The sequence below is a fragment of the Cheilinus undulatus genome, linkage group 8 (genome assembly GCF_018320785.1).
Source record: "Cheilinus undulatus linkage group 8, ASM1832078v1, whole genome shotgun sequence".
NCBI classification, from domain to species: domain Eukaryota; kingdom Metazoa; phylum Chordata; class Actinopteri; order Labriformes; family Labridae; genus Cheilinus; species Cheilinus undulatus.
The window spans coordinates 24,931,278-25,049,331 of record NC_054872.1 but is presented as its reverse complement, the minus strand read 5'-3'; the positions used below and the strand labels follow the sequence as shown (position 1 = coordinate 25,049,331).

Sequence of the window (118,054 nt, the reverse complement as noted above, 5' to 3'; positions counted from 1 at the left end):
AAATGAAGATGGCAGGAGAAACCCAAGGTGAAAAACCAGCGCACCCATGGCCATATCTCAGCCCGATGTTTGAGATTTCAGAAATGAGGAATGATTCATATCATCAAAAATTAAATGACAGTAGTTGTCCTTATTGTTTTTGATTGCATTTTTATGGTGATGTTTGTACTTGAGTAAGATTTGACCACGAGTATCAATACTTTGACTCAAGCACTGGAGTCGAATACTTTGTCCACCACTGGCTTTAACAAAACATAACAAACCAGCGGATATTTGAACATTTGTATAAAGACTTCAGGGATGAAGCCTATCAAAACGTGCAACATGATCACCCTGACTCAGAGCAATGAATAAAGTGCCACAGCCGCCAGCTATATGGGGGCTGCAAAAACACAATTCTTGGACTTGACAAGGCCAAACCTGAATCCTCCAACATGACATCAGATAACCCCCATTGTCATTGTTAGAAAAACACTGAAGGCAGTGTAGCAGCTTCCTGGCAGTGAAGGACAGATTAAATGTCCAAATGCAAGATAGAAACACTCTAGGTTATATAAAACAACCTTTATATTAAACAATCCCATCCATTCCATGTTTTAAAAGGTTTTTTTTCATAGCTAAGCTGTATATTTTTTTTAACCTAAAGGCACATTTTTTGCACAGAGAAATCTAGAAGTATAGCCCACTAACTGCTAGCATTTTATAAAGTAAATTGAGAACAAAGTAAGCCTACTTGTTTAAGTTAGAAAAAGATTTTTTAAATAATTATAATATATAGCCTACATAAGCATATACATAGGCCTAAAAATAAAACAAACTTCAAAAAAAGAAATATTTCATTTACTTGAGGATGTATGTGAGGTCAGCAACATCAGAGACGCTTATAGCTGTAGTTTGATCTACGCTGTGATTGGGTGCTTGTTAATGCTGTAAATTCGAATTGAGTAGCCTAACTGGGGTTACATGAACACACTGGACCATTTTTAGTTTCTAAAAATGTCGAATTATTCAGTGAAATACATGAGTTGGTGCTGTTCAGCTGATTATGGTCTGTGTTACTGTAGTTTTGAAGAGAAAGGGCAGAATGGAGGGCACAAGCTGCCTCCAGGTATAACGATGCTAACATGGTGGAAGTGGACAACCATAAACCAGACAAGAAAGGCTTAAAAAGATGAAGAGGCTGAGCAAGAAGGAGAAATCTGAACATGCTGCGTTGACACAATAAGTAAGTGCTGAGGTGAAAGTAAACATTTGTTGTGTGGCTCCATCTACTTGGCTAGCAGGAAACCATTAGCTAGCAGGACATGTCATGCTAGTTCCACATAAAACTAAAGAAGCAGTTGGTGCTTGATAGAACGCGAGCTGCTTTTGTGGTGGCGGTCAGTTGGGTTTTGTTTGTAGTTCATTGTTGTTAATAGTTTGAATTTTTTCATTTTAATTTGTTTTACTGTAGGCCTTCAACTAACTGTGCTTATTTTCAGTTTCTAAACTTATTTTCAGTGGTGTTACTTTTGTACTTATTTGTAATTTATTTCAGTTGGCCCGCCCTACGGTGTAATACCAAAACCTTTACTTCTCACTTGTTTTCTGATTTACCTTTAATGTGTCTTGCTTTGGGATCAACTGTGCTGTCGTGCAGTTTTGAAAGTTGCTTTGTCCGGTAGTTGAAGTTTCACTTTCTGCATTCAGGTACAGATATTCTATTGCTCACACACTGTAGGCCCAGGTTATTCTATTAGAGGCCCTGGGGCCAGGTAAGAACCCTGATGTCATTTTTAGTGGCCTTTAAAAATTACTAAAAAGACAAATGATGCACAAGATTTTAAAAAATAAAGTAACATATGCTTATTATATTTGGATGATTGTCTGTCACATTAATTTACCAATTTATTTGTCCCACCTCTTGGTGTTGCAAGTTTTTCCTATTTGTACAAATCAGTTACTACTGCTTAACAATTGCGCTACTCAAGTGCAGACAAGACAAAATGTCTCTTTCTTCTTAAAACATGGAAAAAGAAGTTGGAGAGAGCAGACAGTTCAACAGCCAAAGCACAGAGAAGTTTGTGTCCATTGACACCCCTTTATTCACTTGGCTCTGAGGTTTGCTGCAAAACAATTTTGGGGCAGATTCATGTTATGATCAAAGTTGATGCACCATTTCTTTAGGCTTGTACAGAATAAGAGAGCTAAATCAGCATCACTGGCAGACACATGGATTTATGGCAGAAAGAAAACTGACATGTCATTTACGGATGCAGAGACCTGCAGAAAAAGCCTTCTTGCTTCAGTTGAGGAAGGGAAAATCCAAAACTATTTGTTGGATTTCTCAGGAACTGGCCCTCATTCTGAATTTATCATAGACTGTAGAAAGAATTGGACAAACGCCGTGTGACGTCAGTCCTCTGCTTACAATAGGCAGACTCAAACAGCCAATCCGTGGAGGCTTCCATATTGAAATCGCGGTCTCAACCGAACTTTGGATCAACCTAACAGCCCGCCCAACTTCCTGTCAGCCTGCTAGCTAGCATTCTGGTTGACCGAAACGGAGCCTCTGCCTGCCGAGCTACCTGTCAATCAAATGTGACGTGCCAATCAGCTTTCATCCTAAAAAAATCCTAATGATCAAGGTACAAAAAAAATTCAACCCTTATACAGTGGGAGCACAATAAGACACTAGCTAATGAGACACGTTTGGTGTTCTGAACCAGGCTGTATACCAGTTTATTTCTAGTGTCATAAACGGCTGTTTAACATGTGTCCAGATGGGACTTCAGTGCAGCCTGCCTCAAGTGGGCACTCACGGTATAGCAATTTTTTTGCACTTCTGCATTGGCTTCATTTTTCAGGACCAGAGGTTGCACTTGTTCATTTTTAAGGACAGGTTTTACAGTTTGTAGTTATATGTCTTTCCTTTGTAGGAAAAAACTTTTTCCAATCATTTGTAAGTCAAATTATTTTTATTTATATATCTCTGAGTCATCAGGATTTTTTTGTGAATTTTTCAGAGCAGATCTATACTGTAATCTTTTTCAATGATAACACTGACTGAATCCTACCTGTCCATTCTCATGGCTTGTGCTTGTCAGTGATGATGGCATTTCCGCTCTCAGCCAGCAGTAGACTGCAGCTGCTTTAGAAGCTGTCTTTTCCACTTCATTTTTGTAACACAGCTACTACTCGCAAAGACTTTATCTGTGTCGTGTACTTATATGTTGTCACAAAGCCTATAACACCATAACATTCATTGATTTGATTCATTAGCTTGGACAGTGGTTTATGTTGTGTTATCTGGTACTGCTAGCTTACCCGTGTCATTTGGCACATTTACATCGAGCTGTGAGCTTGTAATAACAAAATAAATGTAAACATATAAAAGACGCAATCACCTTATTTTAGTCAATGTTATTCTTCCATTAATTTGCTGGGGCAGAATTGGTAAGGATGCAAACAAATGGGAAAACATGCATATTAGTATCTTCACATGGTTGAAGAATCAGTGCTGGCTGGATGCCCACACAAACTACTTCTCTCGAATGTGAAGGACTGCCACTGCGTGAGGGCCCACCACATCGAGGACAGATTCATGCTGTGGAGCTCAGGGTTAGGTTTATGTCAGTATAAACAATTATAGCTAAGTTGTCAGTGTATGTGTGGACTTGAGAGTGAAAAGAGAAATACAGCCGTGTGACTGAGCTGGGACTTGAGCTCAGTGAGGGTACATGTTTGCAGTGTTTATTTTTTCTGATCACAAAATAATAGTGATGATTCAGGACCTGAGAAGCTTTAGGCTACTTTGGCACTCCTAGGACTGGAGGTTGAGTACATGTTGAAAATGGGGCTTTCAGGGGCTGCAGTTCAGGCTTAACACTGAAAAAAAACAGGATATCACAGCCAAGTGACACCAGAGTCAGGAAACTTTGAGTCTCACTTGAAGCTTTGAAAAAAGTGTAGGCTATACTCTGTAAAAACTCATATTCTTGTAAAGTCTAGCTTGTGATATAGGGCTGTTTTCAATTGGTAAACAAAGAGGGACACAAAAATGTCTGTGACATTGTTAGATAATGGAGAAAATTTAAAGAAAAAGTCAAAAATTTTGCAAATGAGATTCAAAGTCCTTTGTCTGTGTAGATTGATGTTAACTTATATCAACAACACCTATACAGGCACACGATGATGATCATAAAATCTTTGGGAACATAGAAGTAAACCAGCTTTGTTGAAGTCATGCTGGCCTCATTCCTTGATTCTGGATAGATAACTATGGGCTAACTTTGCATCATTTCTTCAAATTTGTCACTCTTGTTGTTTCCATCTGCTTGGGTGGAGCTTAGAAGTTGACTGGCAGAGGTCCTGGTCTCTGAGCGTTAGCAGCTCGCTGGAGGGGCTTGTTTTCTAGTAGGGGTGAAACACCAGCCCGTCCATCACCTTGACAGAGCTGACAACCATTCAGCCAAACCAGAGGAGCTCCTGCCAACAATCAAAGGGCTTTTTCATTGAAGGAATCCAGCTCTTGCCTGTCATCAGGAGAGGCGTTCCCGACTGTCAGCAGGAAGAGAGAAGCCCAGGGTACCACCCCCATTTTTTTTCCTTTTGCCAAGCCTCTGGTCAAATCCATGGCATTGGTCATGAGCATATGCTCCACCCCTCTTCTCTTTCTCTCTCTCTCTCTCTCTTTTGCTTTTCCTAAGTCATTTTTCATCCCTCAACTGTATGAAGTTCAAATAAGGGCTGGGCAAATACCTAAAATCCTATCTCCATATTTTTCTGGCCTAACTGACACAATGCAGCGTCAAACTGCGCGCACTGTTACAGACTGTGAGAGTAAAGGACAGTTTAGGAAACAGGTTTTTAACTTTAATATTACTTTCTCATCACTCTGTGTTTGAGAGAACAGAAGGATTTCTGTATTTACATTATAAACATCAGTTAGGACCCAGTGTGATTATATAAGTGGATGTATCTTAAAATATTGAAAACATCTGACTGTTGAACTGGTTATAATTATTTTATATCAGGGTTATCCAAACAATGGCTCCTGGGCCAACTGTGGCCTTTTTTTCAATAAATTTAAGGTTATTTCTATTTAATCAGTGAACATTTTGTTCATTTACATAAACAGGACACTCTTTTTATGGTAAAATTAGTGGAAAGGTTAAAAAACAGAATTCCAAAAAATTAAAACGGAAAAAAAACGGAATTTGCAAAAAAAAAAAAAAAGGATTTCATAGGACCCTACTTATCCATACAGACTGTGTTATACAGAGCACTAAAACTGAAGATATAGGCCTTGAAATGCACTCCTCGTTAAATGTTTGTCCAACACAACACTCTTTAACTCTTTAAGGCGCAAAACACAACAACTCATGTTGTTACCAATGTTTTTTAACCTACAGCCAGTCAGTCTAGCTCGTTTTCTCCCAAATGGGGCCACGCTGGTGCAATCATGTTGGAAAACGGAAAGGGACATTGCAATGCTCCTATCCATAGTTTTGGTTGAGAGTCCCCTGGTGGTGGAATTTTACATACCGTGCATTTGAAAAATTCAGTAGCTAAGTAAAATGATCATGCCCTATTTTGGCTAAACTTTTTAAAAAGATTATATTCTGGTCAGTGAGCATATTACAGTTGGCTCTTGCTAGGAGTGCAACAGTTGTCTGTATAATATTGAACTGTTTGGTACGGTGTTCATGGTTCAGTATATGCATTTTATTTTTATTTTTTGCATACAACTACATTCCATGCATCTACATGCTTTAGACTGGCTCTGATTGTATGCGCCTCTGAGTCCATGCACTGACATAAGAAAACTCATCATGAAGCGTAAACACTCAATCCAGGGTCTGAAATGAACATCAGCTAAGAGACAAATGCAGGTAAATCATCCATTTGGTGAGTACTTTTCAGAGTGCTGCATGGCTAGTTAATGTTCATACCAAAATGATAATGTATAAAAAAATCTATTCTGAGTTAAAGTTTTATGCAGCTTTGTCTCGTGCTCCCTGCACACCTGTATGGCTGCAGCCCAGAGACCTCTTATTTCTCAGATGTCACTGTTGAGGTCAAACTGACTGAATCACACTCAGATCACTCGTAATTCATGGATTGATAAAAATGTTGAATGCATTTATCTCCATTAAATCCTTATGCAGTTTTTCAATGAAAGCAGCGGCTGCTAAAACCCGCCTTATCCTTTCTCCTTGTGTCACAAAAGATAACTGATCAGTACCTTAATGTTGCATCTGTATAACATAGCGTTGTGTAGGCTTATTATGTAGGGGTTAGGACTGGCTTTTTTTTTTCAGATCAGTTCATACAACTTTCCACCCACCACTGTCCAGAAGAAGTCATTGTTTTTTTTTTTTGTTTTTTTTTTTTTTGTCAACATAAACTACTGCTATAAAGGCTATTGTCTTTCCCCATATGTAGTTTGCAAATATATGAATTTATCTTGTACTCAGTTTATTACCAACACTAGTTCAGCTGGTTGTGGAGCATTTCATAGCCTTTTAGAAAAGTTTCCACTTACATGTAAGGCTTTACTACTTGCTGTTTTTATAACTTCATTTCTAAATAAATTTCATAAAATTAACATACTTTTAAGAATAATGATATTGCTCTAATTCACCACATGAGGGAGACAAAACAAAACCCAGTAGCGTGGCAGATCTTGCCAGAGACGCTTTTTTATGGGGGAAAGGTTAAAAAAAGAAAAGAATAATAAATTAAGAAGCATGGTTAAGTTCATGTACCACCTGGTACATATGTGTGTCCACTACATAAATGTGAAAATAATTGTGTTTCTTGTTTCAATAAGTTATCAGAGGATATAATGTGAGTTAAAATGATAATACTTTGATATACATTTTAATGAGCACGTTCTCATTCTGATTGGATGTCTGAGTCTGCATTTGTCTATTTGCTTGTTTGGCTTCTCTTAGTGTCCTGCATTAGCAGCTTTGATGATTGTAATGCTGTTATTTGAAGTCGCCACACTCGCTAAAGAAACAACCATGCTGTGGTGTCTTTAACATTGCTTCTCAGCTATGATGTACAATGATATCACAGCAGGGTGAGCAGTTGTATCCTTTTAAATACCTACAAAACAAATATCAACAAACTGCAGCATGGTGTCAGACTACAGCTCTGTCTGATGCTTAACTGGTTCTACTATTACATAACCAGCCAGCCGCCTGCATGAATCAATTATTCATTGCCATGTCATAACACTGAAGAGGCTTTGATTATAACAGACAGCCAGACAAGGCAGTGCACTAAATGGCAAAGTGAAAACGCGAACCAATCTCCATAGAGCCCGTGGCCTCTTGATGTGACGACTGAGAGAGATCACCTTCAAATAAGATGCTTTTCTTTGCTGCACTCTTGATGTCAAAAACAGCCTCGAGCAGTTTGGAAGTCAACACAAAGCTATTATACGCAACTAATGTCTGTGTGTAGAGTCCTTAATGAGCTGTGGTCAGCTCAAGGCAGATAGAGGAGTAGATAAGTGTGTATTTTCTTCTTTGTCTGAAGGTCTCCAGTCATGTTCTGTTTAGAAACTTTACTAAGGCTGTTATGGTAAATGCTCTATAATAGCAGAGGGGTGGGCTCTACAGGGTCTCATACCTATCCTCAAAAAGACTTTGCTGACACCTCCCATCCCCCAACACTTTTTTGGCAAAAGTACGAAATAAAATAAAAAATGTTTATATGTAATATACAAAAGAAGATATCAATCTGGATGAAAATACTTGAATGTCAGTTAAAGTAACAACAGATTTGATTCATTTTCTCGCTAATTGCGAGAGAGCCAGCAGTTTGTTGAACAATTTCCACCCAAGACTTCCTTTCGTGTGAAACATTTATACTGCAGTTTTCAACACCGTCACGTGTTGGTCATAACATCCCTTAGACCAGGGGTGTCAAACTTTTGGCCCGTGGACCACTTCCGACCCGCCAGCAGGTGCCATTCACCCTGAGAAACATTAAGGGAAAAAGATTAACATTTTTTTTTTAAAAATATGAATCTTCAATAATTACTATCTTAGGTGTTTGAAAAACAAATTTTCACTCTCTAGCTAGCCCCAGTCAGGGCACCTCACTATAGCACTGCTTCCCCCACCCTCTTGCTAAGCCTGGGTCTGTTGAAGGTGGCTTAATGGCATGGTGGGGGTCGAGAGCTAACGTGGAGGGGGATGGCTCTTGGATACTGGAGATCACTATTAAACTCCCTGGAGGTGTTGTGGGACAAATTGAACGAAACGCCTGCATCTGTCCAGGGCCTGCGCCTTACGATTACATAGCACATTATGATTAGCTGTGATGATGTATTACATTGACGTAGCACATAATGATTGGCTGTGATGAAATGTTGCATTATTATTGGCAGGAAGCTTATGTGATGGGACAGCGAACCCGTAAGCTTTCCACAAAGCTAACTTGGAAGCTTACTTTATCGTTGTAATGTTTTTCATACTGTGGCTTTAGCTTTACCTCCAAATCAACCTCTTTCAACCCTACATATTTGAGGATGTGAGAAACTTAATTTTGCATAAAATATTTTGCATAAAATATTTTAATTCTATGACATTTACAGTCCCAGCTGGCTATTACTCCCTGTCTGCTCTTGCTGTGTATCAGAAGGATAATCTGTGATTGATGTGTTAAACCATATTGTGAGAGAGAACAAATGATAATTTATTATTTATGAAAAGCAACAAATAAAACGTAAAAACTGAATAGATGTCATACACACATGTGTCATTCTTTTGCTTTTATTAACCAACACATTTCCCATTACAAATATATCTTTAGTATCTTAAACTAAATGATTCAAATATCTACCAACTTGGCTGCATTGTGGTTCGTCCACATGGAGTTGCTTTTGTCAGGAATGTTTGTGACATCATCAGAAAAGGTGCTGGACCCAGAAAGTGTTGGCTTTTTTGCTGCCCATTGGTTGGCATGGTTGACTTGTGTTGGTGAATAGTAAAGATTTAACTGGTTTAGAGACTTCTTTGCTGAGTGCTCATCCTCACAAGTTTCTTGTGTTTGCTTTAAATAAGGCTGGCTACACAATGGATGATTTTATGCCCTTGACCCACCACCACTAACAAAAAAAGCAGAGCATGTCTTCATTCAAGATTTAATACAACTCATATTTGTCCAAATAATTTTAAAGTCAATATTGTTCATGACTGTTAGGCTGGGACAGGATGTTGATCTTTTGCCATTTTTGTTTTCTTCTGAAGTTGTCATGAGATCTTATGTCTGTGGAATCACTACTGTAAAGCTATTACAGACAGTAGGTGTGTGTGGTCTCACAGTCCAACCACACTGGCTAGTGTTTGCATTTGGAGGATTGTAAACAATGTTTAAACTGCCCTAGTCTGTTATCTCCCACCATTTTAATCTGGTTAAGATGTGAAAAATTGTCTTAGCCAGCCTAGCAGGATTCAGTCTGTCAGCCTGCATTTGTTCTACTTGTTTTGCTCACTTCACTTGATACACCAACTCCTGCTGATATGTCAGTGAAGCTCAGATTGAAAACGTACCACAAAAAACACTCGAACATTTCCCAAGCCAAAAATCCAGATCCCTCAAGTAAAAATTCTGTGTTTTAGTAGAATCAGTAAATAGAGATATGTGGACAGTTTCATTATTAGCATAGTAATTGTTTGTAACTATGCTGTTTTTGTATCTGTGTCAAACAGGAATTTAATGAAGTCATTTTGGCTGCATTGAACATTAAATAACATACATTTTAAGTACAACCTGAAGATAAAATTAACCATGTTTTTTCTATATTTTTTGTGTTTGTTTTATCAAAAATCTTTAGCCCTTTGGACAAACAATCTGTCCCCCAATCAGCATCCCCTGTTGTCACTGTTAGTGATGACTTATTACAGTGGTTTGTCCAAAGGTTAAACAGTACAATGCATCTTAATTTACCTGTCAGTGTAATCTACCCTGAGCATCTGTTCTTCTCAACTCATCTCTTGACTCAGAGTCACAAAAGGATTGAAATAATGACAAGCTGTAAAGGTTCAAAGACTTGTTTTTAAGTGACTCAGGGATGAAGAACAGCTCTGTTCTTGTCCACAGTAAATCATGAGGGTAAAACTCACCATACTTTATAATAACAGAGTGTCCTTCATGTCTTTTGTACATTTTCTATTATGTTTCACTTCTGCAAATACACCATCTGGGGCCCGATGATTGTATACTGTGGTTAATTCATCCTGTCACTGCAGTTATAATGAAAGCCTCCTGCCTGCTCTGCTTCATTTCTGCTGAATCCTAAAGTCACCACATGTACATGATTCATTTAAAATAACATTACAAAATCTCTTTGGTTTGTTGGAAATCTAAGCATAACACGTATAGGAAATGATCTATCAAAAAGTCTAACTATTTAAGGTAGGCTTTGCTTTTACTCATCTTTAAAAGGTCCTGTTGAGAATAATTGAAAATAATGTTGATGCTTCTGTCTAACCTACAAAACAAACAAGATCATAAGCACCAACATTGATTTTTCTTTTATATATAACAATGTTTTATACCTGTAAACACTGAACCAGACAAAGTTGCAGTGTTCTGCTAAAAAAGCCTTTGCATTTTCCATGGCAAAGTTTCACAAATAGTGATATATCTGGCTGTTAAAGCTTCTATGAGGAGTCTTTAGTTGCTTATGCAACAGACTGAACTGAGCTAAAACGAGCAAAAGAGAGAATTGAATGAAGAACAATTACTATTTTTAATGCCTCATTTTGCTAAGGGGTAGAGGTGCTAGTCAAAGTGAGAAACAGACTTAAAAAAACTCCTGTCATGTTAAAAGATTATCAATAAGTGATACTTTTAAGTGGAATAAAGCAGGGAAGACATGCACCAAACAGCGCAGGACCAGCAAACGATCCTGTAACCAGTGTGTTGAGGACTACATCCTGTGTCTGCGGGTGTCTGCACTACCCTCTGAGCTAAACTGGCCACAGGATCAGAGTTGTTTTGATAAACTCAGAGAAATGGTGCTGCTCTGGCCACATAGGGCACCAAAATCAACACAAACCAAAAGTTCCTCGTAGGTAGGGAAGTGCGTGATTAGCATGCTAAATGGTTAAGTTTGGATCCTAGTGTAGCCAGCATCAGAATTACGAGTCAGTTAAACTAATTATTAACATTTATATCAGTCCAGGCCCATTATCCCAGTCAAATACTCTGTCTAAACTGTAACCTAGCCGCCTGCCCAAGGGCCATTGTAGTTCTTATAGACTTCTGGAAACATCCACCAACTGCTTTAGCACTGACAGTATCTTGTAGAAAACGATGTGATTTAGCACTATTTTGATCAAACAAAGGGTTACAAAGTTGTCCAGAGGCTGTATTGGGATATGCTTGCATATAACTAAAGTACTAAGTGATGATATTTTGCTCAGGAATGTAGACATTAAGGTGAAAAGAGGATCAAAGACTAGCAGCACTTGCACTGCTAACATTAGCCACATTCTGCAAACAAACTTTGCACTATCATGGTGTGACGTAGTTGACCGTTGTAGTTTCGAGTTGATTTATAGATGTATTTATTTGACTTTAGACAAGCCTGCAAAATCAAATTATACTGTGCATTTAATCAGATGGGAAATTATACATCCAGGATCAACCCTACTCTTAGGTAAGCCTCTGCTCAAATAATCAATGTAACAATACTTTTCATGTGCACCTGGCCGTCGATACACATATCGATACAGATTTTACAGAATTGATATTGCCATGTATGCTGTGAGACTGTTCTAGAGTAAACAGTATATCCCCCATGATGCATTTAACAAAAAAAAGCCAGCATTACGTCATGTTTGTTACCCCAAATCAATGCGTCTCGTGATTCGTATATTATCATGGTCTTTGTGTAACCGGTGGCAATATCTCTGCGTTGTGTTTATGGTGGATGGGAAGAGACTGCAACACTGGATCTCTGACTTCGACCACTTTTATTGGCTGGCAAACAATATAAAGAAACAGAAACTCCCGTGAGCCACAGCCCGCTCCATATCCTCTCCCACTGGGAGTCATTTCAGAGGGCGTCATGGATAAAATATATATATACAAAACAAACAATGCGTACCTGGCAAACAATATAAAGAAACAGAAACTCCCGTGAGCCACATCCCGCTCCATATCCTACACATAACAGAAATACAGTACATGACAAAGTTTGACACAAGGTGAACACAAGCTAACTGTGTACGCTGCGCACGTGAGCTAACTTACCGTGCGCAGCAAACAAACAAACATCAATAAAACTAAGGAGAGAAGAAACTTAAAGCAAATAAACGTGTTAACAAGTGGAAAAATAACCAAAGACATTATAAGAACTAAAATATGTACAAGATATAATGTTTAACATAAAGATGGAAACAGATAGAAACTTAAACAAAACAATGGACACCACCCTCTCCCACTGGGAGTCATTTCAGAGGGGAGAGGGGAGGGGGCGAAAAGAATATATACAAACAACCAACGAAGAAGAAAACAAAGGAAGGAGGGGCTACAAACAACATAGTGCATCATGGATTTCAGAGTTTCTCTCAGGCTTGTGGATAACTACCAGGTAATTTTGTGTAATTATAACAAAAAAAAAACAGGGAACTACAGATGTGCATTTTGCTTCTGTTACATTTGTATTGGTATATGTATTGTATCATGAGGCAGGGGGAGACAGCCCGCCCTACCCAAAGGAGTCTTAAAATGAGCAGGATGTGGTTTTATATTTTGTTCAGAAGACAGTGGGAAATTTAATGGACAAGATCAGATGATGAGAATTACTGCTTTTTCCATAGGGGGCACCAAAATTGTTTTTAACTGACAGTTACTCACAGGAGCTTCAAGTGCATTGCACAGCATAAAAACAGCTAAGTTCAGGAAGTTTGTCCTAAAGAAATGTATATTTTTTTGGCCTGTGCAGTAACTCAGGATTATCTTTACGAAAGCAAATAAAGAAGAGCTTCTTTGTAATGTTACAGCAATTTCAAAATGTCACATCCCCTGGCTAATTTAGTTAAGTTTTCTTTTTTTTCTGCTCATGTTTCCCAGTCTTGTCATTTCCTGTTTTATTTTGTATACTTACCTTGTGTCTCTCTTCCAGATCACTCCTTCCTTCCCATCCCTACCTGTTCCCCGCATCTGCAATCACCTCATGTGTTTCACCTGCATGTGATTGTCTGTCTCCACCTGGTGATCCTCGTCTGGGTTCACTCCTTTCCCTCTGTGGGAAATCATCTGTATTACTCCTCGTGTGCATTACTTTCAAGCCTTATTATCCTGATAGATCTTTCCTGTTTTGACCCAGTTTTTTGTCCGTAGTTTCCGAGTTTTGTCTGCCGTATTTTTGTACTTTCACCTGTGCTGATTGACCTCCTGTGAACCGAACCTTGCTTTGATTAAACAGATTGAGACTTTTTTCTTGTGTCCAGAGTCTGCTTGTGGGTCCTTTACTTGGCATTTTGTTACACAAAAAGAGTTTGCATTTTTAATCTGCCCTAAATTTTCCTGTAAACTTTGAACAAGTCCTAACCCTTATTACTTGAAGTTTTATACTGTACGCCTACCCTCTTGAAAAATTGATCTTAAAGATTCAGGACTGCTCTGTAAAGCATATATTCTTACAATGAAATAATCAGTCATGAGGCAAAGTTGTTCCTGGTACAGTACCATTAGTATTGAATGTATCTATTAATATTTATATTCAACTTCACACTATTTCATTTGCAAGGCTCCGCTTGCTTGGATCCTGTTTCTAAAAATGGATATAGGACATTTCCTCTTGAGTTTCAAAGCAGCAGTAAAGAGCAGTCTCATTACTGTGATTATGTTTACACACACAGCATTTAATGCCTTCACTGTCACTCATTTCCAGAGGTTACCACAGATAGTTTGATTCTATTTTGGGGCTGCATCTAATAAAGAATGACTCAGGATTCAAACAAGGTGTGTGAACACCTTAGAGAATAAGAAACATTACATGAGTCTCTCTGGGAGTTCGTTTTGCCGTACAGTAATTTGTGACTGTGTACGTAGAGTGCAGTGTGTCAGCCATAAAAGGAGTGAGGGACATTGTGTCTGTGTGTGAGGGAGATAAAAGAAAAAACAGGAGAGAAGAGAAAGAGAGAAAGTGAGATAGATCAAAGCCTATGGCAGAGCAAGGCCCTGTATCAAAAATGAGGTTGGAAGGCTCTCCCTCCTCTCTCCATCATGCTCTCCCCTGATCATCCACCCTGAGGAGAATAAACTCAATCCATGTTAAATTATAGATTAAGGCCCAGCTCTGGCTTTGGCTTGGCTGCTGGCGGGCTGCATTTGCGTGGAGCTACTGCTGAGTTTTACACACTTTTCTACTGCTGCTGCTACTGTTGCCTCACCTCTCTGCCTTATTAAAATCAACATCAAACACTCTCCACAGATGAATAAAATGATTTAAAAGAGACTGTATGAATATGTAAAGATTGTTTCCACAATGCGCTTGCTGTGCAAGGCTGTAGCTGAGTTTAGACTCTCCAACTCATGAATGAGTTAACCTTTAGCACCACTTTCAAGCGACAAGTGTTTTTCTAACTTGTAATATTTTATTCACCAGTGGGGCTTTATTCTTCCTCCATGATGAGTTGATTTGGAAAGTTACCATTTTACAAGTGTTTTCAAACGGAGTGTTGCCTGACGATCGGTTCCATCAGCGGATGTTGCAGATAGGAATTTAAAGATGGTTTTTTAACTCTGTGTCCACAAGAACAAATGATGTAAACATTTCAGACTTTTACTTTGCATCACTCTCATTTTACATCTGAGTTAAAAACAAAAACAAAAACAAAAAAAAAGAAAATAGACTCATGACCAGTTTATTAGGCATACCTGTAACTGCTTATGGATGCAAATATCTAAACAGCCAATCACAAGGCAGCAAACAGTGCATTAGGTATGTAGGCATGGTCAAGGCAATTTACAGAAGTACACACAGAACATCAGCAAGGTGCAGGTCTTTGTGCCACACTGGCTGGTCTGAGAATTCCCCTAACTGCTCATTTACTGAAGATTTTTACACAAAACCATCTCTGGGGTTTAAAGGGAATAGTAAAAAAAAAGGAAGAAGAATTTTTACTTAATAGCATTTCTCTGGGCCAAAATCCCTTCTGATGGCAGTTTGGTTGGAGCTGATAGAAAGGCAACAACAACTCAAATAACCACTTGTTTCAACAGAGGAATACAAAAGAGCACGACACATCAAAACTTGAAGCAGATGGGTTACAACACAGAACCACACTGGGTGCCATTCCTGTCCGCTAAAAACAGGAAACTGAGGACACAAATCACACAGGCTCACCAAAACTGGACAATACAGGATTTGAGTCTTGATTTCTGCTGCAACGTTCAAATGATAGTCAGACGTAAACAACATGATGGCCTTCCAGATCAACAATAACGATGGACGTTAAGTCACCTAAATCCCCATTCTGATGCCCATTCTAAGCTTTAGCAGGTTGACCATGTGTAAAAGCTGTCCTGCACTGGTTGCTGCTATGTGATTGGCTGATTTGATTTTTTCGCATTAATGAGCACTGACTGTTAAGTGAATTTTGAGTATCAGTTTGTTATAAACAGTATTTTCATACACAACCATTGACTGTGTATATGTATATGGGCATCATGTCTGTTTTCTTCTATTGTGTAAACTGAAGCCAAAATCCCCCTCAAAGGGTGCAGTCTTATCACGCAATTGATGTAACTTGGAGCCAAGACCTGAACAGAGGGAGCTGGGTGGCAGGGCTGTAGAACTGACGCCACAGCCCTTTAACTAACCAAGACCACATTTACCTTCAGTACAGCCCACAGCAGAGAAGATTTTGTGTTGGTTTGAACCAAGGTTGTACATATGGGGGAAAATGGGAGAACTTTCTGGATAGGGGCTGCATAGGGGGTCTACGGAGGTCAGCAAAGATGTGGTCCATTGTAGAGTAAAGGTTCAATAAGCATATTTTATCTTTAACCTAATTACTGATGATTTAATCAATGCCTTAAAAATACACTATTTTTTTGATGCTTCAGTAAAATTAAGTAATGCAGGATATGTGGGCATATTGAATATACCCACTTCTGAATCTCCTTTCCAAGGATGGCAAATTCAACATAAAGTAATCTCTGTACACTAGTGCATTGCTTTGTAATATGTTACACCCTACAATGCTGGGGAGTATGGAAGATTTCATTCAAAATGCATCATCATATAGTTGCCTCGGCTTGTAATGTGTGGGCCACTGGTGTCTGTAAAAGCTACTGTTTTTCCTCTGTTAGTTTCATAATGATCCTCACTCCCTGAAGCAGAGGATCAGCGACAATGTGCAAATTTTTCAGACCCATTTTTAGATTAACTTAACATGCAAGATGTTCATACATGTCTTTGTTTGTTCATACATGTCCATGTGTTTATAACACAGGATGGCTATCCTTCACTGAGTGAGCTACTAAAAAAATTACAAGGGATAAATTAAGAGTTCTGCTCCAGGCACCACACTGCCACTAGATATGAGTCTTTTGTTAGGGAGTGTTCACAATGTTGGGCGTGGCGGTTAAACCACCTTATAGCCATGACCAGCACAAAACAAAAAGATACTGAGGTAACTTTCTAGGGAGCTTTTGAACCCACTTATTTGGATACTTGCAGTGCAATAAAGAGGTGAATGTGAGCTGTGAGGCTAGCTAGCATCAGTGCTACAGAACAAACACAGTGCATTGATATCAGCAAATCACATCACATCACATCCTGTTCTCTAGGTTTTTCAAACCTGTTTGAACCAGCCGTCAGTCATCGAATGAATCCTCTGTTAGTGGTCATTGTTTCCTGTCATCATTTCTCCTCTACTCTGTTAATCTGGCAGAGAATGATACAGAAGCCACATTTTAACAGAGCTTTAAATCTTGACATCATATTTGCTCTGTTCGTATCAAATAACTAATTTAAAGATCTCAAAAAAAAAAAGAAAATTTGATTATGGTGGCTGTACTGACAAGACTTACAACTATACAAAAAGTAGCAATTTATTTGGCTTTAAAAATGGTTGGAATTATCGAGGTTATTTAAATACTCTATTTGTAACATAGTAGTAGTAGTAGTAGCATTTTAATTCATGCAGACATTTCATTATACAACTTGAAATGCCTGTTGGTGTGAATATGGCTGACCTGGTTGTTTGTCTCTACTTGTCAGCCCTGTGATTAACTGTTGACCAGTCAGGTACTTTCACCCAGTGACAGCCAGTATTGGCTCCAGCCCTGCAGCCCTGTATGAGATAAGTAGTGTCGATATTGGTTGGTTTATCATTTTATTTCTATTTTCAGCGTTTTTGGTTTGAGTCTAAGTCTTGGGTTCCATTAAGCATGGCTGTAAGCTTCACAAGGACTGTAACTGAGTGTAACAGTTATAGTCCTTCTGAACATACGTTTTGACATCATACAGGGTGTACAGATGATAAATAAAACCACAAGTTACAACAGATGACCAGTTTCCATGCCACAGCATTTTATTCACAAATATCTGGAGATATTCACTCCCTTTGATTCAAGATGAAACACTTTGTCTTCTGTAACAGTGTATTTTTAGTAGCCAGAGTATAAGTAGAAGAAAAACTGCCAATTCTACCTCTTGCATAAATATAGAGTCCAGTGTATGAAAATAATGAATGTTTAATTTTGGTACAGTCTGTGATCGAAAATAGAAATCTGTATCTGTTCTCAACAACAAAAGTGCAGCAATGATATAGTTACATAACAACACTTAATGTTTCTCATGCAAATCAAATCTCATAGGGCAGTCAAAGGCATCAAGAAAATGTCCAAAAAAAGTTAACATCAAACATGGTACATGCACTTGCATCATCTTCATCATGCTGATACACTCAGACCGACTAAAAACAGATTTATCTCAAACCATAGAAACAAGGGGAAATTATGCACCGGTGCTGCTCCAAGTCAGTCCAGAAACTTCTGTTAGGCATAATATATCCTGTATTTACAAAACAGGAGTCCTCCAAAGGCATAGTTCATTTGCTGCAGATCTCCTTCTTATCAAGAGACAAGCTTATTCTTGATCTATGATTTATTTTCCTCTGTTTCATTGTGAATTGGGAGGTTGAATACTCGTGTACACAGCCACACACACACAGTTGGCCTGAGGAGTCAGAATTAATATCAGTGACCTTCCCTTGAAAATCAATACACTAGCGCTTGGCCTTTCACACTCTTCTGCTTCATTCTTTACCCAGAGATCCAAGGTTCCCTTCAAATGTAGCAATGTGCATGTACATAACTAAAATGATACATATGCATGCAATACATGGCCTGAGGCAATGTGAACCTGCAAACACTGACAATAATGCCATGCAACCATAAAGATTTGCAACTGAGGTAAGACAGCCTGTATGTAAGAAACATTCAGGAACAAGATCATGCTCCGGTCTACATTCATAATAACAATTTTGTGACTGAGAGAAATCACAGTGACTTCTTTAGATTCACTAAAGAGGGTTTGTGGTTTGGAGGCAACTCCCATTACGAAAAATGACTGGGCCTTCTTTGGTTTCATCAGTAAGCAATGTCTCATTCTTAAGCTTGTATAGATTGGTAGGCAGGTTGATAGACAGACAGACAGAAAGACAGACAGACAGACAGACAGACAGACAGACAGACAGACAGATAGATAGATAGATAGATAGATAGATAGATAGATAGATAGATAGATAGATAGATGGGGAGGCTGCCCTTTGAAAATATTTTTTTTTTTCCTCACAGGAATTCTTCACTGTCCTGAGATAACACAGTGACACTTTCAAGAAGCTATGTGCTCAGCAGGTAAACTGCATTCAGTGTAGTGCATTTGTTAGGGAAAAATACAGGGAATAAGAAGAGTCCCGTGTGAGCTATCATGTTGATCAACCTGTTGATAAAAATTGAGCTTACTTTATTTCTTTGCTGATGATATGTAATCATCAGAAGAACCTTCGTTTGTTCTACACCTCTGATCCTGGCTGCAGCTCGACTTTGACCCAAATGTGGTGTTTAAAGTACCTGCAGGGTCTTGCTGTTCATTAATTTCTATATCTCTCTGGGGTTCGGGCATATTTTCTGATTCAGGACACAGATTGGTCACTGAGGCTCTGCGTGCTTCCTGATAGGATGAGCAGATATCCTGCCATTTGCTTCGATTTGCATAAATCTGATCAACCATAGGCTGCAGCTTCCTGTTGAGTTTCAGCAGTGCCTGGGAACAATACAGGAGGTTATACACCTGTTAGTTCTGACTGTGTGGTCCAAAGAAGCATTACATAAGTGATGACACAAAGTCAATTCAAACCAAAACATCCTTGACAAAATGAGTTGAAACTAATAACTGCTCACAACAGACTGCTCTGCCTCAGGTAGCAGCTCTAAGTACTTTTAATTTACCTTTACATATAACAGTGCTTTTCTTTATCAGTCAGTTTCATACCTTAGAAATACAGATGAGGATTAAATTTGTAACCCCCCCATGAAAATTTAATTTTTTAAATCATTTCCCAAGTGCTGTTGGAGCACTTGGAGCAAAATCCTTGGAGCAAGGATTTTTTTTACACAGCTTTTCCAAACATCCCAATTTTATTTTGGATGCTTATATTATTTTACTTCCCACACAGAAACAAAAACCAAAACTAGAAAGGTCAAAATTGTTAGCCCCCCTAATACTGATAGTCAGCTGTGTCCCCTTTTTGCCAGATAACAGCCTGCATTCATTTGTTGCAGTTTTCAACAAGTCTGACACGTCTCCTGACAAATCCCAGCCCATTATTCTTTCACTAATCTCTCAGGCTCCTCCAGATTTGATGATCTTCTGGCATGGACCTTGGTCAGTAGTACACCCCACAGATTAAAAACAGGGCTTTGTGCAGGCCAGTCAAAAATGTTCACTTTGGTCTTCTGAAGGTAGTTCTTCACCAGGAGCTATGTATGTTTTGGGTTGTTGTCCTGTTGGAAGACAAAGTGACGACCCAGACACAGTTTTGCTTCTGACTGCTTGAAGTTTTCTTTAAAAATCTTCACAAGTGCTTTTCTCTTCATGATTGTTTTCACTATTTTGAGATTCCAGTATACATGCTCTTTCTCCAGGTTGTCCTTAGCATACTTCAGTCTGGCTTGAAGGTGTCTCTTCTGCAGAAGTGGAGTTTTTCTTGTTCCTCACAGTCAATTCCTGTGCAGGGCTCTAGTGATGGTCCTCTTTGAGACTACAATTCGTGACTCGGGTAAGTCATTGGCAGTTGTTCTGGGGTCTTTAGACACATCTCTCACTAGTTTAGTTTCTCTTCCTAACTTGATTTTTACAAGTGTTGAACATTACAAAAGCACATCTTTCCACAACATTAGTTTCCACTATGACTCAACAAAAAAGGGTCAGTTCTAATTGGGGCTAAACATTTTGACTCTGGTAATTTTTGTTTTTTGTGAATTAATTTTGTTTCTGTGTGTGAAATACAATAATGTAAGCATCTAAAATAAAACTATGATACTTGGAAAAATTATTTGCTCTGTTTAACAACACTTGGGTTATACTTTTTTTTTTTTAAAGTAGAGTTTTTAATCCCAATAAATCTTGGGGCATCAATCACTTGTCTCAGTATTTTGAAATGCACTACTTTGCAATTTAAACAGGTTTTGTTTTATTTTATTTTTTACAGTCTTAGGGTCAGGTTTTTTTAAGTGAAACGAGACACTAAGGAGCAGTGGTTTTCTTATTTTACAAGACTGTGGCAGCAGGTAGAAGGTGCATTGGCTTAAAGTGCTGAGAGGGACAATAAAATATAAAATTATTGCAATAAATAAAATTTAATGTACTAATTATGGACCTTAATTAATCACGATTAATGCATTAACTCTAACAGCCCTACATGCAAATAAAGCTAGATTTTTTTGCCATACCGTTTTACAATCTGTCATTTTAATTTTCGCTCTTTAATATTTTGAATATAATATAATGGATTATGACTTTATTAGTAGTTTTCAATTTATAATGCACTCTTTTACCAGCTACTATTCAATGAAAATAATAATCTTTGAGGTTATGCATTTTTAACAGCATGGAGAGAAAATATTAGAACAGCAGCACAGCGTTTATTTCTCATGCCATCTTTTTATGCAGTGACAGAAGAGCACAATCCCTATCATCAAACAAGAAAATATAAACTGCAGCATTTAAGTTATCACTTGTTTCAAGTCTATTTTTATTATCAGGATTTAATAGTTTGAAGACCATAGCTGATACAAGTTGTTATAAGGCTGCACAGTACAGTCCTGTGCTTTTTTTTGTCTGTTTCACGTGATTTCTCTAAGTTGGCAGAGTTTTACAAAAAATCAATCGTCGATCTTTACATTTCACTACTGATTTCAAGCTGTTTAGCTGAATATCATCACTGCAGTAATTTGGTCAGCAGTGACCAACATCAACATCTTAACCTCATGTGTTATTGGTTAAGTAAACTAATATTCAAACTACTAACAACATTAAAAAATCCCATTGTAAAAATAAGCCTCAAAGAGTGTGAAACTAAAGACCTCATTGGTACCTGGTAAAGGGGTTTGCATATCCCATCAATCCACTCCATCTGTAGAGCAGGGAGTTCATCTTTGCGGTTACGATCAAATATGGCCTACAGAAAGGTTACAGAGGACCAAAGACATTGACTTTGTTCTATTAATAAATTCCTCAAATCAAGAAAATGGACTGAATGTACGCTGGAAAGCTTTTGCACTTACCGCTGGGGTCAACTTAAGCTCAGACCTCTCTCTGTCACCTTGTTCAAAGAATTCACTCGTTACCAGCTCTGCAACCTGTAACAATCATTATGTTATTTTCATCAAACATGGTGTAACTTTTGAGAACTTTGGTTAAAACATGGACTAAAAGCTAAAGCTAGAGGTTGCATGCATTTTACTCTGGTCTGTCAAGAATCTGCTCTTGTGATTTAGCGAGGAAATTGACATTTTTCTGCAAGGACATGGGCATTTTTTTTATACTTTAACTTCTAAAGCAGAAGAGATGTGCATTATTTTTGACAAACTTGACATACACTTTTAACTTTCTACATGAAACCCCAGACATGACAGATATTATCTTAGTGACCTGTTTTGAGATCTCCCAAGGACGAGTTACAGCGCCTAGATCGCATGCGGTCATCAGCATGGACCTATCAATGACATCACCTCAAGCTCAGTTCTAGAAACTTGTTTTGCACATCACAGTAAAAGAGATCTGCAAACAGAAAAGCTTTTTTATTAATTAGCACAAACCTGAGAACTCCTCTGTGTCCTTCATCCGTCCAGCTGAATTCTCCAGAAAGAACACACTCAAAGAACTTGGTTCTGCGCCTTACAGTGCAAAAAGATATTCAAGGATACAGCAAATGTTAAAAGGCAAAAGAATACATTCCAAAGCAGCTTTCACCACAGTAACCTACCACTTTCACAAAGAAATATAAATAGTTATTCTTTTTATTAAGGATAAGAATTTCTATCAAGAATCTGTAATCATCTTTTTCATTTTGTACTTAAACAAGTGGAAAAGTTTTAAATACAAGAAAAACAGCTTACTCAAAGTGCAGTGTAAGGTCTGTGGAGAGAATAGCCTGCTTCAATAGTTGCATCATGTTGCTGTACTCCTCAGAGCAGAGGTTTGCAAAGATATTGTGACCCTATGAGAGGAAAGGCAGACGCACACACACACACCAGAGAAGGCAGGGATGAATAATAGTGACTAAAATGTCTTTATCCAGCCAACACATTGGGAGAGTCATTGCTCACTGTCAAATGAAGCCCCTATTATCAATGTTCATTAGCAATGTATACAGACTCTCCTCTGTACTATGTTAAAAGAAATCAATAGAGAAACAGTTCCTAATGATCAAACTGATCTACATCTGAGACAAAGCAGCCACATATTGGTCACTGCTGCCGCCTACCCACAAGCACTCTGTGCTCAGCAGTGTCCCAAAGTGCAAATAAGTGGCTTTCTAAAACACCAGTGCTTTAAGAAACAAGCTTAAAATCATCCCAAAGATGATAACAGAATTCCCAATTTTAAAATAGGGATCAGACATGTCCTCATGCATGATGGTCATTAGGCTGAGTGTTTATTGTTTTGTACACATATTCATTCCGATTTTCTTACTGTAATGATTATGTGCAACATCAAGTCAAGTCCTTTGGGTAGTGCAAGATTAGCCAACTAAATGAAATCTTGCTTGCTGGTTAAATGAATAAACCTATTTTTTTATGGCCCTTAATGCTCACCAAATGTATCTAAGTTGTAAAGCCGGGCATACAACTGCCGTCTCTACAGCGGTTGTGGCAGAATGTCACCTCATGGGCGCGCAGATGGCCTAGTAGTCTACAGCGCTACCCACGTACACGGGGGGCCTGGGTTTGAATCTGGCCCGTGGCCCTTTGTTGCATGTCTCTCCCCACTCTCTCCTGTTTCCAGCTCTAGCCACTGTCCTCCTCCTATTAAATTAAGGCATGAAAAGCCCAAAATAAACCTTAAAAAAAAAAAAAAAAAGAATACTGTTCAACTGACTCACTTACAACACACCACCATCGTACACAATTTATGTGCTCACACTCCACGGTCCGTTGGTCATACATGACCTGAGTGCTCACACTGTATGAGTGAAGTCGTGACAAAATTCTGTGGAGTTTCCTTTTTAAAAAGTTTCACACACTGAGGATGAAATGTTTCCAGTCATATTCTCTCTCCCACACAAACAGACAGCATCACAGTGTGTTTGTGGTGATGTCCTTTGGCTGAGTTGCTTGGAGTGTTATGTTGTCTTCATGGTGCAATGGTAGCTAGGACCACTGATTAACCAGTCACTAGATCTTCCAGACTAGGGATGAGTACTGAATTTGGTACTTTTATACGTACCAACCGAATTCCACTGGTAACCCCGAGTATTGATTCATGTAAAATCAAACCACATTTCAGTAAACATATCCTCATGACTATGAGAGAGTGGAAGAGTACGTCATTTTTCATGCTGGACGTGAACACAGCATTGCACACACAAGAGCCTAATGACATCAGTAGCAGCCTATTCAATCAACATATCAAGCATGGCTGCTTGTTCAATCACCCCTTTCTTTCTCTCTCCCCTTCTGAATGAGGTGATCCCTATTTTACTAATTGTCAGACTACAAGCACTTTCTTTCTGCATTTGGCTGGACCTCTGTTGAATTAGGTCAGTCACTTTATAGGTGTGTGTGTGTGTGTGGGGGGGTGGGTGTGTGTGTGTGTGTGTGTGTGTGTATGTGGGGGGGGGGGTATTTATGCAGTCACTTATTTTACATTACCTATTTTTATTCAATTGACATGGCTTTGTAGAGATCTGTTTCACTTTGACATTAAAGTTTTTTTGGGGGGTCAAATTCTATTGATTATGATTGATTAAAATCAGTAAAAGGATAAACATCCAGGGGAATGAATACTTTTTCTATAGGCACTGTATGTTTCTCCACAAGTTAAATCATGCTCAGTTTTGACTGTTTCCTGATAATTTTCTTAGATTAGGACTAGTTGGCTAGTCTGACTTTTTTTGTCTGTTCATCTTAAATAAGACGAAAAAGATAATCGTTTATTTATCCAACAATGGAGAAATTTGTGGTGTTACAGCAGCAAAGAGGATAGCAGCAAGTAATTCACATATTATTCACTAAGAACATTTGTGCTCTGAGATTAAGAAGGAAGACTAATACCACTAAATACTAAAACTTGGGCATACATTTCATATTCCATAAATCTTAGAACCTAAATGGGAATCAGAATGAATGGAAACATGAGTCTGACCTCACTTTGTAGAATCATGACCGCATGGTTAAAGTGATGATGCTCCAAGGTGGCTGATGTCCCGTAGAGAAGAGCCAAAGCAGAGCCTGTCCTTAAAAGATAATAAACAGAGCATTAAATGGTTTGCAAATGTGACATGTCATAAAACTACTGGTGAGGGTCACCTACTTGGCTTGGAATGCATTGTTAGTGCCTCTGTGGTCTAGGTCATGACACAGACAGCCGACCATCAAAGCCAGTATCTCTGCATCTGACAGAGCATCCTGGAAGTTGGCTGTCTGACAAAAACAAAGCAGAGAACTAAACTAACCACAATTTCATTCATGTTTTTATAGATATTCATTCTTTCTGACTCACTGCCCCATGATTTTTATTGGGACAGGATAGGATATGATAGGACTTGATAAGTAGGAATGACTTGACATAATGTCATGAATTGTGAGGGTTTGGGAATGGGTAGGAGAGGAGCCCACAATGCCTTTAATCCAGTTGATTGAGATGATAAAATAAGGATGGCATGGAATAAACTGAGATGGGATGGGAGAGATAGGATATGATAGGATGGGGTGTGACTGAATCAGATGAGATGGAGTATGATAGGAGGTTATAAGATTGCATTGATAGGACAGGGCAGGATTTACTAGAGTGGAAGTGGGTGGGATGAGATGGGATTTTATAGGAACTGCATGGAGTAGGAGTGGAAATGGTTGGACAGGATAGGATAGGATCTAATGGGTGAAATGGTAAAGGGTGGGAAAGGTCAACATGGCATAGAAAAGGATGGGATTATATGGGACATTTTTTAATCAATAAGGCATTGTTTGCATTGTCTTATTGAACAAAAGTTTATCATTCTCTTTGACACATTACTCTAAGGCTCTTCCTTTGAATTTACTCTTAATTATGCCTCTCCTGTAATGTTTCCTCATATTGATCTTTTGATGACTGGCTGCTGATTTGCTTAAGATCTGCAGTTGCTTCCTCTTTACACTGCAGCCCTTAAAAGCAATACCAACAGCTTTTATCATCATCAAGGGTCTAAGTTTAGATGGTGGAGTTTGATGTAGATGCCCTTTATTGTAGTGGACAGTTTGACAGTACAGTGGAAGCAAAAATGGAAGTGAATGACTCACAGTGGTAAAAGTGAGGGTAAAGATGCTAATTTAAGATATTGTTCAGATCAGAATTGTGCAGAAAACTCAGGTGTTGAAAAATGGAGCAAACTAAATCTATTTCTTAAATGGTCCAGTAAAAACATTCCTGTGCTTTTGTAGATAATTGTTCCCACCTTTACAGACTGTGGTTGAAACTTACTGTGATCATTACAAACATGCACTGGGATACATTGAAAGCATGCCTCCAGTTATGATACGCCACAGTTCGGTAGTTCTTCCTCACAGTCAGAAGCCAGCGGCACAAAACCTATGTGAGGACAGAAACACAGGTCAACATGCATATAGACTGTATTCACAACATGGACTCTAGTGCATGACCCCTCAGCCTCACCTCATAGTCAATTTTAAACTTTTGGACGACTCCAAGTTCCAGAAACATCCGGAGTGATGCAGTGATCATGGCATCATTGTCCAAAGAAAAGTCATTGAAGTGAAACTCATCGATGCCTAACTCACTGCTCAGGGGGATCTTAGCTGCCTTAGGGGGAGAGGACAGAGCTGTCAATTAAACATTACTACCAGAGAAGGATGCACCACTATATACACCTCTCACTATACAAGATTTCTCACTGTGCATAAAGTGTAATTATAATGTGCATAATGAGTTAGGTTTTCTTGACGAATACCTTTAGCCTGTCAACTTCCACCTTGGAGCAGGTAGCATGATAGGACAGCATCTAAAAACAGGAGTAATACTTACATTGTTATATAAAGGCTAATGGTTAAAAAAAAACACTCATTGCTCTACTTGATAATCAGTGCAACCCAAATTGTAATGCAATCCATCTTTCTTACACAACCAATATCAAAGAAAGTACATCTCTAGTTTTAAAACCAACTTGCGTCATATTTTTGTTTCCTGAGAGGAAGAAATTCTCAGGTGTTTAAGAAAAACAATGAAGAGTGTGTGACAGAAATACAACTGTGTGTTGCTGTTAATAAGAGGTGAGGAGACTGGCACATGTATTTATCATAAATTATTAAGAGCAGCTGAAATATTGATGTCAGAGATGGAGAACCATGTTTGCTGTGGGTAATGTGCACAGGTTAGATTGCGGGCAGTGGAGCAGAGCACAGATGGAGACACTAATGAGCATGAAGAGATAATTCTGTTTGGATTATCATTTATCAATGATGCCACTTAACTGCTGTAATCTCATACTATTTTAATGGCACAGGACATGATTTTTAAGAGTGCTATTTAAATATTAATGGTTTTACTATATTTACAGTATTTAATAAACAGAGGTTACATGTTTTTTGGGGTGGGGGGTGGGGGGGACTGAACAGGATGAATTTCTAGTATTTCTGATGAGAAATGGTAGCCATTCTCCAGACATGTTTTGCAATAGAAAAATGTCTGTCAAATGGTGACATTAGTTTGTGCTGAGCTCTGATTGATTGCCAAACCTATGCATACATATTTCTTCTTTGTCTTTCCTGGTCATGCCATTTAGTTCTCATATTTTGAAAGAGACAGAAATGTTGGGTAAAGACAAGAAAAAGAAGACAGCACACATGCATACAAAGAAAGTATTATGAATGTATAATATCTGCATTTCCGGATTGCTGGAGAAAAATAAAATAAAATTTCATTGCATCTGATTTGATGCATTGCTTACATCAAGTGCTACAGACTGCTTGGCCCATGTCTTCTTAACTTGATTGTACATCATAGTATTGTTAATTCCAAGGCCACAGAATATCACAAATGCCTGTAGACACACACAAAAAAAAACAGATAAAATACATAAAAGCACAACTTTTCATCAAAACATTTCTTAAACAACTAGGATCACTTAAACCACTGCTCACTGTAATCAAATCTAAAAACTAAAAACTGACCTCAAACAGTCTCTGATCTGCATCACTGAAAGTCTTCCTGTCAAGGCGGTTTAGTATTTGTGCAACACCTGTATGAATCACAAAAAATATTGTTGACAGTAACATGAAAGTTACATTTCAGTGTATTCACATGGATTATTTTAAGTAAGTTTACCGATTATCTGGTGAGTTCTATTCCAGATAGGGACACACAACACAGATCTGATGTGAAAGCCTGACGCCTGATCAGCCTGTAAAGAGAAGAGACAGTGACAGAGCAGAAAGCCTGTGTTTGTAAAAATAAATGATAGGTTTTAAGATCTGCAAGGCCTTGAAAATCATTAAAACTAAGCATATATGTGTATGTGTCCACGCATTTGTATGAGCTCTTTAAGGTCTAATGGAGAAACTGTGACATCACCTCAGCATCAAAGCGTGGGTCCTGACACACATCGCTGATGTTGACGGGTAGTCCTGTGGAAGCCACCAGCTCAGCAATGCTGTTATTGATCAGCCAATCAGAACACGATAGCTTCTCCATGCTGATGTTGCCAAAAACAAAAACAGGAACAATTTTAAGGACTCGGCAGGACATACTGAATTAATGTTGTCCTCCCACCCATGCTAAATACACATTAATCTGCAAGTGTCTGTCTTACCCAATGTCACGGTCCATATTGCACAGTGGAGACATGAGCTCAAACGTCTTGGAGAACTTCACAACCTTAAGAAAAAAATATAGACCAGTCACAACCAGCAGAAATACCTTTTATGAATAAAAGTTAAAGACTTTTGCACAAGGATTAAAAAAAAAAAAAAAAAAAAAGTTAAAGGTTCGCGATGCAACATTCTGCATAATGGTATGACATACATTCAAATATATACTGTACCATAAACGTTTATTGTGGAGTAATAAATACATTTCTGTTTTTAATCGTTATATTATTTTTTTGGAAGCCCTCCTTAAGTACTGCAAGACAGTCTGGCTGCAGACCACTACCGTGAGATACTGCATCTGACAGAACAGAAATACACGCATCAACTTCCATCCATACCGCTATCCTATGCCCCTTATCCCATAAGGGGTTGTGGAGGGGCTGGAGCCTATCCAAGGTGTCACTGGGCGAGAGGCAGGGTACACCCTGGACTGGTCGGCAGTCAATCACAGACAACGAGGCATGCTCACACACCTACGGCCAATTTAGAGTCACCAATTAACTTAATGAGCTTTGGTGGTGGGAGGAAGCCACGGAGAGAACCCACACATGCACGGGGAGAACATAAAAACTCCACAGAGAGAGGCCCTGACAGGGAAGTGAACCTGGGACCTTCTTGCTGTGAGGCAACAATGCTAACCCCTGCGCCGCAGTGCAGCCCGCGCATAAACTTTAAAAATAAGATCATATTAATCTTCACGTTAGGTTAGGGTAAAGGTTGAGGTAAGGGTTAGGCTGAGTTACTTTAAGTCAAAAACCTGACCTGAAAACCTGATTACAAATCATTTAATAAAGCAGAAAAAAACAATCTGTGCCTATTAAAAAAGATACTCCTCCATGCAAACATTCTAACCCAGCTAATGTAGTTAAGGCTAAAGAAGCTATATTAGCTACATTGATAACAAGGTTATTAAGCTAATGCATGGCTAGAGCTAAAAAAGCTGCACAAGCTATGTAGGTACAAAGCTATGTAGCTATATCTACAGCTATCCAAGTAACATTAACAACATAAACTACATAGGTAATGCAGCTAGAGCTAAAGCAAATTTAGCAACTTTAGCTACATCAGATTATAATATGTATGCTTAAGCTCGGCCCATTTAAGAAGTTGTTGAGAGAACCTTGGCCTGCTTTAGATTTCTTAGCTTCAGCTAAAGCTAACATTGCTTCACGAGCTATCCAGTTAACATTTCTATGTAAGACATAAACCTGTGTTGCTAAAATGTAGCCTAGGTAGCTGAAATGGGTCTATATACTGTATATTTTAACCCAGGTTAGACATCAGACCTTTTTTTTTTTGTTTTATTTATGAGATGTCTGAATGTCTCTAATGTTTTGCAGTGTGGATGTTTTATGAATGTTACTGCCAGATTTGTTTATAACTAAAGTTGAATTTAAAACAAAAAAAAGAAGAAAATATATTCTGTTCTAACAGATGCTGTGTCTCACAGTAGTGGTCTGCAAGAGGAGGCGTCTGAGATCTATGGTCTTAAAGGGGCCCTGTATACTCAGAAGAGGCTGTTTCTAGGGGTATAATAGAGTGTTGATGAGAACTGACAGACTTAACAAATTAATTTAAAAAAGCTTTTTTTGCCCACTTGGCCAGACATTAGACCACACATCTGGCCCACATAAGAGATCCCACAGAAATTCATGTGATTAAATGTGGCCTCACAAGAAAACACATTAGGGACAATTGAGCCATAAAACTATAACATCTGGTTGGTGACACTTTCTGGTCATTTGTGACCAGACTTTAAGTGGTAAAGGCCCCCTTGATTGTTGTTGGGCACAAATCTGACCTAAAGTTAGGCATAAAACCATGTCGTATTTCAGTCTAAAGCAGAAAAAATGCATAACTCATAAAAAGCCTAAAGTCTCACAGGTGAGTCGATGTCTTCAAGAAGAAGCACAGAGCAGCGTTCACACTGCAGCAGTGTCAGCGCTCGCTGCATGATCTTCCTGACAATCTTCTCCAGGTCAGTCTGCTCCTCAAATAGGTCATTGACCACCTCCAGCAGAGCCTGTGGTGATGACAAAGAACACTCATGATTTTTTTCATCATACAATTTATAAATAGCTGTTATTTTATGCTGGAGGAAGATTTCAGGTAAGAATATTGCAGTATTTTATGTCTTTAACAATCCTCTGGTGGAAAAATCTTTTGCACATGCACCGTTCACATTCTCATACCCTGCTCCTCTCGTACTCCTTGCGGGACTCTGAAAACAGCTTGGCATTGGAGATAGATATTCCACAGAATGGTAGATACATCTGCAGAACCTATGCAAAGAAAAAATGTAAAGAAAAAAATATAGATGCAAGCAATTTGCACACTTTTTAAGGTATTTACTGGGCAAGAGAAAACTATAAAATGTGAGGATGGAAAGTCATGACAAGGTTAGCTGCTGCCCTGAACAAAATGCTTTTAAATAGACTGCCAATTAATGAAGTATTGATTCAGAGGCAAGACAGCATTTAGTGAAACATCAGAGACCTTCAGTGTCCAAATAAGCCGACAAATAAAGATGTTACTCTTTCTATTTTTAGTGGCTTTGTTGTTAAAAGGAGTAAAAAGCTTTACTTTGCATTTGCTTTATTTAGAGTTCTTTTCAGGTTCTCACAAAGGCAATCATGAAGATGTTGAAACTTCTGTAAAACTTTGTTTATGTTGATTCTTATGTGGTTAGAGATCACATATACATTAACCTTTGAAGGCCATAATGAGGACATCACATTTTAGTGTTCTTACAACAAAGTAATTATTTCTGCTATCAGGATTTTTTAGATCTTTTTCTGGCATGTCCACAGTTAAAGTAAATCTTCTGCTTTGAATGTGGGTGAAAATTTTCTTTGCATTTTCAGGAATGGGGCTGTTGGTCCCTCTTGAAATTTCCAGATTTTGGGGAATTTGGTTGGATGTCTGGTGAGTTGGCTTGGAAATTTTCCATTATTTTTCCTTTGAATTTGGGGGGAATTTATATGCAAATCTTGGGGAATTCAATTTGAAAACTTTGATGGAATTTACTTTGACATTTTGGAGAATTTGCTTAAAATTTCAGGAGTTTTCATGGAATTTTGGGGGAAATTTCCATTTAAATCTGCAGGCTTTTTGTCAAGTTTCACAGCAACATTTAAAGATTGTTTGAGGATATGTTGGTGGTTTATTGGATTTAAGGATTTTCACATGAATTTTTGTTAATATATTATAATTATATTTCTCTAATGATCTGGAAATCTAATAGTTTAAGGCACAGGTGTCAAACTCAAGGCCTGGGGGCCAAATCTGACCCTTGGAACAGTTAAATCCGGCCCGCAAGATGATCTCCTATTTCTGTTATAACTGGCCCATCAGTATGAAGTCTTCAGATTTCCTGGAGTATAAAAATGGAAACTTATCCTTGATGAGTTAAGATATCCTTGTTAAGTCACAAAATCTGAAAAAGTAAGGAGTAAAAAGATTTGGATAAGAAGTCAGGAATGTGGTAAAAGAAACTGATTTGTGTTTTAATTTCACATTTTCAATTTAGCATTTCACAATAAGGACTCAGACTTAGGATTTTGACTTTTAATTTCATACTTTGAGTATTTCAGCTCACAATTTTGACTTCGCATATAATATTTTAAGCTTTAAGATTCGTAATTCTAATTTTTAAGTGATATTTTGACCTTTTTAACCAATTATTTTGGATTTTACCTCATATTTTCAACTACAAACTGTGACTTCATAATCTCATAGTTTGATGTTTTAGACTCACAATTTAAAAATTTGAATCATATTTTGACTTTTAATTTCATCATTACAAATTTTATTTCATATTTTGACCTTTTGAAGTCATGATTTTGACTTCCTTTCTGTTATATTTGCCATTAAAAACATTACAATTCAATTTCATGTTTTAAACTTATCTTTTTTCATTTTTGAAATGTCAAAATCGTTTATCATCAGTGTTAAGTTTTTTTTGTTTGTTTGTTTGTTTTTTTTTAATTACCGGTGAAGCAGGTCGGCAGTTTATGGGTAAAAAGGTGACCCTGTTAGGCCCACAGGTTAGTCCTGAATCCAGAATCCGGCCCCTGCTGTGATTGAGTTTGACACTCCTGGTTTAAGGGAAACAAAAGCTTGAGTCTCAGGAGTTTGGGAATAAATGGTTTCTTACAACTGTATTCTGCCACCTTGTGGACAAACTGTTGCATTTCAGAGTACTGACTGAATAAAGGGGCCACAACTTGATTTACACCAACAGCATCGCTCAGATTTTATGTGTGTTGATATCAAGGAAATGTAAGACTTGTTTTTATGACTTGTAGACATATGTCAAGAAGAGACCATTGCTTTGCATGTCTGCAATATGTATCTTGACTTTGGTATCATCAAACTGGGAGAATGAAATCATATGCCTAAGCCGTTGAACCATAAATTAAGCTAAAAGATGCAGATTGTATAAACGCACTTTAAGTGGGTCGCTCAGGGAGCAATTGCAAGTGCATCCACTCAAAAGTGTTTTCTCTAAGTATGCATATCTATTGCACAGCCTCACATATTTAATGCTGCATGCATGAGAATGAGGCTGACCTCTCTTCATTTCTCATGTGAGGAACACTTCCCCCCATCTCACAGCCATTAAAAGGGAGTCACTGTAAAAAAACAGTTTTCATCTTGATGGCTCAATAGGCTCTGCAATAAGTGTGTGTGTATGGTGGTGGGGGGAAACACAATGTTCCACAAGAATCTAATTTTAACTCCATCTTTAAAATGCCCATAATGGTAAAACCAAGTGCAATAACAGTGATGCTGTTAACGGGGCAATAAAGGGATGATAATATGAAATATTCCCCTTAACATGGAGCTGATGAGTTTTTCCTCCAACTTTGAGACACAATTTAGCTTCACCTTCTCATCATCCTCAGTGAAGGGTGTGCCCATGGGATTCTTGTTGATTGCCTGTACAACACCAACCACTTCCCCATCGCTGTTACAGATGGCCATGCAGAGGATGGACTGAGTCTTGTAGCCTGTTAACTTGTCGATTTCATCACTGAAGCGGTGGTCCTGGAGAAAGATATGTGTAAGTTTATCAAACATGTTTCCTCACTGACACACACTTCACTCAAACGCCAGTTAGGCGCTCGTCACGTTCCTGACGCAGTTGTTGGGTACTGTTGTGTACGTGTGTGTTTTTTTTTTTTTTTTTTTTTAACTTTAGCTGACACACATTTACTCTATTGCAGTGACAGACCTCAGGGGGATCCGCGTCGTCATTTTGCAGCCCAGGGCCAAGATATAATGATGTGGAAGGCAACTGGTAGCGTTTATAAGACGAGAGTGGCCTCGTGGGAGCAATGAGAATTATTACGCTTGCTTTGCTGACATTTCTTTGACTATTAAAGGGGGAAGCATTTCTTTCTCTGACATAATTAAGGTTATCAAGAGAAATCCTTCCTATTTTTCCCGGGGATAAGCGATCCCTTCAATGAACTTTCGAAACAGCTGACAAAAAGTACGCTCCTCTCTCTTTACCCCCTGTGTATGATCCCATTTACAGACAAGCTAACATCTACAACAATAGCTCCACGTGACTGAAATACATCTGAAATGAATTCGTTCAGTTACCTCATATGCGTTTGGGATGTTCACAGTTTCCCCGTGCTCTGCAACGTATCCAATGATACCTTTCCCCCACGGAACCTGCACCTCGTTAGAGTTCAGGGTGCTGGAAGATGGTCTCACTGTGGTGCCAGAGTGCACATCAAAGAATTTAGACACAAGCGTCCTCTTGTGCGCGGGTCCCTCCACGAGGAACAGCGAACACCTGTCTGCGTTCACCAAGATGCACACATTTATCAGGATCTTGTAGCTGAGGTTTGTTAAGTCGAGATCATTAGAGATATCCTTCACTAACTCCAGGAAAAACTCCCTCTCGTTTGTTTCCTTCAGCCTGTATTTGTAATCGATGGCGCTGGACGCGTACTGGGGCACATTGACCCTGGATTCTAGCAGCGCGCTCAGGATGTGCGCGGTGGTCGGAGGCAGGGAGCTGGCTTTACGCAGGAGCGCACGGCGCCTCATGCTGGACTGGGACTCGTGCTCGCTCAGGCTCACATGCTCATCGTAGGTCCGGTGCGTGGTGGTTGCTTTGGAGCGGGCAAAGTTTCGTCGTAGCTCCATATGGGACGATCTGCGCCGGAGACCGTCCGGGTTAGTCGGCCAGAGCGGATCCCTGGCTGCGCTGCGCTTCTCCTCGGATGTGGTGACTTTGGACGGCGGGTGCTCCTTCAACCATCTGCTCACCTGATCACACTTCGCCTTTCGGATGAGATACTCCTCAAAAAGATCAGGATGGAGATCTAGAAACGCCTCTATGTCCGAGAAATCAAATGTTGTCATGGTGTGAAGCTGCTGTGGAAACACACAGATATGATAGAATTAGAGGAGAGGGGATGTTAGCGAGCTTCTCGGGGCAATATAGTCCTCGAACATTTATTCATCCACTCCTACATGAGGCAGTCCATGGCTCTCTTCTCCCTAACCAAGCAGAAGTGGATCCAGTTTGTTAAAGAGCAGAGTGATGACGCCTGAGAGAAGAGCGACAGTATAATGCAGCCTGTCAGTCAGCACAGACTGAGCTGTGTCTCTGGAGATTTCAGAGGAATACTATGCAGAGGTGTAGAAAAGCAAAGGCACCTACATACTTTCCCTGCAAATAGAAAAACTGCAGGGCTTGCTGCTCTCTCGCTCTCTCTATTCTATACCACCAGAGACACTGTGTGCAGCGATCCAATCAGAACCGAGGACGAATTTAATGTTACATCTAAGCTGAGAACGTGCAGCAGGACACAGTTCGTACAAAGAGATGTTCAGGCGTGCTATTTGTTGGAAAGGGGCATTAAAGAAATGTATGTTTTGGCAGGTTATAAAGCAGTCTGTAGTAAATAGAAAAAGCGGTTTCTAAATGATGATTGTATTTATTAAGGGGGAAAAATCCAAACCTATCTGGCCCTATGTGAAAAAGTAATACCCCCCCCCGAAATCTGTCAGTCTGGAAAAGGTTACAAAGCCATTTCCAAGGCTTTGGGACTCCAGTCAGATATCCTCCCAGGAGTGGTTGTCCAACCAAAATGACTCCAAGAGTGCAACCACGACTCATCCAGGAGGTCACAAAAGACCTGTAGACCTCACTGCCCTCAGTTAAGGTCAGAGTTCATGACTCAACCATAAGAAAGACACTGGGCAAAAATGGCATCATGGGAGAGTTCCAAGGCCAAAACCACTGCCAACAAAAAAGAACACAAAAGCTTGTCTCACATTTACCAACAAACATCCTAATGATCCTCAAGACTTTTGGAGAAATATTCTGTGGACTGACGAGACAAAAGTTGAACTTTGTGGAAGGTTTGAGTCCCGTTACATCTGGAGTAAAAATAACAACATTTGACAAAAGAACATCATGCCAACAGTCAAACATTATGGTGGCAGTGTGATGTTCTGGGGTTGCTTTGCTGCTTCAGGACCTGGACCACTTGGTGTGATTGATGGAACAATGAATTCTGCTCTCTACCAGAAAATCCTGAAGCCCAACCTCTGGCCATCAGTTCATGCCCTCAAGCTCAAGCGCTCTTTGGTTATGCAGCAGGACAATGACCGAAACATACCAGCAAGTCCACCTCTGAATGGCTCAAGAAAAACAAAATGAAGGACTTAATCCAATTGAGATGCTTAAACAGGAAGTTTACCCTCCAAAACCCTCCAGTATGGCTGAGTTAAAACAAGTCTGCAAAGAAGAGTGGGCCAAAATTCCTCCATGGCGATGCAAAAGACTCATCACCAATTTTCACATATGCTTGATTTCAGTTATTGCTGCCAAGGATGGCACAACCAGTTATTAGGTTCAGGGGGCAATTACTTTTTTCACATAGAGCCAGATATGTTTGGATTTTTTGTCACTTAATAAATTAAATCATCATTTAGAAACTACATTTTCTATTTACTTGGGTTGTCTTTGTGAGATATTAAAACTGGTTTGATGATCCGAAACATTTAAGTGTGATACATATGCAAAAAAATCAGGAATCAGAAAGGGGGCAAATACTTTTTCACGGCACTATATCTACAACAATTTAGTTAAATGGAAGAAGGATGATCATTTCCAATCAGAAAATACTTTCCCACTTAAAGCCCAAAATCAACAAAGATAAAACAAGTTTCTTCTTCGTCCATAATCACAAACCAATCAAATCAGGCTGCTTCCAATGGAAGACCCACAAGAGCCAATGAGAGCGAGTAGATTAGGAAACATCACCAACCAGATGTTACATAACCACGAAAACCAGGATTTCAGCCATTTTCTTCTTATTATTATTATTAATACTGTGCTGCAAAACAGAACACATTCCAGGACAGCTAGCTGATTGACCAGCTTTATACAGCAAATTTAACAGAGGGGCTAGCAGGAATGATTCAAGAGAAAGTTGTTGTGAAAAGTTTGGGTTGTTGCTTCTCAGATACAAATTTCTGAGGAATTTTGCTCATGAGTATGTGGAGCTATAGATAGTTTGTAGTCATGGGCAAAGACCTACTATGATAATGGCTTGCTCTAGGCCCCGTTTTGAAAAATAATCTTAAGACCTTTGTTTTCAAGTCTATATTGTAAATCTTTCAGTTTTTTTGTGTCTTTATGAGTGAATATAGATTAAAACGACAAAAATCTTTAAATACACAGAAAAAGTCACAAACTACACAGAATCTAGGTGGCATCTTGGACAATATCAGCTGTGTTCAAAATCGTCATAACAATACTGTAGGAGCATTTGTTGCAGTCAGGGGTTGGGGCCATATCTGCAGTTTTGGGTCTCTAGCTGTTTTTTTTTTAAGGATATTTAAACCAGCAATATCTGATGTGATATCAGAAAATAATATCAAACATTTTTTTTAATAGAAAGTGGTGAATTACTTTCCCAGAGTGTTTGAGGGGTTACTGTAAAGTTTACAAGTCTGTAGGGTTTAAGTGTAATCCTGCGCCCGCACAATAAGTTTGTTTTAGAGGATTCTCTGCAGGCTGAGGAGCATTTACAATGCAGCTGTAGGAAATGTAATCCGCTGGTACCATTGGGGCAGAGCAGGGTAATTGGTTACTGGACTTAGGCTGCTTGATGAGTCTTGGGCTGAGTCTTTGGACTAGGTCTCTTGGGAATCCCAATTAAAACGGGGGAATGCAGAATATGGCTCCTGTGAGAGCCAACAAACAAGGCAAAGCATGCTGCTTGGAAAACAGTCCATGTCATGTCCAAGGAGAGGCAGCAGCATTGATTATCAGTCTTAGCTGTGTGCTTGATTGAATACTTGTGTTTAGACGGTTTTCAGCATATAGATTAAAGAATTCCCTGTTTATTTAAGACCCAAACATGCATTTCTGTTTTTTGATGAATGAGTTATGATTGCATATATAAGGGGTGCATTTTCTATGGAAGTTAAAAAAACAAGTTTGGGGTAGCTACTTCTCAACAGAAATCTCTGTATCTACTGTGTTTTCCATGATAAACTAGAAGAACACAGTATAATTATCATCTACCGAGAGGGATCTGGCCGCAGACTGAACATCTCTGACGCCCCCTCTCACAGACAGTTCATGTGAGACACCGTCTCTGTCAGAATGGAAATACATGCTAAAACTTTATAAATAAAATCAGATTAAACTTCCATTTAGGATTCAGGAAAGGGTTAGGATACCAAAAGTTAAAAGTCAAAAACCTGACCTGCGAAACCTGATTACATAAAGTTTAATAAAGCCAAGTAAACAGTCTTCTTACAGGAAAAAAGCTTGTCCTCCATAAAAACTTTACAATGCAGCAAACGTAACTTACGTAGTTCTGTTAACTATGTAAGCCACACAGATAACAGAGCTACGTAGCAAATTTATTAAAGTTAAGCTCACAAATCAGCTACATTATCTTCACAGCTATGTTAGCTTTAGCTATGTTTGCAAAAACTTGTTCCAAAGGTAAATTAGCTACACTGACTTATGTAGTAACATTAATTACATAGCTACGTAACCAAAATGGGTTAATACTTAATTAAATGGTGAGTTAGACCTCTGACCTTTGTCTGATTTATTTATGAAATGTTGCTTAGTCTGTAATTTTTGCAATGTGGTTATTTCTTGAATGTAACTGCCAGACTTTATATATGAATAAAGTTGAATAAGAAAAAAAATCTTCAACTGGAAATACGTTGTACTGGCAAATTAAGTCACTTCCATTCTGACAGAGACGGCGTCTCATATGACTGGTCCGTGAGTGGTCCGTCAGAGATGTACAGTCTGCAGGCAGACTGTCCTAAATCTATTGGCTGGTAGCTTGCAGTGTTAAGGTGTATTACAACTTCTTTTCCAGGCACACATCTGTGACCCACTAAGAATAACTCTGACCCACTTTGTGAGAAACAGGGAATTAAAGAGCATAAAAAAGATTTTGTGTTCCCTCCACCTAAGATTAAGGATTAATTGATGTAAGGTTTAACTTTTCTTGTCTTTTGATTGGTATTTAAGTGACTCTCAGGTAATATTACCGAGGAATGCAAAAACAATGTAGCTAATTGTGTAACTACCACCCCAACACTGTTAAGAACAAAGTATGCCGCAGCTCACAACTGAAACACATTTTATTATGACACTCTTTTATTATTTATTTATTTATTTATTTATTTCGGACAGAAAAACAACAATAACAAAATAATTCAATTCCAGGGATATAGAATCCCATAATGCAACAAAACCAATAAATAAAGCAAAACTCTGATCTCATCTATGCATTCCTACCAGTAATGTGTTATAAAAATTGTGTGACAACAGGGAAATTGTGTTCATTATGGTTTCTTATTGTTATATTAACCTTGTGTCAGTTTCTTATGTGTAGCCTTTAGTGGCTGAAAAAAAAAATCTATTCATACTAAGCTTGGTAATGGTAGAGAAGCAGCACCATGGATAGTTCACTTCTATCTGGCTCACTGTCCACTAAATCCTTAGGAAAGATGTCCTATTAAGCAAATGCACAATTCCTAAACCAATAGAAGAGATGCCGATTTACAGACTGAAACTCAAGAGTGTTTTGTCTGCCGATAAAGTCTGAATGTTTTATTGTGTTACTGTTTTCATGTTGCATAGGAATGTAGACAGAGAAAACCTGACTCCTGTAACCAAACACCACACTGCCGCATACACACACAAAGCTTGTATCCAGTTTCAGCATTTGTGGACCACACTCAGCTTGATTTTCATTCTGCTGAGTTCACCAAACTGTGAACGTGTAATATTATCAGATTATGGCATGCTCGATGACTGGATGACAGGCATTCTGAGCCGTGATTGCACATCAGATAGAACAACACTGACAATATATGGAATATCAGCACAATTTGTCCCTGTTTAATAACTGTAAACTCACAAAGATTAAGAAAAAAAACACTCATTTTCAAAAGTCCTTAGTTGGCATCCGTACCTGTTCAAGCAAATCAACTTGGTCATGCAGTTGCTTCAGTCTTTTGTTTTATAAAAGTTTCAAAGTAACTCTGCTCACTCACGGTGTGCTGTAGGCTGGGTCAGGTGTCACTCACTGCCATCCTTTTGTTTATTGTAACTCTGGCTGTCCCATTTAAACCCACCTCACTGCTCACAAGAAGACGAGTGTGTCCTGTCCTATCAAACGCAATTCTCAACTCTTTCACTTTTATCCATCTTGGAGAGAGAAGACTGTTTACCATTTCTGATATTTTTTGTTCACAAAAGTGGAAAAAAATCCACTGATTACCTGTGGAACATTGCCCTGGTAAGTGTGTTTTAATATTTGTTTTAATAAAAGCTACTATGAGGAGCCTTTAACTGGTCAGGAATCAGACTGAAATGATTTCTTTTTATGACCTTCAAAAGAAACATGATCATGAGGTGTATTATTTAGTTACTTTTCATGCTTGAAAGTGCTGCTGGGGGGCAAGTGTCAGAGCAAGTTATTAACAGCAAACTGAAGAAGCAGCCTTTTTTAATCATCCAGAGAAAATATTCACAGAGTGAACGGTTTGGCTGTTAAAAAAAAAAAAAAAAATCAGGAAAGATTTTCTTAAGAAAACACTGTACGCATTCAGGAGAAAATCAGTCAGCAGGTGAGATATGTACGTAGTGTACCTACAGGGGGAACAAAAGGTCTACATATAGCCAAAAGCTACTCACAGGACATTTGATTATCTCTTATTTTAATATTAAAACTTTATGTTGTAGCAGAAATAAATAGACAAGGCATTTACGATGAAACATCTAGGGGTGTTCAACTGAAGCCTGCCACATGTTTTTTTTTTTAAATATTAACTGATTTTGACAGTGAAAGAGACCCCAGATAGGCTAACAAATAATGACAGATTAAACCGTTTTTCATTTTACAGTGTGGCGTGCAACAAACTGATAACTACACGGCAGATTCATTAACCAACAGCCAGTCATCATTCTCAGAGCTTCAAACCTGAGAGTAAAATTCAATTTTAGAGTAACAAGAAATAACAGTTAGCTACCTGCTACATTCTTTGATAAGAAAACAAGCTAAATGTAGCTAGAAATTAGCTACCTGCTTGATTCATTTATAAGTAAACAAGCTAAATGTGGCTAGCTGTTAGCTACCTGATATATTTCTTGATATGTAAACAAGCTAAATGTAGCTAGCAATTAGCTACCGGCTACATTCATTGATAAGTAAACAAGTTAAATGTGGCTAGCTGTTAACTACCTGCTACATTCCTTAATATGTAAACAAGCTAAATGTAGCCAGCTGCTAGTTACTGCTATTTTCATTGATAAGTAAATGAGCTAAATGTGGCTAGCTGCTAGCTACCTGCTACATTTCTTGATATGTAAACAAGCTTAATGGGGCTAGCTGTTAGCTACTACTATTTTCATTGATAAGTAAATGAGCTAAATGTGGCTAGCTGTTAGCTACCTGCTACATTTCTTGATATGTAAACAAGCTTGATGGGGCTAGCTGTTAGCTACCATTATATTCATTGATAAGTTAATGAGCTAAATGTGGCTAACTGTTGGCTACCTGCTAAATTTCTTGATATGTAAACAAGCTAAATGTGGCTAGCTGTTAGCTACCGCTATTTTCATTGATAAGTAAACAAGCTAAATGTGGCTCGCTGTTAGCTACCTGCTTCATTCCTTGATATGTAAACAAGCTAAATGTGGCTAGCTGTTAGCTACCGCTATTTTCATTGATAAGTAAACAAGCTAAATGTGGCTCGCTGTTAGCTACCTGCTTCATTCCTTGATATCTAAACAAGCTAAATGTGGCTCGCTGTTAGCTACCAGCTACATTCCTTGATATGTAAACAAGCTAAATGTGTCAACCTGTTTGCTACCAGCTACATTCATTAATAAGTAAACAAGCTAAATGTAGCTAGCTAATAGCTACCCACAGCAATCATTGTGGAAGTTATTTGGTTCCAGGTCCTCTCCTTGACTCTGTTTTTGTCATTCTTTTTTCCCCTTTTTCCGGTGACCAACAGTATCCTCTCTAGCTTTTCATCTTTACCTCCACTATGCTCTATTTCCAGTCAGAAAATCTTAATGGATCCCAAGACATCAATGCACCACATCTTCTTACCTGAACTAGATGGCAGTTATCACCTTGGTAACGAAGGAAACGTCATTAATAAGTGAGTGTAAAAATAGCTTGAATAGAAAGACAAAGATAGTGGCAGGATTAAACATTTAACATATTTCACATTCACAGGCCAATCACTGGTCAACATTGTTATTCCAACACTGGCAGAAAGAAAAGTAAACTTCGTCTCAATGACCAGCTGTGAGTAGATTTTTATTTTCATTCAAAGAAGGGGACTTTTCATTGTTTCAATATAAGTTTTATTCCCATGAATGCATTAACTGCCTTTGTATTTCCAGAGTACCAAAACCAACTGATGTAAATATGATGTGAGTAAAATCCATAATAGCTTTATCTGTTTAAACATGCACAGTATATGATTATTTATAATACTTGCACTTAAACTTTGATCCATATGACCCCCCCCCCCCCCCCCCTTTCTCAAATAGGGAGAAGATGATAAAGATTGCAACCCCAAAGCATCATCCCTATTCATCTCACATCTCCCAGTTTGCAATGTTCCCATCCTTCTGCTCTCCAGATGATCCTGAAACAGGAGTCAGAGCCACCTCCAAACTTTTCCTGAACCCTCTAGTACCAAAAAGAGCACCAGATGCCACTCTGCTGAGCAAAACTAAAGGTAAGAGGGCAATATATACAATAAAGTATTCATGTTTATGACAGGTTGAAGGTGTCATATCTCCCTGCACAGGGGGTCCATATCGACATGAGGTCTTGGATTCTCCCATTGCAAACAGCAACAAAGCGGTTATGTGGACTGGTCAACATGGCTTTTTGGATGTGAGTAGTACAGTATTGGCAATGATCAAATATCTAAAAGGACAGTTGTTGGGATAAATGTATGACATCTTTCTTCAGCATTCAAAGCCACTGAAAGGAGAAAAGCAGCTTTTCTACCCCACTCCTCCAAAGACAGTGTTGCCCAACCCAAAACTGCGGAACTGGGATTTGACATTATCTGAGCGGACCTGCAACATGCTGAAAAATCTAGAGCGGACACACTGGCTCACTTCTTACCAAATGGATTACACAGGTGAGGATCAAACAGCAACCTCTGGTGGCAAAAATGAAGCCAATGCAAAAAACTGCTGTTCCTCAAGTGTTCTCTTGAGGAAGACTAAGATTATATAAACATTTAAGGATTATTATTTGTGCTCTGTTTGCGCCTGTTGCTTTGCTGAACATATGTGCCTATTGTTCATTTTGCTGCAAAGTGGACAATTTTGGTGATTTTTTTTTTTTTAGAAAGTACCACATTTTGTGTACTTATTATCATGGAGAAATGGGGAAATGTAAAACCATGGATAGGGTTTTCATTACAAACTTTTTGCAATATTTTCTTTTTCACTGAGAACAGCCCCTTGGGTCTCAACCCACCAGTTGAGAACCACCGCTAACAAAAGCATCAGACGCCGGCCAACAAGCCATCTAGTTGTGTCCTTTGTGGCCCACCATATCCCAAGATGCACTTTGTGCCATCAAAACAAGTTTGCAGCTGAATACACTCGGAAATCTATGTAAATAATGTCAACTCAGTGGAATAGCTACCAAAACTAATGAAAAAGGGACTTAGCTATGTTTATAAGCCACAGTACCAATTCCTAGGGGGTATTCACCCCCTTAGGAATTTTTACTCTTTCATGATTTTTGGACAAAAAAATTAGCCCCCCCTCCCCTTTTTTTGTCAAATTGTAAGCAGACTTGTTCATAGTAATGTCAATTAAATAAAAAATATGTAGTGAAAATAATTGACAGCATAAATATTCACTCCCTTCAAGTCAAAATTTAGTAGATGCATCTTTGGCTGCAATCGGCAAGGAGTCTGTGTGAATAGGTCTCAACTAGGCTTGCACATCTGGACACTGCAATTGTACTCCATTCTTCATTGCAAAACTGCTCAAGCTTTGTCAGGTTGCACATTTGCAGCCACAAATTCTCTATTGGATTGAGGTCTGGGCTTAGATTCTCAGCTCCAGAACATTTACTTTGTTGTTTTTAAATAATTTCTGTGTAGCTTTCACTGTATGCTTCAGGGCTTCAGGTCCGGTCATTGACTTGCTGGAAAATATATCTTCTCTCAAGTGGTAGTTCTCTTGCAGACTGAATACATTTGTCCTCCAGGATTTTCCTATATTTTGCTGCAGTCATTTTATTTTCTACCTTTGCAAGCCTTCCAGGGCTGGCAGAGAAGACACATGTCCACAGCATGATGCTGCCACCACTAAGCTTTGCAATGAGGATAGCGTGTCTGATGGCCAAAAAGCACCATTTTGGTCTCATCAGACCAAAGAACTTTCTTCCACCTGACCTGGAGTCTCCCGCATGCCTTTTGGTGAACTCTAGTCCAGATTAAATACACCTTTTCTTCAACAGTGGCTTTCTCTTTGCCAGTCTCCCTTAAAGCTTTGACTGGTCAAGTACCCAGGCAACAGTTGTTGAATGCAGCCCCACCCATCTCTCAGTTAAAGTAAATAGCGTCTACACTGTTCCCACTCTAGGCCTTTTTTAATCTCTTCTGCAAAAATAAAATTCACAAACTCCTGCTTCTTATTCTTTGACCCAATTTTGTCCTTAAAATATAAATTTGACAGCAAGATAAAGAGGCATGTACAAGAATAGAAGCTACATTTGTGCATTGTATTAGAAATAATGAAAGCTTCACAGCCTTACGACTTCTTTTTGAAGTCCTTAATAATGATAAAGTGATTGCATTTGTATGATTTAAGAGATGCACAATGATGTATATTTTATGATTTCTTTTTTGAAGTTTGATGATTTTTTTTAGGATCAGGGCCAGCTAACCCCTTAAAGATTGATGACTTCATGGAAAAAATAAGCAACCTCAGTAGGACAAATTCACGTTCAGCTCCATTGGTAAAACCCTGAACCAGACACCTTTAATTCAGCTGTTGTAATGTGCTGTGCAAAAAATTATAATGGGTTTCTTTCCCTACAGAGAGAACGCTCCATCCCTGCATTTGTTCCCTCTAAACCAACAAAAGGATGTATAAGAAGACAAAGTAACTGTGTGGGAAGAAGCACCTGCAGTCCTTTTGCTACTGAACTCCCAAATCCATCTCCAGCTCCAAACCAAGGCACTGCTTCAGCTAATATAAACCAACAAAGGCCACTGGAGATCACAGCCAAGCATAATGAGGCACCAGATCCAAACCAAAGGGGTCACAGCCAATCAAAGAGCAGCTCTGGATCCACAGAGGCACTGAGTGCTGAGCCATCCCAGGAGGTCTCACATAAAAAACAAACTAAAAGAGAAAGCTCTACATTTGAGGTCAGGGAGAGAGAAAACAGCCGAGTCCAGTTTGATCAGAGTGTGTCGCAGAGCTGCCAAGAGGCTAACGCTGACACACAGCAACTCCTGGACCTACATAGCCGCCCACTAACGCAAAGGGAGACAGAGGTCAAAGCAGAGAAAAGCCTGTGTGTAAAAGATGAATCATGTGGTGAGAAGAAGAATTTTCAAGTCAGTAGAAATGGATTCAGCCTGAGGCAGTCAGTTGGAGCCAAAGATCTATCAGGTATTGAATCAGAGTTATTACACAGGTCTTCAGATCACGAGATGCCGGGAAAGATCAAAGAAATTCCAGGCAGAATCCGTAATGCCTGCATCCTGCCGAGGCCTCCTGTCCTGCCTGGTATTCTCCCTGAGGGTAGACAGGGGACTCTTAGTCTGCTGGATCTTAAAAATTCATTCAGTAAGACAGCAGCCCATCACAACTTTAACAACTCCATCACATGGGCTGCTGTAAACCTGAGGGACAATGTAACAACAGGGAAGAAACACAACTTCTATGGCATTAACTGCTACTACCTCCATGGATAAATCAGTGGATCAGAAACCAGGAAAGGTCAGGGTAAGCCTTATTTATATGAATCTAAGAAGCAAATGGACATCCCTGAGTAAATTTTAACCACTATTCATAACCTAGACTGAGTTTTTTCATTATTAATTCATGTGCTATAGATATTTTTAAATGATCATCCAAAATGTTGAGATTATAAATATTTCATTTTAAGATTTATTGTTATTGTTATGTTTATTTGTTATGTAGATTTTTAAAGCTTTTGTGAGGTTTTAAGCTTTTTTTTACAAAACAGACAAAAAATAAGATTGCAGTCTCTGTATTACCTACAAAAGCAAAGAAAAACACCAGACACAAGAGAAATTATTTCTTTAATATTATAATTTATTATTTTAATAATTTTGTTGATCAATTTAATATTAAAAAAAGTACTTATACAGTGTCTGTACAAAGTATTCAGCACCTTGTATGTTTTACTCTTTTATTGATTTTATAAATTAGTCATGGCCAATAGAATTTGGCTTATATATGTGATTGCATAAATATTCACCACTCTTAAAGTGACTGACCCAATTCAACAAAGGTCCAGCCAATTGCAACAAATAGTTTCACAATTAGTGAAATGGGGGATCCCCTGAGTCAAAGGAATATGTCTCAAGTGATTGTCTTATAAAAACGCCTGTGTCTGGAAAGTCTGGTCACTGGTTTATCAGTATTCATGGCTACCATTACACCATGAAGACAAAAGAACACCCAAGCAAATCAGAGAAAAGGCACTGAACATTCTTGGAGTTTAGTTAAATCCATCATCAAAAAGGAAAGAGTGCGACACGTGTAAATCTGCTTTGATCAGGCTGTCGTCAAAAACTATTTGACTGTGCAAGAAGGAGACTAGTGAGAGAGACCACCAAGACACCTATGACTCCTCTGGAGGAGTTACAAGCTTCAGCAGTTGAGATGGGAGAGACTCTGCATACAACTACTGTGGCCCAGGTTCTTCACCAGTCAGAGTTTTATTGGAGAAGGGCAAGGAAGATTTACAGTTGAAGAAAACCTACATTAAATCTCAATTACAGTTTGCCAAAAGGCATGTGGGAGACTCCATGGTCAAGTGGAAGAAAGTTCTTTGGTCAGATGAGACCAAAATGGTGCTGTTTGGCTATCAGACAAGATGCTATGTTTGGCAGACACCAGACAATGCACATCATCACAAACACACCATTCCCACTGTAAAGCACTGTGCTGGCCATATCATGCTGTGGGGATTCTTCTTAAATGAAGGTGGCCAAATAGAAGAAAATCCTGGAGGACAGTCTTATACAGTCTGCAAGAGAACTCCGGCTTGGGAGGAGATTTCTTTTCCAGTAAGACAATGACCTGAAGCATACAGCAAAAGCTACTGAGAAATGGTTTAGAGACAACAAGGTGAACGTTCTGGAGTTGCTGAGTCTAAGCCCAGACAGCAATCCAATAGAGAATTTGTAGCTGGACTTGGAAAAGCTGTTCACACCAGAACCCAATGCAACCTGGAAAAGCTTCGAAGATGTCCAGATGTGCAATCCTGATTGAGACCTATCCACACAGACTCAGTGCTGTGATTGCAGCAAAAGGTGTATATACTAAATACTGCACTGACTTGAAGAGGATGAATATTTATACAGTCACTTCTTTTAAATTTCATAAATTTTTTTTTTGGCATTACTTTGTAGTAATCTTGTCATTTTGACATTAAAGAGGGTTTGTTTTTGTAATTTTTGTAGTTTTCCCAAAAGTCCAAACTAAATTAACCATGACTGATTTATAAAATCAATAAAAGGGTAAAACATAGGGATGAATACATTTTATAGGCATTGCACATGTACAGTATGAATCAGAATATATACATACATATATATATATATATATATATATATATATATAAAAGGTGCAACTTTGGTCACCAAAGTTGGCACTAAGAAAAAGTCTAATTTAGACATCAACACTGAAAATGACACATGAAACCTTAAAGAAAGATCAGACTTTTGCCTGTTACATTTGTTCCTGTCATCCTGTGAGCCAAGTTTCTGAACCACCCAAAATACAAGAGGAAGAACTTTTTGTGCTAGTCTGAATATTGAAGTGCAGTTTTACTTTCTAGTCAAATTTCTTTTTTTTTTTTGTAATAAATTGGTATCAAAATTAAAATCTCTCAACATGCAAAACACAATTGTTTCTATAGCTGATTTACAAAGTGAGATATTGATTGATGATGTCAATTTTAATCTTCAGTACTTCATGCTTTCCAGTATCACATTTGAAATGATAAAACATCCATTCAGCTATCTATCCATGGACCATTAGTCTCTTTTTAGTCATGAGGGGCTGGTTCCAATCCTGGCTGTTGTTGGACAAGAGGTGGGGTACACCCTGGACTGGTAGTAAATCAATCACAGGGCTGACACATAGAGACTAACAATCAGTTACACTCACACCTATAAACAACTGGGTCAACAGTCAGTGTAAAAAGCATGTCCTTTGTCAGTGGGAGAAAGCCAGAGTAACCAGAAAGACCTTGTCCAAAATGGGGTTTCAAACAAGCGCCAACTACTGCATCACTGTACAGGTCCATGACAAAAGTACTAGAGCTTATAAATTCAGATATTCAGTTGTATTTATTTCAAAGCTGCCATTAAGAGAGGGAGAACTGTCTGAATTGCACAAGTATATTTGCAGAATTTGTACTGTCCAAACAGTACGCAGTAGTTTGCCCACAATTTTTGGTAATAAAAGATGACAAATTACCCGTAATTGGGTAATTTATGGCCTCATTTTTTTGTTGCACTATGACTGAAAAAAGTCATGTTTTTACAAGTGTTTATCGTAGTTAAAAATCCTGGTATCGTGACAACCTTACATAGTTACTTTTTTAACTTTAGCATTACCTGTACAGTTGATAAGATACAGTGTCTTGGATTTTTGTGGCTATTATTAGCACAACATTCACAAAAACAGCTGGCATAAAGGAAAAGAATGACTGTGAAGGCTGTATGATTTCTGCTCTGCCTGTGATTCATAATTTATTTTTTAGCAGCATTTTAAACTGTTCATTTAAGTCAGTGTTTGCTCAGTATTCTGTGAGTAAACAGCAAAGCCAATATTGTTAATTTGCTCTTTGGTTCTTTGCTTTTCATTTGCAATATTCATTAGAGCTGAGGATGAATTATACAATAAAGAGCTTATATAAGGCTCCCATAGGCCGCAGCTGATTGTGAGGGTAAAATAAAAGACTCAGCCTTCAAAGCTCACTTCTGTGAGTTCACTCTACCCGCACAGAGAGAATATTCAGCTGCAGGAAATTCACAAGGCAGCACACATGAACACTTTGGTCTTCAGTGTAACCATTTTAATTTCACAGGGAGGAGAACATTTGAATGAAGATGATTCTTTTTCCTCCAGATGTGACACAGAGTTCAGCACAGAGCATTGTGTTGGCTGTGTTATGGAATCCATCTCTCTGTGTGTTATCCGTGCTGCAGCAACCTTCGAGGTCACCACTGTGAACAGAAAAAAAAAAAAGCTTTTTCTCACGTAATCTGTGGCTGGCAGGCTGATTCTCTGTGAAAAGTGTTTTTGTTACAGTGAGTCCTTGAGCTGCAAGCCTGGAGCCTTGAGTGATATAACAGCCTATCTCAGAGAGTCAGAAAAAATCTAACCATGATGGTCCCCTGGATGAATACTTGTATTATGTCTCCCTAGATATTGCAGCAAATGTGGATTTGTGAGGCAGGACACTTCTGACATGAAACCAAGTCAAGATCAAGTAATTTAAAAAGGGAATTTTAATGCCACTGATGATAAAACTAGCATGTTTTTATTAAATACCTGCATTTATGTTAACTTCAATGTAATGCTAGTACTTTTATGGAGGCAGGCATCAACATTTTCATGCAACAGATGCTTCATTTCCTTGCCACTACGTGCTGCAGTTTTCATTCTACCATGAGAAAGGTGTAGTGCAGATAATATCCAGCAGGTGGCAGTATATCACCATTTTAAACCTGCACTCAATAATTTTGGATTCATCTCGTTTATTTTTTTAAAAAGTTTGCTGTCACTTCGGATACCATTGCGTTTCATCCACTTAGAATAAAATATGTAATTCAACTGAATCTTTACCCGTGAACAATCGTTTTTTAATCTGTAAATATAAAGCTACGCATGTATCAGTAATTAAAACCCATACATCTGTGGCTCACGTGTATTTTATTGAAATTGAAAGTCTCGCCACTTTATGTCCTTGCGACAGGGGTCCTCTACAACGCGTCATGGAAAAGATGCTGTCAATGACACAATTCTCTCCCCCTCCGCGGTGACGTAGAGCTCTAGTCTATATTTTAATTGGTCTATCGGCCTGTCCGTCGTGCTCCGCCTCCCTCCTCTCCGTACAACGGTGGAAGCTGATGCTTTCAGAGCGGGCTGAGTGCAGAGTGTGCATGTGTGTGCATGTCAGTCTGGAGGACAAACTGCATGTTCCAGGCTGTAGTTTGGGACTATTTTCACGGGCTCCTTTAGGTGAAACAACTAAAGTGTCTCGAAGGATCTGCACCATCAATACCTGGACTCACCTATGTAACCCGGTCAAGGTGAGTGCGGATCCCCCCCTTTTGCACTTTAAATTCACTGCTCTTTTACTTAAGTATTCATTTGTTAGTTTCCTGAGTGCAAGGTGGTTGTCCTTTGAAATCCCATCAATTTATTGCATGCGCGTTTAAAAGTTGTCCTGCAGGGCCTGAATTCATTTTCTCTGAGGCAGCATAACTAAAAAATCTATAGGCTACAGCAATTACACTTAAAGCTGTTTCATGTCAGAGTGCTGAGTTCAAAGCTTCAAAGTAAAACAAGCCCATATTTAAAAGTAGTAAAACCACATTTTACTTTAAACGCGTGGCTAAACTCTCTTTTGAACACCACTTTTAATGCATACAATAGATCCTGTCAGTCTCCATGGTAACTCTAAGCCCCCTACCTCTTCCTCTCTGGACAAGCTGAAACAAGTTTGAGACGGTAAGTCCCATGTTTGCATCTAAATACTTCAAAAATGTAAGTCTGTGTAATTACAGTAAAGCAGGCTAGAACCACAACAGTATGAAAAGATTGCTTTTATAAGTGGCTGTGTCATGCTGAGTGGATGTAGGTGTGATGACTGTGAAGACAGATCAGGTTTACATCTTCAGTGTTTACGGCAATGAAAATTCAAATATTTCTTTCACTATGCAAACAGAGGACATAGTCATACATACCAGTTTATTACACAATCCCTGGTGCAACTTTGTTTGAATCCAGCATAATAATAGTCATTCTCATACTAAATACTAGGCAGATGTCTATCTTAATCCTTAAAATTCTGCTTGAGTCAAAGTGTTTTTGTTGACTGAAATATTGCCGTGCCTGGCAAACAGAGTTGCCACTCACACAGCGCTATATCAGTTCTTTTGGTTGTTGTGTCAACAGAAGAAGTGTTTCAGGTGCTGCTTAGCTGGTGTGTGTTTTGGAAAATTGGGTGAGGCTAAATGGGGGTTACTGAGAGACTCTTTAGAAAAGTCTTTCATTGCATGGAGTAAAGGCAGTGAATGGTTGGTGCATTTCGTTTCTGATTCCTTCATCAGTGAAGGATAGAATTACAAAAAGAGGAGAACAAGGATAAAAATGCAGGGGGATTTAATAAATTATGCTCTATAGAAAAACTTGATGTACTATATGATTTCACCACAATACATCATGTGAGGATACAAATTAAAAAATATAGTATAACATTATACATTACATTAAGATACAGTATGATATGATACGATATTATACAGTGCCTATAAAAAGTATTCATCTTCTTGGATGTTTTACCCTTTTATTGAGTTTTATCAGTTAATCATGGTCAGTATAATTTGGCTTTTTAAACAAACAAACAAAAAATACAAAAATCATCGATGTCAAAATGAAAACAAATTTCTATAAAATAATGTCTATTATATTAAAATATGTAATGTACTCAGCACTGAGTCTGTGTGAATTTCTCTTAATCAGGCCTTCACATCTGGACACAGCAATTTTACTCCATTCTTCTTTGTAAAACTGCTCAAGCTCTGTCAGGTTTCACTGGGATTGGGCATGAACAGCCCTTTTCAAGTCCAGCCACAAATTCTCTATTGGACTGAGGTCTGGGCTTTGACTTGGCCACTCCAGAACGTTCACCTTGTTGTCTAAAACCATTTCTGTGTAGCTTTTGCTGTATGCTTCGGATTGTTGTCATGCTGGAAAATAAATATTCCAAGCCATTATAGGTGCAGACTTAATAAGATTGCCAAGAAGCATCCGCACAGCATGATGCTGTCACTACATGCCTTTGTATCCCACAAATCTTTGGGGAGCCTCAGTCGAGATTTAGTTATTTTTCTTTAACAGTGGCTTTCTGTTTGCTACTCTCCAATAAAACTTTGACTGATGAAGAACCCGGGCAACAGTTGTTATATGCAGTCTGTTCCATCTCAGCTGCTGAAGCTTCTAACTCCTTAAACGTAGTCATGGGTGTCTCTCACTAGTCTCCTTCTTGCACAGTGACTCATTTTCTGAGGACAGCCTGATCTAGGCAGATTTACATGCATGTGCTATATTCCTTCCTTTTTCTGATGATGGATTTAACTGAACTCATGGGGCTCTTCAGTGCCTTTGATTTTTAGTATCCTTCCCCAGACCAATACTTTTCAATAGCCTTTCGTCTGAGTTGCTTGGAGTGTTCTTTTGTCTTCATGGTGAAATGGTAGCCAGAAATACTGGTTAACCAGTGACTGGACTTCCAGACACAGGTGCATTTATAATGCAGTCACTTGAAACACATTCACTACACTCAGGGGATCCCTGAATTGTGAGACTAGTAGCACCAATTGGCTGGACCTCTCTTAAATTAGGTCAGTCACTTTAAAGACGGTGAATTTTTAATCGGAAACTTATTTTAACTTACATATTTTTATTTAATTGATATTACTTTGTCAAAATTTGTTTTCACTTTGACATTAAAGAGTTTATTTTTAATTTTGTTTCTTACAAATAAGCCATATTATATTGGCCATGATTGATTTATAAAATTTCATTTCATTTCATCTTATTCTAGTCATGGTAAAGTTCACAATTTTTCACAAAGAAATATTCAACTTCATTACACTCCATGGCCTGAAAGGAGCAGGGAGAAGAAAAAATTCGTATTTAGCCCGCCCCTCACTCAAAACACAAATGTTCAATATGTAGCTGGTCTGCCAAATCAACAAAAGGGTAAAAGGTCCAAGGGTACAAATACTTTTTATAGGCACGATACGTCATGATTCAATATGATACAATATAATGCATGGCGCAGTATCAGGGAAAGTATCAAAGTATCGAGATTTCAATGCTTCATTGTGGTACCCCCTGTCACTCCAAATCAAAGTCACAAAAAATAGGGTAACTCATGATAGGATACAATAAAGGATGCATGATGAACAGCATTCTTGTCATTGTCACAGCTGTTTCAGTTTTTTTGGTGGCAGATGTGTGACTCTTGCGGCTCCTGAGGTTTTTTGTTCCTGTCACACCCAGTTTAGTAACTCTAGTCAAATATAAGAAGACTGAGGGGAGAGGAATCAACAGAATCTGAGGAATGCAAAAGCAGGAGAGAAAACATCCATGTTCGTGCAAGACGTGTATTCAAAACAGCAGTGGGGAAAGGGCAGTGTATAGCAAGGAGTCCGCAGTAGTTTCTGGAGTGTAAATCTGCATCTGTGGCACTTCCTCTTGTCACCGTGTTGTGACTGCAGTCTCAGTTACTCTTTTTACAGTTTTGCAGTTCACTCGCAGCCTGTTGCAGCTTTCCATGTTCTCCAGTGATGTGTTGTCACTTTGTGTAAAGCAGATATCCCCTCAGACACATTGATATTTGCCAGAGAAACCACAGAGAAAGAGAAAGCAGGACAGAGCTGTAAATCTACATGTTGAAGTCTGTTTCACGTTCCTAAAGACAGCATTATAAGTCAGACTTGAGCATGCTGAGCAATGCTCAAGACTCTTCTTTTGAAAATCCGCCATGCAACAAGTGAATAATGCAAAGGGTGGATAAGTGGGACCTACAGAACATCTGTTGTGAGCATATCCTCTTTTTCAACAGGCCACTGTAAACAGTTAACGTGGTTTCATATGCTAGATGTTGTTTGGAAAAAATATTAGTAAAAGAAAAGTCATGACTGTTTATCTGTTTAACTAGTATTTGAATAAATAAATTTAAATAGATGCCCATGTATCAGATTACCACTATCTAAAGTAACTGGGTTGATAATTAATTCTTATCAGTTTGATTTTTTTTCCTTCCCTGTGTCTTGGACTGTCTTATTAGTGTCATTTTTTTAAAGGATGGTTTATGCTCTTGTCTTCAGCCTCTTCCAGGAGAGAGAGAATTAATGAGTCAGAGAGGCTGGAGGAAAGATGAAGGCTGATTTCAGCGGCCAGACATCAGAATGAAATTTTAACAAAGGAGACACTAACAGATAGGCTATTTCTTACATTAGCAAACTCTCTGAGAGAGTCCACATTTTAATAGGACTTCTTCTTACAGAGTTTGTCATGCTCTTGGTTAGAAGAGCTAAATTATTCAAATGTACATCATCTAAAAGGATGGCAGTTCTAATGGACTTACTGTTTATAATATAGCCTTCAGGTCCAAAAATAATATTTTAAGTAATAACCATGTATTTTTTATTTTCATTGGAATAAAATATTTTGTGGGACATCAGCCTCAGTTTGCAGGCTACACTCTCAATTATAATGTTTACAAAGAATGTGATGCCATTTTAATGTATCCGTCCTTCCATCCGTCCATCTATCCATGTTGCACTGCGGCTGGCTAGCCCAGTGATTTACATTGCTGACTGTGTTATAGGAGGTTGGTGGTTCAAATCTCAGTCAGAGCACGAGTCCAGTGTGTCCAGTGTGGACCCTTGGGCAGTGTCCTTAACACCAGGAACACCAGTCCCAAATATGACTCGCATTGGATAAAAGTGTCTGCTAAATGACATTGTAAATTGTAAATTGAAAAATTGCACTAGCACTTGGTTAAGCAATTTGACCCAGCTATCCTACTCTCCACCAGCGTTTTCCAGCAGTCAAAGCCAGAATCTGGCTGCATCTGCATACTGGGGGTCCTCACCCTCTTATGTACACCTTGTGTGTGGTGTCAACACGATTGTTTTACTGCTCCAAATTGCATCATAGCCTCCAAAATCCTGAATTCTAGGTCCTATTGCCTCTCGCGGAGTACCCACAATAACCAATGAAAGCGAGCAGACGGGGTAGTATCACAGCCGGAACATACATAATTTCACCGCTCACAACCATAAACACAACTGTACCTTAATTCCAGCCATGATTTCATCCTGAGTCTTCCCAATGTTTGATGATTTTTTGCTGCACCTGTAACGCATGCCAGGGCACTCTGTTGTGGAGGGACAGCAAGACAGTATTGACAGACATCCGTGTTTTGTTTTGTTTTGTGTTTTTTTTCTGAAGTCACGTGATCATGCGAGGTCATAGGCAGGTCGGCAGGTGTGTGGTCTCCAGTGATCTGACAGTCTGGCTGAGTCGTCTAGTGTGTGCGTTCAGAATAATAAAGATGAAAAATCTTTGGAAATTGTCCTTAAGTCTTTGGTCTCTCACGGTTTTAAAATAGTTTCAGATTAAAAAATCGTCTAGTGTGTGGCCGGCCATACCAGATGCCTGAAGCAACACTGCTGGCTCCTTTCAGTGCAAAGGAGTAGTGGCTTTACTCAGAGCTTATCCTAGGTGTTTGAGCCCATTATCTCTTTCCCCAAGCTGAATCCAGCCCCTCTATGGAGGGAACTTATAACTTCCTAGCAGTGTTTTCGTTAGTCAGCATTTATCGGTCTTTTTCTGGTTTCACGGTCAGATGTCTGGCAGATGATAATATAAACGGCCAAAAAATTGCATATTACAAATTGTATTACCTCTCAGATATGTTGTCAAGACTCCTTTAATATAAACTAAATTATTTTACTATGAACTACTTTCTGTTCGGTGTTGAGGTTGTTTGGCTACGTAGACAGCACATGGTTAATTCAGGTGTTGAGTATTCATGTGGTCAATTTATATGACCTCAAAAAAAGCTGATCTCTGGGGAACTTTAGAGCTACTGAACACTATGCAGGGAAACTGGTGGCATAGAAAGGATTTTGAGTTCGTCATTGATGCAGAAAATTAGGAAACCTAAACAAAGGGAACTTCAGATAGCTTAGCGGCATAAACGCTGATGCAGCAGCTGGAACGGAGTGAGCAGTGAGCTGAAGTTGGCTTTGATGAGTGGGCAAGTAAACCTATGACTAACTCTAAGATGAAGTGGAACTGAATTCAACACAGAATCATGGCTGATGGCAAGAACACCATGTCACACCTCTGTAGTTGGGGGTTGGCTAATCTAGCCTACCAGTAGCAGTAGCAAATGTTATTTCAGCTGTAGGAACGAGCCACCGATAAGAAAACTGCACTAAAATATCCATAGTGGGCACTTTGGTCTCTCCATGGAACTACTCCAAAGACACCACAATGGTTGGATGTTGCTGTTTTAGTTGAGGTTACAGTTGAGATCATGAGTTTAGATGAATACTTTTATTTTCATTTGTAATGAAATGAAATTAATTGAGTTTTAACATGGTATCTAGTTAATGGAGCACTTTTTATTTGTTTGTTGGGACAATTTGTTGGTGTTTTCAGTGGAGGATGGTATTTGTCTGCAGCTAACGTGCTGTTGGGCTAACTCAGAGCCAATAGAGCTAATGTTTAGCTAAGTGCTGCTGTTGTTCATATGTTTAAAATAGTCTTGTATTGTACAACTGACTGCATATGTGCAAGGAAAAGCTCACAATTGTCATTATGCTTGATTGGACAACTTTCACAAAGTTGGATTAAAGAATGTATTTTTTAAGCCATTTCCAAGCTCTGTTTATGTGTAATGTGCAGCTATAAAGCTGGCTGTAATAACAGGGTAACAAGAACTGGGGCTCAGTTTCTTCTGTGTTGGATTTGGATCAGGTTCAGACAGAAACATGTTTCCTCAGTCCTCTCTTGCCTTGACATAAAGTCATATCACAGTGTTCCTGTTTTTGACAATTTATTGCTGTTAAATGCAGGTTAAAGTCAGATGCCTATCTAAAGCAGAGGTTGCGCTGGACATTTTTGTTGTCTGTCATTTTGACGGAAAGGGTCGTAAAAATTCTGTCATGCCATTTTACAATCCGTCATTATTTCTTCTTAAATATCTGTAATATGATATAATTCAATATGATTTTATTAGTGGTGTTTAATTAATGAAGCATTTCTAAACTTATATTCAAAAAAACAGTCTTTGAGGTTCTGCATTTTAATGGCACTGAGATAAAGATGAACACAGCAGCTCAGCGTTTACTCCTCGTCATTTTTACACAGTGACAGTGGAGCAACAATCCCCGTCTTTTAGCAAGCAACTATGAACTGCAGCATTTATGATATAATGCATAGTTCTGAGTATATTTTTAATATCAAGATGTTGTAGTTTGATGACCATAGCTGATAACAAGTTGTTAAAAGGCCGCACTGTGGAGCCATGCGCATTTGCCTGCTCCACAGGAGTCTAATCTGAAAAAATGTCACGCACTTGGACCTTGCACACTGAGTCCGTTGCGTTTGTATTTGCCTTTACTGCAAAAATTTGTAGAATGTTGCAAAGGTTTTTGTACTGTGAGCCTGTGGCTCTGTCACGCATTTAAAATCCTGCTGGATCCATCCTGACAAAGAGCTACATACAGCACATGCTCGTGCATCATAGCGCAGAGACAAGTTGGAGATATGGAGAACAACTTTATAATTCTGTCTCTGTTAGTACCTGTGAGTAGGCTACAAACATATGCCTTTATCTGTTATATTTTCATGGTTGATATCTACATAATACACGGGCAAACTACGGTGGATAAAGTGAGGTTTCAGAGAGAGAGGGAGAGGGGGAGAGAGGGCAGTGATGAGTGAGCAAGAGAGAATAAAGCAACAGGCGCTGATCTGAATCATCATTCACCCATGTCTTTGTTATATTTCCATGGTTGATATCCACATGATAAATGAGCAAACTTTGGTGTTTAAAGTGAGGTTTCAGTGGTGAGCAAGCGAGGTGGAAGCAGCTGTAGCTCAGCATGCCAACCGGTGTACTGAGACACCTGCAACAGAGACCGACGCACTTTCATTAATTTATGATGTCGAGGTCAGTGAGAGAGCCCACTAGGTACAAGATTTTTAATAGATTAAATAACCTCCTTGATAGTCCATGTGTGCAAAATGGTAAAGGTCTATGCATCTATCTGTGTGTGTGTGCGCTGAAATGCAGGCTCATCCTCATCATTCTAGCCCATCAAAATGATGGACATCCTTCAAAAAAATCCATCAGTGATGGATAATATTTGGTTAAAGCGACCTGTGAACTAAAGTATATGTCTGGTAATTGCACATGGCTTGAAATATTAATGACTGACGGTCATTTTGGCTGGAGACAAAAAAGTATGGAAAATCTCTGTCTCATATTATAGAGTAGGGTCAGAACATTGATAGATTGAAAGTCCTGCCTCAGAATTAGCTCCCTGTTTTCCGTGATGGTCCAGTGCCTGAATTTCCGCAGCTGCTTTAATCCATCAAGCTCATGATTTATTCTACCCGTGCTCGTGATCAAGACTCTGAGATACTTAAACTCCATCTGAGATGGAGTCAATGTAATCTGAAAGGAATAATCCAGTATCACTGTGACAGACCTGGAGGTGCTGACCTTCGTCCCAACCACTCAGTGGCAAACTGCCCCAAAGCCTGATGGAGGTCCAAGCTTGATAATGCCAATAGAACCACATCATCTGCAAAAAGAAGAGATGGAATTCTGAAATCTCCTAACCAGACACTTTCCTCAAGACTGTACCTTGAGATCCTGCTATGAAAATCCAAAACAGGATCAGTGACAAGGGACAGCCCTGAAAGAGGTGAACATGCACCAGGAACATGTCTGATTTTGTGACAAGGATGCAGAGACAACTCTCAATTTTGACAGGGGTGGGTCTTAGTAGTAGTCCAGGTCCCAGTGCATGATCCTACAAGGAACACAGTCAAAGGCCTTCCTCCTAGTCCACAAAACACAAGTAAAATATTCAAGCATATTGTGTGTGTGTGTGTGGGGGGGGGGGGGGTATTTGTGTGAAGCCAGTGGACAGCTAGCTTCTGTTGACAGTCCCATCCAATTAATCCCAGTGTGGCAGCATCATGACCACGGTCTCCTCTGATTGGCTTATTTTGTTTGTTTGTTTTTTCCTTTTTTATTTACAATGGGATGCAAACTTCAACTGGCTTTCCCTTTGTAGTTTCACTACATATTGGTTTCACAAGATTCAGAGGGGCTCTGTCTCATACAAAAAGGCAAATGCAACTTGCAGACTTCAGACTTGCAGCCTCCTTTCACACTGGTGTCCTGTGGTGGGTTCTAAGGTTGTAGCCTCAACAGGCAAGGGTTTTCTGTTTCTAGCAGTCACCTAAAGGCTTTGACCTTGGCCTCAGAGTCCATATCCCCAAACTCCCTGATGATGTACATTGAATTATTCCAGAGGTGGGATTTGAAGACCTTGCTTTCATGGCCTTTTGCCAGATGTCCCTTGTTCACTCTCTCTGCATGTCTGGGTTTACTCGGCCTGTCTGGCAGCCTCCCCCTGAGATGATTACCAAAAGAATGTCAGTCAACATCAAGTATTTAGTGCTAATATACCAATGTTAGCACCCATAGAAAATAAATGTGATTATGTACCTAGCATACATTACCTAAGCATGACTTTCTCTTCATGTCTCAAATCCTATCTTTCTGCTGTCAACTGCTAGCAGGTGTTTTATAATGCCCTTGTAGGTGCAGAGCTCTGATCTTTTGTATTGAAGGGGAGCAAAAGGGCATTTACTGCTTAGGAAGGGCAGGTTTGCAGATTTGTGGACCCTGGGCTGTAAATATGTGACCAGGAAGCAACTACAGACATCAGCTAATGACGAGCAACCATTGCTAATAGTCATCAGCTCTGCCATTTGAGCTTTAAAGGCTGTATTTATTTATGGCATACAGTAGTACAGCTTCCATAGCTGCAGACTTTAGTGTTGTCACTAACAGTACCAGCTGTCATTGTTCTGTTGCAGCTGCACATTGAAAAGCAATTCTCAAACATTTAACTAACAGCTTGTTAGCACATTTAGTCATGATGTCGGTGAATTAAATTTTTTAGTGTGATTCAGTAATGAGTCACTAAATTCAGGCGAGAAATAGACAGTTCAACACTAATGATACAGTAGATGGTTCAGAGTGGCATTTTACATCCCTTTCTCTGCAGTGAATTAGGTAGAGCAGTTAATTAGGTCAATAAAACTCTACAAATAGATCCAGCAGACTAACATGAAAGAACTGTTGGTGAGATGTGATCTAACTGCAACTTTAACAAGATGCACTGCTAATATTTATACTTCCAAAGCTGCACACAAACCTGAAAACCTTCTTTCTCCCCACCCTCTGTCTTTTTTGCATTGTAGTGAGTCAGCTTCAGGTGATATGACAGTCCGTCTTTTATGAAACAATAAAACAGAGATGGATTCATGCTGCTTGCTTGTCCATATCCTGTGAGTTAGGAACACTTCCCTGAAGAGCCTGACAGACTTCAAGCATGTAGTAAATCTTTGAAGATGTGGTAACTCTTCTGAGACAGTTTATCTCTGTCTGTCCATAAATGGAAGTTAATGGAAGACGATGCCATGTCTAAATATATCTGCTCTCCAAGGACTTAGAGATCGCTTGTGGCAGTGCAGATGTTCTTTCCAGTTTTTGTAATATCTTGATTGATTTAGGCCACGTCCACGTGCGTGCACCCTTTCAAAGTCATCATTCTCGACTTTCTTTCAACTTCTCTGAATTGATTTGGAAATACAGATGGAGATGTTGCTGTTTTAGCCTCATCAGTGGAGAAATAATTTCAGTAACACTCAGTTTTAGAGGGCAAAAGCCAGGTTGCATTGTCCCATAAAATGCCAGTGTGAGGTTTAAAGCATATGCATCTTCCTCCCCATCTGCTTTCACAGTGAGTGTTGAAATATCCCTTGACTCTGCTCGGTGCGCTAATGAGCTGGTGTTGAGTTATGAGGCTGTCAGGATCCCACACAGTGAGGATTTAACAAAAGAGGGGACCTCTGCCACACTCAGAGCAGACCAGAGAAAACAAGTGAGAGTGAAAGGGAGAGGACAGGACTGTGGGAGGGGAGGGAACGTGTCAAGGATGTGGTATATTAACAGGATGTGGTGCAGCCTTTTTTTAAAGTGTGTGTGCTTATTGTGAGGTAGTAAATAAGCTAAAGGAGTCCTCTACTGTAGGGGCAAGAGGGACTTCTCTCTTTATGAATTTCATTCATAAGTCAGCAAACGTTTGGGAGATTGGTAAACAATGGTAAAAAAAAAAAAAAAGACCTTAAAAAATGTTTTGTTAATTTTTATTCAATTAAAGGATATTGTTTTGAACTGTTGGTTACTTTAGTGGTTCACATTGCTGACTTTGGTATAGGAGGCTGAGGGTTTGAATCACAGTCAGGGTACCATCAGTATGAGCCCTTGGGCAATGTCCTTAACACCTTGAACCCTTGTCTTTCTCTCAGATGTACACTATATGGACAAAAATATTTGGCTGCCTGACCATTACACCAACAGGGACTATAATAACATTGTGTTCAAATACATGTACCTTAATATGGAGTTGGTCCCCCTTTTGCAGCCATAATAGCTTTCACTCTTCTTAGAAGGCTTTCCACAAAATGTTGGTGTTACTGTGGGAATTTGTGCCCATTCATTCTGTAGAGCATTTATTAGGTCAGGCATGTTAGACAAGAAGTCCTGGCTCGCAATCTCTGTTCCAATTCATCCCAAAGGTGCTCAACAGGATTGAGGTCAGGGCTCTGAGCAGGCCAGTCAAGTTCTTCCTCCCCAAACTCATCAAACATGTCTTTATAGTCCTGCTTTGTGCACTGGGGCACAGTCATGTTGGAATAGAGAAAAGGGCCTTCCCCAAACAGCTGCCACAAAGTTGGAAGCATAGCATTGTCAAGAGTGACTTGGTATGCTGAAGCATTAACATAGCCCTTCACTGGAGATAAGGGGGCTTGCCCAAATCCCAAAAAACAGCCCCAAACCATTATCCTTCCTCCACCAAACTCCACAGTTGGCACAATGCAGTTAGGCGGGTAACGTTCTGCATCCGCCAGACCAGACTACCAAACAGTTTGATTCACTACTTCACAGTCCAGTGTCTGTTTTCTTTATACCTCTCCATCCCGCGTTTGACCGGAACTTGGTGTTGTGAGGCTTACATGTAGCTGCTCAGCCATGGGAACTCATTCCATTAATCTCCCACGGCTCAGTTTTTGTGCTTACATTAATGTAAGTGGCAGTTGTGAACTCTTCAGCTATGGAATTGGCTGAGCGTTGGCGACTTTAACGCACCATGTGCCTTAGCGCTCGTTGACCCTGCTGTGTGATTTTACATGGTCTTCCACTTCATGGCTGAGATGCTGTTGTTCCTTAACGCTTCCACTGTATGATAACATCACTTACAGCCTACTATGGAATATCTTGCAGGGGTGAAATTTCGTGAACCTCTCATTTTGAAGGTGGTGTCCATCACAGTACCACACTTGAGGTCACTGAGCTCTTCAGGGCGACCCATTTTGTATGACAAATGTTTGCAAATGAAGACTGTATGGTTAGGTGCTTAATTTTATACATCTGAAACAGTGGGTCTGATTGAAACACCTGAATTTATTAATGAATTGGTCACTTTTGACAAAGGTATTTGCCAATTGTCATTGTAACGTCATGTCACATCGCATCACATGCTCATATGCAAATCAAAGTTTTCTAAAGCACAAAGTGTCATCCATTGCTCCTCTTGTCATCTTAGCAGTGGCTTTTGATTAAAGAAATGATGAAAATTGATCAAATGTTTGCCCATCATAATGATAATGCCCCCAAGACTAAGATGCTGTGATAACTGACATTCCAAGACAGTCATATTGTAATATTTTGCTGTATCTAATAAAAGCAAGAATATAAAATTCCCCTTTAAAAAAGGAGCATTTGTGTATTCATTCACTGTAATGTTTTTCACTTTTAACCCTTATTACACTTGATCTTTTATCTTTCCCTTGCTGTCCATTATTTCCCTGATGTCTACTTTTATCCATTGTCATCTTCTTTTTCATCCCTCAATCAATTTTTGTCTTTGGCAAATTAATTTCCAATAATGGCGTCATAAGCACCACTGTGAGGAGTCATAAAGTAGTGATGTGACAGGTAAATCTGTTTAAAGCATCCTATTCTAAATAAAAATGTAATTATTTGGCTCCAGTGAAACGACAACTGTACCATAGAAGTCTGGCTGATGATATACTGCTGTATTGATATTTTTGCCTCACCTATAGACTTGATGATTAATCTCCCAGTTGTAAAAAACAAACAAAAAAAACAGGTAAAATTAATAACAAATATAGTTGCTGCTCTTTAAACTCTCTATATTACTCTAATACTGTGAGATTACAGAGAGCAGAGAGAGACTTGCATGCTTCAAATTCTGCCTGTTTTTGGAGCAGCTCACCCTGGCCTTGGCAACCTTTCATTTAAACATCTTAAGCAGATCAGAAGCAGGCGTCACCATCTGTTTGTCTTGTTCAGAGAAGGTGTGGCTGCACACACAGATGTGGGATGGCAAACATAACCCTGCTTAGTCAAGAGATGTAATAATGAATAATAGATCTCATGATTTATCTCAGTGTCAGTCCTCTGGATAATGGCTTTCTGTTGCTTCCACCTGTGACATGGCTTGAAGAGTGTATTTGGAGAGAGAAACACTCCTAGTCTCTGAAGTGATGCCCTGATTCTTTCACAAGGGAAAAGCATGAAAAGCATCTTCTACTCTTCCTCTGATTGCAGCGTGATGAAGGAGCTGACTGGAGCTCAAATCACATCAGTTTTGATGACAAATTTAAGAAGTAGTGCTTTCAGGTTTCAGTAGCATGCATTCCTCTCTTATCTCCAATCAGAGCACAGCTATAATTAATGATGCTATCATCACTGCCTTAAGTTTCCACACTGAAAAGTGTAAGGCATCACTGAAAGAAGTCTGAATGAATTTTCATGATCCATTTGCTGCTTAAAAAATTAGATTAATGTATCTCAAAGTTGCTCATAATTTATTGTCTGCCATCTCAGTTCTTTGGCTTTATGCTCGAGGAAGATGCTGATGTGAGGAAGCTTTTGACTCAGTGTATCCTGTTATCAGTGGTGATTTGTCACAGTGCTCTGGTCACATACATGGGCTGTTAACAGAGTGTATTTTCCACTGATTGTTCTGGTTCAGGCTACTTTACTTGTACCCGAAGGTGGATTTGTTTTGCTGCCAACAATGAAAAAAAGATGTAACGTGCAACAATTCTTAGTATACTAAAATATAATCATAATCCTCCTAAAAAGATTTGAAAAAAGGAAAAAAAATCATAAAAGTGTTCATGTTTCCACCAATCTGGGTGTAGAAGAAAAATCAATAGAACAATAAAATTAGTAATTACTTTAAAAACATCTGAATTAAGCCAGGGTAGGAGACTCCCCTAGCTCTCTCCCCCCATTCTCCCCAGCTGCTCTTTCCAATATATATATATATATATATATATATATATATATATATATATATATATATATATATATATATATATATATTACTCCATGGATAAATCTGCCCTCAGCTTTGCTATAATTACATGATTTGGTAGTCCGTCATCAGGGAAAAGGGTAGGAACACATTTTAAGGGTTGCCAGTAAAATAATTACTATTAAATTACCTGATTTGTCTCAAACCGTTTACAACAGAGTAACATCTAAAGGTCAAGACTTCATAGAGTGTCCCGAGCATCCTCTCTGTGCTGAATTTGAGGTCTGACCCTCTGGGAGGAGATTTAGACCAGAGGCCAAATGCAACAGGATAAAAAATTATTTTATTACTCAAGCCATTGCACAGCTACACTTTAAAAATGCTCCAGATTCCTGTGTTATATGGTTTTACTGGGCTGCAAAGGAAATTTCCATGAAGGGACATTAAAGTTGAAGTTGAGGCTATCCACTGTACCTGACCAGGGATGTCCAAACTATGGCCGGAGGGCCAAATGCAACCTGCAGTTCATTTTTTGTTTGCTCACAGCAAATTTTCAAAATAAAATAAAATATGGCCCCCATTAGACCATTAGACCACTTTGGCTTGACTGTATTTTACCTCTTAGTTTCAACACTAGATGATGCTGCTGTTTTATTCAGTAAACAAATATTTTGAAAAGAAGAATTTGTTGACATAGTTTTTCATGACTAGAGCAACGGAACACTCCCTGATAGGTTGTATGGCATGGCTGTCAAGCTTGATAAGGGGTGGGCCTTCCTGTTCTCACAGCCAGCAGCTGATGAGTGGAGGGGGCCACTGTCTTGATTAATCTGAGGTGGACAGGTGTGCCAGGTGTGGAACAGCTGCAAGAGCTGTTTTGTGTAGAACTGTTTAAAAGGACTGTGTACCCCTTTGATTTTCTGTTTCTATTTTTATCTTTGAGTTTTGTCGTGTGTTTATGTTGTAAAAAAATGAACTGTCTGAGGTGCAGATGGCCTAGTGGTTTGAGGCACGCCCCATGTATGCGTTTGGGCTGGGTTCGAATTGGGCCTCTGGCACTTTCCTGCATGTCTCTCTCAAGCTCTCTCGTCCCTGTTTCCAATTCTGTCCACTGTCCTCCTGTGTCAGTAAAGCCATAAAAAACAAAATAAATGATAATTAAAAATAAATAAATAAAAAAAAGAAAATGAACTGTCATCTGACATCACTTTCAGGAGGAAGTGTGGGATCTGAAGCGGATCAAGCTAGTCAAGGCAAAATTGTGTTGTGGTTGTGAGCGGGAGCTGCTGCAGGTAAGGTCCGCCTCCCTTGCCTTGAGGTTGGCAGCCACATGCTGGTATGGCACGGGCAGCAGACGCCTGGAAGCCCTAGACAAACATTGTAACTCTCAGGGTTGTGATTGCTGTGACAGGAGGCTGAGATAAAAGCTTAAAATGTGAACGTATCAAGCAAAATACTTCTACCTTGACTCATCCTGATAAATAAAGATGATGTTTAACAGCTGCCAAAAGCAGCACATAGCTATCTGCTCCATTTCAAGATCTGATTTACAAAACATATCATGCCAATCATCTTCAAGCACCAGCACTCCTGTAAAGCTTGGTAGCTTTATGAAGTTTGCTGGCTTTTGGAGTCTGACTGTGGCAATGAGCTAACAGCTATGTGGAGCATTGTTCTGATCTTGACTACTGGCGAATCCAGTGGTAACTGGGGCCTAAAATCTGACATGGCTTACCCAAAATCCTTGACAATGATTATTCATTTCTCTTTTTAACTGAACTGAAAGAGCTTTTGAAGTTGTTGCTCTACTTCCACCGTCTCTATCTGTTCTTCTATCTCATGCAGGTGTCACAGAGTTTGCTGGTAGAGCACTGGACCAAGTGTGGTTAAAGGAGGGGCAGTGTTTGCACTGAGTACCAGGGGGTTTGTTGCCATTGGAGCTTAGTTAATGCAAGCTCCAGGCATCCCAGGAGTTCTCCTACAGACTCTCCTCTCATCTGCAATGTCATATACTATGCCAGGATCGATTTAAATCTCCTAGTTGTTGTATTTTACTTTACCTCCCCAGGGTCAAACAATATTATTTCCCATTCCAACTGCAAATTAGCTTCCTTGTCTCCTTCAGTTTCCCAGTACCTCTACAACATGTTTATTAATGTTGTTGTTTTGGCTTTTTTTGCAGCACATTTGTTAAATTTGCAAGGCATTTCAGTCACTTTTGATTTTGCTTTTTAATTAACATCATTTCTGATTATGCATGTGTATCGTTATGTAAGTCTTTTTGCCAAGTCTTTGCATCTATTGGCAACCATTTGTTTGGCTTTACATCAAGTTAAATGCCCTTTAGATTACCCATAAGCTAATCTAAAGTTGTTTTTACACATGTACCCCTTAACATTTCAAGCATCTGCTTTGAATTCTTCCCCAAGATGCTTCTTCAGATATGTGCTTCACAGTGGAACATTCTCTGTAAGGTCAGAGGGTGGGTGGGGGGTATCAGGAGGCAACATGTGACTTAAAAAGAATAATGCAGAGGTGGAAAAAGCAACTAGGTCTGCTGTACAATGCTATAATGATAGCATTGTACAGCGGAAAAAGCAACTAGGTCTGCTGTACAATGCTATAATGATAGCATTTTAACACCTGAATACACACTTCAATGCATTATTGCTTCTACTTTTGTAATATCTTGTTGTAATACCATTACCAAAAAGGGCAACAAAAATGTAGATTTTCGGCCATATCAACTAGCCCTAATATACACTATATGGACTAAAGTATTTGGTCACCTAACCATTACACCTGCAGGGACTGTAATGACACTGTGTTCCAAGTACATGTACTTTTAATGTGGAGTTGCCCCCCCTTTTGTAGCCATAACAGCCTCCACTCTTCTTGAAAGGCTTTCCACAAGATTTTGGAATACTGTGGGGGGGATTCATTCTGTAGAGCATTTATTAGGTCTGGGACTGATGTTGGACAAGAAGGCCTGGTTCACGATCTCTGTTCTAGCTCATCCCAAAGTTGCTTGATGAGGTTGAGGTCAAGGCTCTGTGAGGGCCAGTCAAGTTCTTCTTCACCGAGCTCATCAAACCATGTCTTTATAGCTCTTTCTTTGTGCACTGGGGCACAGTCATGTTGGAATAGGAAAGGGTTTTCACCAAACTTTTTATTTTTGAGACCAATTAAACGATACACACAAGACCCAAACATATTCAAGTACTACAAGGACCATAAACATGTACAAACACACAAACAGAAAGCAAACAGAAAACAAAAATAATCATGGTCATTATTCTTCTAAACATGGCCTTAGTGGACTCCATTTTCTTTTGTATTCACCTATTGTTCCCTGTCTATTTGAAATAATGCCCTCCAACTGAAAATAGTGTTCAAAAAGGAAAGAAAAATTGGGACTGTCAAGCTTTCTCTTACCCAGTAGAATAACTGTATTTAAAACAGTCGAACAACCGCTTTTTTTAATTCACCAAGTATTATTTTTTGAGGGCTCATTGTCAATGATAAGGACTATAAGGCTAGCCATTTTTTATAGAATATTTGATTTCTATGTACAAGTTTTAAAAATAATCAGTGCATTTCTCCCCCTCCTCCATCCAGATAGCTTTAAAATTTATAATAATTCCACTGGCTTTTTTATGGTAGAGCCTCTCTAACTCTTTTTGTTTGTTTTACAAAGTTACATATACATCTAACAAGGCATTTTCACCGTGTTCATCAATTTCTTCTGTTAATTCTTTCATCTCTTCCATTAATTTATTTTCATAACTCGTATTCAACCTGTGTTTCCAAAAGAATATTTTATACACTGACCCCTAAATGAACATTTAAATGAATCCCATATAATATGAGGATTAGCCCCGCCTGTATTAAACTTTAAAAATCAGTTTTAAATATTAGTTTTTTTAACACACACATCATCCTGCAGTAATGACTGGTTGGGCTTCCAGCAACCTGGGCCTCTAAGATGATTATCAGTCATTACCTGAAGAATTATGAGAGAATGGTCTGAATGCATACAATCATTTATATCAGCCAAAATTGTTTTCGAGGATAATGAGAAGGATATAAGAAAATAGTCAATTCCGACTTGCCTAATTTTTTTTCTATGCCATGTATATCTGATCTTCTTTGGATTTTGAAAGTGCCAAATATCAATTAAGTCCAAGGAAGACATCAAGCCTTGAATAGCTTTTAATGCTTGTGGGTGATGATTGCCCCCCAAACTGTTTCCACAAAGTTGGAAGCATAGCAGAAGCATAGCATTGCCAAAATGTCTTGGTATTCTGAAGCATTAAGACTAGAGATAAGGGTCCTAGCCCAAACCCTGAAAACCAGCCTCATACCATTATGCCCCCACCAAACTTCACAGCTGGCCCATTGCAGTCAGGCAGGTAACGTTCTCCTGGCATCCGCCAGACCTTAGACTGGACAATCTGGCTGCCAAACAGTGACACTTGATTTGTTACTCCAAAGAACAAGTTTCCACTGCTCCAGGTACATGATAAGGTATGTAAAGACACAGCTGTATTAGTAATATAAATGTTAGCTAGCTACAGTAATCTTTGGATTTGTCCCTCCCACTGTCAGTATGATGTAGGAGAAAATTACTGCCCAATGACGGAGGAGTGTAACCAGTGTTAACAATCTGCTGAAAATCTGGTCCATTAGCAGCCATGTGGCCACAGCATTAACCAGCAGTGTGGCAAATGTCAGTGATAACAGAAAAACACCCAGCCAAAAACAACGCATCTGCATCAAGCCTATATACAGCTACTATTCACTCTTAACTATTTTGCACAAAGGAAGCCTTACTTTATTTGCGTTTTGGAGCTATCACTTATAAATGTTGACACAAAGGTTCTGTATTTTTTTTACCCTTAGACACATCAGCTCAGCTTGTTACTGTGCTCATAATCAAGAAATATATAATAATAAAAACAGGTTTATTTCAGTGTTTTTTCACTCAGTATTTTCTGCTGATTTCTGGCCTCATCCTTTCCGTTGATCCTGCAGTGTCAGAGTTTCTCTTCCCCTTGTAAGGAGGAGTTCTGCATTTCAGTAATGAAACAACAAAGACTAAAAGGGCTCTACCCATCAGGATAATGCACAAATGTAATACAATTACTCTTATTAAAGAGGCATGTTTCAGAAGCAGTGAATGAGAGACCAGAGAGTTCTATCTGTAGAGTTTCTGAAAATACTCATTCTGACTTATAAGCAAACAGAAAGAATTATGTGTTTCACAGTGAACCAGCTTGTGATGGGTTTGTTCATCAGAGGAGAATTAAAGGCAATCAGGATGAAGCAGGAGGGTTTGGTTTAAGTTTATACAAATGAATGGATGTCAGTGTTAGTGGAAAAGTAAATGGCTCCTCTATTTGCCTCATCACAATTTGCTCTGTCACAAGAGAGCACCGTGTAAAGAGGAATGATCTGTCAGAGTGCTAGTTACCACAACACAAGGTTAAGTGTTTGATGAGCAGAGAAGCCATTTGTTCTGTCAAATTTAGTCTGCTTGTTCCATAGTTGAACAGACAGGTTTTGCCTAAGGTGGCAAATTCAAAGTTAACCTTGATTTACTTCTTTCAGGATAATTATGTTTCATCAAACCCGCTGGTCACACATCAGAGGTAATCCATTTTTATTTAAGCGCCAGCTTGGAACTTTGAGTTTGTGCTGATCTTGGCACCCTGTGTGGAAAAGTTGTACCTCTAATCTCTTTGCTGGTTTTATCATGTGTATTCTTTATTGGTGTTCTCTAATTAATGGATTTCTGCATTCTCCCAACAGCTGAATAAGTGGCTGCATAAATATTCACCCCTTTAAAGTGACTGACCTAATTCAACAGAGGTCCAGCAAATTGGTGCTAGTAGTCTCACAATTAGTGAAATGGGGATCACCTGAGAGCAGTGAATGTGTCTCAAGTGGTTGTAGTATAAAGACACCTGACTCTGGAAGGTCCAGTTACAGGTTTATCAGTATTCCTGGCTACCATTACACCATGAAGACAAAATAACACTCCAGACAATGCAGAAAAAAAGATTATTGAAAAGTAGAAGTCAGAGGATGGATACAAAAACATTTCCTATGCACTGAACATCCCCAGAGTTCAGTTAAATCCATTAAGAGATGGAAATCTGCCTAGATCAGGCCATCCTCACAAACTGAGTGACTGTGCAAGAAGGAGGCTAGAGAGAGAAAGGCCACCAAGACACCAATGACTACTCTGAAGGAGTTGCAGGCTCCAGCAGCTGAGATGGGAGAGACTCTGCTGTTACAGGAGAGTGGCAAAGTGAAATCCACTATTGAAGAAAACTCATATTAAATCTGGACTAGAGCTTGCCAGAAGGCATGTGAGAGACTCCATGGTCACGTGGAAGATCTTTGGTCTGATGAGACCATAAATGGTGCTTTTTGGCCATCAGACAAGACATTATGTTTGCAGACACCAAACACTGCATATCACCACAAATACACCATCCCCACTGTGAAGCACAGTGGTAGCAGCATCATGCTGTGGGGATGCTTCTCAGCTGCCGGCAATGCAGGGTTGGTAGAGAGTGAAATGAATAAGGAAAAATATAGGACAGTCTTGGAGGAAAGCATCCAGCAAAGTATACCACAAAGGTATTCACCTTTGTTCAGGAGGGAACAAGTCAAACACAGATGGAGCTGAAGCTGCAGCACAGGCTTATTAGTTTACTATCTCTTTAAAAGAAGCACATTTATATAATCTGAAAACCTCAGAGAAACTGAGATTTTTAAATAAACTGGGAGTTTTGTGCATCCACTTGTTTACAGCACCTAGTACCCAGCTATGTCAATTGCTAAAAAAAGCAGTCCTTTACTTAATTTCAGAGATGTTTATGGAGAATCCTTCACTTACAGCCACAGGATGAAGCCCACAAAAATACAGACAGCTTCATGTATTTAGGATGTTGCTGGGTCAATACTGCTACTGTTTGGGAAGTTCAGGGTAAGAAATTTTTCATCATTAGCCATTTAATGACACCTAACCATCTTATCAGGATCAGTGTCAGCTGCCACTTTCAGTCATTGTGCTCTAGCAGAAATGCTTGTCAAGAAGAAGTCTTTTTTTTCTCAAATTAGCAAAATATGACATGGCAGGATTAGGAGAAGCATTTCTTTGGTTCCCTTAAGGGACAGCAGAGCATCTAATTGCATTAATCCACAATCTGCTCCTCTTTTGGTTTTCTTTCTCAGATGGGGTTCTGTGGAATCATAACCACGGATTGTTTCCTCATTAGTTGGTGCATCCATTGTGTGCAGTAGTTGGAAACCTTTTTCCCTGCTAGAGAGTTCCATACGCGTGTGATGTCTAATGAAAACAAAGAATAGATATCGGTATTTAATTCATAACCAGCTAAAACTTGCAGTAGCTTTACAACCATATTTAACCAGCTGTTTTTAATATTTCCATCAGCCACTTTATGTGACTTGAAATTGAGATAAAACGCAACAGGAACTGCTTGAATTTGTCTGAAATGTTGTTCTAGTGAGTACATACAGTGATTCAGGACCACTTAATTCTTTTCAATTTTGTTATGTTGTAGCCTGATGCTACAATTGTTTATGTTGTTTTTCTTTTATCACTCTACACTCTGTACCCCTTAATGACAAAGGGAAAGATTTTTTGTGTGTGTGTGTTCAAGTCAGGGCTCTGGCTGGGCCACTCTAAGACATTCACAGTATTGAATCTAAGCCACTCCTGTTCACTTGGTTGTGGGCTTAGGGTCATTATCATGTTGTAAGGTGAACTTCTGGCCCAGTCTGAGGTCCTGAGCACTGAAGAACAGGTTTTCATTGAGGATATCTCTGTACTTTGCTCCATTCAGCTTTCCTCAACACTGATTGGTCTCCCAGTCCCTGCTGCTGAAAAACACCCCCACAGCATGATGCTGCCGCCACCATGCTTCACTGTTTAGCTAGTACTGGGCAGATGATGAGTGATGTCTGGTTTCCTCCATACATAATGTTTAGATGTGAGGAAAAACAGTGCAATCTTGGTTTCATCAGACCAGAGAATCTTGTCTCTTACAGTCTCAGAGTCCCTCAGGAGCTTTTTTTGTAAACTTCAGGTGAGTTTCATGTGTTTTGCACTGAGGAGAGGCTTCTGTCTTACCACTCTGCCATAAAGCCCAGATCAGTGGGGGGGGGGGGTTCAGTGATGGTTGTCCTTCTGGAACTTAGGATCTCTGGGTCTTAGGTCGTTTACACACCTGGGGGACTCGGTCTGTTTTGGAATGAAAATTGCAACATTGTTGCACTTTTCTTTGCTTTAGTTCGCATTCACACTGCTCTTGGTCAAACAAACCAAACCGTCTGAAGTTAGAGTGATTGTCTGGTTCCTAGTTACCTCTACTAAGGCCCTCCTCCCCAGTTGTTTAGTTTGGCCAGCCAAACAGCTGTTGAAATGTCTTCGTTGTGCCAGTCTACTTCTGTCTGAGAACAATGGAGGCCTCTTGGGAACCTTCAGTGCAGCAGAAATCTTTTTGTAGCATTGTCAGCTGTGAGGCCTTCTATAGAGAGGTGTGTGCTTTTCCAAGTCATGTCCAATCAACTTAACTTCACCTCAGGTGGACTCCAATAGATGTGGAGAAACATCTCAGCAAAGACTGGGAGAAATGGGAGGCACCTGAGCTAAACTCAGTGTTTTAGCAAAAGCAATGTAATATTTCAGATTAGTTTGTTAATGAATTTGAAAAAAATAAAATCTGTTTTCCCTTTGTCATGGTGGGGCATTGAGTGTAGACTAATTAGAACAAAAATTAATTTAAACAGTTGTAGCATCTGGCTGAAACATACCAAAATAAAAAAAATGAAGAGGGTCAGAACACTTTTGAGCGCACTGTAAATCTCTTTTTTAAAAGGTTACTGAGTTATCATTGTATCAGCTTGGTAAAAGTCATATTTCCCCTTTTTGAAGGTGACTCATTTCTGTCTAAGGGGCCTGCCGGTGTGAAACTCTTCATTCGTGGTAAACGAATCCCAGCTGTATTTTTCACACCTGCACTGCAAAGACTCAAATCTAAGCAAGTGTTTTTGTCTAACTGCCTATACCAAATATCCCATAACAATTGTTATAAGCAACTTTCACCAAGTAAGTCCAGAAAAATGAAATAAGATGTTAATCTGGAGTGTAGCTTTAAACAAGGCTGTTTACTTTTGTACAAGAAATTTGCTTAGTGAGTTTTTGAAGTGTAAAATGACTTTAACGGTCCCTACTTTCACTTCCTGTTTCTGAGGGATGGGCGTTTGCTTAAAATCTTTTGTACCCTAACTTCTTGAATCACTATGGTGCTCACTGTGTGCAGTCATTTTCAGAAAAATGACTTCCTGGTAAATCTTCGCTGTGGGAGTCATCTATGAGACTCTGATCCTGATGAGTCACATCCTAATGATCCCTGAAAGCCTGTCCGCCTTTACAGCCACTTTAGCAGACTCTTGAGTCAGTGGAAGGACGGAAGAACATCTGCAATATGAACTGCACAATGTAATAGAGGGCTTTCAGTTTTGATAAATAAAATAAGTATGGCTTGAAAGAGCATTAAACCATCTGAAACTGCCACCAAGATCTCTGACTCCTGGAGGATTAAATGACACCTCCCAAGTGCACCCTTAAACCTTTAAACTGTGACTGTTCTTCATAATAAAGGATATGAGACACCAAATGCTGAAATCTGCCCATTAAGATGCAGTTATCTACCAGCATCAGACACAGTAAGTGTATAAAACTGTTTCTGAAATCCATACCACCACTGAGTATGTTTTTTTTCAGCAGGATAAGAGAAAAGTTGCCAGGATGTGTCAGAATCATTTATAATTTGCTCTCACTACAAAATACACTGGGAATGTAATTATTTCTAAGCTATTTCATCATAAACCGAAGACACTGACAATATAAAATATTTAACTTATGTTCACATTTAATTCAATAGACTAGAGCACTGTACAGGACTCTTTTCTTAATCCCAAAGCGCATGTTGTCCACTCCCGCCCCCAACCACACCTCACACGGATTCTAACAATCAATTCTTTAATGACAGAGGAGGACAGTGGACAGAATCGGAAACGGGGACAAGAGACATGCGGGAAAGGGCCACAGGCCAGATTCGAACCCGGGCAAGCCCTTAAACCACTAGGCCATCTGCACCCCATAAACCATGGTTTCAGACTCCAACGTGTTATCCTGTTTAATACGAGCATGGAGAAGTGCTTCATCACATCCAGGCCAAAAATGTTTCCTTGTGGGCGTGCCTTCCTTGAGCCCATCTTTTAGCGTGAGTTTGAGAGTGAGGGCTGTCTCCTCTTTGGGATTGTGGCACAGTGATGTAGGGCCCTTTGAAATCGGTTTTATTTTTGCCAAATTCCATTTTTTCCATTTTAATTTTTTGGAATTCTGTTTTTTAACCTTTCCACCAATTTTACCATAAAAGAGTGTCCTGTTTATGTAAATGAATAAAATGTTTACTGATTAAATAGAAATAACCTTAAATTTATTGATAAAGGGCCACAGTTGACCCAGGAGCCGTTGTGTGGATAACCCTGATATCAAATAAATATAACCAGTGTAAGTCAGATATTTCCAACAATTTAAGACACATCCACATGTATGATCACATCCTAATTTATTTTTATAATGTAAATGAAGAAATCCTTCTGTTGTCTCAAACACAGTGATAGTGACTTAATACTAAAGTAATATTAAAGTTAAATGATTAAAAGTAAACCTGTTACCTAAACTTTCTTTACTCTCACAGTCTGTAACAGTCCATGCAGTTTGATTATGTATTGTGATCTACTCCTGACTTCTCTCCTCATCTCCCTCCAAACACTGCTGTCTGTCCGTCTGCCTCATATCAGACCGATATGTTAACGCAGACACATATTGTCTCATTAAGCAACCAAAGGGAACTACAGTATCTACTGAAGGAATTGTTCAGCTAACTGATACTCGAATGTAACATGATTGGGGACTTCGTAAAATCTTGAGTCTGACGGACTCGAGTTTAAAGCTCTCGAGAGGTGAGCGGGTCTTCAAGATGTGACTTCAGCTGTGTGCCTTACGCACAGACACACCTCTCTCTCACCCTCCGTGACGCTCTGGTGTGGTGAGGTAACTCGAAGCACGGATGATTTTTCTTGAAGGTGCAACATTATGTCGCACGGTACTGCCTTGTGTTGAGCTATGTGATGTTTGCTGGTGTTTCATGCAGCTGCTTTGACATGCTTTGTGCTGTTTGGGGGTGGGGGTGTTTGTGAAGTGAGGCACAAGTTGTGCCACACTTTAGTGATCCCCCGGAACATATTCTCTAGATATATGTTACTCTTATTAAAAAAATGCAGCGTTTTGGTTACATTCATTTGATTTCCGTGTTAAATAGTACATTCCGTTTTTATTGGCCAATTCCGTGATTCTGCGATTTACCTAACGCAGAAATCATAGGGCCCTAGCGATGGCACTTACCATTTAATCTCTGAACTTTGAAATTTCAAGCTGTCAGTCAGAACTTCTTCAAAAAACGTGCATTCAGCTTTGGTGCAGCGTGTTTCCCAGCTCCGGCATCAGAGGTGAATGGAACCTGGCATGAGGGTATGTGTTATACAGGGGAAGTGACGTAATGGGGGACTGGGAGGGGGGCAAACTGAAGCAAAAGGCTCAACTATTTTGGATTTTGTTGGAAATTTGTACATGCTAATGATTTTGTTATGGCACCAGTTTTGAAACAGTACACAAAAGAAGTCTTCTGAGAGGTATCAAGGACCATTGGAGCAACAGTGTGGCGTGTAAATCAACACAGACAGACAGATTGCCAGTTATAGTACTAAGACAGATAGAGATATACAATAGACAGAGGGATACTTTATTGATCCAGAGGAAAATTTTAAAAATTCAACCGTCCAATAGCAGCTTTCAAGACACATGGCATTAAACATCTTATATCTGTAGAACCCCCCCCATCCCCCACAACCACTGCATCAGAACAAGTTCATTTGTACTGCGAAACTCAAAACCGTTCTTGTTCTACTTTGACACTATTTCTTATAAACACTTCATACTCTCTTCAGACTTTGTCTTTTTTTTTTTTTTTTTGCTCTCCAGGCGCCTGATTGAATTTTTCCAAGAAAATGACAAATCTGTTTTCTAAGAGAAGCAGGAGAGCAGTTAGTTTGAGGCCTCTGTTGGTTTTCATCTGACTCCCAAAGAACTCAGGCTTTGTCTTTCCATTATAAAACAGTTGTGAGTAAAGCCTCCCACATTTTACTGAAAAAAATAAAATAAAAATGGTCTGTCACCTCTCGATTGTCTGGCTTTTTGTGTTGCAGGGTAAATCATAGCCTGCAAACCTGACAACATCATTATGTAACTCAGTGCTTTTTATTGTGCTACATATAGTCTGAGCTTTAATTAGCTTGTCACCCCGATTAATAACACCTGGGTGTAATATGCAGACATGGATGAATAATGATCACACATACTTTATATTTTGTATTTCAATAAGCACAGACCAGTGGTCACTATCACTGACCATCTGCTGTCTTTAAAGGGAACATCAGTTTTAATCAATGAACACTGGGATGATTTAAGTACTAGAGGATATAACGTGTTTTATTTTAGAAGTCATTCTGATGTAGTCCTCTTCTTATTTGTAACTCTTATAACCCTGAGATATTGCTGTAGTGTGTCTTCAAGTGGAGTTTTTATAATGAATTACTTGAATGGCTATCATCCTTTTGATGAGTCAGCACCATCATTATTGTGAGATCACTAAGCTGAAGAAAAAAACCTGTTAAAATGTCTTTAACTTCACAAGGCCTTGCTGCTAGCTAATGCACATACACATCCCTCTTCATTTTTTTCAATGTTATGTTTTAGACTGATGCTAACTAGTTAAAAATAAAAAGTGAGGTATCACACTGACATAACTACTGAAACCCTTTGCAACAGCACTTAATGTTTAGCTCAGGTTCATCTCAGTTCTCCAGATCTTTGCTGAGGTGTCTTTTCACCTTGATTGGAGCCCCCCCCCCCCCCCGTAAAATAAATCAATTCTATATGATTTGGAAAGGTAAACACCACTCTACAAAAGCCTCACAGCTGAAAATGGATAGCAGAGAAAAATCCAAGCCATGAGGTCAAAGGAACTGACTGCAGAGCTTAGAGACAGGATTGTTGCTAGGCACAAGATCTAGGGAAGGCTACAAGATTTCTGCTGCACTGAAGGATCCCAAGACCACTTTAGCCTCCATCATTCTCAAATGGGATTAGTCTGGCACAACCAGGACATTTCAAACAGCTGGTTGCCTGGTCAAACTGAGCCACTGGGGAGAAGGACCTTAGTAAGAGAGGTGACCAGGAACCTGATGGTAACTCTGACTGGGCTCCAAAGATCCTGTGTGGTTAGATGAAAGCCTCTCCTCAGTGCAAATCACATGAAACCTGCTTGAAGCATGAAACAAAAGCACAGAAAGACTCAAGATTCTCTGGTCCAATGAAACCAACATTGCACTGTCTAGCTTCAACTCTATACATTAATGTATGGAGGAAGCTAGGCACAGCTCATCATCTGCCCAGTACCATCCCAACAGTGAAGCATGGTGGTGACAGCATCATGCTGTGGGGGTGTTTTTCCAGCAGCAGGGACTGGGGGACTGCTAAGGATTGAGGGAAAGCTTTTGGAGTATGGAATTGGAATATCCTTTTTAATAATCCCTGAGCTGTTAATAAATGAAAATACAATGTTGTTTAACTTTCTAAAAATTGAAATGGCCCACTCTGGTGTGTGTCATTTTTGATATGAAAATAATATTCTGATTGGATTTTGAATCCTGTTGACTTGCCAAGGAAAGTCTTTTGGCTTTATGTGTGTATAATACTTAGGCACCACAGTTTCTGTTATGAACCAACAACCACAAGGATTTAACTTTATGAGTCACGCTCATTAGCTTTTGTTAACAGCTACGCTGTACAGCTCACGCCTTTACTCATGAATAAAGGTTCTGCTTGTGGTCTTCTGTTCTCGTTGAGAAGTCATGAGAAATGTTGACTGTACAGCATCAGTCAGTGACAGTACAAACAGTCTCAGAGAGAGAGTTCTGCTGATTAGGATGATGTCCTGTTGTGTGTATATAGAGGTTTGCTGCGTTGCTACAGTATTCTACCTTGTTTTTGCACAGCTTGCATGTTACATGACTCATGTCCAACTACCACCTTCCAGTGTTTGAAGAAACCTACAAATAGTCCAGTATGTCCTGCTTTCAGTCGCACTTTCCGATGGATGGTGTTGTTGGGTTGTTTGTCTGATTCAACATCACAGGAGGAGTCTAACTTCTGATGTTTGCTTTTTCTTCTGGGATCATTATTGCTGCTACTCCCATGATCCTCTCTGTTTCTTTGACCAAAGACAGTGGACAAACATACTTACCACTTAGTACCTCTCAGGCTTCTGTATCACCTGGCTGTTATCTCATAAACATTAACCATGTTTGGCTTTCACTATCTATTTTTCCTATAAATCTCATTTCTGCAGACCCTGTGTTTCTCAGTCTTTAAATGATAGAGACAGCTGTCAAGGGAGGTAAAATCTACACCAACCCCTGCATCACAGCTCCTCTTTAATCCAGTTCCGTTCCCAATCACTTACTGCACTTCTTCATCGCCATCGCCACAGGGGCTCTTCAGTGTGAAAGGGGTGACCTCTGGAGCAGTGACGTTTAACTCTGCTGTCAAACTAATGAAAGGCTGAGAAGTGGCGTTGTTGTATCAGATAAAAGCATATCCTGAAGGTTGACAGAGGAAGAGATCTGCACATAGCTGGTATAATCAGTGAGGAGTGGATGACTCATAGTGGGATACATACTGTGGATAGATTACATTTACTGTTTCATAAATCATAGTTTTCCTCTTCTTAGTTTGTCTCTGTCAATAAAAAAATCCCAGCATGTACACTCCAGGTGATGGGCTCTACTTTTCGCTCATCCTGCTTTGATCTATTGTTACCTTTTATGTAGCACGGTCTGCCAGTGTAAGCCTGTAGTCCACACGGTGCAGTGGTGGTGTAGTCTGAGCTGAAGGATGGAGGTTTCAGAAAACTATGCCTTTGTCTCTCCAACACAAAAGATTGTGGCCATTATGCAGCACAAAGTGTGTGGATGCAGAGCAGGTAATGTGATTAACCTTGCTGCTGCCTCAGAGTGGTTGTCAACACATGGCAGGTCTGATTCAGTTTGAGCTGCCGGGAGATGCTGTGGGTGTGACCGTCCGGCAGTTTTCACTTGAAATATATAATAGTTTATGAGAAACAACCCACAGTGAGATCATCTTGTTGGGTTTTCAAGGGCTTTCAATTGGATAGCACAGTTTTTACTGAAGGGTGTTTGTGCATTCGTCAATAAGAATGGTTTTTCGATTAATGTTGTATTATGTCTCTTCAGTGTTCAGTATTTAACCTTAAAGGCAGCTAGTATGTGCAGAACTGGAGTTCAAGACAAAATTAACCAAGAGGACTATACTGTAGAGTTTAGTAAAGTTTATTGTATCATAGCGCTTTGTATTGTCTCTATTTTCTTACCTACAGCATCAAATCCTATTGTAGCATATCATATCATACTGTACTGTAACAAACATATTGTAAGTTACGGTAGCATGAATTGATGTATTGTATTGTGTATTGTATCCTATCAAATCATATTGTATCTTATCATACAGTATAGCTTTGTATCACCTTGTATCTTATTATGTTCTATTACATCACGAACACTCATATTGTGCCATGTTGTATTGAAACATCCAGTATCATACTGTATCATATTATCTACTAATAAATCATATCTTTTTAAATCATATTGTAAAACATTGTTTTATAATGTATCTTATCAACTCCTGTCACAGGAGAACATCAGCTTTGGGCTCTTTGTATCTCTTCGTATTTGTTTATATCTTTTCAGATTTTATTGTGAATAAATAAATATAGAATAATTTACCCTTTATTGTCATTGCACAGTGTACAACGAAATTTGCTGTGCTTCTCTTAAAAGCAAAGAACAAGGAAGACATTAAAGAGAAGTAATAATAAATAGAGCTAAAAACAAATAAGTACAACTTTTAAAAAGTTCTTAAAAAGTCCTTGTGCATTTGATGCAGTCTACAGTGTCATAAAACAGTTAATAATATAACAATACAAGTAAGTTAATTAAAGGTCACTTGGTTATCAGTTAGATTACATTGTATTGTATTGTATAACATCATATCGAATAGCTTTGCATAACATTGTATCATATTGTATCTTACCAATTCCAATCACATCCCAACTGATAGTATCGTGTGATGTTTTATTATATTTGTTATCAAATTTTATTGAAGCATCAACTATTGTATCATATTATTACCATATGGTGTCAAAGAACATTGTATCACCTTGAATCATTTCCTATCATGCCTGTATCACTACTACAGTGTCACAATGTAATGTAACATCTGGCACCCACCATTGTATGGTATCACAACATAGCATAACAAAACGCAGCTCAACATAATGCAGCTTAACATGACTTAGCTTGACATAACATAGGGTACTGCATTGTAATGTAACATAACATAGTGTTTTTTATTGCATCATATACGGAAAAACATTTTATCACCTTGTGTCACAGCCTTTCCGATCAAATCATTACTACTATTATTGTGTCAAAATAGAATATAACATCAGAAATCCACTACTGTGTGGTATTGTAACAGCATAAAATTAGTAGCATAAGATAATGTTGCAAAACATAAGGAGTATAACATAGCATAGCATTACATAGCACAGCATAACATAGCACAGCATAACATAGCTTAGCATAACATAGCTTAGAATAACATAGCTTAGCATAACATAGCATATCATAACGTAGCATAGCATGATGTAGCATAGCATAACATAGCATAACATAGCATAGTGTAACGTAGCATAGCATCACATAGCATAACATAGCGTAGCATAGCATAGCGTAGCATAAATAGCATAGCATCACGTAGCATAGCATAACATAGCATAGCATAGCGTAGCATAAATAGCATAGCATAACATAGCATAGCATAACAAAAAGTAGCATAACAAAGCATAGCATAACATAGCATAGCATAGCAAAGTGTAGCGTAACATAATGTAGTGTCAAACTGTTCAACATTGTATTATCTTTTTTTTTGTCATTTACCATCACAATGTTACCACTATTAGTGTGTCTTAATGTAACGTGACATCTAGCATTCACTGCTGTACATAACGTAAAATATTGCATCTCATCACATCACATTGTATCGCATCACAGGGCTATAGATTTGACAATTTTTTTTCAGGTTGATAGTTGAGTCTTGAAACTTGTGATCAGAGCTCAGCTATGCACTTCATACTTTACATGATTAATACAGTGAACAGATTGATCTTTTATTATTAAAGTTGATGCAGCGTTACAATGAATAACATTTTTACTATTTTACAAAGTATATCATTTGCCATATCTGGATGTGAATTAAGAAAATGTCCAGGTTTAAACATCTTTCCAAATGCATTTGGATATTTGTTTTTTTATTGTATTTAGTGCCACTTTGACAAAAACAAAGACAATGCTCTGGTTTAGAGACTTAATAGAGCCTTAGAATCATGCCGATGTTCTTTTAAACAGCAGTGAACCTGATGGTCCAAAACTTCCGAACCACACTACATCTCTGGCAAAGTTAATGACCTGCTGTTTCTTCTGTGCATACCATCATGATTTACACAAACACAGCGTGCCGCTTTGTATATTTCCACACTGTGTCAAACTGTCACTCACAGTGCATTAGGGAAATGTGCTTCTGTGTGCTGACGTGGATGACTGGCCACATAATGTTAATGGAGTTGTCTGAATAGCAGCAGATAACTGAAGGTTGCTATTTCAAACAGAGACCTGATTATTTTCACACTCTCTGGAAGTGATGATATACTGTACATTTCACTGATGATCTTCATGCATGTCTTCATACATCATCGCTGAGCTGTCTGTGAAGTCAGATCAGCTGTCAGTCAGTGATATCAACTCAGACATTGAACAGTAAGATATTCACATCTCTCTTAGTGGACCCATACAGCAAAAACTCATATCTTCTGTTAAGTGCTCCTAAAAAATATGTCGTAAGGCTTACTATAAGCTGCATTCATCTTAGTCTAGATAAAAGGGTGCCACAGCTCAGTTGGTAGAGCAGCTGCCCATGTAGAGTGACTTCAGTTTAGGTTTGTATGATTATTAGTGATTATTGATTATTAGTTACATTTCTGCAAATAAAGCATCTTAATTCAAGAACCTTTTAATTTAATATTGCTTGTACATCAATAAGGGCATTTCAGTTAAAATGCATTCTTACTTATGTTATGTTCTTCAGTTTAAGAAGAGGAAGTACAAAATGCTGGAATGCACAATAAACTGCAAATCATCATTTTGTTAAATGAACATTAAGAGTCAACACATTTTTAAGCACAATAGACATTTGAAAAACTCCAATTCTTCTTCAATTTCTTCTCCTTCTGAATTCTACTTGTTGGATGACGTTTTCAAAACACTTGAACAGTATGAAATGAAGTTGAGCTAGCTATTAGAGACCCTCATCCTGTGCCAATTTAAAGGGATACTTCAACATTTTGGAAAATTCGCCCATTGCCATAATTCCTATAGTCTTAGTAATAGGTTCGTTACCTTCAGTTGTCGGTGCAAGCTATTTTTAAATCACCGCTGCTGAGTTCGGACCTGCTGTGCCAACTCAATGTAAGCAGACGGTATTCCGGCTTTCCCTCATCAAACTCATCAAATACACAATCCAACAACTCCAAAACGCTCTTGTGGACAAGTTGTGACCTGTATATTCACCACAGTTTAGTTGACTGCTGCAAATCACACTATTTGATGGCGTGGTCATTGATGTCGAGAGGTGTAACGTCTACGCTACCAAACCAGTGTTAATGGAGGTATCAAGACTGTTTCCATATAAAACTCCACTACAGGTATCTGCCAATTTTTCAATAATTCAGGCATGAAGGAAAAAACAAGGCAGGCTACTAAGATGACTTTTCATTAATGATTTGAGTAAAGCCCAACACTTTTTAGAGTTTTTGTTAGAAATTTCATTGGCAGTTAAACATACCATCATGTCCCTGTTTTTAAAAATTGTGTTATTTATTGGCTTGATGAAAAGGTTAAAAAAAATGTATACATCAGCTCCTAAAAATTATTTATGACCTCTACAACAACTCAACACCTAGAAAAAATTATCTCTTAACTCTTATTATTTGTGTCTGATTATTATTTTGTAGTGTCGCCTTGTGAATATCTTGTTGACTTTTTCTTGTGTAGAAATTAATTTTGTTTTTGCTATATTGTCTGACAGAGGTGGAGCTACTTCTTGTGTCTCCTTTAGATTAATGTGATCCTATAATGCTGACAATCCATCTCTCTCTGTAAGACATGAATAATTCAAAGTTGCAGTCTCTTCACTTTTAGACGTCCAATTTATGTCCTCTAGTCTTGTCTGTCAATTTATTTTGCTGATACTGAGAACAATTCTGTGCAGCCTTTCTCAGTGCATCCAATATTCTGCTTCGCCAACATGGAAAAACTAATCACTCCACATCCTTATGCATTTTTCAGTGGGATGAGCTAAAAGGTTTTCAAAGGGCTTGCCTCTCAAAGCCCTCTATGTCTCCCTCCTCCCGCCTCCTCACTTCATCTCCGCCCTCTCTCTTTCTCTCAGCAGAGGAATGTGCCTGGGGGTCCAGTCGTAGTTCGCTCCGGTTCAGTCTGCAGTGAGATGGGCTCAGAGGAGCAAAGTTCAGCCATGTCACAGAAGATCTCTTCAGTGTCACGCAGCAACAGCAGCTCCTCATCTAAACATGACAGCCGACAGGTAACGCACACCAGCTGTGGATAGTTTGAGTCACACGTCAACGTCTGAACGGGTGGCTCCGTTATTCATCATCACTGCAATCATATTACACATCCAGATCAGTTCCCTGGTTCATTAGTTGATAAAGCGTTGTTTGCCCATCCACTGTCTGATTATCTGACAATAGAGTCTGTTCACTGCAAATATAGCAACTACCAGTCACAGGGATTTCCCCATGTCGTGGGAGAAGGAGGACCTGCAGTAAATGCCTCACCACATAAACTTCTGCTAATAGAGCCTGTGGTTTCCTCAGATGCTCCAGCTCCTAGGCTCATTATAAATGCAAGCCTGAGGACAGAACAAGCATGTGGGCCTCTCTTTACATTTTATTTCCCTAGCAGCAAGAACAAAAAGCTAAAAGCATAAGACAGACTGCTCTAATAAAGAACTATGAACCCACTCTCTCAGAGCAATGTCTGCTGCAACAATATAGAGCACAGCTCATAACTAAAATACAGTTTTAGCGGTTCTTTTGCACAACTATGTAAATATATTTGTGAGCAATGAGTGTTCATTATGTATTTTTTTTTGTGGCAGAAACAGACTAATGTTTCATAACTTTAAACAGCTTTTCTATTTGCAAACAAAATAAAAGCTTGTCTAGAGTTTTGCCCAAAGGATACACAAACACAAGATGTCCTTTATCCTGGAGTAAATACCAAAATAACAACAGAGGAAGACTTTTAATTAGCCAAGAACCTCTGAACAAACAAAGAAATACATTTTTTTATTTTACCCAAATCTTTTGCAATCCCTCAAGCGTCGATAATTTCCAAGAAATTAGTTTCAGATCACTCTGATAGCTTAACAAAAGTTCAGGAATTATTCACTTTACACCCACTGCTCTACACAGTTTGTTTTCTTTCTGAAAGAATAAAAATGTGTGGGTGTAAATCAAATTTTAAGATGACAAAGTTTTAATATAGCAGTGTAAATCTGCTTTTACATTATTTTTCCATTTGTTTATTCAAATAGTCAGTTAATCTTCCAAAGAATAAGCATTTGTTCTCAACCTAAAGGAATAATTTACCCTTTCAGGAAGTATTTATTTTAATGCAGAGTTAGATGAGCTAGGTTAGCTCAGGCTTGAAAGGACAAGTATACACTATATGGCCAAAAGTTTTTGGCCACATCTGTTGATTAATAAATTCAGGTGTTCCAATCAGACCTGTTGCCACCAGTCTACAAAATCAAACTTCTACCCAAGCAGTCTCCATTTGCAAAAATTTCTGATTAAAACAGTTTGTTCTAAAAAGCTCAGGGACTTCAAGCGTGGTACGGTGATGGATGCCACCTTTGCAATAAGATGGTTCAAGTCCCTACTAGATCTTCCACAGTCATCTGTAAGTGATATAATTAGAAAGTAGAAGCATTTAGGAACAACAGCAACTCATCTGCAAAGAAGACGATCACGTAAAATTACACAGCAGGGGCTGTGGTGCATAGTGTATTAAAGATACCAACTCTTTGTTGGTTCCACAGCTGAGGAGTTCTGAACTTTACCTGGCATCAATGAAAACACAAAAACAGCTGGCGCTTCATGCAGGCCACACATCACCAAGTCCAATGCCAAGCATCAGATGGAGCGGTGTAAAACACAATGGCACCCGACTGTGCAGTGGTAGAAATGTTATGTGGAATGATGAATCACAGTTGTCTGTATTGCAGTCAGATGGGTTAGTCTGGGTTTAGCTGATGCTGGGAGATCATTAACTGCCTGACTTCAATGTGCCAACTGTGAAGATTGGTGTAAGAAGGATTATGGTATGTGGCTGTGAGATTTTGGGCCCTTTTCTATTCCAATGTGACTGTTCCCCAATGAACAGAGAAAGAACTATAAAGACATGCTTTTATGGATTCAGTGTGGAAGAACTTGACTGGCCTGCACAGAGCCCTGACTTCAACACCATGGAGCACCTTTGGAATAAACTGGAACATAGATTGTGAACCAGGCCTTCTCGTCCAACATCTGTGCCTGAGCTCATAAATTCTGTACAGAATTAATGGACATAAAAACACATTACAAAATCTTGTGGAGAGCCTTCCAAGAAGAGTGGAGGCTGTTGTAGTTGTCCCTGTTAGTGTACTGGTCAGATGGCTGTATACTTATGTCCATGTAGTTTATATCTTAGGCTACCTTAGCTAAGTGTAGCCTTTCTTAGCTTAGGATAGTTAAGATTAGTTCAATCGGGAGAGACCAGCGACTGATTTAAAGATAACATTTTACCTTACGTATGTGATAATGAATTATATTTATTAACATAAATGTGATATTGAATTATTTTCAGAGTCTCTTTGGTGCTTGAACTCCACAAGGACATAGCAGGATCAAAGGATGTCTGCCCTGAGCAGCAGAAAGATCTATCCCCCCCGTGGAGTCCAGACACTGGTGGTGGTGGTGATGGCTAAGGATGTCATCTTAGTCCTTCTCAACATTGATGGACTTGTAAACCTGGCAGTGATTGGGAGGTGGAGGGTAGCTCAGAACCACACCATGAATGAACTGATGGAGGAAAAAGCCACATTTAAAAGGGGCAGCAGTGATATGATAGGCTAACAATGAAGGAGTGGAGCAGTGCTATTGGATAGGTGTGACCAGGTGATGTGAACAGCTGATTTTGATGTGACAGAGAGCATGAATGACAGAGTGCATGAAAAAGTGCAGACATGAACTACTAAACCAGTGTGGAGAACATAGTCTTCCTGACTGAACTTATGCTAAGCTTCATTTCAGAATTGAGACTGATATAGATGTGGATATTTGTTAAAATTCTTTGTGGATAATATGATCCATACTGGTGTCTACAATAAGATTTATTCTTTACAGGACATTGATAAACACCAAAATAAATAAATAAATAAATAAATAGAATAGACAGCTTCAGGTGATTTCAGACTAGTATCTCTTGTATCTGTTTATTTTGAACATGTGAAATATATTCTCATATATATTCTTTCATATACAGTATTTTAAAACTGGATTATTCATTTGTGGTTGTTGTATGTAGCTTCCCCTTTTAGAAAAATACAGTTCACCTTTACATAGGTTGTTTAAAGCTTCAGCAGGACGTACACTTCTTGGATTTGGAAAACATTCTTGATTTTTGTTTCTTTTTGCTGTAAGCATGCTTACTCGTGTGTTATGTCACTGCTTTAAGTCTGAATGTTTCTTGTGACCTTGAAGAAAAGTGCTCAGGCAGTGTGTGACATGACTCATGGCATGACTGTGTCTGAAGGAGCTGGGAGAAGTCCCGCCCCCTTTATCTGCAACCCCCTCTTAAAAAATCTTGATAACTTACTTCAGACGGTTTCACCTCCAGCAGTCCATCCTCTCTGACTGATCCAGTTTGTTTAGCCTGAACTGTTGTACTGTACACGGGAACAGTCAGGGACACTGTGAGAAAACAAACACAGAGTCACCTCCAACCTCTGCCAAGAACCCACAGTCCCTGTGGAGAGCTGTGACGTGACTACAGCCTTTTTTTTTTTCAGTTTTATTCAGTTAAAGGTGTAATCCTAGAATACTGCACCACACAAACAAGCAGCTGCACCTTTGGTGATAATTTCTATTGTCAGTTAATTAGTCTTTTGTATAAAGCATAGTACAAATGCCCCTTATAATAATAAAGTACGGTTCTTTGCTTGATTGTCCAACAAAATGTGTTGCATTTAAATGATAAAAAAAGCAAAAGCTGCAACACATTTTTTTCTTATGTTTTGCATTTTTAGTCCACAAATAGGAATTAAATGTGAGTCGCCACAAGAACACATTTTTGTCTCAGTTTTTATACATGAAATGTAAAATTGTTACCATCACCTTTTATATGATACTAGTAGTAAAAAGTTAACCTTACTTGTTTTGATACTATTCAAAAAATACTTATCCTAGCACCCTAAAGTTAAAGTCCTGTTCCTTATTTTTTTTTATCTGTAAGTCTCAGCAAACGCTCCTGTGCTGCCTGCCTGTCATGAACATAAATTGTATCTAAGAGATAACAAAAGGACTGGAGAAATGCTGGTATTTGCTGACCTGTAAATTTAAATAAAACACAGCGTCTCTCTCCGTCTCTCTCTCTCTCTCTCTACATTTATATATGCAGTGCTGAACAAATTTATTAGACCACCTGTCATATTTGTCTCAAAGACCATCCAGCATCATGAAGTGCATCAGCACCATTGCAGCATCATTTTCAGTGAGCTCTCCATGTTTTACCATTTTGAACAGGAATGAGGGATTTCAAACTGTATTCACCCAAATTTGAGCCGGCTCACTGGGCTTCTCTGAGAAGTCAGAAATTAATCAAGCATAATATTCAACCACTAAAACTCATTTTTCTGTTCAGGAATGCAAGTAAATAACTATAATTTGACATATTAATCAAGAAAATGTGCTTTACTATTTTTTCAGTTTTTTTGTAAATCAGTAAATTTCAAAATCCATGAATAACAATAATAATTATATTTTAGCATTAAAAATATCATTTTGGTTAGAGAGCTTCTACATTTTGGTGTATTAACCATTGCAGAAACATAAAAAAATGATTTTGGTAATTACCAATGCTGTTAATTTAGGGCAGTTGTGGCATAAACCTTACTTTGGTTTGGATTAGGGTGGTCTAATAAATTTGTTAAGCACTGTATATATATATCCTTTTTTTTTTGCATGTAGCTTTTAGTTAAGAATAATGCTTGAAATCTGTAGATATTTTTAACCCAAATAAGGCCCAAATAAATTGTCACATTGAGGCAACAATCAAGTTTTTTGTGTTTATTCAACTTATTGTTTTAAATACAAGTTGCCATCCTCGTTTTTTTGTTCTATATTATTTCTTGAGTTCTTGTTTTTCCTGGTTTAAAGAGAACCACCCACCTGTCCAGGTCCCTGCCTATCCTTTCTAATCTGCTTGTCTTTTATATAAATATCACCCAGCACCAAAACCCCTACACAGTCTACACTGCTTACACATTTTGGGTCGAGAGGGGAGAGGCGGGGTACACCCAGCCAGACACAAGGCTGACATAGAGACAAACAAGCAGTCATACTCACTCCTTTGGTCAATTTAGAGTCACCAATTAACCTAACATTAATAACGTATCCCTTATGGAGCCCCTTATGGTCTGCCTTCCAATATACAATAAAACCACATAATCAGAAATTTGGTGCATTTTCAAAGCTGTGTATGTTTCTGTCCTGAAGTCCTACTAGTAAAGTACTTGCCTGAGTGGTCTGGATTAGATTATGATGAAATACCATCTAAATCCCTGTATTTTCAGAGGATTTGGATTTGAGCGCTCTAATCTCAGTCAGAAAATGATTATTGTGAAGAGAGAGATTAAACAGGTAAGCTAATTTTATAATGGGAGCGCTAGGTGAAAGCGGTCTGGACGTCAGACCTTAGCAGACACCACATGAACAGACAGAAATCACAAAAATGCTTTTCACTCTCACCATTAATTTGGAGGTTTTGTTACCAAAGCTCCCTGCAGCTTTTATCGTTATCAGTTGAGTGTCTGCTAATGTGTGTGCATCATCTCCTCTGTCTGCTCGCAGGACAGCTGGGAAATTGTGGAGGGCCTGCGTGGAGGCTTCAGCACCATCCTGGAGCCGCAGAAACAGGAAGGCTATCTGCTAAAGAGGAGGAAATGGCCCATGAAAGGCTGGCATAAGGTATAATCCGACACCTTTGAGGCCCTTAAATGACCCATGTTATCTCACCCTGCTCATCTGTCAGAGTGACAGACTTCATGATTTAATTTTAGATGCACCTGACAGCTTAACGTCATCTCCATTTCCCATCAGTACCCTAAGCTTTCTAGGTTCTCTTGTAGAAAAAAATCTGCTGAAACAGCTCCATTGTGTTTTAAACTAATTGAATGAACTTATTGTGGTGATGATTTCCCCCACAAAGGAGTCACATGTGGCCTGGGTCAGTATCTGTTCATACTCAGTCTAAAAGCTTTCACTGGGATAGAGACATCTTGGTGGGTCTCCTCTCAGATGCATTAGCTGATGGCCTGTTGGTTAATAGAGCTCAATAGATTTAGTATTGACTTACAGTCAGAGCCTTTCAAGTGTTTCTGCTTTCAACAGTCTGATTCTGGTTATGTACGGTAAGAGCAGCCAGAATCACATTTATAGTGAGAGTGCAGGAGAAACATTGCAGCAGTGATTGTAATTATGGCAGACAGGATACAATGATGACAAACAACTCAGCATGTGACATTTACAACATAAATTACCAAGATGCATGTCATGATCACTGAGTCACAGACTTCAGATCAGGGATGTTGTATTTCATGTCTTTATTATACTCCCTTCTGCCGGCAGAGATACTTCCTCCTGGACAAGGGCATCCTGAAGTATGGCAAGTGCAGCGCTGATGTGAGTACAAAAGTCTGCAGGCTGCAGACTGTGTCTGAGTCTTGTCAGTTACAGGAGATTAGAAAATGAAGCTCTGTGTTCTTGCTGTTCTGTTCCTATCCTTCCCAGAAGATTTGTCTGTCTTTTATTACAAAAGAAAAAAATTTCATCGTCACTGATGGGCCTCACATTGTGCACATTACCTGCTAGTCACCATGGTTTTACATCATATTCATGGGCCAAACATTGCTTGGCAGGGACTGAGTTTTACACACTTCATTACATGGTAGTGTTAAATAAATGATTCTGATCGGCCAATTACTCATAGCAAAGGTCAGCTTAGCTTCAACCGATGTTCATTATTAAGAACACGCCTTACCAAGAGAGTTGTTCGGGATGTAGCTTTAATCACTGAAGGATTAAAGTGGAGTACACACTACAAGATAGTCAGTCCAATTATCTGATATTGCTAAAGATTATCTTGCAAAATGTGCCTCTGGTGTGAGGTCTCCTAAATGCCTTTTGAATACCACATACCACAATCAAACTGACAAGGAGAGAAGTTGGAGCTAAATCGCAACAATAGGTAGCGAACAGCTAGACATACTTACAGTGCCTTTAAAAAGTATTCATCCCCTTGGATGTTTTACCCTTTTAATGATTTTTATAAATCAGTCAAGGTCAATACAATTTTTAACTTGTCAAAAAAATTTTAACTTTTTTGACAAAAAGGCATGCAAAAAAACTTCGGCAGCTGAGATGGGAGAGACTCTGTATACAGCTGTTGCCCCAGTTCTTCACCAGTCAAAGCTTTATGGGAGAGTGGCAAAGAGAAAGCCACTGTTGAAGAAAACTGATATTAAATCTCTACTACACCACGTTCCACAGTATTATGCAAACAACATTTTTCTCCGATTTTCTAAATATCAATGCAAATGACAGTCATAATATTTTTCAAGTCATCAACAGTTAGAGTATAATTCAAATGTTTTTGAACAAACTTCATAATGACAACAATTATTTTTTTTTAAATAAAAACCTCAAAATGCACTTTTCCACATGTTCCACATTATTAAGCAGGCCACAGGTTTCATCAATATGGGAAAGAAAAAGGATCTCTCTGCTGCTGAAAAGTGTCAAATAGTGTAATGCCTTGGACAAGGAATGAAAACATTCGAAATTTCGGGGAAAATTAAGCATGATCATCGTACTGTGAAGAAATTTGTGGCTGATTCAGAGCATAGACGGGTTTGTGCAGATAAAGGGATAATGAGGAAGGTTTCTGACGGACAAATACATCAGATTAAGAGAGCAGATGCTAAAATGCCATTACAAAGCAGCAAACAAGTATTTGAAGCTGCTGGTGCCTCTGGAGTCCCACCAACCTCAAGGTGTAGGATCCTCCAGAGGCTTGCAGTCGTGTATAAACCTACTATTGGTTGCAGTGGGCCCAGAAATACATGAAAACTCATTTTCAAACAGTCTTGTTGACTGATGAGTGCCGTGCAACCCTGGATGGTCCAGATGGAGGAGTAGTGGATGGTTCGTGGATGGCCACCATGTTCCAGTGAGGCCGGGACGTCAACAAGGAGGGGGCGGAGTCATGTTTGGGCCAGAATCATGAGGAGAGAGCTGATAGGCCCCTTTAGGGTCCCTGAAGGTGTGAAAATGACCTCGGCAAAGTATATAGAGTTTCTGACTGACCACTTTCTTCCATGGTACAAAAAGAGAATCGTGCCCTCTGTAGCAAAATTTTCTTCAAGCATGACAATGCTCCATCTCATGCTGCAAAGAATAGCTCTGTGTCATTGGCTGCTATGGGCATAAAAGGAGAGAAACTCATGGTGTGGCCCCCATCCTCCCCTGACCTCAACCCTACTGAGAACCTTTGGAGCATCCTCAAGCTAAAGATCTATGAGGGTGGGAGGTAGTTCACATCAAAACAGCAGCTCTGGGAGGATATTCTGACATCCTGCAAAAAAAATCCCAGCAGAAACTCTCCAAAAACTCACAAGTTCAATGGATGCAAGAATAGTGAAGGTGATATCAAAGAAGGGCTCCTATGTTAACATGGAACTTGTCCTGTTAAGATGTTTTTGATTGAAATAGCTTTGATTTCAGTAAATATGACCCCCTGATGCTGCAATTTCTACAAATGACCATTGTCAGTTCTTTACAACCTATAAAATGTTTTAAAAAGCTGTTGTGCTTAATAATGTGGAACAGTGCATTTTGAGGTTTTTATTTTTGTCAGTATGAAGTTTGTTCAAAAACATTTGAATTATGCTCTAATGGCTGATGACTTGAAAAATATTCTGACTGTCATTTGCATTAATATTTAGGAAAATCAGAGAGCTTCTCGGCAACCTGCCCTGGAAGGCTTGTGAAGGTAGAGGGTAAAATGAATGCGGCAAAATCTAGGAAAATCTTGGAGACAATCTTATGCAATTTGCAAGAGTACTACAGCTTGGAGGATCTATTTCACAGCAAGGCAATGTAATAATGTCATTTAGCAGACACTTTTGTTCAAAGTGATGCCCACTGTCCAGATGTAAAAGTCTGACTGAGGCCTATCCACACAGACTCAATGCTGTGATTGCAGCCAAACATGCATCTACTAAATATTGAAATGAAGGAGTTGAATATTTTTGCCATCACTTATTTTACAGTACATATTTTTATGTAGTTGATATTGTACAAATCTATTTTCACTTCGACATTATCATTATTATTGAGTTTTTTGTACAAAAAAAAAGTCAGAAAAGCCATCGACCATGATTGATTTATAAAATTAATGAAAGTGTAAAACATCCAAGTGGTTCGATAGTTTTATAGGCACTGTAGCTTGTTTTCTCAAAATGTGTTTTTGGTCATGTTAAGATTTTGAGAGTGGAGACTGGGGTTGTCTATGAAAAGAATCTGTTAGTGTGTGGTTCATTGCACACTACACACCACAAGAACAAAACTGTTGAAGCTGTCAGTACTTGGCGTCATGTTGGGTCTCTCACATTTTCAAAATAAGCCAAGACTTGAACCCAGGCCGCCTGCTAACATGGGTGTGACCTAACCACTAGTCCATCTGCACACCTAAAACTTCTGTGAGGAAGTACTTCTCTTTGGGCCTCTCCCAAAAGCTTCATCGAGTGTAGAATTGTTGCATAATTTTGTTCAAAATGGGTCCAAAAGTTTGAAAATTCATGCGTAACTTTAGGGAACGTCACAACTGAAACACCTTGTTATTGCTAGTAAGCAAACCTTAATGTTTTTTGTACATCATTTGTATATTATATATACTGTATATGCCAAAATAATTGAAAAAATTAAACTGCAAGAAAATATAAAAGAAAAGAGTAAAAATTGTAGTGATGTGGATGTTTATCAATTTGCATGCATAAAACATTTTGGGGTTGAAATAATACTTTTTTCAAGATATTTCAAGCTGTGCTCTGCATAAATTGTGTAAATTGGCCCACGAATGGATTTTAAAAAAAGAAGAAAAACTGTATCATGTTCAACAAGTGTACATTGAAACACTGTTTCGATTTGAAAGTCAAATTTATAACTCATCAGGAGTCTTGCAGTTAATTAGTATGCACCAACCCCCAAGCAGCTGTTTGAACAATATCAAACCTACATAGAAATAATCAGTCTTGTTCCATATGGTCTCTTCAGATTGAATACATCATATAGAAGCATTAATGTTAATTTCAGTCTGTTTCATTACTGCATAAAAACGCCTCACAGGAACTATAAGAGAGACTCTTGTTGCTTTGTTGTTGTCTACTGTAGGTTGTTCTCATCAGGTTGTGTGATGACTTTTCTCTGCAGATTGAGAAAGGAAAACTACACGGCTGCATTGACGTGGGCCTCTCCGTCATGGCAATTAAGAAGAAATCCAAGTGTATCGATCTTGATGCTGAAGAAAATATCTATCACCTAAAGGTAGGCTGCAAGGTCGACAACTGTAATTCATTCTGAGCACATTTACACAAATTGAAGGAAAAATAGATCATTCAAGCCATTGTCGTTTGATTCCTGGAACACTGTCATGATTATAAAATGACCTCATGGGCTGTGTATGTAAATAATGAAGGGTTTAAGTAGCTGCGTGTTTTTGCTTCTCCTTGCCCTTGTGTTGGTTACTGTTTGTGGTATCTCCTCTGCAGATTAAGTCACTGGAGCTGTTTGATGAATGGGTGTCCAAGCTACGTGACCATCGACTCTATCGGCAAAATGAGATTGCCATGTACCCTAATGAGAAGTCCTTCTACTACCCCCATTACCCCTCCCCCAGCTCACCGGCCATGCCCGAGAGTGCCTCTATCCGAAGGGTAAACCTCTGCAACACACGACACACTGTGAAAGAACACTATGATGTTTGAGTTTTTTCCTTCTCAATGCTCTCTTCTGTGTCTTTGTTAATAAATATCATTATTTTATCCACATTGTCTACTGAAGTGAAGCCCCCTGGCTGAAGAATATCTTAAAGTAATTAATGTTTTTGTCCTGACCTCTGGGTGTGCTTGCTGTGCAGTGCATGTCTATAAGAAGGCAGTCCACAGTGCCTTCAGCTGGATCCTTCCCTTTTAGCTGCAGCAGCCAGGCCAAGGTAGCAGCTTGGCTGCAGTCATCTAATGACATGGACAAGTGCTCAAAAGGTGAGACAGACGTCCTTATTGTATTCTGGTGTTTATGATGCGTGTAATTAACACATGGTCTTCTAATTTCCATTGATTTTTGCCCACTTTATGTGATTTCCCTCTTCAGATTTAGTTTCTTAGCAAGATCATTGATCAACAAACGTAATTAAGTATTTGCTTTGCTGCTATGACTCATTGCCCCACCTTTAAGGATCAATTAAGGATATTAGCCTGTGTTGTTTAAAGCTACTGTGAGAAACTTTGAGCTTGGGTTAATTTTGGTGTAGATAGAGTAGTGTATTTTATGTCTTTACTGATTTCGTCTCACACATTGCTTAATTTTGAAAACAAAGGTATCAACCATTGTGAATGTTGGCTGTGAATAATGTAAAAAGAAGTATGGTTTCTTTCAAGACAGTTTGGCTGCAGACCGTTCATATTTGATGGCCATTCTCACAGACCATTCACCTGAGATGCCATAGATCTCAAAACGAAAATACACACTATAACTTTTGAAATAAAATCCGATTAAACTTCCGTTTAGAGTTAGGTTAAAGGTTAAAATAATGGTTAGGTACCAAAAGTCAAAAGTTAAGAACCTGATTTGTAAAACCTGATTACAAAATGTTAAATAAAGCAGAGTAAACCGTCTACTTGCTGGAAAAAACTTCTCCTCCATAAACACTTTAACACAGCAACTGTAGCTTTGTTAGCTGCATAAGCTATATAGCTAAAATAGCTAAAGCTAAGCTCAAAAAGCAGTTTTGTAGGTTACATATCTACACTATCCATGTAGCTAAGTTAGCTTTAGCCACATTTGCTAAAGCTCATGGTGCTAAAGCTAACTTTTCTACATTGGCTTATGTAGTAATGTTAATTATGTAGCTATGTTAGCTTTAGCTAAAGCTAACAAAGCTAACCACCATTTGTGTGACTATTTCTAAAACAGGTCTATATATGATTTAATCTAGGATTTAACCTCTGACCTTCTTCTCTATGTTTATATGTGAAATGTTTCTTAGTATGTAATATTTGCAGTGTGGTTATTTCATTAATGTAACTGCCACACTTTGTTAACAAAGTTGAATTTAAAAAAAAAAAAAACTGTAAATATGTTGTACTTGCCAATTACGGTGCATACTTTCTGAGATATACTATGTCATCTTTGAATTGTTTTGGAGACGGGCTTTCAAGAGATGAATGGTCTGCAGCCAGACTCCTCTCCTACCCCATGACAGTGATTTCAGGCATTAAAGATAAACTACAGAAATAATCAATTTTGTCACTGATTGCCTTCTTTGCTTTTGTAGCTCATAAGGAGATGTTGATATTAATTTCAGTCCAATTAATGACCAGCCATACATTTCTAAAAGGACCATTAAGATGTAAGATCTATTCTTTGTTATGTTAAAAATCAAGGGTCATAAAAACGTATAAATTATTGCCTGACACTGATCAGTTAAGTATTGTTCAGTGTTTTCCCCTTACATGCCTTGTTCAGAGCCTGAAAACTACATGCAAGAGAGTAAGACATGCACAAGGTCTAATCTACATAAATGTGTGTGTAACTTTCTATAAATCCATAAAGGTTTATTGCAGTATACGCAAATGCCTATGCACTGTTCTTTTTCTTCTCATTTAGTCATGTGTGTCTCAATGTGGATCTTAACTCTGCACAGATTTATCGATCTGTGAAGTCTATCTGCTGGAGCTCAACCACCTGCTTCAAAGTATGGAGGTCCTCCATCGCACCTATTCTGCTCCATCAATCCAGGCACTACAGGTCAGCACTCTGTCACTAAAGTCATTTGTATTCAGAGCACATTTTTCATCTTACCTTAAAATACAGATTAAGACTGAGGCACATGGTAGTAATTTAACTTTATATCTAAAACCAAAACACATCTTTAATCAGTCCTCTACACCTACTTTTTTTTCTGTTGCTCTCAAGTCATTTGTTACTTTAAATGGACTCCCAGCCCTGAAAACATGTCCTAAAAATGCTCTTCTTAAAATAAAACTACTCTCTACTGACTTTTTATCATATTCACCAGGCATCTACATTTGACAGCCCTAAGAAAGAAAAGAGACTTCCAAGGAAATGGCGCACTAAAAACTACAACAAAGATGTCAAAACAACTCTGCAGGTAAAAATCAAGGCTGATCATCTTTTTGTAAATCTCTCTTCAAGAGTTACTCATCCAGGCTCTCTGCAGGTACCCAGCTGTATCTCCTCTGGCTCTGTTCGCCTCCATGCCTCCAACCCAAACCTCTCCAGCGCTGCTTTGGGCAATGACAAGGTTGACACTGAATCTCTGGATTCTGTTTTTGATGTGGCCAAGCTGCAGGAGGACTTCTGCCGTGTTGCCACTAATTGTGGGTAAAATGTTCACAGCTCTAAGTAGGAAATTTTCTTGGATTTCTATAACATTATCAGACTGTCGGAAAGCCTCTGTTTACTTCAAAAAACAGTTGTGCCTGCTGTTTAATTTTCATGTATGATTGCATTGACATGGTACTTTGTTTGCTTCATGGCAGCTGCTCATTACAGATAAACTGACTTTTCACTCCTTATGATTCTATGCCTCTAGCAGTTCCTAATTGTTACTGAGTGAACTGTTTACAATTTTTGCTCATATAGTTTGAAAGTAGAGGTTTTGAATATTTTTTGCCACATATCGACATTTAAATTAAATATTTGATGCCTAAAATACCGTGGTAAGAACTGGTGCAGGACAGAATGTATCACCACTCTCACCTTTTTCTATAGAAAGGCTTTAAAGTGGCTCTTAGGAACAGTCTGCTATGGCTGGCATTTAAATTGCTAAATTTTATGCTTGTTTAAAATAACTGGAACATCACCATGGCTTTTTGATAATGTTGCCTCCTAAGCACCAGTCATGAAATGTGTGGTAAAATGAATGTCATAAAACAATGGGGGATAATCAAAATTTTACACTTGTTGCCTTTCTATTAGAAGCATGGTGTGATTGACTCACTGCGACTCAACATTTTTCTGTAATGTATGCAAATGGGATTGCAGTTTACTCCTCTTTTCCTTACTTTCTGCAGTGCACACAACAATGACATCTGCCCTGGGCTCACTAACATCTGAGAGAGAGAGGCTAAAACAATGTCTGGACCATGAAACATGTCCCCCTACCTCCCCGCAGGTCGTTGGTTTGAAGAATGCACTGTCCACAGTAAGTTAACAAAGCCCACACAACAAGCCAACAAGCTTTTTTCACACACACACTCCTGTAAAAGGTAGTCTGTAACACCTGCCAATGCAATAACAGCCCACAAATGTAATAAACCACAAACATGATATAGAGCTGCAGCTTTTCATTTAAAAATCACTCAAATATAATCAGTTCCATGCAAAATTAAGTGCCTGTTACAAACATAAAATATAATTTGCTTAAAATATGACAACTGATTCATTTGCAATGACTTGTGATGTTTCCCTTCTGCAATTTTACAAATAAAAGAAAAGGACAGATTATACATTTAAGTCAATTTGGATAAAGGTTACAGTGCAATAAAAGTATTCAGCCCCTTGGATATTTATCCTTTTATTAATTTTATAAAACAGGCATGGTCAATATAATTTGGCTTTTTTGACTAAAAACATGAAAACTGGTTTCTACAAAGTAATTTCAAATAAACTAAAATATGAGCTGTAAAATCAGTGAGTGCATAAATGTTCAACCCCCTTTAAAGTGATGGACCTGATTCAACAGAAGGTCAGCCAATTCATGCTAATAGTCTCACATTTAGTGAAACGGAGATCATCTGAGTGCAGTGAATGTTTCTCAAGTGATTGTAGTATAAAGACACCTGTGTCTGGAAGGTCCAGTCACTGGTTAATCAGTATTCCTGGCAACTATTACACCATGAAGACAAAGGAACACTTCAGGCAACTCAGAGAAAATGTTATTAAAAAATATAAGTTGGAGGATTGATACAAAATCTTTTCCAATGAACTGAACATCCCCCAGAGTTCAGTTAAATCTATCATCAAGAAATGGAAGGAATATGGCACATGTGTAAATCTGCCTAGATCAGGCTGTCCTCACAAATTGAGTGACCCTGCAAAAAGGAAACCAGTGAAGGAGGACATCGAGACACCTATGACTACTATAAAGGAGTTACAAGCTTCAGCAGCTGAGGTGGGAAAGACTTTGCATACAACAATTTTCACCTGGGTTCTTCACCAGTCACAGCTTTATGGGAGAGTTGCAAAGAAAAGCCACTTTTGAAGAAAACTCACATCAAATTCACCAAAAGGCATATAGGAGACTCCATGATCACCAAAATGGTGCTTTTTAGTAATCAGTCAAGAAACTATCACCACAAACACACCATCCCCACTGTGAAGCAAGGTGGTGGCAGCATCATGTTGTGGGGATCCTTATTGGCAGCCTGCCCTGGAAGGCATGTCAAGGTGGAGGGTTAACTGAATGTGGCAAAATCTAGGAAAGTCCTGGAGGGCAATCTTATCAAGTCTGCAAGAGAACTACATCGTGTACATCTATGGAGTGCTGTTTTTTAACAGAGTCCTCAATTCAAAACAAGAAGTAAAGAGCGGACATAGGCAGAGCTGAGGAGTGTCTTTACTTGCCATCTTTGTTGTTGTTTTGATTTAGAGCCTCTGCCAGGGAAACCTACATACTGCGTGTTTAACTTCAGAAACCATCTATTTCACTTAAGTTTTTTTAAGTAAAAAAATTGTTTCTACTGTTTAAATTACTGCAATTATGAAGCTAATTTCTGTAACCCATTGATGGCAACTGCCATCTGCCATGGTGTTAGCATCAAGTTAACAAACATATATGTACATCCCAGTCTAGATGTGAGAAATTGCACCTATCCTGGAGAATAATGCACTATCTGCCAGTGGTCTCAAGTGCCATTGTCTGCATGTACTGTATCATTGTCACAATTCATTTAGGATCTTTTTAAAGTTTAAAGTTAAAGTTGAATTATGCTTATAATTTTATATATTATGTATGTTAATTATCAATTTTACCATGATGTCTGGCCCCCTATCTACAAGCCCCACATAGTTTCCATCTAGTCTCATTTCACAACTGAGTTTAAAAAAAAACAACATAAATGATTACATTTGCATTTTAATTGATTTGTGAATAAACTGAGACTTAAATTTTAAAGAATGATGGTGTTTCCCTCCATATTAACACAGCCTGCAATTGGACATATTGACAGTAGAAACATACAAGTGGCAAAGAACATACCAGAGTCAAAGAGAGCACAAAGCAGCTTTATTGAAAGAACAAATATTGCACCGGTCTTTTGATAAAAATGTCAGGATCCACTCCTTGCGAATTTTCCTGAACATGTCCTGCTGTGTTCATACATCATCTACCCATGACTTCATGGGATAATTTTACAAGGGGGCTGACAGGAAAGAGTCTTCCTAAAGACAGAATTAAAAAGTGAGTGATTGAGGTCCGCACACGCAGCTCACCCCAAAAATTTCTGGACATTCCCAGCGTTTTTATAGGTGTGTTAAAAAACACCAACACACACACAGAAATGTTACCCATCACCAGACACTTTCTCTGAATCGACTCACTCCTCTCAGATGTCGTGTCCTCCCCCGCCACTCATCAGGCGTGACACATCAACAAACCTTTAAGAGGGATTTCTGGCTGCTGGTGTGGTGCCTGCCCACCAGAACAAAAGCACGTTAAAAATCATGTTCATAAAGTCATGTTTCCTGTGGTTTCTGCCTCCCACACGGGCTCTTTCTATTTTCTGTCTGTTGGTTACTCATGGCCATTGTATTTCTGACTTCTTTTGCCGTGTGACGACACATTTCTGAGTCTTCAAAAGAACTTGCTTGGTGTTAGCTTCTCTTCCTGATTACTCATCTTCTATTTTGCATTGAGTTATCAATGGGTGAGTGATGTAATTTGGACTCTTGTGGCTGTCTGTCAGATGTCTTACATGATAGCATGTGACTCCAATTCAAAGGAAAAACAAATTCACAGATTGATTTCCTCTTTTGGGGGAATAAAGTAGGGATTATCCTGGCTTAATTTGTAGAGGTTGTGGTATAAATGTGTAAACTCGTTATCTTTCCAGGCTTTAGCCCAGAACTCTGAGCTGAGAGAGCGCCTGTGCAAGATTCACGTTGAGTCCAACATCGTAGAACCCACATTAATAAATCTCTCTGCCCCTGTGCAGGTGGGTTGCAGAAGTGCAGTGACTCTGTTTCCTTTCCCCACATAGCCATGATGGTTCTTACTGTCTGTCTTTATTTTCATCCTGCCTGAGTTCAAATTTGCCACAGAATGAATGAGCTGTCCTTCCTTTGACATCCCAATCAACTGATTCACTTGATTTATCACAACAAAAGAAAAGGTTAGGGTAATTTACTTAAACACATATTTCTCTGGGAACACTTACCCTCTCAACCATTTGTGGCTCCTCAATATTTCACAGCTCAAAAAAGAAGACTTCTTACTCCCTGACATATTATCGTCTCATGAGGAAGCTCTTTGTTGCTTAATCAGATTTGCTGACCAAAGGGCGTAAGCTGATGTGCTTAATCGTCCGCCTGGAGAATCAGTGAACACACAGTGCAGAGCTAATGCACCTCCTCTGAGATTGTCTGCGGGCTAATTAGTCAATGCTGGTTGCAACAAAGGGTGGAGGGACACACTCACTTGCATGAGGACTTCTGTGGAAAATACCTCATCTTTGTGACTTGTTTTATTTTTTTGAGTTGTTTTTTTAGAAGGATTATTTGAAATCTTTGAATTAATTTTGAATGTTGGCATTGTTTTATCTCTCTAACATGTCAGGCAGAGTTACTTGTTGCATGCTTGCACTTCTGGCTGACTCTTAATAAATCAGTCAGTCACATATTGACATACAGTCTCCTTTATAGGGCTGAACAATTTTGAAAAATAATGAATAGCAATTTTCTGCGATTTTCTGGTATTAATGAGTGATAATTTTCACATCATTATTCCTCTTAATTGAGAAAGAACATTAAAGGATAGTTGAAAGAACATAAGCATGATTGATGAGTATGATTTTCTGCTTTTTCTGCACTAAGATAATATATTCTTACATCTGTGCATGAAATGATCAAGACATCCCACTGCAAAATATTTTACCTTGACAAATTTTACCTTGAGGAGGCATTTCATCTCCTGTGATTTGAGAATCGCTGAAGGCCATATTGTGATTCCAGTACATTTTAGATGAATTATTCAGCCCTACACCTACATTGTCTAAATTAATTGTGAAATTGGACTGTAACCATAACAGAACCATTTCCCTCTTTCATTTTATCAGCATATCATGGCCAACTCAACACAAACACACATTTTAATGAGCTAAAAGGAACAAGCGATTCACTTGTAATAGAGTTGCAATATCTATAGTCTTATTTCATAATAAAATGAATCAATAATCTTGTTCAGAATATTATATTGATGACTGTAATTCAATATTGTTGTGTCATTATCCCTTATTGTTATTGTACTGTACTCTTTATTACCCTGTAATTTCCACACTATCTGTGTCACGGTGATGCCCTTTCCTTGTTCTTAATTATAGCTGTGAGCTCTGTGTCTCTTAGAAACAAGAGTCTGTGGACGAATCCCATCCCCTTGTACACCAGGTGTCCAATGAGAGCAGAGCTTCAATCACCGAGTCTTTGTCAGAGTTCTTTGATGCACAGGAGGTTCTGTTGTCTGCAAGTTCTTCTGAAAATGAGGTAAGTAAGAAAGGGAGAATGTTTCAAGCGTCTGACTGATATTAACCACAGGCTGTATATTAATATGGACAACATGTCTCCTTCTCTGTCCATCGTACGAAATTTAAGTGAATTTAAGCCTTGTAATGGGTGCTGACATATTAGCAGAGGTGGAAGAAGTATACTATTGTTTTACTCAAGTTACTCTGGTTAAAATTCATGTAAGTGAAAGTACTGGTTTATAAATTTACTCAATTGAAAGTAAAAAGTATTTAACTCAAAGTTTACTAAGTACTGAGTAGCTACTGAGAAGATGTACAGCAGAAAAAAAAGATCTTTCCTTTTAGGCAATAACAGCAAACAAAATACATTTGCAACCAGGATGTTCAGGTAAAGTTACACCTCTATAATAAAATAAAATACACAGAAAAAAATGACACTGTCATGACACACTCATATAGAGTGAATTTAACACATTAATGGTGTTTATATCGGTCCATAATACATGTAGTTAAACAAGACTTTTAATAGTTAAATATTACAACATGACAGAGCTGCAGTAACTCTTGAAAAGTCTTTGACAAGGTGGGTCTCCTCTGGCAAGAACAAAGCAGAGAGCCAACCTCATCGCAAGGCAATGCATACTGATGAAGAATATGCACTATGTGTCCTTTAGGAACACATAAAATCCCAGATAGAAACTCTAAATTAGTGGATAGCTTCACTCACAGTCCAAATGTGTCTCACATAAAATAAATAACAATCCACAAGAAACATGAGCAAAAGAACCCCAGCAGGGATCATTATACAACAGGCAACATCTAAACACAACTAAACACATATAAAACACATTAAGGGCCAATACCATTTCTGACCCTTAGTTCCCCTTTGTCTACCCTTCCCCTTACCCCCCAAAACAGACTGGTAAGGGGTAGGGGTGAAAACTTTCCCTTAAGAAATTAGACACCACTTGATTGCTTGGCATCATCACACATTGCCAATAAACAGCGCGTCATCAGAGGTGGAAATAAAGCTTCGACCATCTCGTTCATACTATGGATCTCTGTGTTGATCTTCGCCATATATTTATACGGTTAATAGCTCTTGTTTGTACACGTGCATACAAAAAATACAATAGCAGTTAAAGATTGAATATATTGAGAAAATATATGAGAAAACACAAGTGTTGTATTTTCTATAATCAATGTTGAAAATATTTACATCTATGTGCCTCCTTCAAAGTCCATTGTGCCATTTCACAAGTGAACGCAGTGCATGGTGGGAAATTCATCATACCCCTTTCAAGTGTGGTCCTGAAATTTTTTTTTCCATGGGCTATGTAGCCCCTGGCCCTTATTCAAAAGAGAACTGGGATACCCCTTCATCTGACATGAACAGTAACTCTGGTTAAAACTTATGTGAGCCAATGTAACTACATTTGTTTCAGCAACAAGAGTTTTTAATGTTTACATAACTGTGTTTGCTCTGTAGGTAATGTAGCTAAAGTACGTTAACAATAATATATTATTGCTATATTACATATAACAATATAATGTTAGCTTTAGCAAACATAGCATAAACTAAAATAGCTAGTGTAGCTAAGTTAGCTTTAGCTTTTAAGTTAGCTATGTGCCTTATGTAGATGTTACCTATGTAGCCTACACAGCCAATGCAGCTTTTTTAGCTTTAGCCGTATAGCTTTGTTACCTTCTTTAGAGTGTTTTCATGAAGGACAAGCTTTTTCCTCTGAGGACAAAATGTTTACTCTGCTTTGTACAAATATTTGAAATCAGGTTTTTGACTTTAAACTTTTGGTATCCTAACCTAACCTGACACACCAGATAGACTGTTTCATATATCAATTGAATGGATGAATTTCACATTCATCCGGGAAAGCTCCAATTCAAAGTGTTTGGGAAGGACAGGACTTCTAAAAATTCTCGGAAGCTGATTGAAGGAATGTTCTGCCAGTCGCATTCATGACCGGCCAATCAGAGTGACAAGACAAAATGATGTTGTACGCATGTGCTTCTCTTGAGTTGAGCTGAGAGGTTACCGCTGCTGTAGTTTGCTAATGGCAGAGCTTCTAGGTGAATAACATTGACGCTAAGGTTAGGGAAACATGCAAAACTGTGTTCTCTGCCGAGACAAGCTTTCGGTGTGGCTCTATGCTCTAGTTTAAAAAGAAATTGTGGTCCAGTTCCACTTAACCTGTTGCTTTCCTACAACTACATCTGAGCTAATAGCTACTGCGGCCAGGATTCCAAGCCCATGCTGAGGTAGACCAGGAGAGGAAAAAAATATTTTTCCCATCATGATAAACTTTCTGACAAAACTGTCTACTGCTGTGGCTAAGTCCGAGTTAATCACACCACTAACAGCCATAGTATGTACCCACTCACAGAACAGACCACTTCACCAATAACTCTCACAGACTCATGCTGAACAGGTCAGCAGAAGAGCAAGAACATTTTTCCCATCATGTAAACCTTTTTGTGTTTTTAGTCTTTATTTCATGCAGGTACATGGTCAAGTTCTAGTAAAAATTTACGTTATACCAGCGCTATATCTAAGCTAATCACCATAGTGGAGGCAGCCATTACAAACGGCTTGGAGTACAACTAAACCCTGCCAATAGCTACTGTCTTGTTCTCAAATGACGCTGATTGGTCTGAACAGTGTTCAGTTCAGCACAAACGTTGTAGACTGGAGCTTTTCAAGATGGCAAAGATGGAGTCTGGCAAATCCATATGCTTTGCAAGGTTAATCCTAACCCTTACCTTAACCAAAAGTTTAATCCAGTTCTATTTTGAAAGTTTTAGTGTTTTTTCCATCCTGACAGAGGCAATGTTTCACAGTCTGAGAGCTGCAGTCTGCAACATCAAATCACTTAAAAATTTTTAACTCAGTTTCACAATTTTAATGCATTTTGCCCTTTCATTTTTAAAGTCTCCAGAGTTTTTATCAGCTCCACTTTTATTATTTGATTTGTGTTACTTTCACCTCTTGCACAGGATCATCCTAGTGCTGCATTAGTCAACAACACTGTCAATCATGACTTACACTCTTTTTCACATCAAATTATAGATTCAAAGTAAAAAAATTTAAAAAAGAACACTTGCACATAAATCTGCATGAAATGAACCAACAAATATTAGAAACCATGTTTAAGAAAAGTTAATTTGGCCTCTGTTTTAATTTTAAAGTTTTACATATGTTCCCTCTGTTCACATAGAGGAGGTGAGATTTATGGTCCATACTGCAGCCAGTCGGCAGGGGGGAGCTCTAAACCTTTAATCCTAATTTCTCTGGATCAATTGTTTTGTCTACTCTTTACAGTCTTTGCAGTTAACACGGAGCAATGTGGCTTCACTGGAGCCTCACTGGAGCTTTTAGAAAAAAATTGAAATAGTTGAGTTGAGAAATAAAAACAGCTAGTGATTGCTGCACCCCACATATCAACCATAAAGTCTTAAAATAGTTTAGAACTTGAATGAACACTTGACAAATCAGTGTCACACTTTAGCCTGTATGCCTTTTTACATAGCATCACGCTAAAGTCTAGCTGCTATATTTTCAATAAATCAGTCATAAAGCAAGTCTGCAGCATGCCTGATCAGATAGCAGCTGGAGCAGAAACAATGTGAAAATTAATACCTTCATCTAAAAATAAAGAAAGTAGACGAGCAAATTTGTCACCATGAGGATAATCTATCTCCAGCCCATTAGATCTTCTGCTGACATGACAGGATATTGAAAAAGACCTGAGCAGTCCTCTTCGGCAGGATGTTTTAAAATATTTGTTATTGTTAAGTTAAAGTTTTCTTATCTTTGTTTTTTAGGCATCAGAAGACGACTCGAATATAAGTGATATTAGTGACAATATATCCATCGGTAACTTCAGCAATGAGACAGAAAATGAGAGGCCAAACTCAGGTAAACTTTAGAAATGTGGGAATTTTGTACACTGAATTACAATATCACAGTCATTCTAATTATTTGAACTCTCTTGAAGGCTCTGTGGAAGAGGATACCGTCCTTTTTAAGCGTAGATCTTGTCTGCCCTCACCCTGCCCCAACAACAGCACCATCAGCCTGTGGAACATCCTCAGGAACAACATCGGCAAAGACCTTTCCAAAGTGGCCATGCCTGTCCAGCTAAATGAGCCGCTCAACACCCTGCAGAGACTGTGCGAGGAACTGGAGTACAGTGAACTTCTCGACAGGGCTGCTAACACCCTAGACCCCTTTGAACGTATGGTAGGTTGGCAAATTCACTTTTCAAGTGAATAGAATCTTACTTACCCAGATTCTGGGTTTAGTTGTTCCAAAACTTGAGACTTCTTTTTAAGATGAAACAAGATTATAAAATTAAAAGGTTGTCCATGGGATGTTTACATGACAAAAACAGCAATTTAGGGGTTTGTATAGGGACCAAAAGAATTATTGACTTTGTATTCTCAATTTTTTATGAACACTTTCAAAGCTATTCTTTTTCTTTTTTAATTGTGGCAAAGAAAATGAAATATGAATCTTTGTTCAGAAGTGTAGCGTAGCTAATCCTTAAAACTGAACACAGGGTAGCATGTTATCCTCCAAAATTCAGCACATCTTTCACATACATCACATACAAATGTGACTTTAAAGCAGCTGCAATTTGCAGTTCAGCCATATCTCATTTCAGGAACTGATTTTGTTTTCAGTGACTCGTATGTCCTGATAAATTAAAATTAATGTCATAACTTTTTACCTGGATATGAAAAAAAACTAAAATTAATATTGATGTCTCCATTTGATCTATAAAAGACTGATAATTGAAGCATCATTGTTTTGGATGTTTGTATACACCAATGAAGGGTAGGCGTCAGACAAAATTAGTTCCAGCATGTGTCTGAAAAACCTCACCACATTTCCACACCTTTCACAGATTTAAAGAAAATAACTAACATGTTTTATCTAGTTAGTTTTCTTTTAAAACAAGCTGATTTTCAATCATTGGACTCAGGCAGCTGTTATCACGTTCAGCACATTTGCAGGTGCATCTCAGTAAATAAGAATATCATGGTAAGTAAATTATTATTAGTTCAGTTCAAAACATGAAACTCATTATATAGATTCATTACACACAGAGTGAAATATTTACATTCTTTATTTATTTTGATTATGATAATTAACCCCAAACCCCAAATACAGTATCTCAAAAAAAAAATAGAACATTACATAAGACAAATCAAAAAAAGGATTTTAAATACAGAAATGTTTTCCTCTCGCCTAAGCACCTACATTTTTAAGCGATGCATCAGCGAACCTTAACCACCCAAGGTTATAAACAAAGACATGAAGGACCATCTTACTTATTTAGTCCCCCACTGCACACCCAACGAAAGGCTGAGACAACTACACGTGAATTTTGAGTTAACATTTCATAATTATTAGCCATCCTTTGGATAATGTATTACAACTCAGTGTGCTAGTATATTCAGATTACCTGCCACTTGATTACAAAAATTGCTTCAAGGCACACCATGCCTTGACACCATTTGGGAACCACTGCTCTAAATCATTTGGCTTCTTGCTCCAGCTCACAGACTATATTTGGATTAGTGAGTGGAGATGGATTGGAGTGGATTGGGCCTGAGTATACATGAAAATAAAACAACAGTTGACTCACTTAGAAAGATGGTTATAGGACCTCTTAGATGGGCTAATGAAAAAATCAGTTTTACAGAGTGCCATATTATCTGAGCAATATTTACATAAAATATACCCTTAGAGGACAGAAACACTAAAGACGTGTGAGATCTCACTTTAATGACTAGAATAAGTTGAGGGGACGACCACAGTCCCCCCTGAGTGACCGCTACTCTTCTTATCTATCAGTGTAAGTTTTACACATGGGTAAAGTATTAGTTAGATATTGTCATAAGAGGGAAAATTTTCACATTTAATCAGTGGTACCTACAAGGATTGGAAAATATAAAAGACATGCTTTATTTTAATTTGTTTTATTCATTTATTTTTATACTTATTTAACAAGGAAAAAACTCTTCTGGTTAATAATCTGTTTTTCAAAAATTGAATTGAAAAAATCTAGAACTGGAAATATGTTTTACCGGCACCTCCTCTCTGAGATATAAGATGTCTCAGATGTAGAGAGGAGCTATCCGAGATGTACAGTCTGTAGCCAGACCTCTCTAGTGGGCAAAAGTATCTACAGCCCAATGTTCCTGACTCCAAGTCATTCAAAATCACATGCCATGTTTTCAATGAGACCAGCTCTAGAATTTCAGGTCTTTAGTAATTTGGTCCAAGTAAAGAGGGCAGCAAATTTAAACAACCTTTACACCAGTCAAGGCATGACCTTTGGAACAGATCCTCGGACAAACGATTACAAATTCCTGCACTCTTTTCAGCAATGTAGGTCAGAAAGTTCAGGAAGGAGACCTTAAACAGCTCTTGTAGACAAGAATATGCCAGAGGTCAAATCTGATAAGGACAGATTTGACAGAACCTCAGAGCTCCATGATACACAGCTTTGAGATGAGGTGTGCTGCATAGATGTAGAAGTATGAGCAAGATGGAGGCTATCAATCTCTGACCTGGAAGTTTTGTTAGGGAGGAGTACTAGGGCAGTTCCCCCCAGAGAAGATCAATATATGTAAGTGTATCAGAAGCTGAAGAAGTCAATTAATACAATAAAATCATACTTTTTAAGGCACTGCTTGACACTTACAGCAGGCTAATGCACTCTTAAGTGGCTGTGAAGCAGAGAATCCATCAGGTATCAAGTGTCAGAGCTTGTGTGAGCTTTTTACACTTAAGTGTGGGGGAAACCCTTACCTCAGTCTGCAGATTTCATTGGGGAATATTAAGTTGCTCTGTTGGTGCGCTACTTTAGCTTGATTTGCAGTGACTAACTTCAAGCTGATTTTGGTTTAAGTTTATGCAGTTTTGTGGCTGAAGTGTATATCCCATGAAGTAGCTATAGGACTGCTTTCTTAAAAAGGACAAATGTGCATTTTACACTAAATGAAAAATGAAAAGCAGCTCTGTCTAAATCTGAGGCCTCCTGTTGTGGAGTTGAAGTAATTATAAGTGTCCTCTTGGCTCAGTGCAACTACTGGAGAGTTGCTTCATTCATTAAAGTGAACTAGACAGAAAAGTAGAACAACTAAGAGTCTTAATGGGGTCAATAAAAGGGTACTTCAGACTGTTGATGCAGATCAGGTCATTGTATGCTTTATACATAATCCTTCAGATTTTCATGAGGTTCGTTAAATCTCACTTAACTGCACTGAGTTCAGTAATCATTTCTTCATAGAATAAACCACTTCACCTGTTGTATTTTCTCTTTTTGTAGGTGTACATAGCAACATTTGTAGTGTCGGGCTATGCATCAAGCTACTACAGGACAGGAGGAAAACCTTTTAACCCCATCCTAGGAGAGACGTATGAATGTGACCGGCCAGATAAAGGATTTCGATTTGTAGCAGAGCAGGTTTTCACAATCCTACTTTCTGTTCAGCTAATAACTGAACATTTAAAGCATTCTAAAAATAATAATACCCTGAAAGTACTCATTTGTTTTTCCTTTCTGTGTCATAAGGTCAGCCATCACCCACCGATCTCAGCGTGCCATGCAGAGTCTAAAAACTTCATCTTCTGGCAAGGTAGTGGATTACAAAAATAAACCATTGAGCACTGGCAAATACAGTGTTATTGTCCAGAATGAATCTAAATATGTACCATGTGCCGATTCTCACTGATTTCAAAGATGTGAGGTGCAAGAACAAATTCTGGGGGAAGTCAATGGAGATTGTTCCTGTTGGTACCATTCATGTTACTCTGCCAGGGTGAGTCCTTTGGCTTCATTTACTCTCAAACACAAATGCATGAAGTGGACAAACACAGACCATAAGGGTGAGTTATCTTTACCTTTTTAATCCAGAACTGGAGACCACTATGAGTGGAACAAGGTGACGTCTTGCATCCACAACATTCTCAGCGGACAGCGCTGGATCGAGCACTACGGAGAGATCTCCATCAGGAACTCTAGCAGTGACATTTGTCAATGCAAGATTACATTTGTTAAGGTGAAACAAAGATCTGAGATCTGAGATCTTGCCTCCTTAATTACTTAAAAAAAAAAAAATTCCATTCAAGAGGAGGGATAACGGTGCATTCAGGAAGTATTCAAATAAATCTTTTTCTCTCACTGATCCATACTCAGTACCCCATAATGACAAAGAGAAAACAGAACTTTCAAAATCTATGCAAATCACCTAGAATAAAAAAACTGGAATACTACATTAACATAAGCAGTAGGACCCGTTGTAAAAACACTTGGATTCAAGCTTCTTACATTACTCAGATCTGGGGAAGGTCACAGAAAAAGTTCTGCACTGAAGTTTCCAGAGAGCACAGTGGCCTTCATAGTTCTCAAATGGAAGAAGTTTGGCACAACCAGGATCTTCCAAGAGCTGGTTGTACAGCCAAACTGAGCAATCAGGGGAGAAGGGTGTTCGTAAGAGAGGTCACGTAAGAGAGGTTTGTGGGGGGGGGGCAGGAGCCTATCCCCGCCGTCATTGGGCGAGAGGCGGGGTACACCCTGGACTGGTTGCCAGTCAATCACAGGGCTAACATATAGAGACAGACAGCCAGGCACGCTTACATTCACACCTACGGCCAATTTTAGAGTCACCAACATGAACAGGGTCAGAGAGGTTTGGATTTTTTCCCCCCTTAAAAAATTAGATAATCATTCAAACATTGCATTTTCTATTTACTTGGGTTGTCTTTGTGAAATATAAAAAATTGGTTTGATGATCTGAAACATTTAAGTGTGATAAATATGCAAAACACTCAGGAATCAGAAAGGGGGCAAATACTTTTTCACACCACTGTATCTTGCCTTTGGACCCACTGCCGAAAAATTTCAATTTCAATTTTTTTTTCTGGAAAATGTTTTTTTTAAAGATGGAACAAAAACAAACAATTATCTCAACACAGCAGTGTAATTTACATGGAAAAGAAAATAGGTTTTAAGTATAAAATTGTTTGTGAGATTATCCTATTAGCAATTACATACTCATCAGCATTGTATTATAGAGATTATTAAACAGCAGCAAAGGAAAAACATCGAAAAAAATAAAGTTTGTTATCGCGTGGGGGTCTTCCAAACTTTTAACACCTGCTGGGATGTTAATGTCATTCATTTTAGTGATGGTACTGCGAGAGATTATTGCTTTAAACTCTTACAAGTTTGCCTTTCCACACTTTTTGGAATTATGGTTAATGATGCAGGCCCTCATTTAGTCCAAAACCCTTCTTCACAGATGGTGCCAAACCTGCATGCTATTAAGTTCCCCTCAACATGTTCAGTGTTTGATGTATGGTAGCCTTCACTGAGAGGGATAGAGAGAGAGAGAAAGAGAGAGAGAGGGGTTAAATGACCTCCTAAAGCTGTGCAGGTTGGCAGGTTCAAGCATGTCAGATGAAATTATGCTTCCTTACTTCTAATTCAGCAAGACAACCCAGCAACTCACACTGTAGGTTATGCACAAGCAACATCTGCTGGCCATGAGATGGCATTACAGCAATCTTTTCCCTGTCCATTTGTATAACTTTTTTTGTTGTGCATTTTTTTCCACAGGCGAAATACTGGAATTCAAGTGTGAATGAAGTGGAGGGAACTATCACAGATAATAAAGGAAAAGTTGTCAAAAGACTCTTTGGGAAGTGGCATGAAGCAGTTTTCTGTGGTGATCCACCTTCAGCCACATGTGTCTGGAGGGCAAGTATGTCAGCTTTCTCTCAAATGAATGCAAGTAAAAAGATTTATGAGTATTGGAGTGTCTGAGATTGTGTTTCTATGCAATTTAGATGCAATGCCTGTTGACCACGAGCAGTACTTTGGTTTCACCAAGTATGCTATTGAACTGAATGAGCTGGACCAGTCCTTCAAAAACCTGCTACCACCTACAGACACCAGATTACGTGTTGACCAGCGGTAAGAGAAAGGCCACTAAAAGGAATATTAATGTTGTTGACTAAAACTATGACTAAAACCTTTTTCTGATGAAGAAGATGAGACTAAGACTAGCTAAAAATAGATCTCTGATGACAACAACTTTGACAGAAAGTAAGTTTAGTTTTCGACATGGAGACTAAATGAGACTAATATGTTATTTATTTTTTGCTGGACATTCAAATCCATAAGAGACAGCACAAGCTGTTAGGTTGGTTAATTCTGTAGCTCTTCTGCCTTTCAACTGAGTCTTTATGTTTTTTGTGCCTCCAACTGCTCCATGTAGTGCTGTTTCAAGTGCTCATGTTGCTTGTGTTATTTGTGTAATTTCATCAGTTTTTTGCATTATTTGTACACTGGTTTTTTTTCTTGTTATATGCTCACCTAACTTCTCCACCCCTATTGTGAAACAAAACACTTATCCTCCCTTTCACTGTGTCCGTATCACCCCTTTTCTTTAGCTGACGATCTTGAACAAGACAATTCAAAGCAGATAGCACCCCTGCTGGTTAACAGAACAGTCCATTATGTACTGTACTGTGCAGAACTTTATAGGCATGTTAAGGCCAAAAATTGAGACTGAGGTAAGGCATAGATGTGGCGAGTAAGTCTTCTTGAAGGCATCATCAAGCAGGAAGGAGGATTGACACAACCCTGTTCATGCTCTGGATGTCCTTGCATATCACCAAGGGCATAGGGAAATAATCTGACAAAAAATTAATAATGTCTGCCCCTTTAAGGTACAGTAAGGGGTGGATGTAGCAAATAAGCATGGTCTAGAGTACCAGCGGGGTGGGTAGTAGGGTTGCCACAAGCCAAAAACCACCGGTGGTCTCCAGGCATATTACCAGGGGTGAAAAGGCCTAGATAAAAGAGATGCCATCAAGCTTGACCCTGGCTGCTTGACTCTGACCACTCCCCCTCTGGAGCCCTGGGTTGTGGCATGTTTGGCCCTGCGAAGAATCCTTAGCGCCCTACATGCTAAAAACGTTTGCACATGACTGTATATCGCATTAGATTTTGTGTTCCATTGATTGAGATTGTCCTTTATTGTATGGATTTTACCTTGGTATGCTTTCATCCTTTGTGAGTTGATTTAAACTAAAGGCTAAATCTTATGTTTGTAAATTGAGCATACATGTGTCTGGCTGGCAGATTACTGGAGGAGGGCAACTTGGAGGCTGCAGAGGAGCATAAACAGAGAATCGAACAGCTGCAGAGGGACAGACGGAGGATCCTGGAGGAGAGCAACAGCGCACATCAACCTAAATTCTTCAGGTAGCATTAATATCCAGATCTGTTAGTATCTCACGTAGACTGTCATTTGCTCCAAATACCTTTGTTCTTATTTGTTTTATTTGCACTTTGACAGCGTAAGAACCTATATTACTGTTTTATCATGTGTCCACCTCCATAGGAAGTCAAAGGATGATAACTGGGTGAGCAACAACACATACTGGGAGCTGAGGAAGGACCCTAACTTCAACAACATAGATTTTCCTACACTGTGGTGACACTTGAACTGCAGATCTCACACATATTTGGACCTGCACAGCCTCTACTGTTTCTGGAGATGTCTGTATCCCAGTCTCATCATTCACATTCAGTGCTGGTCTTCTTTATTGCAGTTCATAAAAGTCATTGCCTTAACAGCAAGTGCTTCTATAAGTTGCCTGAACATGTTTATGCAAAAATATTATCAGAATGTTACATTTTGGCAAATTTTCCCCTGTTTTGACTTGATTTATTACACTGCACCTCTTAAACTGAGAAAGGGAAAACTACATGGCATAAAGGGAAAGAAATCCTTAACATAACTGGTGTACATGCCTACAGTGTAATGAGCAACTTGTCACTTTAGCTGTTGTGTAATCATGGACATTCTCTACCTCTGAGATAAACAAGCCTTCATATGCCATGATAAAATGTACATATCCAAACATCCAGTATTTAGTCTGCACCTGCCTGATACCTTACTTGTAATTTATTTCACATTATGCACCTCTGGTATCTGTTTTTAATATGTTTTGTAAGGAATTCTCATGACCAAATGACTGATCTTCTAATCCTGTAGTTACGTTTTTTTGTCTCATGACAATGATTTTTTTTATTTGCTAAGACTTGGTGAACGACTGTGCGACCATTAACAGTAGTAGCAACTGTGTTTTTCAGCTATTTTGATTTTAATTTGTCCATTGTTCTACTGTGTACATGGACCCTGGGCCTTGGGACCAAGCACATCCAAGCCTAAGTAACAAGAGCTCAAATAAATTCTCTGATGCTTTGTGGAGTCACTTTGATTCTTTGTTAATAACATTAAAGGGGTTAAAAGTTTGACAGAGTGTGAGAAAATAATTTGACATTTATTTGATTTCAAAGATAACTATTGCCTGTGTTTATAGCGCATGGATGAAGTTGAAAACCAGTGTACAGGCCTAAACTTAACACTTTTGTGAGGTCTTGTGTGTTTTAGTGATAGTTTAAAAGTGTCTGACTGAGTTAAATATTAAAAGTTATTTGCTTAACCGAGTGAAAGAAAGATATCTGATGGCAAATTTAGCAAAAACTTTCTAAAGAAAACCCATATTTGGTAATATGAAATCTTTTATGTAAAAAAAACCCATAAATTTCCTCAAATAAATCCAGACAACCCTCTAAAGATTTTTTTTTAATGTCTAACAGTGCCCCTAGCCTCCAGACAATAAATTAAGCCAAAATTTACCACTTTTTTTGTTTCCAAAAAATAAATAAATAAATAAATAAATAAAAATAAAAAATAAAAAAGAAAGTTCATAATAGTTGATTGAATTTAAAAAACAAATCCCCAGCATTTCAAAAAATAATTCTAACAAAAATGTACAAAACCTTAAGACCTGAATTTCTGATGAAACTTTAAATAGTTAAATAAAACCACTGCTGGTAATTACAGGACAAATTTCCCAGCAAGACATTAAAATTAGTTCTCATCAATTAGTATGACTTTCTTGGAACATTTTGCAAATAGCTAAATAAGAATATTGACCAACAGTTTCCAGCGAAAAAATGTGACAAAAATTCAAGCGAAACATTCCAGACAAAAGTTGTGTAAATAATCAGATAAACTAATCTAAAAATCCTTTAAAGCCGATTCTACTAGTATCTTCCAGTCTAACTGTTCAAGTATCTTACATTCAATCACGGGTGGAAAGGGAAATGGAAACTCTGCACTGATATCTGTTTTCCTTCATTTTGGTGTCTCTTGGCTGTTGAGTGCTTTGGAAAAGTCCCTGGCATGTAGTGGAGAGAGAAGAGGATACAGACTCAACAGGAAACACAACTAGAGGTATTTCCTTCATTCCAGTGTTACAACCAGGTTTACGGGAACATCATACCCCTTAAATCTAAGTGGGGGGGTTTCAGTGATCCACCTAACCTCAGACATTTGTAAGACATTGCCCCACCCCCCAAATATTAATATGACTTGATTTTTAATCCTAAATTCGATGTGGTAATGATAAATAATATTTCAATTTAGGCGTATCCCCCGTCTAAGTTCATAGTTATACCATTAACACTAGCCCCTTCTCTCCCTGGAGTTGGATTGGTCCAAAAGTTGCTGCGAACTCGGAGCAGCGGGTGCACGGACTCTCGTGTTGTGCTTTAAAACGTTTAAATGGGAAATAAATAAATATGCTTCATTATTCGCCTGTTAAATACATTTTACCCCCTGGTTGAGCCATATATCTTGCTAGATGGTAACTTGTTTAAACGCAGCTCCCTGTTTAACACTGATAAAGCGAGTTCAGTACTGAGCGAATCCTAAACACAGTCAGAGGACTACCAGGTAATTTTCTCAGCACCAAACCAGATGAAAACAGTTGCTATGATATAGTTACAGCAGGCCAGGATCGGTGAAATATCATCAAAAAAAGGATCAAGATAATTTATCCTAAATAAAGGCTCTGCATTCAATTTTTATTGATAAAATAGTTACATGGTTAAAAGAAAATAATTGGCTTTGCGGAAGTTAAAATTCTTATGCAGAATGTCTCATACTGAAATAAAATGTTTTGAATATCTTATTGTTTATAAGATGTTGTTTTATTAACGGGAAGTTGAAAAGTCAGTGGCTCTGCACATAGGTCAGTGCCTCAAAACTGCCATTTAATCATTTCAGACCATCAGAGGAGGATTTGATAGTGAAGTCACCAGGCAGGTAAAGGGGCTGATATGAAGGAGGCAGGCAACGAGGGCTAATAATGATGACAATGTGAACTTGTCAGGCAACTGTGTCAGGTATAGCAGTTTGACTTATTGATCAGGTGGAATTTACCTCAGTGACAGCTGGAAAAAAATAGAAGGGATTTTGCAATATTTAAGCTTTTATTTCCAGGTGTTTACATCTGGATCTGATGCACAACTTAGGAGATAGCTTTATTTG

At 38.7% G+C, this 118,054-nt stretch overlaps 3 protein-coding genes across 4 annotated transcripts; 2 read left to right on the top strand and 1 right to left on the bottom strand.

Annotated features, from left to right (window-relative positions):
- Positions 1-18,994: 18,994 nt before the first annotated feature.
- pde11al (phosphodiesterase 11a, like) lies at positions 18,995-34,998 on the bottom strand. Its single transcript, XM_041793314.1, has 20 exons — positions 34,225-34,998; positions 33,505-33,663; positions 30,807-30,896; positions 30,497-30,637; positions 28,557-28,621; positions 28,319-28,439; positions 28,073-28,148; positions 27,919-27,986; positions 27,696-27,788; positions 26,700-26,750; positions 26,405-26,551; positions 26,213-26,320; positions 25,067-25,176; positions 24,899-24,989; positions 22,651-22,751; positions 22,351-22,428; positions 22,184-22,247; positions 21,817-21,891; positions 21,627-21,710; positions 18,995-19,294 (listed from the first exon to the last, which is right to left on the bottom strand). Exons 1-20 carry the CDS (start codon positions 34,996-34,998, stop codon positions 18,995-18,997), a joined length of 2,796 nt encoding a protein of 931 aa, XP_041649248.1.
- A 7,709-nt stretch (positions 34,999-42,707) lies between these two features.
- Positions 42,708-46,113, top strand: LOC121513514 (uncharacterized protein C7orf31-like). The gene is made up of 5 exons (XM_041793313.1): positions 42,708-42,891; positions 42,964-43,052; positions 43,131-43,305; positions 45,058-45,146; positions 45,229-46,113. The coding sequence occupies exons 1-5, from the start codon at positions 42,708-42,710 to the stop codon at positions 46,111-46,113; spliced, it is 1,422 nt and encodes a 473-aa protein (XP_041649247.1).
- A 4,445-nt stretch (positions 46,114-50,558) lies between these two features.
- Positions 50,559-115,918, top strand: osbpl3b (oxysterol binding protein-like 3b). Of its 2 annotated transcripts, none has more exons than XM_041794397.1 (22): positions 50,559-50,715; positions 84,683-84,832; positions 90,423-90,539; positions 91,200-91,253; positions 95,061-95,174; positions 95,399-95,563; positions 95,767-95,890; positions 97,552-97,655; positions 97,927-98,019; positions 98,089-98,248; positions 98,945-99,075; positions 103,491-103,628; positions 107,450-107,543; positions 107,623-107,867; positions 110,968-111,105; positions 111,214-111,277; positions 111,382-111,460; positions 111,556-111,700; positions 113,260-113,404; positions 113,490-113,616; positions 114,790-114,912; positions 115,052-115,918. In XM_041794397.1, the coding sequence occupies exons 1-22, from the start codon at positions 50,566-50,568 to the stop codon at positions 115,146-115,148; spliced, it is 2,757 nt and encodes a 918-aa protein (XP_041650331.1). In that variant the 5' UTR covers positions 50,559-50,565; the 3' UTR covers positions 115,149-115,918. The 2 variants fall into 2 exon arrangements, with proteins under 2 accessions (XP_041650331.1, XP_041650330.1); XM_041794396.1 differs by having other exon boundaries at positions 84,680-84,832.
- The last annotated feature ends 2,136 nt before the right edge of the window (positions 115,919-118,054 follow it).

Bases quoted from the DNA above. Each gene is read 5' to 3' on its own strand.
- pde11al (XM_041793314.1), bottom strand. From the start codon at position 34,998: ATGACAACATTTGATTTCTCGGACATAGAGGCGTTTCTAGATCTCCAT. The intron at 27,987-28,072 runs GTAAACTTACTT...TGATTCATACAG, and splicing joins TAGAACTCACCAGATAATCG to GTGTTGCACAAATACTAAAC. The intron at 26,751-27,695 runs GTAAGCAATGCA...TCCTGTTTTTAG, and splicing joins AGCAGTCTGTAGCACTTGAT to ATGCTGTCCTATCATGCTAC.
- LOC121513514 (XM_041793313.1), top strand. From the start codon at position 42,708: ATGATAAAGATTGCAACCCCAAAGCATCATCCCTATTCATCTCACATC. The intron at 43,306-45,057 runs GTGAGGATCAAA...GATTTTTTTTAG, and splicing joins TTACCAAATGGATTACACAG to GATCAGGGCCAGCTAACCCC. The intron at 45,147-45,228 runs GTAAAACCCTGA...CTTTCCCTACAG, and splicing joins ATTCACGTTCAGCTCCATTG to AGAGAACGCTCCATCCCTGC.
- osbpl3b (XM_041794396.1), top strand. From the start codon at position 50,566: ATGTGTGTGCATGTCAGTCTGGAGGACAAACTGCATGTTCCAGGCTGT. The intron at 90,540-91,199 runs GTATAATCCGAC...TTCTGCCGGCAG, and splicing joins CCATGAAAGGCTGGCATAAG to AGATACTTCCTCCTGGACAA. The intron at 99,076-103,490 runs GTAAGTTAACAA...TGTGTCTCTTAG, and splicing joins TGAAGAATGCACTGTCCACA to AAACAAGAGTCTGTGGACGA.